The 141,887-nt window shown below is 43.5% G+C and overlaps 1 protein-coding gene across 4 annotated transcripts; it reads left to right on the plus strand.

The window, feature by feature from the left end:
- Positions 1 to 22,716: 22,716 nt before the first annotated feature.
- On the plus strand, positions 22,717 to 118,295 carry CMTM8 (CKLF like MARVEL transmembrane domain containing 8). 4 transcript variants are annotated; one of them, XM_073223673.1, is made up of 6 exons: positions 23,221 to 23,361; positions 77,262 to 77,436; positions 107,972 to 108,145; positions 108,863 to 108,982; positions 116,534 to 116,650; positions 117,872 to 118,295. In XM_073223673.1, the coding sequence occupies exons 3-6, from the start codon at positions 108,044 to 108,046 to the stop codon at positions 117,953 to 117,955; spliced, it is 423 nt and encodes a 140-aa protein (XP_073079774.1). In that variant the 5' UTR covers positions 23,221 to 23,361; positions 77,262 to 77,436; positions 107,972 to 108,043; the 3' UTR covers positions 117,956 to 118,295. The 4 variants fall into 4 exon arrangements, with proteins under 4 accessions (XP_036864528.1, XP_036864526.1, XP_036864527.1 ...); XM_037008631.2 differs by lacking the exon at positions 77,262 to 77,436 and having other exon boundaries at positions 22,719 to 23,361; XM_037008632.2 differs by lacking the exons at positions 77,262 to 77,436; positions 108,863 to 108,982 and having other exon boundaries at positions 22,989 to 23,361.
- The last annotated feature ends 23,592 nt before the right edge of the window (positions 118,296 to 141,887 follow it).

Consider the following 141,887-nt stretch of genomic DNA (forward strand, 5'->3'; position numbering starts at 1 on the left):
GTTATTTAATCTTTTTTGAGCCTTGGAGGTTTTCCCACTGAAAACTAAAGCCGGATAATGATGCTGAGCTGGGTGACCTCCACCTGCAGCGCCCCGCCCCCGGGGTCTCCTCTCTACCTTTCCCCTCCAGCTTAGGCAACCTCAGCAGGCGGTTGGGGGAGATGAGTTCAGGAGTTTATAATTCCAACTCCCTCCCGGCAAGGCTGACACTGACTGGCTGCTTCAGCTTCTGAACCGGGGCATGTCCCAGCAGCACCCCACTTCCCCAACCCCCGCCCCCAGCACCAGCAGCCTCTCCTTCCTCCCTCGTCCAGGCCCCGGAGCGGTAACAGCCCCACCTGCTCCCAACCCTGGGGTGCTGCCCCCTCCCAGGTAGTTCCTGCCTTCTCACAACTTCCTAACTAGTCCTTTTACTAAACTCTTGTCGAAGTACCCAGCCAGAGTGGGCCACACCTTTCCAGCAGGTACCTTACTAACTAGGATTGTCATGTGGATTAGGGAGAAATGGAATTTGGAAGATTCTTCCCCCCGCTGGCAGGTAAAGTGAGCCTCTCTGCCCCGCCCCCTGTTCCCTGCTGCCCCCAGGAGTGGGAGGGAAAGGGTGGGGGAGTGGGTAAACATCTACCACAGGCCCCTGCCTCCCACAGCTCAAATAAATACCACCTGCGGCAGGTAAAGAACTGGGTCTTTGGGAGAGGGATTTGTCTTAGAACTGAAACTGCTTAAAAGGACCCCAGCTGAAAGCCAACAGTATTGGTCATTGATCATCTCTGCAAACAATGACTGCATATGTAAGTGGAGTGGACACTTAATTTTTATTAATGGAATAATTTACCTTCTCTATTAAGTTAGCATATTACCTAAGATTAAAAATGTACACAGGGAAGACAAATAGTGACTCTATAGCATCTTACTATGCTGATGGACAGTGACTGTAATGGGGTATGTGGTGGGGACTTGATAATGGGGGGAATCTAGTAACCACAATGTTGCTCATGTAAGTGTATATTAATGATACTAAAATAAAAATTTTTAAGTGATAATATTTTGAAGTAGGAGTTAGTAATAAGTGATTTTTTAGAAAGGAGCTGTGTAGATCCCTCCCTGATTGACCCCTCCCAAAGTGGTTATCCATACATATTTGCAAACCATCTCTCTGATAAGGGGTTAATATCTAAAATATGTAAGGAACTTATACAGCTCAACAGCAGAAAACATATGATCCAATTAAACAATTGGTAAAGACCAAATAGACATTTTTCTAAAGACATACAAATGGCCAACAGTATGTGAAAAGGCACATCCCTAACCATTGGGGAGATGCACCTCAAAACCACAGTGAGATGTCCCCTCACAGCTGTTAGGATGTTATCAAAAAGACAAGAATAATAAGCATTGGGGAGGATGTGGAGAAAAGAGAACCCTCGTTCACTGTTGGTGGGAAGGTGAATGGGTGTAGCCCCCTGTGGAAAGCAGTGTGGAGCTTCCTCCAGAATAAAACATGACTCTGCAAGGTCACAGCCTTGAGTCCTAGCTAAGCACATCCTAAGCATGATAGTGAACCCACTCTGTGGACACTCACCATGTGCCAGACACTAGTTTCTGAACTTATTCTAGACTCAAAAAAATCCAGTTGGACAGTTGATGATACTATTATTATCCTCATTTTTCAGAGGAGGGGCATGCAGTTTAAGTAGCAAGCACAAGCTAATAGTGGCTGTTCTGGCACCTATTGCTGTTAGCAAACCATCCCAAAACTTAGTGGTTTCATCGTGTCAGAGATTTCAAGGATCAGGAACCCAGATAGGACACCATAGGACTTCTTTTTGCTGTATAATATCTGGGAAGACTTGAGAGCTGGGGGCTGGAATAATCTGAAAGCCTTCTCACTCATGTCTGACATCTGGGCTGAACTGACTCAAAGCCAGGGCTTACCTAAGACAGTAGCCTAGAGCACCTACAGATGGCCTCTTCTAGGGACATGGGCTCCTTCACAGCGTGGCAGCCTCAAGCCAGCTGAACTTCCTACGCCCCAGCCCAGGGCTTCTCAAATGCATATTCCAAGGAATGAGGCGGGAAGCTGCAAAGCCTTTTATGACCTAGCTTTAGATGTTACATAGTATCACTTCCACCCACATTTAAGGGTGGGACATAGATGAAGGAGACACAGACCCCACGTCTTGATGGAAGGAGTATGAAAGAAATTGCACCCATGTTTTAAAACCACCACCACAGTGGAACACAAATTTATCCCCAGCAGTGATGCCGGAAATGAGTGACCCCATCTTGGATGTTCCAGACCAGTCCTCAAATGACACCGCAAGTATCAAAAAATCACCCGGCCAAGTCCTGCTCAAATTTCTGCCTCACGGAATCTGTGAGATAGAATAAACTGGTGGTTGCTTTAAGTCACTATTGGCACAGTTTGGTGTATAGGAATAGTAACTGGGAAGCATGCCTTTATTTCTTGTAATCCTTATGGCAACCACTAGTGCTTCCTGATTAGGAAACCAGGGGAGAAGAAGTTAAGTAGTTTACCTGACACCACCCAGTTGATACCTAGGGCTATAACCCTGATATTTCTATGCAAGCAATTTCTGTTCCTTCTACTACCATGCACTACTTCTGCAGGATGAGAAAGAACCTGGGTAAAAAAATGCAGAATGCTGAAGATGCCCTGGGATGTCTCCCTCACGTTTTTGCCTGGACCAGGCTTGTTTGAAGATTATTAATCAATACCTCCCCCCCCCCGCCAAGATTGTAGGGCTACACTCCAGTAGTCAGCATAATGGCTTCAGCCTTAGAAAGGTCTTGGTGAAAATGGTGTGTTTGTTTATTTGTTATTCATGAGGCTTGGAAAGACAGGGCTTCATGAAGGACAGGAAGCAGCTGGAGAGAGATTTATTGTCCCCAGTCGCAATGTCACTCTGAGGCAGTGATCAATGTCTCTGTTACTGTCCTCCCACAGTCTGACTTCCTGTCTCAGCTAATGGCAATTCCATCCTTCCTGATGTTCGGGCCAAGACCTCCGAGTCGTTGTCTGCTCTTCCTCTCACACCCCCGCCCAGTCCCTCAGCAGGTCCTATTGGCTCGGTTTTGAAAATACATCCGGAATCCAGCCACTTTCCATCTCCTCCACTACGACCACCAGGATGGGGGCCCGCCATTGCTCACTGAGTTACTGCAGCCCCTCCTCACTGGTCTCCCTGCCTTCTGCTCCCCACAGTCTGTTCACATGATGACCCTCCTAAAACCCATGTCTGAATGTGCCCCTCCTTGACTTGAAACCTTCCAATGGCTTATTTACTGTCACCCAGAAGAAATTCCAAGGTCCTTGCCAGGAGACCCTGTAGGGTCTGTCCCCAACACCTCTTTGACCTCACCCCCCACTGCTCCCCCTCTTGTTCATTCCCTCCCATCACAGAGGCATCTTCCTGGCCCTGGGATGCTGCTCCTCGAGGCCTTTGCTCTTGCTGTTCCCGCTGCCTAGACGGCTCTCCCCTGGGCCGTCCCATGGCATGAACTCCATGGCTCCCCTCGGGTTGGCTGGAAGAGGCCTCCATCCCCGGAAGGCCTTCCCTGGCCGCCCTAGGTAAGCAGCACACAGCTCTTCTTTTTCCTCCTTTACATTTCTATGTGGCGCTCATCCCCATTTATGATTTATTTTCTCCCCTCTGGTATGGAAGTTCTGTGGAAGTTCTCGTCTGTGTGTTCACCCCTTCTCTCAGCGCCCGCACAGTGCTCGGTGTGCAGCTGGCATACAGTAGTCATCAGTGCTGTTGAAGGAATCGAGTCACAGACTCTTGAAGCTCTGACAACGGCAAAGGTTTTCTCTGCAGATAAATGCCTGAACATACATGGCTTTGCAAACAGTTTCTGGGGCTTTCAAGGTCCCCAGAATCCATACAAGTTGAAAAGGTGGAGAACCTCTGCTTTAGAGAGGCAGTTTAAATTATCAGGAAGTCTAACCTCCAGCTTCTAGACAGAAGGAGGCCTACCTCTGTTTAGCCTCTAGAGTCTAATAGAGTCACTAGTTAAATCATTCATACATTGACTCAACCAGTCCATTTTGAATGCCAGCCCTGTGCCAAGTTCTGTGTTAATGCTTACGGGAACAGAGGAGCCTGTCCTTAAGGCCCTCAGTACAGAAGACCGACAGGTGAACGCCCAACTCTAATTAGGTCATTTCGACAATAAAGTGTTCTACATGGTCCAATGATGGCATCAGGCAGGCCATGACTAACTCTTCTGAGGTGGGGCAGGCCCTAATTGGGTCTTGAAGCATGAACAGGAGTTTGTGTATCAGAGACCAGGGAGCAAGGGCAACCCAGGCAGGGGGCCAGCAAATACCACAACATCCACAAAAAGAAAGCTACACATCTGGTCTAAAAAACTGACTTTAACAAGACTGTCTTACTTTAGATTTCCCTTAGAAGCAGACCTGAGGCAAGGATTTGAGCATAAGTAGTTTATTTGGGAATCTGAAGAGAATATGAGAAGAGAAGAGAATTGGAAAATGGTGAGGGGAAGGGAAGGCAACCAGTAAAGGAGGCCTTGTTAAATTAGTTATAGATGCTGGGTACTTGAAGCTTAGTCCCTAGGGTCTGAGAAACGGTGCGGAGCACATGCCCCAGAAATCTCCCACCCCAAGGGTAAGGATACTGGGGTTTGTATACCCTTTCTCCTGGGAGCCACCACTGAGGGCTCCTGCTGTTTTTCTGCTCAGTCTTCCCCTCACACAGTGGTCCTCTGTCCAGCTCACCTTCAAATGAATCAGGGTGGCAAAGGGAGGCAGAATTACCTTGATTGCCTTAACAGGCCAGGGAACAGCCATGGAGCTGGGGTCAAATTTATTCTCCCACTGTGCCCACTGCACAACGATGGAAGGTGTGACAGATGTTGGAGAGGCAACTTCAGTGTCCACCAAACTCATCCTGTCACCCATGAAAGCATCCTTCAACTTCAAGACTGGGTGCAGGAAAATCTAAGGAACCATGGCATATTGTCACAGTTCCAGGTGGCTGCTCATTTGGGCCGGCTTTGGGGAGGTAACCAAGCTCCTGGTTCATTTAGCCTTCTCTGTCTGACTCTGCCATGGATCACCAGTCACTGACTGCTGGAGGCTGCCTACCTCCCACGGATTAAAGTTCTCTGGGTTTGAGTTTCATCATCTGCCTCCACCCATTTTAGGAAATGTGATTCTTTCCCAAGGAAAGAAAAAGGAGGGAGTTGGGGAGGTGACAAGGAGAAGCCCAGGACTGCAGTGATGATGGGCATTCCGGGAGAGCAAAGGCCCTGCCTTGCAAGGCTAAGTTTGAAGAAAATAAAGCAAACGGGTCCTGTCCTCCAGTAAAGGTCACCTGTGTAAAAGGAAAATTGCTCTGCAGCAACTTTCAATTATTTCCTTCTGATGCTATCTGGCCGAAAGAAACCAGGAGCCCGCTGGAGGGGTTCTCGAGTGCTTTTCAGTTTTGCTGCTCAGAGCAAGGGCAAATCATAAATTGAGCAGCCCAGAAGGTTGAGATCTTAAGCAAAATGGAAACTTCCCTAATCTGCGACATCAAAACAGTGGAAAAAAAAAAAAAAGAAGTGGCCTTCTACAATGTGGACATTCCCCTGCCTTCAAACAGTGGCTTGGAGAAAGAGAATTCCAGGCTGATACCTCGGGGCACGGCTCTGGAGAGGGCAGGGGTAGAGAATAAGACAAACATATGGCTGGTTTCCTGATTCCAAATCCATTCTGGTAAAGATTCAAGTCAAATCTTCAGGGCTGTTTTTTGCCTGGAGCTATTTACCATCCTTAAGCCTAAATCAAAGAGTACACATAGTGTAACTGCTTTCTTGGAATTCACCATCCTAACCGAGGTGAGATTTTCAACACTGACTTACTTCCCTCATTTGAGGGTGTGTATGGGATGGGAAGACTGTTACAGGCCTGGTTCTCAAATCTGCTGTCTCTTACAGTCACCTGGGGAGCTTGTAAAAGTCCCACTATGTGGACTATGCTTTAGACCGATCACATCAGAATATCTGGGGGTGGGACCTGGCTGCAGTAGTTTAAAAATCTCCCCTGGCGACTCCAATGTGCAACCAGGTTTGAGAACTAGGGTCTTCAGGCAATGCTTCTCAAGTTCTAACATGCACACAGAGCACCCAGGGATCTTTTTAAAAAGCAGACTGTAGGTCAGCAGGGCTGGGCTGGGGCCTGAGATGCTGCCATGCTAACAAGCTCCCAGGTGACGCTGACGCCTCCGGTCTGTGGACCACATTCAAGTAGCAAGATCTTCAGATGTTTAACATGAGAAGGGAATGGAATCCCTGACAAATCACAGAGCAAACAGCTTTTTGGAGCATACAGCTTCCTGCTGAAAATATTCCTGAAAACGTTCTTTGCTGTTACAATGCATTGCAAACACCTTACTATAGACTGTGAAGAATCATGGAAACTTTCTCCAAAACATTGATGGCTGGGACTCCATCGGTACATCACAGCCTCTGGAGGTAGGCCTTGGACTTTGGTAGTTTCTTCTGTTTCCCAGGTGATTCTAATGTGCACCTAGGGTCGAGAACTCCTGTACTGTCATCTGCAGCTATGGTTTCCATGGAAACGGCCCCTCCCCACATCCACATGGTTGCTGCACACCTGCCATTGGAGATTAGAGGTGGGGGCAGGCAGAGGGCTTAAGCTACACTATTGGGCCCCTTCACTGGAACTCGGGTGGGAGATGTGGGTTCAGTTTGGTCTGGCTGCCCTTGTTAACGCAGGAGATATGTTATGGGGAAGTCCTGGCTAACACTTTCCCCAAATAGAGCAGGAAGGGAGAGAGCTTCCTCCTGCAGGAAAAAAAGAGAAGCACAACAGAACTTAGGACATGGGGGTCTCCAGGTCTCCCATTGTGAGGCTGTAACTGCGTGGAGTGAGAGGCTCTGTACCTTTGTCTCTAGGAGAGAGCCAGCTTGCACGTGGGGGGCTGCAGAGAAAGTGAGGGTTCCTATGGCAGGATTCTCACCTGGCCCTGGTCAGCTTGCTTGCCACACACATGTGGGAAATACATTGTTATTGACTGTATATAAAGAGCTCTGCCCAGTGCTCTGGGCTGCATGGCTGCAGGAGAACAGAGGTTGGGGTGGCTTGACCTGACACAGTGGACAGAGCTGGGATGGGGCAGCCCTGAGATGTTGGGTTGGAAGAAAAGGAGTCCAAAGGCAATATGGAATGAGTGTCTGAAGGAATACATGCCCAGGGTGGCTTCTGTCTTTTGTAGTGACCATGGATAACAGTGGAATGAGGAGGGTGCATTTAGCCTAATGATGTCAGCACCGAGGACAGACTGAGAGGCTACGGGTGCAGAGAGGCCCAGAGGCAGAGACCCGCTTGCTGCATGCAGACTCGCTCTGAGTGGATGGGATTCTAGTGATTGACCTGCCACTGTGGGAACAAAGTTGGGTATAACCCTTTCACCCCAAGAACACTCCACTGTTTTTGCCAGGCTCATTGAATCCATAGTGAACTTTTCTGGAGCTAAAATCCATTGTCAAGACAGGGGTTTTGTACAACTGTCCCCTAAAACAACTGTCCCCTGCAATCCAGAAGGTCTCATGTGCCCCACAAACTTTGCATGTTGTCAATTATGAACAGCCTCTCACACTCAGGTTAAACACAACATTCATGTGTCATCAGCAACTGGCCTTTCTCCCTTTCTATTCTCCACTGCTTAAACTCATGAAAACAATAAGACATTTCTCAAGTTTCAAGAATAAGGACTTCTGGGTTCTCAGATTGGTTCTATTTGTAGAGGAATTACCAGCCTTGAATTTCTGCAGCTGTGGCTTCTAAATCTATGCCCTCTGTTAACTTGAGGGATATAATTGCTTGTCATGTCTGTTTTCTCATCTACAAAATGGAACTAGGAGTACCATTCTGATCAGATTGTTTTGAGGAGTTATGAATCATGATACAGAGGTTGTAGAAAGGCCTGTTATGAATGAGTCACCTTTTCCCAGAACATCGCTACAGAATAGTGAGAAAAAGGTCTTTGGAGAAGGTTTGTCGAAATGTCAGCCCATTTGCATTCTAGCTATGTGATCTTAGGCAAGTTACTTAACCGTTCTGAGCCTCGGATTCCTTGTGGCAGATATTGGTTAACGATGCCTATTGGCAGAACTTCTGTGGGGAGTAAATGAGATGATGTGAGAAGACACTGGATATATAGTAGGTGCTCAGATATGTTTTCCTTCCTTCCATGCCCTCGCTCTTTACCTAAGGTAGATTAGTTATGGTATAAACACACGTACGTGTGTGTGTGCACACACCTAACACCCTTCTCTCTCCACATAACAGTGGTTAAAATCAGATAAAGATTTCTTTCTCATGTGGCAACCTGAGCATGAGGAATCCAGGCTGAGAGGATCATCCTACGGTGTTGGGCACCCCAGGCTCCCTGAATCTTGTCCTGACATCCTCAACATGCGGATCCCGTCTGACAGTTGAAGATTTCCGGCTAGCAGGAAGGAAAGAAGGGGCAATGGACAGTATGCATCTCCTAAATTCCACTCACATTCCATTGGGCTGTATGTGAGCTAGATTGCAAGCTCTGGGGCCTCACTTTTGGGGGTGAAATCCCAGCTCTACCATTTATTTTCTGTGTGGTCTTGGCCAAGTCATTTAATGTCTTGGAGCCCCTGTTTCCTAAAACTTCATGAAGCAATTAAATGGTTAATATATGTTAAGCATTTAGAATAGTTACCTGTAACATATACAAGCATAAGCTATCATTATTTTTATGAGCCACGTAGCCACACCTAACTCCAAGAGAAGCTTGGAGACGTCCTTAAGCAGGTGATTCTGCATCCAGCTAAAACTTTGGAGTTCTGTTATTCCCGGGAGGAAAGGAGAGGGGACATTTGAAGACAACCAGAGCCTCTTGTCATGTAAGTTACTAAAATAACTAAAAAGACTGCGGGTGAGAAGTGACTGTAAGCTCCAATTTGGGTATAAAAAACCTGCGTAAACTCCTCCCTGTGTGATGGGGTGGATGTGATCCATTCCTAGAAACGGAGACAATAATCAAAATAATAATGTGTGGTGACCAGTTCAGAGGTCCCACATTACCCTGATTTTATGAAAAGTACCACTTCTTCTTGCCCTATTCTCTCCCCAGATCTTGCTGAGTGCCTACCATCAGCCAGGCACGAGGCAAGGCGTCCATGGTAAATTCCACTCTCACTGGCAGTGTCGGAATTCCCCCGAGTTTCTCATATGTCTTGAGGATCCCCCGCACTGAAGAGTGAAGGCTGTGCATCTGCTCCTTCTCCATCAGCCCCCACCTCTGAGTGTGACCGGAGATCCAACCTGCTTTTCTGGTTACAGATTCGCCAGGCCTCACAAGGGGAGGAACCAGAGTGCAGGTTGTCACCCAGTAATGAGCCTGATGCTCAAAGGACTTCAGCTTGTGCAAGCGAGGCCATGCCACCCAGGCCCAGAGCATCCCTCCCCCACCCAGTGCAAGCGCACACCGCAACCAAAGCGAAGTCACCAGCCTCTGAGCAAAGTGAATTGGAGAATGGGAACTGAAAAACAACTGAAGGGATGGTTCTTGGCATTATAAACACAGAGGCGATAGAGTTCCTGGAGCAACTCCATAATCCATTTCAGTTTTATTTTTGGCCAGCAACTCTTCAAGAATGTGTACTTAACCATACCTTTCTGCACACCTTTGGTGTTGTGTTGGTGCTTAATTTCTCAGCTTTATCACCTCTCCTTAAATAGTTAATCATCTATAAATAAACCCCACAACTAATTCTCTCTAAGGCAAAACTAGTGGGTAAGCAAATATCCACTCTTTAAATTGTTTGCTTAATGTGTTCTTCTCGGGCTTTTGGTGACACACAAGATGGGTAAGATTACTGTGCTTTTCATCTCTACTGTCCAATTTTTTGGTCTGCTTCTAATTTCATTTTGGAAGCTTCGTGACACTCCTTTGGATGTAGTCAGCTTTGGAAGGACAGGTCCTTGCTCATCCAGTATGCTGGGCAGAGAAATTCACACGTGGGTGCTTCATTAACGCTAATGAATGAAAGGTGTTGGCACCTCTCTTTCAAATTGTTATGAGAACCTAGAATTTTTTCAATCCCACAGAAAGCCTGCAGGTCTTTGGCTCATGGAAGCCTGGTGAGGAGCCCCCCCAGTCTGTGGGACTTCTAACAAGCCTCCCACAGACTCGGCTGCTCTCCTCCCAAAACCGATGTCCGTGTCATTGGGCCTCATCCTTAGGCACAGTCCATTCATGGGGTTCCATCTGCTTGTGATTTAGGCTGTTTCCTTGTTGAATTTGATAAATGCTCCCCTGCAAGCTATGTTGCAGGGAAACTTGCCCTTCCTTCAACGAAGCTCAGTTATTTTCCACTGTGCAACTAAGCTGCCTTATGAGAGAAAGTGAGCAGGCACCCCCCAACCCAAAACCAATCCTTGTATTGATCTTTGATTTTGAGGAAATATTATGTTCATCATCAATCTAATTTTTTACTGGTTTATAAAGGTAATTGCCAAAAAAGTGGAAGTCTGCAGATCAAGAGAGTCTCAAGTATCTGACCCTGATTTCATTCATCCCTTTAAGAAGATGACGCGCACACACACACACATTTACTATGCCTATACCTCTCTGTATCTCAAACAGTTACAGGTAGAGTAGGACCTTGAGCCTCATAAATGCTCATCAGTGCTTCCTCCCTGTCTACCCCATTGCCAAGCACAGTTTAATGAATGTTTATTGACCAAATGGAGAAGGTGGAGGAAGGACCGGTTGTTTTCTGCCCTGGATGGCCAGGAGGGCTCAAATTCCCTCCAGCCACTCTGTCAGCAAACACACCAGTCCAGCACTTCCTAATGGTAGGAGTTGTGTCCCTCCTCTTGGAATTTCCTCTTCTATCCCCTTATTCTTTGCTTAATTAACTTTGGCCCTTGAAAACAGTTTTAAAATCTGCTCCTTGAGAAAACTGTCCCTGGGCCCACCCTCAGCCTGATCACTACTGATTTACTACTGCTCTCTCCCCTAATCTTGATGGCATATTTACTGAAGGAAGGGACAGTGTCTTACTGAGCTGTGCAGGGCAGTACTGCTCACCTTACTGTGACCATTAGATAAATGTTTCTTGAGAGCACAGAATGCATCTGTGAACTTCAGGGAGTCCATCTTTCTCATTGAGATCAAGACCTTGAAGATATTCTAAAAAACCAATGACTTAATAGAATTGCTTAAAGAGTTACAGCAGTGGTTGATACAAAATAGGCCATGAATAAATTAGGTACTATTTAGTTGATACAACTTCCAAAAACCCCTACTTCTAAATAAGCTGATTCTTCACATCCCTGTATATTTTCCTAATCCTAACTTTCCTTGGCTTCAGCAAACCATCTTCTGCCCTCAGCACCTTTCCATTTATTTCCCATTTCACTCACCACTCTCCTTAGTGTTTCCTCCAGCAGCTCTGCTCTCAGTCACCCTCTCCACCTAAACTCTGCATCCTCCAAGGATTCTAGAGGGCCTCCCAGAGGAAGGTGGGAATGTGCGAGGGGGCTGGAGACAGAGAAGAGGGCCTTCTTCCCTTGTCTGAATCAGATGGTGCCAACTGATGCTTCTCAGGTGTGTTTTGTTCAGCCCACAAAAGTGGCACAGACGGTTTTAAAGTAATGGACATTAGTTGCCAATATTTAAAGACCGGGATTTCTAACAATACTATGTCCGAATTCTTATAGGGCAGTAATGAGGTGGAGCAGAAACCCTGTTGGCCCCCTTAGAGCATTAGGGCTCTTGTTCTCCCCGGACGCCACCACTCACTCTTCCTCCTCTACAACTGTTTGAATATTGGGGCTGATTTCATTGCATTCTCAGATTCCCAAATGTTGCTTTATGGTAAGAGGAAAATGAAATAATTCTGGTCCCTGTGTCTCAATCTAAAGCAGAAAAATGAACCGTTTTTTCAAAAAAAATGTGGGTGAATGTCCTCTTTGTGTGAGTGAAGAACTTTCTACAAGTAGTTAATATTTAAGCCCATGTGTGTCAATTCAGAAGAATACAATTCAAAAAGCCATTCTGAAACAAATTTGGCCTGATTCGTTTTCTTGTTTTACCTTATCTGCCTGACTCCAGAGGATATAAGACCTCTGGTCATATCGATAGAGCTGCGTGGAACCCAAACAAACCCCAGACCCACAGGTTCATTGTTGAATGGATTTGGGCCCTATTTCTGCCTGTTTTCAAATTGAAGACAGACCAGACTGGTAGCTTTTGGACTGAAGAAAGTACATTCTTTTTGTTTATTTATTTATTTTTTATTAAGGTATTATTGAAATACACTCTTATGAAGGTTTCACAAGAAAAACTACATTCACCCTTATTATCGAGTCCCCACACACACCCCATTGCAGTCACTGTCCTTCAGTGTAGTAAGATGCCATAGAGTCCCTACTTATCTTCTCTGAGCTACACTGTCTTCCCCATGACGCCACACACACCATGTCCACCAATCATGATACCCCACAATCCCCTTCTCCCTCCCTCCCCACCTACCCTCCCCCACCCTACCCCTTTGGTAACCACTAGTCCCTTCTTGGGGTCTATGAGTCTATTTTGTTCCTTCTGTTTGCTTCATTGTCATACTCCACAAATGAGGAAAATCATTAGGTATTTGTCTTTCTCTGCCTGACTTATTTCACTGAGCATAACACCCTCTAGCTACATCCATGTTGTTGTAAATGGTACAATTTGTTTCTTTCTTATAGCTGAATAGTATTGCATTGTGTATATGTACTACATCTTTATCTATTCATCTACTGATGGACACTTAGGTTGCTTCCATATCTTGGCTATTGTAAATAGTGCAGTAATAAACATTGGGGTGCATATGTCTTTTTGAATCTGAGAACTTGTTTTCTTTGGGTAAATTCCTAGGAGTGGAATTCCCAGGTCAAATGATACTTCTATTTTTAGTTTTTTGAGGAACTGCCATACTACTTTCCACAATGGTCAAACTAATTTACATTTCCATCAGCAGTGTAGGAGGGTTCCCCTTTCTTCGCATCCTTGACAACATTTGTTGTTGTTTCTCTTTTAGATGTTGGCTCTCCTAACTGGTGTGAAGTGATATCTCATTGTGGTTTTAATTTGCATTTGCCTGATGATTAGTGATGTGGAGCATCTTTTCATGTGTCTGTTGGACATCTGAATTTATTCTTTGGAGAATTGTCTGTTCATATCCTCCACCCCCTTTTTAATTGGGTTACTTGCTTTTTTTGGGTGTTGACGCATCTGAGTTCTTTATATATTTTGTATGTTAACCCCTTGCTGGATATGTCATTTACAAATATATTCTCCCATACTGTAGGATGCCTTTTTGTTCTGCTTATGGTGTCCTTTGCTTTTTAGCTTGATGTAGTCCCATTTGTTGATTTTTGCTTTTGTTTCCCTTGCGCGAGGAAATGCATTCAGGAAAAAGTTGCTCAGTTTATATTCAAGAGATTTTTGCCTATATTTTCTTCTAAGAGTTTTATGATTTCAAGACTTACATTCAGGTCTTTGATCCATTTTGAGTTTACTTTTGTGTATGAGAGAAAGTACATTTTTATATCTCAGCCAAGCTCCAGGTTTCCCTATAACACATGTTAATAAGAAGAGACAAGATAGGAAGTTCTGGGGTGAGTAAACCACAAAACCAAATGTGCTTGAAGAATGTGAGCTACAGTTGGAATTAGAGAACGCTATTTTTTTTTTTGGTGATTTTTTTTCTTGGTATCATTAATCTACAATTACATGAAGAACATTATGTTTACTAGGCTCCCACCTTCACCAAGTCCCCCCCACAAACCCCATTAGAGTCACTGTCCATCAGTGTAGTAAGATGCTGCAGAATCCCTACTCTTCTTCTCTGTGTTGTACAGCCTTCCCCATGCCCCACCCCAACTACACATGCTAATCATAATGCCCCCTTTCTTTTTCCCTGCCCTTATCCCTCCCTTCCCACCCATCCTCCCCAGTCCCTTTCCCTTTGGTAACTGTTAGTCCATTATTGGGTTCTGAGATTGTGCTGCTGTTTTGTTCCTTCAGTTTTTCTTTGTTCTTCTACTCCACATATGAGTGAAATCATTTGGTACTTGTCTCTCTCTACCTGGCTTATTTCACTGAGCATAATACCCTCAAGCTCCATCCATGTTGTTGCAAATGGTAGGATTTGTCTTCTTCTTATGGCTGAGTAATATTCCATTGTGTATATGTATCACATCTTCTTTATCCATTCATCTACTGATGGACACTTAGGTTGCTTCCATTTCTTGGCTATTGTAAATAGTGCAGCGATAAACATAGGGGTGCATCTGTCTTTTTCAAACTGGGCTGCTGCATTCTTAGGGTAAATTCCTAGAAGTGGAATTCCTGGGTCAAATGGTATTTCTATTTTGAGCATTTTGAGGAACCTCCATACTGCTTTCCACAATGGTTGAACTAATTTACATTCCCACCAGCAGTGTAGGAGGGTTCCCCTTTCTCCACAACCTCGCCAACATTTGTTGTTGTTTGTCTTTTGGATGGTAGTCATCCTTACTGGTGTGAGGTGATATCTCATTGTGGTTTTAATTTGCATTTCTCTGATAACTAGTGATGTGGAGCATCTTTTCATGTGTCTGCTGGCCATCTGAATTTCTTCTTTGGAGAAGTGTCTGTTCAGCTCCTCTGCCCATTTTTTAATTGGATTATTTGCTTTTTGTGTGTTGAGGTGTGTAAGCTCTTTATATATTTTGGATATCAAGCCTTTATCAGACCTGTCATTTATGAAAATATTCTCCCATACTGTAGGGTGCCTTTTTGTTCTATTGATGGTGTCCTTTGCTGTACAGAAGCTTTTCAGCTTGATAAAGTCCCACTTGTTCATTTTTGCTTTTGTTTTCCTTGCCCGGGGAGATATATTCATGAAGAAGTCGTTAATGTTCACATCCAAGAGATTTTTGTCTATGTTTTTTTTCTAAGAGTTTTATGGTTTCATGACTAACATTCAGGTCTTTGATCCATTTCAAATTTACTTTTGCGTATGGAGTTAGACAGTGATCCAGTTTCATTCTCTTACATGTGGCTGTCCAGTTTTGCCAGCACCATCTGTTGAAGAGACTGTCATTTCCCCATTGTATGTCCATGGCTCCTTTATCAAATATTAATTGACCATATATGTTTGGATTAATGTTTGGAGTCTCTATTCTGTTCCACTGGTCTATGGCTCTGTTCTTGTGCCAGTACCAAATTGTCTTGATTGCTATGGCTTTGTAGTAGAGCTTGAAGTTGGGGAGCAAGATCCCCCCACTTTATTCTTCCTTTTCAGGATTCCTTTGGCTATTTGGGGTCTTTGGTGGTTCCATATGAATTTTAGAACTATTTGTTTCAGTTCATTGAAGAATGCTGTTGGTAATTTGATAGGGGTTGCATTGAATCTGTATATTGCTTTGGGCAGGATGGCCATTTTGATGATATTAATTCTTCCTAGCCAGGAGCATGGGATGAGTTTCCATTTGTTAGTGTCCTCTTTAATTTCTCTTAAAAGTGTCTTATAGTTTTCAGGGTATAGGTCTTTCACTTCCTTTGTTAGGTTTATTCCTAGGTATTTTATTCTTTTTGATGCTATTGTGAATGGAATTATTTTCCTGATTTCTCTCTCTATTAGTTCATTGTTTGTGTATAGGAAAGGCACAGATTTCTGTGTGTTAATTTTGTATCCTGCAACTTTGCTGAATTCTGATATTAGTTCTAGTAGTTTTGGTGTGGAGTCCTTAGGGTTTTTTATGTACACTATCATGTCATCTGCAAATAGTGACAGTTTAACTTCTTCTTTACCAATCTGGATTCCTTGTATTTCTTTGTTTTGTCTAATTGCCATGGCTAAGACCTCCAGTACTATGTTGAATAACAGTGGGGAGAGTGGGCATCCCTGTCTTGTTCCCGATCTCAGAGGAAAAGCTTCCAGCTTCTCGCTGTTCAGTATGATGTTGGCTGTGGGTTTATCATATATGGTCTTTATTATGTTGAGGTACTTGCCCGCTTTACCCATTGTGTTGAGAGTTTTTATCATGAATGGATGTTGAATTTTGTTGAATGCTTTTTCAGCATCTGTGGAGATGATCATGTGCTTTTTTTTTTTCTTTTTGTTTATGTGGTGGATGATGTTGATGGATTTTTGAATGTTGTACCATCCTTGCATCCCTGGGATGAATCCCACTTGGTCATGGTGTATGATCCTTTTAATGTATTTTTTAATTCAGTTTGCTAATATTCTTTTGAGTATTTTTGCATCTACATTCATCAGGGCTATTGGTCTGTAGTTTTCTTATTTGGTGGGGTCTTTGCCTGGTTTTGGTATTAGGGTGATGTTGGCTTCATAGAATGAGTTTGGGAGTATTCCCTCCTTTTCTATTTTTTGGAAAACTTTAAGGGGAATGGGTACTATGTCTTCTCTGTATGTCTGATAAAATTCCTAGGTAAATCCATCTGGCCCAGGGGTTTTGTTCTTGGGTAGTTTTTTGATTACCGCTTCAATTTCTTTGCTGGTAATTGGTCTGTTTAGATTTTCTGTTTCTTCCTTGGTCAGTCTTGGAAGGTTGTATTTTTCTAGGAAGTTGTCCATTTCTTCTAGGTTTTCCAGCTTGTTAGCATGTAGGTTTTCATAGTATTCTCATATAATTTTTTGTATTTCTGTGGGATCCGTCATGATGTTTCCTTTCTTGTTTCTGACTCTGTTGATGTGTGTTGATTCTCTTTTTGTGTTAAAAGTCTGGCTAGAGGCTTATCTATTTTGTTTATTTTCTCAAAGAACCAGCTCTTGGTTTCATTGATTTTTTTCTATTGTTTTATTCTTCTCAATTTTATTTATTTCTTCTCTGATCTTTATTATGTCCCTCCTTCTGCTGACTTTAGGCCTCATTTATTCTTCTTTTTCCAATTTTGATAATTGTGATGTTAGACTATTCATTTGGGATTATTCTTTCTTCTTTAAGTATGCCTGGATTGCTATATACTTTCCTCTTAAGACTGCTTTCGCTGGGTCCCACAGAAGTTGGGGCTTTGTGTTGTTGTCATTTGTCTCCATATATTGCTTGATCTGTATTTTGATTTGGTCATTGATCCATTGATTATTCAGGAGCATGTTGTTAAGCCTCCTTGTGTTTGTGAGCCTTTTTGCTTTCTTTGTACAATTAATTTCTTAGTTTTATACCTTTGTGGTTTGAGAAGTTCGTTGGTAGAATTTCAATATTTTTGAATTTACTGAGGTTCTTTTTGTGGCCTAGTATGTGGTCTATTCTGGAGAATGTTCCATGTGCACTTGAGAAGAATGTGTATCCTGTTGCTTTTGGATGTAGAGTTCTATAGATGTCTATTAGGTCCATCTTTTCTAGTGTTCTGTTCAGTACCTCTGTGTCCTTACTTATTTTCTGTCTGGTGGATCTGTCCTTTGGAGTGAGTGGTATGTTGAAGTCTCCCAAAATGAATGCATTGCATTCTATTTCCTCCTTTAATTCTGTTAGTATTTGTTTCACATATGCTGGTGTTGGGTGCATATATATTTATAATGGTCATATTCTCTTGTTGGACTGACCTCTTTATCATTATGTAATGTCCTTCTTTATCTCTTGTTACTTTCTTTGTTTTGAAGTCTATTTTGTCTGATACTAGTACTGCAACACCTGCTTTCTTCTCCCTGTTGTTTGCATGAAATATCTTTTTCCATCCCTTGACTTTTAGTCTGTGCATGTCTTTGGATTTGAGGTGAGTCTCTTGTAAGTAGCATATAGATGGGTCTTGCTTTTTTATCCATTCCATTACTCTGTGTCTTTTGATTGGTGCATTCAGTCCATTTACATTTAGGGTGATTATTGAAAGATATGTACTTATTGCCATTGCAGGCTTTAGGTTCATGGTTACCAAAGGTTTCAAAGGTAGCTTTTTTACTATCTTACTGTCTAACTTAACTCGCTTATTGAGCTATTAAAAATACTGTCTGGTGTTTCTTTATTTCTCTCCCTTCTTATTACTCCTCCTCCATTCTTCATATGTTGGTTGTTTTGTTCTGTGCTCTTTTGTGTTTCCTTTGACTGCTTTTGTGGGTAGTTGATTTTATTTTTTGTCTTTAGTTAGTATTTGGTTGGTCTTCTTTCTTTGCTGTGATTTTATTTTCTCTGGTGACATCTATTTAGTCTTAGGAGTGCTCCCATCTAGAGCAGTCCCTCTAAGATACGCTTAGAGGTGGTTTGTGGGAGGCAAATTCCCTCAACTTTTGCTTGTATGGGAATTGTTTAATCCCTCCTTCATATTTAAATGATAATCGTGTTGGATACAGTATCCTTGGTTCAAGGCCCTTCTGTTTCACTGCATTAAATATATCATGCCATTCTCTTCTGGCCTGTAGGGTTTCTGTTGAGAAGTCTGATGATAGCCTGATGGGTTTTCCTTTGCAGGTGATCTTTTTTCTCTCTCTGGCTGCCTGTAATACTCTGTCCTTGTCCTTGATCTTTGCCATTTTAATTATTATGTGTCTTGGTGTTGTCCTCTTTGGGTCCCTTCTGTTGGGAGGAGAACCCTATTTTTAATTAGCCTTAAATAATAATAATGGAATGAACGTGGTATAATGCCATTATCTAATCTAGAAAACATTCAGATTTTGCATAATCCAATCCAATCTAGGATTTCACATTGCATTTAGCCATTTTCCTTAGTTTCTGTTAATGGGGAAGTTCCTCAATGTTCCTGTCTTTCAGGACTTGACATTTAACTTAAAAATGTCCCTTACTTTGGTTTCTGTTGTTTCCTCATGATTAAATTCAGGTTATCCATTTTGGTAAGAATACCCCAAGAGTGATATATCCTTTCACTGAATCACATTGGGAGGTACGTGCTGTCTGGCGATAAGAACTTTATGTCTGGTGCTATTTCATAGGTTTCTTCTCCACAAAGATACCTTTGAATTATGAAGAGAAAATGCTCTCTCTGGGGAAGATGCTTTGCCATGAGATAAGTACCCTTTTTCTCCTTATAATTTTGTCCACTAATTCTAACATCCATGGATGATTGTTGCCTGAAACAACCAAAATTCATTTTAAACTAGAATAATAAGAGAAACTTGTGGTAGGTGAACTTATGAAAATATACTTTATAAATGAGAACGTCCCTGTCTCTCTCAGCTAGCAGGTGGAAGTCATAAGGTGCCCCTTTTTTAAAATTAAATTATTGATGAGCCCTGGGTCCCCCCAGAATGGCCTGGGCTCTATGGGCCCTTGGGAGTGCTCTGTCTCATAACTTGCTTTTTGGGGAATTTGGCCTATGGAAACCATATCTCAGGCCGTGTATAAAGCCTCAGCCCTACACCCTATGAATCTCCCTCATTTGGTGCAATCAGATGTCCTTAGACTCCTCTGTGTCTAATTGCACATGAGCTTCTCATCCAGGCATTTGTGGTATTCACTTGGGCTGTTCCTGTAAGATGGAGCAATGTTCCACTGTGGGTAAAATTGCAATATTTCCAGAATCTCTTGCCTGGCTTTAGTGTATCTCCATATGAATAGGTGTTTCTAAGAGGTGGAGAGAAGTAGGCCCTCATCTCCACATCAATAGGTAATTACATGGGTGAAGAGGGCTTGCTAGAGGAGAGATGTGGGGTGGAGCTCTGTCTTCTGCAGCCAGGTGGAGAGAGATGCAGGAGGACTAGTGTACGAAATAAACGGGTTTCTTAAACTTTATTTCTCCCTTTGATTTTGGTTTCAAAGGTATTTTGCCCTGGGGATTTCCCCCCAGAGTTACACCCACCAGTCCACCTTTTCCTCCATTTCTACAAATTATATATGTCCCACAGGTCTCAGCTCAAAGCTCTGTTCTGCATGAAGTTTTTCATGGGAGAGCAGGGCCTACCTTTTCTTCCTTTGATATTTTTCTCCACTTAAGAAAAAAGTTTGGGTCTCTGTATTCATTCACTACCTCCTATGGCAGAGGGGAGACAAAGAAGGGTAATTCATAGTTCCTTAATAAGGTGTAAAGAGAAGTGCATACAAATAATGAATTCTAGAGCAAAGACAAAAAGAACAAGCTTTATGGGAATCCAGAAGAATTTACAGAAAATGGGGCATTTGAAACGGGCCTAAACGATGTGGATTTTGATCTATGGATTAAGGTAGGCAGCTTTCTAGGCTGAGAGCAAAACTGGCTATGGGTGTAAAGTGGTCACACTTGCAGAGACATATGAAAATGTATTTGGCCTGGAATGGGACACATTCTATGGTTGCTGGGAAGACAGGTGAACCACCGCATAGACACCCTGACATATGCACAGTGGTATGTTAGCCCAGATTTGAGCCTAGGGTTTCAGGACAATAATTCCTGTAGAAAGATGAACAGTGGATTGGATAAGGGTGTTATGGTAGGTAGGAATACCAGTCAGGAGGGTTCTAGGAAAAATGAGCACAGTTGGAAAGGGGCAGCCAATGTGAGCAACCAGCGTCCAACTGCTTCTTTATAATTCTTAAATCTAAAAAAGCTGAATACCAAATTTCTTCTCAAGTTTGCAAAGAATTTATTTTGTAGAAACCCTGACTTAAACTGATGTGATGCTATTTATTGTCTTCATTAATCCTATTTCATGGATTAAAAGATGGTCACAATTCTTTTCTGCTCCTGCCCTCAGAGGTGGTATCTCTTTCCTCCTGTTTGAATCCAGGCTGTCCTCATCACTGGTGTTATCAAGAGAATGTAGCAGAAATGATGCTGTGTAACTTTTGAAGCTGGGTCTCAGATCTGCAGTGTCTGCATTTGTCCCTCTTAGAACTTTCCCTGCTGGAAGTCTGAGCCTATCATGATGGAGGAAGAGTAAGTTCATGGAGAGGGAGAGGCTAGGTAGAATAGCAATGAAGTCCAGTATGTGAGAAAAGCCTTTTTGAACTTTCTAGGCCTGCCCAGCCACCAGCTGAAAGCAGCTGAGTTTGTTGCTCCAAATGACACCACGTGGAGCAGAAGACTCTGCTGCCAAGTCCTGCCCAAACTCCTGACCTACAGACTCAAGAGCAAATAAGATGGTTATTTTAAACCACTAATGTTTGGGGAACATTTATTACATTGCAATAGATAACCCAAACACACACTATCTCTTTCGTATATTTTCATTGCAGAAAATTAGTGTTTGTTACCACTCCAGACCTCACCCAGGATGTTATGTAGTATATGGTATGTGTATATTTTACCTTTCTAAATTAAAAAACAAATTAGAATTTTTAAATCTATCTGGCTCCACGGGATTTTTGAGAAGGAATTGTTCTTTGTATTACAGAAATAGAGTTGTCTTGACTTTCTTCCTGGCTTCCTGCATTTACTAAATGTCATGCCATCGACTCCTTTTCCAGCCATTTCGTGTGATGATCTCTTCCCCAGCGGCAACATCAGTTTTTTTAAACCAGGAAATCTCAAACTTCAGTGTGTAGCACAGTCTCTTGGAGGGACTGTTCAAATACAGCTGCATGAGCTATGCTCTCAGAATTGCTGATTCTATAGGTTTGGGGTAGGCCTGGGAACTTGCACTTCTGACAAATTTCTGGGTAATGCTGGTGGTCCATGGACCACACTTTGAGAACCACTGCTCTAGGGGAAATTGCCATATTTTAATTTTTGTTGTATCTACCTACTAGCCCAAGGTGTTTAGTAAATGCTCATGGATAAAATATCTCCAAATCATCTTTGTAATGATTTTGAAGCCTTACCTTTTTACTCCTTGAGGTCCTGCAGGCTCGGGCCTAGACTTTAATCCCAGTTCCCTTCTACAACAGGTTTTGCTTTCTTTTCAGTTTAGCTGATTGGGCATCACGGATAAAACAACCCTTCTGGCTTTTTAAAAAAAATCTTGGGAGCAGATGTGAGGGAATGCTTTTACTGTGATCCCAAAACAACGCTCTATTTGTGACCAAGGATTATTTCTTTTTGGTGGTTTCCAAATAAAAGTGTTTCTTACCACTTTCACAGAACAGGAGGGCCACCCAGAAGGTGCTTTTTGGTGAGAGGTCCATCTATCAGAGCCTGCATTTTATCTAGATGGCACCACTGAGGCCCGGAGAGGAAGAGCCACTGGCTCTTGGTCATACAACCGAGGAATTCACGCGCCGCCTTGGAGCTGAGATCTCACCTGATTTACCACAAGCTGCCTCACTAAATGGGACGCCCTCATCTCTTCCCCCATCCCGGGAACGCACAGTCCGTTTGCCATAAACTTCACTTTGCGCAATCCAAACACCGTCCAAGCTTTTTACAAATATTTCCTTCCGACGGTGACGTTACGGTCACACTGACTCGTCCCGACCAGCGACTCCACGCACGTCCCGCCAGGCGCCGTCACCGGGGCTCCGCGGGTGCCCGCGATTGAGCCGCTGCGGGCGCCTGGAAACGGCTCGCCCTCAAAGCCCGGCGATTAAGTTGGTTCCTCATATTGTTCCCAGTAGGAGGGGCAGGAAATGGAGCCAGGCTGTGGCGGCGGCCAGAGCGGGAGGGGAGAAGCTCGCGCCGCCCTGGGCTCTCTGGGCGGCCTCGCATCGATCTCGGGACTAAGGTCCGGCCAGGTCGGGATTCCAGCCGCTCGGCGCTCGAGTCACCGCCCCGCCCCGGCCTCGGCAGTCTCTCCGAGGGCTCATTCCTGGAGCCGCCGCCTCCCTAAGGGGCCCGGGCCGTCACCGTCAGGTGGAAAGGGACAGGTCAGCGGTGGCCGCGCCCGCGGGGCGGAGCCTGGGCCGGGCGGCTGCGGGTGTCCGCTCGGATCCCGCGCCCCCTCCTCCGCGCAGCGCGCCGGGCTGCCAGTCCTGACCTCGCGCGAGCCCGCGCTCCACCCGGCGCTCTCTGGGCCGCACGGTCCCCGGCAACAGGTGAAGAGGCCGGCGGACCCGGCGCTGGGTGGGGCGGTCCCTCTCCGCCCGCCCCGCGCCCGCCCCTCTCCCCGCCCCTCCCCTCCTCCCGGCCGCCTCGCCAGCTCGGCCTCCTCTCCGGCCCCGTGCAGCCCGAGAGCCAGGGCGCCGGGCACCCGCCGGACCCGCCGCGCCTGCCGGGCTCCCGGCCCGCGCTCCCTCCCTGCCTCCGCGCCGGGGTCTCTTGCCCCGCGCCGCGCGGCCCCCCGACGCGGTGGGGCTGCCCGAGGAGGGGCCGGCCCGGCCCAGAGGCGACGATGGAGGTGCCGCAGCGCGCGCGCTCGCAAACCGTCACCACCACCGCCAGCTCCTTCGCCGAGAACTTCTCCACCAGCAGCAGCAGCTTCGCCTACGACCGCGAGTTCCTGCGCACGCTGCCCGGGCTCCTGATCGTGGCGGAGATCGTGAGTCCCGGGGCGGACGGGGGTGCGGGCGGCGGGCGCATGCGGGCCGCACGGGGCTCGCGGCTCGGAGCCCACTCGGGTCTTCGCGCGGGCTTGGAAGGGAGCCCGGCCTTCTCCCCGAAGTGCCCAACTCGGAGGCCGCCTGTCTGAACCAGGCCTGGTCACCTGGGGCTCTCCTGGGGAAGAGGGTCGGGACCCTCAGAGCGCCGGCTGGGGCAGAAGCTCAACGCTCTGGGCCCGCTGAGTGGTCTTGGCGCATCCCAGGGCAGGGTGCTTGGTGGGCGCTGCTGAGTCTGGGTTAGTGGGTGTCATGGACACCTGGTGCTTCCCTTACCTGATCACCACGTGTAAGGCCGCCTCCCTCAAAGCAAGGCTTTCTAAAGATTGGGGAGGGGAGAGGACTTTCCCCCCAACACCCCGCCGCCGTAGTACACTTGAGAGGAATCAGGAAACGTTTACCGGGTAAAGCTTGGGTGCTCCGCGTCTTTGAGCACCAAAGGGGCTCCTTCCTGGCGCTGTGCACTCTCTCTTTTAGACTCAGAACTTCCCTAGGGAGGAGGCTGGGCAAGTGCATTCTCCCCGGCATAGGAGGACTTGGAGGCCTAGCGGTCCCGTGATTTCCCGTAAAGTCCCCACACCACTTTATGGCTGAGAAAAGACAGGAGCCTGTTAACAGGTAGCGGTGGCCGCCGACTTTTGAGTCTTCAGCAGGAACTAGGGGCTCATCAAGCCCCTTAGGTGCCTTTGTGCCCTCATGTAACCCACACAACAACCCTCCCTTTGAAGGTGGCTTCCAGTCATACCATTTTACACATGAAGAAACTGAGGCAAAGGGAGGGGAAGTAAATCACACCTGGGGACAGTAGAGCTGGGATTGAAACCCTGCCCTGCCTGTCTCTGGGGCCCAGCTCTTAACTGCTAAGGGGCATCCCTTCCACCATGTCTCACACACTTTAAACTGTTGTGGAATTGAAATATGGCCTACATGAGGGTTGAGAATACGAACCAGGATGGTGCAGAAGTGAGTGAGGACTCAGACGGTTCCTCTGAGACACCCTTGGCAATACCTGACTACATCCGGTTGCTTACTTGCTCCTCCAGAGCCTGCTTGCCAGACCTACTGAACCAATCCCAGGGGGCCCAGTGCCCAGAAATTTTGTGAAGTGTTGGCTTAGCCCATCCCCAACTGGCTCCCTCAGCTGCATTGAGGACTTTGAGAGACCCAGCAAAAAGCTGAGGTATTGGAAACACCTTGCCAGGGCCTGGCTTACAAGAATTCAACAAATATTTGCTGTGTGAGTTGAAGGAGTTGGCAGGCTCCCCTCCTCCAGCAGAGCAAACGGAAGCTGAAATGACAGAGAATGGTGTGGATTTGTACCAGGCATAATGTAAAGTGCCTGTTGTTTTCTGATTTATGATCAATATGCTCTGTGTTCCACACTTTTTCAGAAAATAGAGAAGTGAAGAAAAGTGTGAATGGCCGAGGGTGCCATCACTAGAAGTAACCACTTGATATATTGTCATGATGTGACTTTTTAGATTTTAATAAATTTTTTGAAAAGATGGGAAAATGTAAGAAAAATTACCTTTATTACTAGCTATAGTTTTTATTTTTGACAGCTGTGTATGCACATGTTTTAGTCAAATAGCCCTACAGACAGAATATGTTGCCCCACTGTGTCTAAATCTTGTGGTACCCACTTTCAAATCTCTTAAAGCTCTAGATAACGTTTGTGGTGCCATCTCTTGAATTTTGTTTTCCAGTTGTAGGTGTTACCCATTGGCTTCCCACCCTGAAATACGAGGCTTTAGCTCTCTTGGACCACCTCTTCCCCACCCCCACTACTAATACATGTATCTTTCTGTCTCACTGTATTTTGGATTATGTCAGTAACTTAGTGCTGACCTCAGGACCCAGGGAACACTCTTCACAGCTGAGCCATTGAGTAGCCTATGAGCATTTTTCCTTTCCTGCCCAGTCTGTTTCCCCAGAGTTCGTAAATCTCATTTTTCATTTCTTAGTTCTTTAGCCATTTGATCACTAACTTTACCTTCATTGTAGAACTCTCAGGAAACTAAGAGACACTGGTATTCCACCAAGGTCAGCCACATGACCAACCCTCTCCGAGGGCCTCTGACCTGCCCCCACCTGTCCTGCTCACCTGGCACAGCTGACAGCCCTGGGGCTCTTGCGCCAGCACCTGGGAGATCCTCTTCCACTGTGCCCTGGATTGGGTCCCCTTGCTTGGGAGCCGCACAGTTTTTAGTAGTTTCCTAAGAAAGGATGCATGTGAAACTGAGATTTGCATCTTTCAAAATGTACTTGATTTGACCATTACACTTAATTGTTTGACAAGGTAAAGAATGTTAGATTGGAAATTGTTTTCCTTCAGAATTTTGAAAGTATTCCTCTATTATCTTCTAGCTATTCTGATTCTTTTTGAAAAAATTCCCATTCTTGATCCTTTTTGCTTTCCCTTCTAGAACCTTGTAGAATCTTCTTTCTCCCTGGAGATCTGTAATAGCACAGTGAGGTGCCTTCATTTGAGTCCATTATTTTCCATTTTACTGAGGACCTACTGTATTCTCTTAATCAGGAAAACACATGTATGCTTAAAGAGATTTTTTAAATTTGATTTTTTCTTTACATTTTTCTCAGTTTTTTCCTGAAGCTTCTTTTATGCATTGTTTTCTATACATATATCGTTCTTATAACTTTTCTCACAGATTTGTGACCTGCTCTGTTCACTTAACATACATGAGCATTTTTCAGGGTCTCAGGTTCTTTTGTTATTAGTTTTCTGTCATAAAGAAATATTGTGTATGATTTCCTCAGTATTCTATTTTAAAGCTAAAATATTTTGTACATTTAATAGTAGGGCCAGTGTAGCAATATTCCTTCTTTGTCCTTTCCACATTTGTCCAGTGATTTTCTTGAGGGAGAGTTCCTTAAAGTAGAACTTTGTGTCAAAGAGTATACAAATAAGGGTTTTGTTATGTATTTTGAAGTCATCTTTCCCCAAAGTTCTATTGGTTTAAACTGTCATCAGTAGTGTGTGAGTTTATTAAACCAAAAATACTTTTTGTTAAATTAGAAGCACTCTTAAAATTAAGAATGCCAAGGATCATCTTAAACAATATACCGTTTTATTGATCTAAGATACTTTTTTGTTCATGTTCCAATGTCTGAATCAGGATGTGGCGTACAATGGGTGGTTTCTTGGAGGTAATGAAATATGGGGGTGGGACAGGTTTTTAACCAGGCGTAGGGATGCAGGTTTCAAACTACTGCTGTCACAGCTCAGATATTAAGAGAGACCTGCCCCCAGAGGAATACTTTCTGCCTTGAAAAAACAAAACACTGAAAGAATTGCTAAGAACCTGACTTCCTGCTTGAACCTGGGGACAATGAAATAGTAGAACACAAAACAGTGTTCCCCAAATCTGTTGTCAAAATCACTTGCCCTGGCTTTCTCACAGGGGTGAGTGATAGTAGCTAGCCTAGTAAAACATTCGAAACCAAATTGTAGTCATTTCCTTCCTTTTAAAATTTTATAACAGGTTAGAAGCAATCCAATACTTAACCTGTGACTTGCAGGATGCTGTGGTCCAGCAATTCCGAGCACCTGAAGAATAAAACTGATTTGTCAGAAGCTGAGTTAGTTGCACCCTCCTATTATTGGTAACTTCAGAATGAATTAGCATCCATGTAATAATGTTAGGTCCCTGTCATTTACTTCCATGTAATAATGTTAGGTCCCCTGTCATTTACTTACTATCAAGAGCAAACGCCGTTGGGGAAGGGCAAATAGGGTTTACTGAAAGCTGGAATCTAAATTATTCTATTATATTGAGTTCTTTTTAAAAAATAGTGAACATAGTTTCCATTTCATCAGAACAATACCTAGTCTTTGTAGAAAAATTAGAAAAATACAGTTAAGGAAAAAAAACCTTGTAATTCTAGCCCCCATGCTGGTTCCTAAAAGGAGTGCCAGCACCCCAAATCTGGGAGGGGGTAAGATTTAAAACATTTTTTGGTTATCGTGATGCCTCGAGTCCAGAATGAGTAAAATCCTGAAGTGCATGGGACAGTCCCCAGCGGTGAAGAATTGCTTCACCAACTGCCAACAACACTATGGTCGTGCTCTGAGTGGGCCACTGTGTACCCCTTAGAGTAAACCATTCCAGAATTTCTCAAGTGGTTATGTATTATTCATCTGTAATTTTTTTCAAATGCCATCTTGTCATGATATAATGTGGTTTTTAGAAATTAAAATGAGAGTATGTTGAGTACTTTTTGGAAAACGCAGTCATTTGTAAACTGGACTTCCCGTTTGCTCCCATGGCCACCTGTGCTGGATGGCTTCCATTTGTCCTCAACCGCTCCGTGCTTCTCCACCCTGTTCTCCACCCTGACAGCTGACCTGCATGGACTATCTCCCCTCTGATGCTTCACTGGGTTCCTCCAAAGGTGGCACCAGCAGGAGGCTGTGGGGTGAGATGAGAGCAGGTTCTGGGTGTTCATTCCCTGGGATTCCTTGCAGGTTGTTCCGTGTCCCAGACTGGAAGGCAGGCTGCCTGGCAGCGCCCTCCCACAGCGGTTTTCCCTGGCTCTGATAGCTGGGGCTGCACTATCGCTGCAGTTCTCCCGCACCCTGCTTTATAAATGACACCTTTATTAAACTCCACTCAGATTACCTAGTCTGTCGGTGCCCAGAGCCTGCTGAGACCAGATAGATGAGCTTTTCTCATCAACCATACATTTCTGAGGACATTCTTAATGGCCACAGTATCCCATGAATAGCCAGGCTCCTACTGTTCAATTTATGTTTATTTTCCTTTAAAAATATTGTAATAAACATATTTTAAGCTAAAATCTTTCTGGATGTTCTTTAATGTTTTCCAAGGAGGAGTATTGAGAATTGAATAAAAGGTATGTGAATCTTCTTTAAAGTCAAGATTATTGAGGTATACAGTAAAATTAACCTTTTCTGGTATACAGTTTTGGCATATGTATATATATATATTTTTTGGTATCATTAATCTACAATTACATGAGGAACATTATGTTTACTAGACTCCCCCCATCACCAAGTTCCCCCCACAAACCCCATTACAGTCACTGTCCATCAGTGTAGTAAGATGCTATAGAATCTCTACCTGTCTTCTCTGTGTTGTACAGCCCTCCCCATGGCCCCCCCCACTACATTATGTCTGCTAATAGTAATTGGCATATGTATTTTTGAAAAGCACCTTTATTGATATACCATTCATATCATAAAATTGACCTTTTTAAAGTGAACAGTTCAGGGATTTTTAGGATAGAGTTGTATAATTATCCCTACCATTTAACTTCAGAACATTTTCATCACTTCAAAAATGTTCTATTTTTGTAGCTGTTAGCAGTCCCTCCTCATTCTTCCCTTCCCTCAGCCCTTGGTAACCTCTAATCTACTTTCTGTCTCTGTAAATGTATCTGTTCTGGACATTTCATAAATGGCATCCTATACCATGTGGCTTTCTATCTGGCTTCTTTTGCTGAGCATGTTTTCAAGGGTCATTCATGCTGTACTATGTATCAATACTTCATTCCTTTTATTGCCAAATAATATTACATTGTATTATATATGTAACATTTTGTTAATGTTAATTAACAGTTAATGGTTGTTTCCATGTTCTAACTATTATGAATAAGGCTGCTATGAACCTTATGTACAAGTTTTTGTATAGACATGTTTTCCATTCTCTTGTGATTTACCAAGGAATGGAATGGCTGGGACATACGGTAACCTGGCTTAATATTTTTTGAGGTACTGCCAGACTGTTCCCCAAAGTGGCTGCACTACTGTACAATCCCACCAGCAGTATGAGGGCTCCAATTTCTCCATCCTCACTAAGACTTGTTATTTTCTTATCTTTTTGATTCTGGTCATCCTATAGGATATAAAATAGTATCTGAATGTGGATTTGTAGTTCTATAACAATTAATAATGTTGAGTAACTTTCATGTACTCAGTCATTTGCATGTCTTCTTTGGAGAAATGTGTATTCAAATCCTTTGCTATATAAAGAATTACATTAATTTCTTTTATTTTTGAGTGGTAAGAGTTCTTTACATACTCTGGATACAAGTCCCTTATCAGATACATGAATTACAGGTATTTTCTTTGCATTCTGTAAGTTGACTTTTCACTTTAAATGATGATGTCCTTTGAAGCACAAGGTTCTTAATTTGATAAAGTCCAATTTACATACTTTTTTCTTCTGTGGCTTGGATTTGTGATATCATAGCTAAGAAGACGTTGCCTGTTCCAAGGTCACGAAGGTTTACTCCTACATTTGCTCCTAAAGGTTGTCTAGTTCTATCTTAGATTTAGATCTATGATTCATTTTTACTTAATTTTGTATGTAGTGTGAGGTGGGGGTCTATATTCATTTAATATCTAATTGTTCCAGCACCATTTGTTGAAAAGACTATTTTTGTCCCGTTGAATCATCTTGGCACCATTGTCAAAAATCAAATCACCATCAGTGTAAGGGTTTACTTCTAGATACTCAGTTCTATTCCACTGATCTCTGTGTCCATCCTTATACCAGTACCATACTGTATTGATTACTATAGCTCTGTAGAAAGTTTTGAAATCAGAAGTATGAGTGTCAAATGTATTCTTTCTTTCAAAATTTTTGGCTATTCTCTTGCCAAACGCAATGGTCCCTTGCATTTCCGTATGCATTTTAGTATCAGTTTGCCAGTTTATGCAAAAGAAAAAAAAAGCAACTGGTATTTCAATATGGATTGTGTTGAATCTGTACATCAATTTGATTTGGAGAGTGTGGCCATCTTAACAAAATTAAACTTTCCAGTTCATAAACATGGGATATCGCCTTATTTAAGTCTTCTCTAACTTCTTTTGACAATATTTTGTAGTTTTCAACATACATGTCTTAGATTTCTTTTGTTAAATTTATTCCTAACTATTTTATTTTTTTGGATGCTACTGCAAATGCAATTATTTTCTTAATTTCATTTTCAGGTTGTTCATTGGTAGATCATAGAAATTCAGTTGGATTGTGTATTCTTGACCTTGTAACCTGCAAGTTTGCCAACTTCACTTATTAATTCTGATAGGTTTTTTTTTTGTGGTTTGGCATGTATATTTTTAAGGCTTTTTATATTACTGCCAAGTTGTACAGAAAGGTTTATACAAATTTGCACTCTCCTAATGGTGTCTTAGTGTGTAACAGGGTTTGTATCTGTGAATATTCAAACTTTCTCTTAATATTTGCCCATTCTATTGGGGTGGAGATATTCCAAATAATAACCAGTTTGGCATAGGTACCCACTAATCAAAAGAACATAAGCTAGCATGCAAGGTAGCCTTGGGACATGTGAAAAAGAGTAAATTATTTTATTTGCATTTCTGTGATTATTGGAGTTGAATATTTTAAATTTGCTTATTAGCATTTATTCTTCTTTTGGTAGCTTACTGTTTTGTCCCTCTACCAATTTAAAGAAATAAGGCTCACTCCTTTAAAAAAATGTTTTAAAGATGTAAAAAGGAGAGAAAACTTTAAGGAAAATTACCTTGCAGGAAGGTTTGGGGAATATATTTGAATAAGGATGTTCACTTTTTAATTCTTATCTTTTTATATGGTTTAAGTTTTCTTATAATGAGAATATATGTATGCACTAATATAACTAAAGAAGCTTACAGCAATATTAAAGTGTTCATTGTAAAAACAAATTTCAAATCATCTATATAGAGTGAAAATTGAAAGTCTCTAAGCTACCTCCCTCACTCCATCCCTCATCTGCTCACCTTGTCCTGATATATTTACCATTCACATTTCTCCAAGACTTTTTTTCTGTACATGTGCAAATATTCAGTTAATATAAGACACAGACATACATGAATAAGTATATTATGTAACTTCTTTTTCATTTAATAATATCTGGATACTTTACAGACATACATGAATGAGTATATTATGTAACTTCTTTTTCATTTAATAATATCTTGATACTTTCCTTGTATATTTGTTGATTTGTAAGTTTTCTATATACTACAGGTATTCATTTTCTCATCTGTTGCTAGTTACTGGCATCATTCACGCTGTTTTTCATCCAAATAAGTTCTTAATTTGCATGAAATCTCAACTGTTCACCTTATTTAGCCTTCTGGCATTTCCTTTGCTTCAACATGACATCCTTAGCTCCAGGGTTAAGTTCCTCATTTGTTCTTAATTTGCATGAAATCAACTGTTATTCTTATTTAGCCTTCCAGGTTTCCTTTGCTTAGCAGCCCCAGGATTGTACAAATATTTGAGGAAAATATAGAATTTATTTTTAATGTTAAAAATATTTTCTGTGGTAAGTCATAAATTCTTTTGTGTATATAAGGTAAGAATATAATTTCACCTTTTTACCTAAATCAATATCTAGTTGTCTTATCATTAATCATATCCTAGTGCCATATATGTGTACCTATTTCTTGACCCTATTCTGTTCTATTCCTGAATCAATTCCAAACCCTTTTAATTACTCTAGCTTTATCATGAATTTTATATCAAGTAGGATAAGTCACACAAAATTTTCTGTTTGCTTTTCTTGTATACTTACACTAACACAAGTGATTTTCAGAATCAATTAAAGCCCATTACCACTTTGATCAAGACTGCATTAAATTTGAGGTGTCCTTATGATATTGAACCTTATCACCTAGGAATATTGTATCTCACTGTTTAGGTCATTTTATGTTCTTGAAGTCCTAAGTTTTTTCCAGATGAATCTTATGTGTTTCTTACTAGATTTAAGTATTCCCAATTTTTGATGATTAAGATTTGTCAAAAATGAATTGGAGTTAACAATTTTTAATTATTTGTGGTTGATAAAAAAGCTGTTAATTTTCTTATTTAGCACTGTGTTAGCCACCTTATTTATTAGTTCTAGTAGTTTTATTATTTGTAAGTAAATTATAGTAATATCTGTGAATAAAGATTGTTATTGTTTCCTTTTTATATTTATACTTTAGTTTTTTATAATTATTGCATAGGTTAGGACTGCCCATGTAATGTTGACTGATTGGGGTTATATGAATATCCTTGGCTGGCTTATAACTTTAATTGGGATGTTTTCAGCATTTAGTGATAGTACAGGTTTAACTATAGGTTCTGGTAGATATTCTTTTATTGAGTTAAGAAAGGGAAATTTAACTTTGTATCCATTTTAATCAGGAATGACTGTTGAATTTAGGGGATAGGATTTGGCAGCAGGGGGTGTGTTTATTGAGGTGATCATATGGGTTTTTGTTTCCCTCAATTTGCTTAAATTCTATTAGGAAATCTAATGTTGAATCATTCTTGTACTCTTGGAATAATTTCTCCTTAGCTATAATATATTCTTTCAATGAACTCCTGGACTGTAAAACCTTTTTTTACTCTTGGATTTGATTTGCTAATGTATGTCGGGGGGTTGTTTCTATGCTAATCTGTAAGACCAGTCTTTTAGATTCTATTGCTGTGGTCTATTTTGTCTGATTTCAATATTGCCATACCAGCTTTTTTGACTGACATTTATCTGGCATGTTCTTGTCTCTGTATTTTTTTATTGAAGTGGGTACTTAATATTAACATTTTAAAGTAAACAGTTGAGTGACATTTAGTACATTCACAACGTTGTACGGTTTCCACTTCTGTCTACTTCCAAAGCATTTTCATCTTCCCAAAAGGAAACCCTCCCTTTTACATTTCCCTATCATTTTGTTACAGGTACATCTTCTATATCCATCATATAACTAGATTTTATTTCTATACCCAGTCTGATAACTTGCCTTTCAATATAGAATTTTAAAACATTTATATTTATTGTGATAACTTAGAATTCTTATTTTCCTTATTTTTTTTCCTATAGTGGTTGAAAGTTGTAAGTCCTATTTTTGTTTTGTTTGGAGATACTTTTAAATTTTTACTCAAATTATTTGAACATATTTGTCTAATTATCCATAAAATTAAGATATTTAACCACAAAATTCCATTCAAAAGACAGTACTGTCCTCCTTTCTGTTCTTCACCATGTACTTTGTGTTTGACAATTTTTTCTGTTTTTTTTTAATAACACGTTCATTGAGATATTATTTACACACTACACAGTTCACCCATTTAAAGTGTAAAACAGTGGCTTTTAGTATATTCACAGAGTTGTGCAACCATCCCCACAGTGAATTCTAGAAAATTTTCATTGTCACAAAAGAAACCCCATGCACATTAGCTGTCTTTCTCCATTTCCTACAACCTATCTATCCATCCTAGCCTTAGACAACCACTAATCTATGTTCTGTGTAAAATGTGCCTATTTTAGGCATTTCATATAAATGGAATCCTATAGTCTGTGGTCTTTTGTGACTTGCTTTTTTTTTCACCTAGCAGAATGTTTTCCAGGTCCATCCATGTTGTAGTACTTTATTTCATTGTATTGTAAAATGATATATCATTATGTGGCTATACCACATTTTATCTATCCATTCATGAATTTGTGGACATTTGAGTTGTTTCCGCCTTTTAGCTATGGTTAATAATGCCACTAAGAACATTCATGGACAAGTTTTCGTGTGGACGTATATTTTCATTTCTGTTGGATATCGTTCCAGGAATAGAATTTCTGGATCATACATTTAGCATCTGCAAAATGGTCAGGCTGTTTTCCAGAGTGGACACACCATTTTACAATCCTTAGACTACTTTTTAAAGAATGTTTTTTCAGGATCATTTCTTGCCTGTTGTCTGGAGCTTCCCACACATTCCTGAACAATTATTTATATTTAACTGCAAGTTAAAATTTTTTCACACAATAATTTTTTGTGTCATTTACTTTCTTGATTTATTTTTTAATTTCAAGGTACTTCCTTAAGTATTCTTTTAGAAAGGGTTTGAAGGGTTAAACTTTAAAAATTTTTGTACATCTAGAAACATCTTTCTTTTACCTTCATACTTGAATTGGTATACTTTGGTTGGTATACAATTGTAGGAAATGAAAATTTTCATTAGTTCCTTGAAGATACTGCTTCATTGTTTTCTGGCATCTAGTATTGTAAATAAGAGACCTAATAAGAGGCCTGTGACAGAGCTATTAGGTTCAGTCCTCCCCAGGGGACTTGTCCGTTCATGACCGTGCATTTCTACAGACTTAGTTGCAGTGCACCCTTGTGTGAATGATGCCTTGCACATTATATCACCCACAAGAATATAGAAAGATGGCATAGGTGGTATACCAAGAAATTGTGGGTGAAACAGTGGTGTTATATTGGGGTGACATGGCTTGGGAAAGGCAGATTCTGCAACCATGTAAATTATACTAGAGCTTCCAGTTGATATGGTTTGGAGTAAAAGAAGATTGTTAAGCCCTCACTTGGCATTTCCTGAGTCCTGGTGGGCTCTCCCCCTGGGCAGGCACGATGCCTGCACCTCAGTCTGAGATCATCGGGAAGACCTGAAGCCCCTCTCTCAGGACAGCTCTAGCCTGATGTTCTCTGGTGTTTCCTGCTGAGAGCGTGTCCTTTGCATCTGTTCCATTAAACTGTGACGTTTGTAATATTTAAGTCTGAGGGCTTATTTTCACTAGGCTTAAATCTGCTCTACTGTGAGAGGCAGATTCTCATTTCCTTTTAAGTAACCAAATTTTTTTTTAAATCTCCCTAGACATTTTTGGACATTTTCTCCCTATTTTTAGAGATGCATAGAGATATCTACACTACCACTGTGTGTCCAGAAAGTCATTATTTATCCATCTTCCTCAGCACTTGTTGGCCCCTATATAATTAAAATTCAAATTTCTTGTATTTCTTACACGTGTTCTTTCTCTTTTCTCCTTCCAAAACATCTTTATTCAATTCTGAAGTTCTAGGAGAGATTAGACCATCGGCAATATCTCCTAACTTTTCTTTCATAGTTTCTTTTTGTTCTACTGCAGAGTTTCAAGGAAATAACACTGCCACCTCAAGTTCGGAATCAATCAGTTGAGTATGTTCTGCTCCTCAGCCCATCGTTGAATTATTTATTTATTTGGTTTTGGCTTTGACGGTTTAAATTCCCAACACTTGGTCATTCCTTTTACTTTGTAATCTGATTGTTTTTTTCTGAATCACCTTAAAAATCTTGAATATATTAAAGCTTTTCTTTGTTTATTGAGAGACCACTTGTGCTTGTTGAGGCTGTTGCTTCTCATATGACTGTTTTCCTCAATAATTTGATGATTCATGAATGTCCATTTGTACTTGTAGATGAGATGGCTAGAGGGCATTGTGCTCAGTGTGAACAAGAATCCCTGTGTCCCAGGCAGTGAATATAGGTTTTCATCACATGACATAAATTGAGTGGCATTTTTTTTAGAGGAAGGAACATACTAATGGGCTGGGAGAGTCGGGGGAGTATTGGGGATCATGTAGCTGCGTGAAATTTTCCTATGAGGTGTGCACATAACTTGTTGAAGCACCTAACAGTCTTGAAACCTTTATCTTGGGGGCTATTCCCAGAAGTTACTTCTGGAAGAGTGGATGGGGAGCAAATGATTAAACTTGGCAACTTCTGAGCCTTTAAACTGCTCCTTAACTACTAACTTCTGATGTTTGGGTTTATCTGAAGATTTGTTTGGAAACTTCTTTTTGATAGGCCCTCTATTTCTTCTCCAGAGCTGAAAACTGGAAACCCCATTGCTTATCATTAGTTTGCTCCTGCATACTGCTCTTTCCAGCTTTTCAGCACTATGTAGTTTAAAATTATTTGCGCGATTTGCGCGATTTGCACGGGTGTTTTTTTCTGTCCTTTTAGTGGGTTTAGAGAGAAGAGGTGAACATACAAGTCTAGTCAGCTACACTGAAAGAGAAGTTCAGCTGTTTCATTATTCAATGATACTTTTTATGTGTATAAGGAACATTGATCTTTTTTTGTTGCAAATATTTTTTCTAGCCTATCATGCCTTAATTTTATGTATGGTGATTTTATTTACAAAATCTAAGATTTATATTCAAACCTATCAGTTTTAATTTTCTTCCACATTCAGTGTCACACTTAGAAAGATCTCCTTCACAAACAAAAGTAAATATAATTTCTTACATGGTAATATTTAATCTATATTTTTCTTTTGGTACTTCTTAATATTTAACCTTCATATTGAAATTTATTGTAGCAGAAGGCATAAAGTTGGGCTCTAATTTTGTTTTCAGATGTCTGTCATTGTTCCCACATAATACATAGGTAAATCTATCTTCATTCACTAATTTGGGTAGCTTCCTTCTGTTCATTTACTTAATTCTTGTACCTACTTGGGCTCAACTGTGTACTTTCTAGTCTATTCTTGTTTTCAGTCTTATGTTTTAACACCTGTAGTTCTAAAGTACATTTTAACATCTAACAGGATAAAACACCCAGTCATAATTTTTTATATATATTTTTTAAGTCATATAGTGCTGTGCCCCCCTTCTTCTGTTGAACTATATTGACATTTGGTTGGATTTTTATATAATACATAGATTAATTTTGGGAAAGGGATTTACAGAACTTCAGATTCTAAGAAGAAAAACTTCTTACTTATTCCCTTGTCTTCAGTTATGTCTCAATAGATTCTTAAGCTCCTCAAGATCTTTTCCAGTGTAGAATGTGTGGGTTTTATGGTGTAAATTAGTAATGCATATCTTCTTTATTCAGTCATCAACTATGTATTAAATATTTGTTATGTCAGCATCTGTGTCTAGCATTTAGAATATCGTGGCAAATAGTACTGTTGCTCCAGGAGAGGTTCCCCACCCTGGGCAAGTTGCTTATGAATTTGATGTGACTGAATAAAGGCAAGGGTGAGAAGTTGGAGATTTAAAAGGGGGTTTATTCTCACAGAAGTAGGTTTCAGTCTCTCCTCGCTACCCACTCTCCCCAGCCTCTCACTCCTTACCCCATTCCTGGGGGAGGGACTCTGTGGGCAGGTCTCTGGTGACTGGCGGATGCCTGACCAATTATGTAATAGGAACTGAGGTGAGGTGACCTCCTCTGGGCAGGTACTCCTGTGACTGACCAGTGGTTCTATTGCCAATAAGCATCCCATAAATGTACAAACACGCTCTTATTATATACACAATGGGTGCTATTAAGGCCAGGTGGGAATCCTGGTGAGAACGTTCCATTTTCCCCACAAGTACCTTTCTATTTTTATTTAAACAAATCAATGAGAGGATGTAAAACATCAAAAGAAAAAGGCAGTAGGAAAATATTGAAGGATACTTTTTTAAAAGTTTTCAAATTTGCGCTGAAATTCAAAAGGCATTTATTCCTACAGGCCTTTGGTCATCTCCCATATTTAAATCTAAAATTTAACAGATACAAAATACACCTTCTTTCTTTTTTTCCTAAGATTTCTAACTAGAGCCATTCCCAGGAAGATGGCAGTACTTTTTTTTGGCTGAACATTTTGTCATTAATTTTCAGTTAAAATTAAATGAATTTTCACATTTATTACCTCACTTGATATTAAGCCAGCCCCAAGTTTTGAGGAATGTCTTCTTTAATTTCCATTTCTAGTTGAACCGTGATTTGAGGAAACAGTTCTTAAATTACACGTAAGTGACAGTGAGAAGCTGAAAGCTTTTCCTCTAAGATCGGGAACAAGACAAGGATGCCCAGTCTCCCCACTTTTATTCAACATAGTTCTGGAGGCCCTCGCCATGGCAATCAGACAACACAAAGAAATAAAAGGCATCCAGATTGGCAAGGAAGAAGTCAAACTGTCCCTGTTTGCATACATTGTACATAAAAACCCTAAAGAATCCACTCTCAAACTACTAGATCTAATATCTGAATTCAACAATGTTGTGGGATACAAAATTAATACACAGAAATCTGTTGCATTCCTATACACTAACAATGAACTAGCAGAAAGAGAAATCAGGAAAACAATTCCATTCACAGTTGCATCAAAAAGAATAAAATGCCTATAAATAAACCTAACTAAGGAAGTGAAAGACCTATACTCTGAAAACTACAAGACACTCTTAAGAGAAATTAAAGAGGACACTTATAAATGGAAATTCATCCCATGCTCTTGGCTAGAAAGAATTAGTATTGTCAGAATGGCCATCCTGCCTAAAGCAATATACAGATTCAATGCAATCCCTATCAAAATACCTATAGCATTCTTCAATGAACTAGAACAAATAGTTCTAAAATTCATACGGAATGACAAAAGACCCCAAATAGCCAAAGCAATCCTGAGAAGGAAGTATAAAGCAGGGGGAATTACGCACCCTGACTTTAAGCTCTACTACAAAGCCATAGTAATCAAGACAATTTGGTACTGGCACAAGAACAGACCCATAGACCAGTGGAACAGAATAAAAAGCTCAGATATAAACCCAAGCATATATGGTCAATTAATATATGATAAAGGAGCCATGTATATACAATGGGGAAATGACAGCCTCTTCAACAGCTGGTGTTGGCAAAACTGGAGAGCTACTTGTAAGAGAATGAAACTGGATTATTGTCTAACTCCATACACAAAAGTAAACTGAAAATGGATCAAAGACCTGAATGTAAGTCATGAAACCATAAAACTCTTACAGAAAAATATAGGCAAAAATCTCTTAGAGATAAACACGAGCAACTTCTTCATGAACATATCTCCCAGGCAAGGGAAACAAAAACAGAAATGAACAAGTGGGACTATATCAAACTAAAAAGCTTCTGTACAGCAAAGGACACCATCAGTAGAACAAAAACACATCCTACAGTATGGGAGAATATACTCATAAATGACATATTCGATAAGGGGTTGACATCCAAATTATATAAAGAGCTCATGCACCTCAACAAACAAAAAGCAAATAGGCCAATTTAAAAATGGGCAGAGGAGCTGAACAGACACTTCTCCAAAGAAGAAATTCAGATGGCCAACAGGCACATGAAAAGATGCTCCACATCGCTAATCATCAGAAAAATGCAAATTAAAACCACAAGGAGATATCACCTCACACCAGTTAGGTTGGCCACCATCCAAAAGGCAAACAACAACAAATGTTGGTGAGGATGTGGAGAAAGGGGAATCTTCCTATACTGCTGGTGGGAATGTAAACTAGTTCAACCATTGTGGAAGGCAGTATGGATGTTCCTCAAAAAACTCAATAGAAATACCATTTGACCTAGGGATTCCATTCCTAGGAATTTACCCTAAGAACGCAGGAGCCCAGTTTGAAAAAGACACATGCACTCCTATGTTTATCACACCACTATTTACAATAGCCAAGAAATGAAAGCAACCTAAGTGTCCAACAGTAGATGAATGGATAAAGAAGAGGTGGTACATATACACAATGGAATATTATTCAGCCATAAGAAGAAAACAAATCCTACCATTTGCAACAAGATGGATGGAGCTGGAGGGTGTTACGCTCAGTGAGGTGGGCCGGGCAGAGAGGGACAGGTGTCAGGTGATTTCACTCATCTGTGGAGTATAAGAACACAGAAAAAACTGAAGGAACAAAATAGCAGCAGACTCACAGAACCTGAGAATGGACTAACAGTTGCCAAAGGGAAAGGGACTGGGGAGGATGGGTGGGAAGGGAGGGACAAGGGGGAAAAGGGGGCATTATGATTAGCACACATAATGTAGCCGGAGGTGGGGGACATGGGAAAGGCAGTATACACAGAGAAGACAAGTAATGATTCTATAGCATCTTACTATGCTGATGGACAGTGACTGTAATGGGGTATGTTGGGGGGACTTGATAATAGGGGGAATCTAGTAACCATAATGTTGTTAAAGTAATTGTACATTAATGATATCAAAATAAAAATAAGAAAAATTTAAAAAGTAAAATTACACATAAATGAGTCAGCCACACCCTTATAGAGTACAAGTTGACACAAATCCCATCGAATTGCTTCTTTGTATTTCATAGTCACCCATGTGCTTCATGGTAGAATCCCCCTTCTCTGGGAAAGCAGGATATCCATTGTCTTGGTCAAGGTTCAGTTGCAGATGACAGCGTCCACTCTAGCTCGATGAAGTAGCAAGAGATTTATATGGCTCCCAACATTTTTGGTAGGGCTGGAGGAGCAGGCTCTAGGTTGAGCTTCTAGCCAAATCCCAGAATCACACCACAGAACTGGCCTGCCATAGGCAAGAAGGACAGTGGAGCAGAATGTACTCTGTAAGTCCAGGGAAAAGAAATCCTGGGGGAAAATACCTCCAAAAACCGAAATCAGTAAAGGGGGGAAATAAAGTTTAAAACCCGTTTATTGCTTACAAACTGCAGTCCAGGGCCATCTCTCTCCCCTGCTCTGGAAGGAAGCAAGCCAGCAAGCAAGCCAGCCCTTCCCTTTAAGCTCTCAGGTTCAGACACGCCCTTGGTTGCCCGTTGACATGGAGATAAACTCCTCTCCACCCCTGAGGATAAGTAAATGCACTAAAGCCAGGCCAGATATCCTAGAAGTGTTACAGTTTTACCCACAACTCACAACTGACAGGTCCTGGACCGCTATGGACTCCTTTGTGGCACACTGACCCAAGTGGTTGTCTCCTGACTCCTTGGCTGAGTCCACAGTGGGAACACAGAAGTGGCCAAGAATGTCTTCTAGGCTTATGATGTTGTCTTTTGCCTTCTAAGTCTTGGATGAGTATGTCTGCCAGAGATTCACTGTGTGGAACCTGAGCTATAGTCTGGTTTTCCAGCCTCTGGTGAGCACTAAGGCATACTATACTGCAAGGGAAACAGAGTTGAGTGGCTCTGCATATAGTACTTTATCCACTTTCATTGGATTCCACTAGGATCACTGTGTTGGAGGTGGAAAGCCTCCTGGGATTTGCATACTTTTAGAACATTCTAAGGACATGCCCTTTTATAGTCTAGACATGCATTTGATTTCTAGCTCTGTGACCTTGCACAACTGACCCAATTCCCTGAACTTCCATCTATAATAGTAACGGTGACTTCACAGATTGGCAGAAGATAAAATGAGCTAAAATACATGTAAGCCTTGCCCCAGAGGTAAATATTAGTTTCTTCTTTGGGCAAATGTAGATCTGTATCTTCCCTTCTCCTCATAGTATATCCAGACTTTTTAGAGTAATCCCATTTGGACAGAGCTGCATTTAGAATGAGTGGCCATGGTTTAACTTCTAGTGAGTTTTCATACCTCGCAAAGAGCATGAACATAGAATTTAATTTAGCCTCTGTGATACTTTGACTCCAGGGGAAAATCCTGAGGCAAAATACCTTTGAAACCAGTCAAATGGAGAAGTAAAGTGGGTGAAACCCATTTATTTCTTACAATTTTCTTGTGTCTCTTGACCCAGCTGCAGAAGAGAGAGCTCCACCCAACCTCTCCTGTCCAGATAAGCCCTCAGTTGCCTTTGTAATTACCTATTGATATGAAGATGATTACTTCTCTCCACCCCTTGGAAACACCTAGTGATATGGAATTGCACTAAAGCCAGGTGTGAGAGATGCTGGAATTATTGCAATTTTACCCACAGATAGGTACTGAGGTTAGGATTAGGAGTATTCCTTTAAGAAAGCTTACAGGCTACAAAGAACCACAAAGGCCTGTTTATATTAACTTTTAATCATCATAATAACAGAATAATGTAGTCACAGGTATGAATGAGACCAGTTTTGTTGGTGCAGTGGAAAGATTCCATCAATTTATGTTCCTGTGTAGACTTTACTCAAGTTCTAAAAAGCCATGGGGTGGGTCAGTTTTCTGGAGGTCTGAGGTTAATGACCTGTTTTGGAAAAACATGCAAAGCTCTGACCTTGCTTCTTATCTTGCTTACCCTTGCCTTCATCTACCCAAAATCTAATTATAAGAGGTACCACCTGGGGTGGGGGCAATTCAGAGGAGAAAGACATCTTTATTGTTGATTTATGAACTGCCTTGTTTCTGGAAAGGTTTTAAAGGATGCTACAAGAAATCTTTATCAATCAAGGATTGATAAGCATCAAAGATTACTTAGAAAAAGAAAAACTTTATCTGAAGTACTAAGCCTTGAGCAGACTTGAAGGGGCATTCTTGAATAAGGTTCTTTAGAAACAGCAGCCGTATTGCCTGACATGGAACACAGCAGTCAGAACGAGAAAATTTCAAGAACTTGGCAGCTTTAGATTTACTTTAAGGGAAAGAAAAGTCTGTGCTTTGAGGCCCTGGTCCTCTTGTTTCATGGGCCCAGAAATTTCCTTAATGATGGAGATGTTTGAGGAAATCTACAATAGCTGCATTTAATATTCTACTAGCTTATGTTTTGGAAATCATGTCTAAGGTTCCTTTAACTGTGACATGAATCTTGAGCGATTTTCCTCCTATTCATTCACATCTCAAATCATGAGCTTATGTTCACACTGCCCTGGGAAGCTAATGTTGGATTTTTTAACTTGCCTTTATGTGATTAGGTTCATTTAGTGAAAGGTGGAAAACGGAAGCTTGGTTAACTAGGTCACTGGTTAATACCAAGTTGGCTTAGCTGCCTACCTGTGGAAAGGGAGCTCACTTTGAGGGTGGTATTTTGAGTCCTCTCTCAAAGCACTTGAAAAGGCTTTGAGAAAACCCCATCTGGGGAGGTCTCTCTGTGCACTGGGTGAGGCCTCAACCCTGGGAAAGTGTTCTTGACTCTGGTTGAGAAAGAATTCATGAGCAGGTTGAGCACATACAAGCAAAGAGTAGTTTAGTAACGCAAAGTACACATTCGAGGGAATGTGGGTGGTCTGCAGAGATGAGTAGGATGTGGGGCTCCGGTTGGGTGGTCTTATAGCTGGAGCTTAAGCAGAGGTGGAATATTCATTGGGAATAGGTGGGGCTCTCTGGGAATAGGGAGGGAATTCCTCCCGAACTAGAGTCTAACACCCTCTTTTTGTCCTTAGATGTCTCCCTCAACTCTCACGGCACCAAGGAGTGTGATTTTTAGTATGCTAATGAACGTATACTGTATACGCTCATTAGTATACTGATTTTGAGGTGCAGTCAGGATCAACCTCTCTTTGATGTTGAAACCAGCTAGTTTAGGCAGGTCTGGTATCTATACCCTCCCTTCCTACATCCGGAAAGAACAGTTTACAGGGAATATTTAGAATATAAACAAGCATCTAGCCAAATGTAAACACTGGCCAAAGTCCCCAATTCCCTCCCTGCTCATGTCTGGCTATCTACCTACTATAACAGAGGCACAATTGTTCAGTTGCTGACTTGCATAACTGAGAAGTTGGGAGGTGTCCTCTGCATACTTGTAACCATACCCCTGGAACTAAGATTCCTTACAGCTTTTTTGCATGTGAAATATCATATGCTACTATAGTCTACATATGATTTAAAGAATAATAAAAAAACAACTGTATGCCAACCACTTAGTTAAAGAAATAGAACTGTACTATATCTTAGAGGGCCCTTATGTTTCCTGCACACTTTCCCAGAGGTAACCACTCTGCTGGTTTTGTATTCTACAAAGTTCAAGGTGTTCTGGCCACTGTTTAGCTTTGACTCATTTTGAGCTTTACAAATATAGAACTGCATGATACTTTCTTCTTTGACTTGCTACTTTTCATTCATCATTGAGTGTTTTCCATGTGGGTACATGTTGCTGCTCATTAACTGCTAAAGTTGTGTCATATCCCATTATATGAATGTACCATAATTCACCTCTTCTATGTTGGCCACCTGGATTGCTTTCAGAATGATAAGTTTTCCTTTTTCTTATTTCTCATCCTTCTTTCTCCTGTTTGGAAGCTGTTCTCTGTCTATTCTTTTAGTGGCTTCTCTAGCTATCTTGACATACATAGTCTTTTATAGAAAATTAATCAATATTTTTACCCTGCTCCTAGATAAAAACAAAGACCTCAGAACTATAATTCAGATAATATCCCTCACAATTTATAATATTTTCTAGTTGTTTACTTCTGTCCTCTTTTCCATCTACAAGTTAGGCATTATAATTGTTGTATACTGTCAATTTAGTTTTATCCACAATCCACATAGTTAGTTGTCAGATAGCTTTGCTCATTGGTCCTTCTTATATCTCCGAACTACCTTCTGTTTTTGTTTTCCTGAAAAATCTTTTTCTTCCTCATTCTTGCAAGGTAATTTTACATAGGCTATAGAATTCTGAAGTGGCAGTTATTTCTGTTCCCATCCATTGAAGGTGTCACTCTTTTGTCTTACTGGTTTCCATGGTTGTCATGAAGCTGGCAGTCAAATAGCAATTGGCTGTTCCTTTTTAATTTAGCTGCTTTTGCTTTTAAAATTGTCTGTCTTTGTAAACAGCAGTCATGTTGGAGGATATCTTTTATTCATCCTTGGGTTTAGGAGGGATTCTTGGATCCAGTTATCTTTCAACAATATTATAAGATTCTCAGCCATTATATCTTGAACTCTTGGAAATGCTGTCTTTCTCATTTTATTTCATCTCTCTCTGAAACTGTAATTAGATGTCTATATGATCTTCATACTGTTTCTTCCATGTTTTTTAAGTTGATAATTTTCAACTCTGTGTTCTTGGGCTGTGTTTTATTTATTTATTTATTATTATACCTTCCATTTTTATAGTTCTTTCTTTAGCTGTACAATTGTTAATTTCAATCCTCTTACATTTCTAGAAATTCTTTAACTTCGTCAGATTTACTTTGCTGTTCGTAGCCTACATACACTCAGAACTAACATACACGAGAGACAGAGTGTAGCTCTAAGTTGAAAGGGATATTTTTTCCCCTCTCTCCCCAATGCCAAGACTGAGATGACTGTTATTTTGCTATTTGACCTGGATAGTGAGTTAATTTCTTGTCTTCCCTCACATTGAAGGGATGGTCCTTTAAGATCCCAGCTCTACTTAGGGGGCGATTTCTTGTTAGACTTTTCATCCCGGGTGGGCCCTTGGCTTTAATTGGCTGCCACAGTCAAGCACCAAGCTGGAAATTTGACAGAGAATTCGAATAGCAATTTCCCAAACAAACAAACAAACAAAAACCAACCCCAAAACCAAAAATCAGAGGGTCAATAAGCATATGAAAAGGTGCTCTGTATCACTAATCTCCAGGGAAATACAAATCAAAAGCACAATGAGATACCACTTCTACCCAGTCTAGGAAAGCTGTAATTAAAAAGACAGACATCACAAGAGAAACTGGAACCCTTGTGTATTGCTGTTAGGATAGTGGAATGGTGCAGCTACTTTAGAAAATAATCTGCAGGAAAACAAGTCCTACCATTTGCAACAACATGGATGGAGCTGGAGGATATTATGTTCAGTGAAATAAGCCAGGCAGAGAAAGACAAATACCTAATGATTTCCCTCATTCATGGAGTATAACAATGAAGCAAAACTGAAGGAACAAAATGGCAACAGACTCACAAACTCCAAGAAATGATTAGTGGTTGCCAAAGGGGAGGGGTGTGGGAGGGCAGGTGGGGAGGGAGGGAGAAGGGGATTCAGGGGTATTATGATTGGTGCACATGGTATGTGTCGGGGGTCGGGGGGAAGACAGAGTAGCACAGAGAAGACAAGCAGTGACTGTGGCATCTTAACTACACTGATGGACAGTGACTGCAGTGGGGTATGGGGGGGACTTGATAATATGGGTAAATGTAGTAATCATAATGTTTTTCATGTGCAACCTTCATAAGAGTGCATATCAATGATACCTTAATAAAAAAAAAATTCTGGGAATTCCTCAAAAGGGAAACAAGATAAGCATTTGACCCAGCAATTCTATTTCTAGGTAGATTCCCAAAATAATTTAGTGAAACATGTTTCCACTTAAAAACTGTACACAAATATTCATACCATCATTATTCCTAATGGCCAAAAGGTGAAAATGACCCAAAGGCCATCCACTGCTGAAGGGATACACCAAATGTGGTCTGTCCATCCAGGGAAATATTATTTGGCAGTAAAAAGGAATGAAGTACCAATAGCTGCTGCAGTGTGGACGACAGTTGGAAACATAATGCCAAGTGAAAGAAGCCAGACATAGAAGCCCACATGTAAGATTCCAAATATATGTAGTATCAAGAATAGGTAACTCCGTTAGCAACAGAAGGTCAATTAATGCTTGCCAGAGCTGGGAGAGAGAGAAGAGGAGACTGCTAACGGGTTTAGGGTTTCCTTTTGAGATGATGGCAATGTTCTGAAATTAAATAGTGATGATGGATACACAGCTCTGTGAATCTACCAAAAATCACTGAATCGTACACTTTAAAAAGGTGAATGTTATGGTATATGAGTTAGATCTCAAAAACGCTTTAAAAAATAAACCTTTAAATCTGTTCTTTCCTTGACGCTGGGGTTACTGTCCTAAATCTGTACCCTCGTCTGGTGGATGTGCTCCTCATCGCCTTCCCCGGTGCCTCCTTGTTGCCCCAGCTCTGAACAGTGGAGTGCCAGGAACACCCGAGGCCTTGGGACAATCCTCGGGTCTATATGCCCCCATTCCCCCAGTGGCCTCCAGAATCATGGCTTTAAACTGTCTGTGTCTGTGGCTCCCCAGACCTCCCCTGGAATCCCACGTTTGTATATGCTGACACACTCTCTCCTTGTCTCATGCAGCTCAGCGCTAAAGACCAATTTTGGGAAAATACAGGGGACAGAGAAACATGTTAAACAAACCTATGAGAATGTAGTCAGCATAAGCCAGACTTTCTATAGGACAAATGACCTAATTTCTCAAAAAAAAACAATTTTAAAGAGCAGACAAGGAGTAATGCAGAAGAAGCCTATAGATTAAGAGAGACGCATGAGGTACGTGTCATTCATTTGCAATGTATGGATCTTATTTGGGTACTGTTTCAAACAAAAGAGTTTAAAAATTTGATGCAATCAAGGTTACAATTTGAGTATTGATAAGTATTGATATTAATTACTGTTAACTTTTTTTTTAGCTGTGGTAGTCATGATTTGGTATATTAGGAGAAAAGGTAAAAAAAAAATCTACCCCAAAGTTATGAGTTCTCACCTCCTCCAGTATTCCCACCTTCAGCCAAGCTAATCCTGTCTTGTCTTATTTTTGCAGTTGTCTCTTAACTGATCTCCTGCTTCTATTCCCAGTCCCACTTCCCAGTCTAAATTCTTAACAGAGAGACACTGCTCAGATGTGTCGTATTATGCCACCTCCTGTCTCACTGGAGGAAGAGGCAAAGCCCGTCCAGTGCGAGGACACCACGTCCTGCTCCCCTCCTCGGTCTGCCATCCTGGCCTCCCTGTGCCTTCCTTATTTTTCTCCATTAACTTATCTCCATCTGACACGTGGGTTTTTTTTCTTTTTTGGTCTGATATTCCCACTAGCATGTGAGCCATGTGATGGCAGAGACTGTGTGTTGTTCATTCCTGTATCCCCGGGGCTTTCAACAGGCACATAACATGCACTAAATAAATGTCTGTTCAAAGAAAAAAAAATTCTTACATGGGGAGGAGCTGGCGGCACCAGGAAAAACAGTGTTTCAAAGGTTCCTTGGCGGCAAGGGGCAGTAATGAAAAGAGGTTGAGAATCGAAGCCTTTGCCCAGTCTGTGGGCAGCACCATCACCCAGGCCCTGTTCTTACTCTTGTTACTGTGTTTCCCTTTCTTCTTCCATCGCAGGACAGTCTGGACTGTTTTAGCTTTGACACCTTCATGTCATACAGTAAAACTTGGCTAATAAGCTCTCCCCGGGGAAAGGCTACTTGAACTTCTTTTTGGACTGACCCAGGCTCAGTGCTCTCCCTGTGCACCTCACATAACACCAGGCTGGTGAGGACTCAGGGGCCATTGGCTGCTGTGCCCTGAGGTTGGAGATAAGCCCCCACCCACAGAGGGTATCAGAAGTGGCTGCCCGTGGCAGGGGAGTTAGCTTCCCTCTAGAGCCTGCCGGGCGGCTGACCGTTGTGCAGACTGTCCCCCAGGGCTGGATTCCCACCCTCCCTGACTCCCAGGATTCATCTGAATGCCAGAAATGCCTTCACTATGTTTTGCACACATGCACAAACCCCACTTTGACAACAGAGAGGCTCTGAGGAGGAATTATGACAGAGTCAAGGCAATCCATGCAGAGACTCAAATCTCCACGAGTTTGTGGCCAGAAAACGATGCTCTAGGTGTGTGGAGGCACCTTTGGTACTTTCCTGAAACTCTGTTGGTTATTGTTCACTGGGCATTTTATTTATGGCCCACTTCTTTCCAAGAAGGGTCTGAAATACTTTTACAAGTATGTGTAACCCCCCCCCCCAACATGCAAGTGTCCACTTAAGTGTAGTGAAACAGAAGTGGCAAAAAACTCTACCTGAGCAGGTGAGCCCACTAGCTAAGAACCAGGCCTGTGGTGGCCGGTCAGGCAGGCCCACTTTCTGCCCCGGCTCAGGGAGCCTGCCTGCCTTAGCACTCTTACTGTTCCCTTTATTCATCACATTGTATTCTTCATTGAAAAATCTAAGTGATTCTACAGCATAATTTTAAAAGTGGATGTAGGACTTCTGATAGACACTCAAGTGACTCATGTCTGTCCTCATCAGAGGCCTGTGATCCCAACTCATAGAGGCCCCCAACTATGTCTGTTCATCCCCATACTCCAGTATGTGGAAGCCTAAGGAGGACCTTAGTAAATATTTTATTGGTTAAATGAATGGTGTAACAGTTCTTGCTGGAAGGGAGGAGCCAGCCTATTGTTGGGAGAGTCTGGCTCTTTTTGAGAATTCTCACGGCGGCAGATACATCCGGAATGCTGACCGGTGTCCTGGATCTTGTTCTCAAGAAAACTTGGGAGAAACTTCAGGCACAGGCTCCGTGTGGCCTTTGCTTGCAGAGGGAGAGTGGAAGGCCTGACTGTGAAGGCTGCGCTGGTTCCGAGGAGGAGAGTCAGAGGTCCCTGTAACGCAGTCTCCACAGGCAATCTCAGGTGCTCTGACCTGATCCAGCCGAGGTTTATAGCCCTCAGGGAGGGTAGGGTCAGTCCCTAAGCATTGCTGCTTTCTGGCAGCAGTGGGTGCACATAGAAGGTGGTTGGGTTTGAAGTTTTGTAATACAGAAGGAAGGAACAGGGCCTTGCATGGCATTATACGCAAGTATATACCCCCTTGCCCAAAAAAGAGTATATGCAAAGGTGAGTAAACTCCATGTAAGCTCATAGACTAGTCAAGTGTGTTGTAACCGTGTCAGTGTCCTGGTTTTGTTAATGTAAGATGCCACAACTGGGAGAAGCTGGTTGCTGGGTACAGAGGACCTCTCTACAGTAGTTTTGCACCTTCTTAGGAGTTTGTGATTGTTTGCAATTAAAACATTTTTTTAAAAAGCAGGGTCCTTGGCAACAGAGGTAGACTCAGGCCCACAGTGCCCTATGCTGACTCGTACCTCACTTCTATTAGCACTTGTCACCGTTGGTAACTACATATTTTCTTTGCCTGTCTTCCCTCGGGAATATAAACTCCTCGAAAGCAGAAGCTGTACCCATGGTGTTCACCGCTAAGTTCTCTGCACCTAACAGTGCCTGCCACCCACTGTTTGTTCTCAACTGTTGGAGTGAAGTTAGCACAGGTGAATTAAATTCTCTGAGACTGTGGTGGCCTTGCAGCACTAAGAACAGTGTCACCTCCTCTGGTCATTGGGAGAATTAAACGTATGTATGTAATGGAAGTAAATCAGGGCCTGCTGGAGAATAAATGCTCAGCTCTGGGTGTTGTAGACTTTCCCATAAAGAGCCAGACAGCAGATGTGTTAGGCTTTGCAGGCAATACAGTGATGGTTACAACTAGCCCTCTCTGCCACAGTAGCCAGAAAAGCAGTTACAAAGAGTATGTAAATGAGTGAATGTGGCTATGAACATTGGACCTTGAATTTCATAGTTCTCCTGTCACAAAGCATTCTTCTTTTATTCAACCATTTGAAAGTTAAAAAAACACCCTTAGCTCGTGAACCATACAGAAACAGGCACTTGGTGAGATTTGTCCTGCAGGCCAGTTTGCTCACTCCGGGAGGCCCTGCTGTGCTGGGAAAGCCCATGCTCCGTATTGCTGGCCACAGGCACAAGCCATGGTAACCAGATAGTTTGGTGGCAAAGTTAATGTTTCCCTGCAAAAGGAGATATGCATGGCTCCTCTCTGCACAGGGAGGAGGGCCGCTCCTGTGGCCTAAGTAAACCCAGCATGAATTTGTCTTTAGGAAGCTCCATTTCTATGTGAGGATTTAACAGAAATCCTCTCAGCTCTAGGCACCTTCTCTAGGCGAACTTGTCTGGTGGAAAGGTCAGTTAGATTTGCGCTCAAACCCTCCGGAACAGCCTCTCTGGCTCTGTGAGCCTGAGCAAGTCACTCAGATCCTCTGACACTCCGTTGCCTCCACTTTGAGATCGGAATGGTGATGCATAGTGTAGGCAGGGTGTGGCTGCCTTGCATCGCTTCTTTTGGGCCAACCAATGCTCATCAAATTCCCTTTGCTGCCTAAAGTAGTTGTTTGCTGATAACATTGACAGGTTGCTTTGAGAACAGACAAAAAACAATACATTAAGGTACCAGGCATTTACCACCATTTTTATTGGGCATCTTCTGTAATTTTGGTACCTAGATGAGGGAAGGGTGTTCCTCTCTAGAATGGAATTAGGTTAAGATTGGCTCCATTCTTTTAGACACATACACACACAACCGTTCTTTTCCCACAATTTGAAGTTTTTCCTTAGTTTCTAGTCTTTATCAGAATTATCATGACACATAGTCATACATTTATTTTTTTCAAGTTTAAGTTTTACTTAAATTTCCCAGATATTTTGTTCCTAACCAGGTTGAGGGCAATGTGGTGCTCCTTTTAGTCTTAAAATCATGAAACACTTCAGCTGTTAATACAATTAAACTATTACTAGGTGAATTCATAGCATTTAAATTTTAGTGGATATTGATGGGGTGAAACCCACTAGTAAAGTCTTTTTTTTTTTATCCTTTGGTTATTAGTTACATATTTTTTTAAGTATCATTGATAGTACAATTTTATATCGCTTTCCAATATATAACTCAGTAGTTCAACAGTTTCCATATTGCCACTAGTAAAGTCTTATATTTTGTCTTTTTGTATGATAGGAATTATAATTATTCTGCCACTTTTAAATAAAGTTAAGTTAGAACATTAGATTAGGGAAATGAAAGTTTTGTAGAATATATCAATGCCTCTGGGGAGGCTGTTAAATGTTGATTAGATTGATAGAGTCAGAATGAATGTTTTAGAAAATTATTCTTTGTATAAAAATCCACATTATTTCACATATTCCCCCAACCTTATGGAAAAAAACAAATCAAAAAGGATGGCAGAGGGAATATTGCTTCAAACTTTGGTTATGAGTGAAGGAGACAGGAAAATGATCTAGAGGCTATTGTTAGGATTATAGGAAAACCACCAGAGAACTTGAAATCTGGACATACACTCACATGCCAGCTGACCCTCACAAAGCAGCAGCATTCTACACTCAAAGTTGGTGATAAAGGGGGCAACCTATCCATGGCTTTTTCAAAAAAGTATTTATGAAATCTTACCTCAGGTGATACATACTATTTATTTGACATGTTTTAGTGAGGATCATAAAACTAAGATTCCAGAAGATTAAGTCAGTTGCCAGATTTTACATAGCTAGTCCTGTGGTCTGAATCCATGTGGCCCACCTCTACAACCCATGGTCTTTACAGCATCACTGTGTTTCTCTGTGTCTAGGACTCTGCCAACACTGGATTATAGACAATGGATCCTTGCCTGCAGGAGCTAGAATTTAGTTGAGGAACTGACTTTCATGCATGACGGTAACTAGAAGAAAGTACAGCCATCATTTCTAAAGCCCTTTTTTCCCAAATGGCTATCATCTGAATTTCCTGCAACTATAAATGAGCTAAGGTGCATGCCATTAGATCATTTTTCAGGTGAGGAAACTGAAGTGCAAAGAATTGGTGACTTACCTAAGGTCATACCAGCAAGTGACAAAGCCAGAGTCCTGATCCTTTGTGTCTTGCAGTTTGTTTCATACAAGAAGTCAGAAAATCAGCTGCATACAGGGGCCAGGCAGGCAGCATAAATGAGCAAAGTAGGCTGGTTATAAGGTAACATGAAACAGTGGGTTAATGGGAAACCAGAAATTGCACCTTATATGTAAAGGGGCCACTACTACTTCTCTGCAGCTGATTGTTGTTAGGGAGGAATGAAGGGCTCAATGATAGCAGATCTTCTGATTTTTCAGAAAAGCCATAAATCTAAATTTAAATATAAAATATCCTTATTAGCCTTCTCTTAAAACATTCTTAAACCACTCTATTATTGGTGGGAATGTAAAATGGTACAGCTACTATGGAAAACAACGTGACAGTTCCTCAAAAAATTTAAAATGGAATTGCCGTATCATCCAGCAATCCCACTTCTGGGTATATATATCTAAAATAATTGAAAGCAGGGTCTGGAAGAGATGTTTTTATACCTGGGTCCATAGATTTGGTCATAATAGCTGAAACATGGAAGCAACTTAGTGTCCATTGATGGATGAATAGATAAGCAAAATTCTGACATGTACAACATGAATGGGCCTTAAAGATTATGCCAAATGAAATAAGTTAGTCACAAAAAGATGAAAACTGTATGATTTCATTTATGTGAGGTAGCTAAAGTAGTCAAAATAATAAAACAGTAGAATGGTTGTCAGGAGCCAGTCCGAACTGCCCATCTGATGGCACTGCCCAGACGCCTGGAAAGAAGGAACTGTAAAGCGGACTTCTGAGAGGAACAACCCCGCTATCTCTTATTATTATGGTGTTTGGAAATGTTGTTATTGGTCACTTATACACCTAAATTAGAAAACCAAATTTAAAATACTTTGGGAGAAATGTTAGAGGCAAGACCCCCCTAATTCTTCCAGGTGGTAAAGATACCTCAAGATGACTGCTGGCCATAGAAGCCACGGGGCATAAATCTGCAAAGAAGTAAAAAGCTAACCTTTTCAAAGAGCATTGCTTCTCTCTCACCAACTTTACATCTCCCTGTATGGCCCCGGAAGATGACTGGTTAGCCAGAGACTAATTCCTCTAGGGAGGAACAACCTAAGACAGGCACAGTCATAGGGGGGCCATCAGGTGAACAACAGGGGGTCAACAGACGTGAGGCTCAGAACCTCACTGCCCCAGTTTTGAGAAAAATCTTCTGCACCCATGGCTGTTGTTGCCCTTGTCTCACTCGGATCAATACTCAGTTTGTAGGCATGGATCTGACAGTCTACACTTGCTTTCCTACTGCACTAAACTCTACTTTCCATCTTTATTTTACATCAAGATTTAAAAATCTTTTATGAAAAAGTAAACTGTGTTAAACAGCTTTCTATTAGAAACTGTAATCTTTATTACTTTTACCTACTATTTCAACATTTTATTAAAAAATAATAGGAGGGTGATGTGGAGAAGATATTGGAAACAAGTATCAAGTTATAATAAATATGAATTGTTTTGAGTAGGTTCCAGTTCCCTCTCCCCGCCCAACTCGGCCCATGAGAAATTTCTAAATGATTCCTAGACCTGTTGGGTTTCAGGAAATAATAGAACAATAAAGGAAAGTCAGCATGAATGATGGCATGTCAAAGGGCCTGGCATGAGGCATGATTACAGAGACTCTCCCACTACCACAGATATGGTTGTAAATGGCTTAAGGAAACTCTAAGACAGACATGCCCCTGCTTCCCCCGCTCTAGGAAGAGAAGTGGCCCGACTGGGTCCCTCTGCCTTCTGACTCAGCGGTCATTATCCCCTCACATCATCCCCCCCAGATGCAACGCTTTCATCTCTATGTAATTGGGCACCACCCTAGAGTACAGAGTTTTCAGTTCCCGCTATTACAATCAACTTAGTCTTGCTACACTGCTTTAATGATACACTGTTTTGATGTTTTTCTTTAAATCTGCATGTAATGCTCTAGATCTAGAGAAATAGACTTTGCTATATTTGTTAATCAGATGAATAGTAACCATGGCTGTTTTAGAATCAATAATAAGGAAACTGCAAGTAGGGCCCAGGCCAACCAGGCTGAGGGAACAAGTCATCTTTGTTCCAAGACCGCCAGGGAAGCCAAGCAAGCGTAAGTGCAAAAACTTAATGATTGCTAAGGCACCAATAATCTGATTTCTAAAGATTGACCTTTATGTGAACATTTTTCCTGAAAGAATCAAATGATCTAATCTTTGTGAAACTGCATACTCAAAACATATATAACCTTGCTAAACTTCAATAAAACAGGCCAGGCTCAGCTTTTGCTAGTGTCTGTGTCCTCATTCATTCCGTCAGTTGCCAACACTGTCCATCCTTCAGGGACTCCTAGACTCACCGGAGCTGGACAAAAAATGGTGGTTTCCAGGGGCTGTGGGGTGGGTGAAATGGGAGTTGTTGTTCAGTGGTTAGTTTGCAGAACGAAGAGTTCTGGAGAGGAATGATGGTGGTAGGTTAACAACAATGTGAATGTATTTAATACCACTGAACTGTGCGCTTTAACATTTAAAGTGGTTAAGGATAAATTTCATATTGTGTGTATTGTACCATATTTTTTGTAATTGGGGGGAAATCCCTATATTGATCAACACTATGCATACAAAAAAGAATTGGTCATTGGTCCTCAGGTTTGAGAATGAGGCTGCTGTATAATTTGTGGCCTCTAAGACAAATTCTGATGGCATTTCCCCAAATGAGTAGGAAGTCAGAGAGCTTCAGAGAGCTGTGGTATCAGAGAAGACTTCCTGGAGGAGGTGAATTTGAAAGGGTCCTTTCGAAGATGAATAATAGAATAGAGGGGAGAAACTCTTCCAGTGTAGGAAGCTTATGTGAGAGGAAAGACAAAGAATATTAAGGGCCGAGCACAGTGACAGTCAAAATATTAGCCGAAGTAATTAACACCAACAGTGATGCCAAGGTGCTGTTAATGGTATATTAACAAGAAAGCCAGTCTGACTGAAATGGATGTATAAAGAATGTTGGACCAGCCACCAAAAACCTCCACCAAACATCAAACTTACTGATGAAACTTTAGAAGCATTATCTTCTAAAATCAGAAACACAAGGATGTTCACTGTCACTATTTATGTTCATCAGAGTACTGGAGGCCCTAACCAGTGTAGTATAATAAGAAATATAAGGGTGGAAAGAAAAAAATCAAACTGCCATTACTCACAGTCAATATTATTGTCTATAAAGAAAATCTAAGGAAATCTATAAATGATCAGAATTACAGTGTTCAGCAAGGTAGCTCAATCTAAAAATCATAATAGAAAAGTCAATTCCATTTCTGTACCCAAGCAATAAACATTTTGCAAATGTAATTCTAAGACTTACAACATATATGATCTTTATGGAACAAAATTGAAACTTCATTGAAAGCTTAAGATGTAAATAAGTGGAAAGTTATACCATGTTCATGAATGGGAAGCCTTAATATTATAAAGATGTCAATTCTTTCCCAAATAAATACATTCAAAATAACTACAGTCCAGACCACAAAAGTTTTGTGTAGGTAAGTGTAAGACACGTATAATTTAAGCTCCTTCTAAAATGTGTTGTCTGTTAAACATAGTCTCAGGTCAGATTCAGAGGATTTGAGTGCTATAATATAGAATTTAGATCTGATCTAATATGGTAGTGTTTCTTATGCTGGAGTCAGTGTCTGTATTTTCAGGGATTTAAAACCTTTTTAATTTTAATTTGTTTATAATTTGTTTTAATGTTATAAGCAAATTCTGGACGGTCCAGACTTGCCTAGGGTTAGCCAGATGACTTCAGTGCAGATGCTTGTGTTTGTGTTTGCAGTCACCTTGGTGCTGAGTTGTGGTGATGTCATAGGGTAATGGCAAAAGTACAAGCAGGCTGATTATATGAGTATCTTGATTAAACCAAGTGTAAGCCAAGTAATGTCGCAGTCCAGTAAGGGGCTTGCAACCACTAGAGTAAAATGATTAGACAACTGTATTGTCACATAGGATATGTTAGGTGACATGGGCATAGTAAATCCAAAAGAACTGACATGACTGCTGTCAGGTGCCGTATTTGAGTTGGAAACAGAGCTTTGATGTCATAAAATCTTGCTACCTACACAGAGAAAACAAATAATGACTCTAGCATCTTACTATGCTGATAGACAGTGACTGCAATGGATAGGGGGGGAGATTTGATAATATGGGTGAATGTTGAAACCACAATGTTGTTCATGTGAAACCGTCATAACATTGTATATCAGTGATACTTTAAAAAATCTATATTGCTACCTAATAATAACTAATGTTGTCAGTTTGAATTTCATTGGACTTAACGGTTTTGTGTTCTATTTAATTTGCAACTTTGGTTTGGTTTTATCAGTGTGGAAGAACTACAGGTAAAAGATGTACATTTAGTTTTTGTTCATACTAAAAACGCATGATTTAGCTATGACTGAGTGTGGTTTTAAGAGTTATGTTCACGTTGAGGAGGCCCATACACTGTTCAAGATTGGCAACTATCAAAATAGGCTCAGTAGGGCTGGGATCTGATGTAGCCAAATCATTACTTCTCCACTGGCAATTTGCAGGACAGATGGGCGGTGAGAGGGAAGATGTGTTTAGGTAGAGAAGTATATTTGTTGGTGGTCAACTGTTGGCAAGTCTTTAGGCATTTCATATAATCCCCTCAAAATAGTCCTGTAAGTTAATTTCCTCATTTTTAAAATGAGGAAACTAAGGCTCAGAAAAAGTAAGTGACTTATCCAGAGCCACATAGAAGTGAAACAGGCTGAATGTCAGTTCAGACTGCATCCCTTTCTACCAAGCTGTAATACAGGGATGGTCTGTGGCCTCACTGAGAATGGTCACTTATGGATCTAGAAAAAGGAATGAATACAGAAGCCTTATTTCTTGACTTTTCCTTTTCCCACCTAAAGGTCTGAGGTACCCAGCACCTGCCTGGTGTGTGGTGAGTTAAGCCAGTGACCCAGACACTCTAAGGCTTGGGCCCCAGACCCTGCCCCCTGACACCTAGTTCCTCTTTTGTGAGTTTATTTTTTATAAAAGGCAGGCTTTGCTGCCACTCTGTGTATGGCTGATTGGAGTTAGTTTCATGGACTGTATTACTGTTGTTTTTCATTACTTGGTGATTGAACATAGGATATAAACTTTTTCTTGGAAGTGGAAAAAATTAGTTAGGTGAGACCATCTTCTTAAACCCCTTCAATGATCTGTAGCTCTCATACCTTCCATCCAGATTACGGTTTGATTTTTGACAGCCTGGGCTGGGAACAGAATGTTTCAGGTCTTTCAAGACAATTCTTAGAGAAAATATTCAGAAAAACCCAAGCTTGGCTGAGCTTGAGTTTGTGTGTGGTAGAAATACCTCCCTCCCTCATTCAACCCATATGACCTTGGCTTGTGACCCCCTTATGGTGCAGGGCAGCTTGAAATTGGAGCACATTTCAAAAAGACCTTAGTTCCTTGTATAGAGATGCTTCATTTCACATATGAGAAGGCTGGGGCCTGGAGGCCAGGATGCTTTGCAAGTTTCTGACAGTTATATCCAAAACCTTTCTGTGTGTCAGGCTGGAGCCCTCCTGCTTCCCATATGTCACAACTTTACGTTTCTCTTAATTAAACTGAATTTCCAAACAAGCATATACCAGGTAATATGTCTACAGAGTTCGAAAGGCAAAGTTTGGCAGGCTGTGCACAGAAATCTTGCCTCCCAGTCCCCCTGCCCCTGCCTATAGCCCTGTCTTTTACACAGGACAACTTTAGCTTTCTTGTTTATCCTCGGTTGTTTATCTACATCAGAGTTTCTCACCCTCCCCACTGCTGATGTTGGGGTTGGGTCATTCTACCTTGTGGGTTGCTGGTCAGAACTTGGGCCTCCACACACCAGATACCAGGCCACACGACCCCTGGGGTCAAACTTGTCCTTGGTTGAAAATCACTGCTTTAGGCAAAGAGAAGCAAATGTGAATATATACCCTTATTTCTCACTTTTTTTTCTGACTGTCCATCTGTCCATTCATCCATCCCTCCATCCATCCCTCTCTCTATCCTTCCCTCCCCATCTATCCATCCATCCATCTATATTTTTTAACTTTTACATGTATAAACACCCTAGACATCCCTGGAGAGGACACGGAAGTGGTCCTCACTCTGGCAGCTGCGTGGTGTCTGTGGCATGGAGGCACCTTAACTGACCGAACCAGTCCCCTCCTGCTGGGCGCTGGTTTCCAGCCTGCTGCTGTTAGGGTCTGCTCGGTGAGTACATTTATTCACATGTCATTATTCCTTGTGCAGGTGTATCTGTGGGTAGATCCCAGAAATGGGGTTGCTGGGTCAAGAGTAAATACATCTCATTTCGGCAGTGGTAGTCAGATTGCGTCTCCACAAAGGCCGTGCCCTTTGGCACCCCATCAGCAGTGATTGAGAGGCCTGATTCCCGGCCTCATCAACCTTCGGGTCCTTGCCAGTTCCATAGGTGAGAAATGCCTCATGTTTCCTAATAGCCCAGCACACACTCATTTAAATAGTCTTATTCATCTTGAACAAGGAGCTAAGTGAAACCCGGCCTTGTCTGCTTTCTGCTGACTGGCAAGTGTCCCCCACTCGCTGTCCCAGGCCCTTTGCACTTGTCGTGTTCTCCACCACAAATGCTCTCCCTCCTCTCCTTCAAAATGTTTGCCATCCTGTGAGGCTTTCAAATGCCATCTCCTCTGAGAAATAGTTCCTGGTTTGGCTTACTAGTCCTCCCCCCACCATCCTCTGCCTTCCCTCTGGCTGACCACCGCTGCTTCATGCTGTCACCAGTCCACAGTTGTCTTGCTGCCTGGCATCAGATGGCAGCCGGGAGCCCAGGCCTGGTATTGAACTCCAGCTTAGCCACTTAAGCATCCACAGGCCTTTGGTCAAATTTCTTACCCTCTCTGAGCCTCAGTTTCCTCACCCCTCAAATGGGAACAGTGACTCCCTCATAAGACAGAGTAGCAAGAGCCCTGTGTGCAGCATGCCGCAGTAGATGGGCTTTTCATAAGCATCACCTGAGAACAGAGCCATTTGTTTTCTACAGCATGTTACATGCGCTCTGGCACAGTGAAGAGAGGCATTGCATCTGTTCTTTAAAAAGCAAAACTGTATCTAAAAAGTGAGTGGTAACTTACTCAACAAGTATTTGAGCACCTGTTCTGTCCCAGGCATCAGTCTCAGAGCTGAGGGCTTAGCAGTGAAGAGACAAAATCCTTGCCTTTTCCATTATGCAGTGACATACAACTAAGGGTAGGGAATGAGACAGTAGTACACATAGACATATCTATTTCATGTCATCTCTAAAATCCCATGGCACCATTTATTTTGTTCATTGCTTCAAGTTTATTGTTACCTTGTTCCACTGTAGGTTCCTTGGGGGCAGGAATGATGACGGGTCTTTGAGGAGCCTCCTTGGAGCCTAGCATGGTGGAAGAAACCCATACCTGTTAATGTGCCCGCTCTGCTCAGTCCTCCACAGCTCCACATGCAAGTCCCCATGTGGCCTGGGGCCAGCCTTTCTTTCCAGCCTTATCTGTTGTTTGTTGGTTCACCTATACTTGAACCCTACTTACACCTCAGCTCCCCTGAACCTCCAAGTTCTAGAATGCCCCATGCCCTCTCATCTCTGCTTTTCTGCACATGCTATTCCATTTGCCTGGAATAATTTCCTTACCTGCCTCTTCTGACCAGTATTTTTTTTTTATCTCCATTAGATGTCACCTCCTTTAGGAAGCTACCCTTAATCTCCCCAGTGCCCAGTCCCGGTCACATGCCCCTCCTCTGTGCTTTAGTGACAATCAGGACCCCCTTCTTTTCAGACTTTCACAGTCTTGTATTGTAATTGCCAGTTTACTTGTCTGACTCTCCCTAATTGCTAAGCCCCCCTGGAAATAGGGACGGCTCTCACATCTAGTGTATCTACAGTGAGTGAGGGGTGGACAGGTAGATACTTGAAGCATCAAATGGGCCATGGATACATGTTCTGACCTGTCTTTATTCAGGCCAGCCCTGCTGGAACCTGTTTTCCTGTGTAGGAATCTGATTTCCCTTTGCCACTCCCTTGTGTTCTGCTTCTGGCCCTATTACTGGCCCAGTGACCCTGGAGAGATCACTTACTCTTCTGGAGCATTTGTTAAATGACCCACTGGGGCTGCAATGTTGCTCAACTACGAGTGCTCTGTTGACATCGCATTCCATGGGAATAACGCCTTTAGGGTTGCCTAATCCGGAGTGTTGCTTCACATGTTCCTGCTGGATTTGAGATTCCATAGGTCAGGCCCCCTGCCTTTCTCACCCAGGTTTTTCTCAGAAAGAACAGTGCCTGACTCAACACTGGAGGACAGGAGGGTTGTGTGTGGGCGTGTATGCACACGTGTGCTGTTGATCCTCAGCCTGGCCAGTAGAGGGCAGCAGAGCAGCCCACCTTAATGTCCACATTTTAATTATTTTGATAAAACCACCCTGAGGATCAGTTCATACCCCTTGTGTTTGCTCCAAAAAGATGGTGGTTCTCCTGGTGGATTTGTGGTCAAGCCACTGAACAGAGAGACTAAAATCCCCTAGTATTTGTTAGTGTAAAAAGATAATTTGGGAAAAATTGCCCTCTACTTTTTGAAGAGGGATCACACCATTGCCTCACCTGGAAGGGACACAATCCACCTAAATTTCTCTTCTGTGACTAAAACTCACCTTGTAGAATGAGTGGGGGCCACACACAGAGAATATGTAGCAGGTATCAAGCCCTCTTTGCTGCTGGGGTGGAACTCCACACTGGTTTGTCCACAGCCCAGCAGTGGCATCATAGCATCTTGTGTGAAATGGTGGTGGGAAAGAGAACAATTTCTTCTATTATTCACCAGCCTTATCTGGAGGAACATTTAATTACCAGCTTGTGGTAGTTAAAGAAAAAATAAAGTTCTTAAATTCAGAGGGATTTGGCAGTTTAAAATACAGGCTTGTGTACAGGAAAATAAGATCTGTCTGTGGGAAGGATTTGGAGAAATAGCTGGGGCTCTAATTTAAGGACTTGAAGTGTTTGCATATGAGAGGGCCCTGGATTAGAATAACACGTTAACATCAAAGATGATGAGAAACTCAAACACAGAGGTAAAGAGGTCTGGTTTGCATTCTCCAGAAGGTTTCCGGTAGTCAGTGTTCATTGCTCATGAAATTCCAACAAAAACCTCTTTTATCCCCTTAAAAACATTCTGCACATATGGGAATGTCTAAGATATGAGAAATGCCATAGATATGTGACTTTTAGGTTTTTTGAAACCTTTCATCCTCTTAAAAATTTTTGCAGAATAAGAACTCCTAGTCTATTTCCAGGAAGATACTAGTTAGGAATTTACTAAGCAGTCTATCCAGCAGCTGCTTATTTAAATTAAAACAACCCTGATTTCATCTTTTGTTTGCTCTGTGGTTATCCAGCCCCTTACCAGATTGCTGGTTTAAATCCATCTTGGCTTCATCCTCAGAGAGCTGATGTATTTCTGTACAGAAGTCTGTGGACCTCAACATATAGTGTAAGAGGGAATATCAAGGCACCATTTCCAGATGTGTTTCTTCCTTCTTCACCCCCTTTTTGGAGAATAATTCAAAAGGGAACATTGGTTTGAATTCATAAAAAATACTGGCTTAGGTTGTCCCGTATGTTGTAAACATGTTGGAGTACATTGATTGAACCACAGGAATGCCAGGATTCTACCTCGCTTAGCTGGAGGTAGGATTCCCTGCTGGAGGAGTCACTGATGCCAGGGGAGATATCATAAACTGGTAGAAGGGGTTTTTAAGAAAAATTTATTCAAAACTTGGAAAGGAGGCAAAAAAGATTACTTACTACCCTTTCTGTATCCTGCTGAACATTGTTTAATACGTCCACCAAAGATCATCTAATGTTCTAGGGCAAAAGTCAGCAATTTTTTTCTGTGAAGTGCCAGGTAGTAAATATTTCAGGCTTTGCAGGCTGCCTGGTCTCTGTGATAACCACTCAACACCTCCTTTGTATCACAAAAGACTCATAGTAAGACATGAACAAGTGCATGGCAGCGTATTCAATAAAATGGATTTTATGGGCATTGACATCTGAATTTCATTATTTTCATGTGTCATGAAATATTATTCTTTTGTTTTTTCTCAACCATTTAAAAATATAAAAATCATGCACTTGCAGGCCTTATGAGGGCAGATGGCCTGAGAGCAGGAAGTTGCAAATTATTTTGTCCAGTGAAGGTGTGAGTGATTTCTCCTAGGTAGAAAAGGCTTGTCAAAGCTATTGCTTTGTGCCCTGAAGCATGTGAACTTGGTTTTATGTCTAAGTTTCCAGTTTATTCCAACACTCATTTTTCCTCAGCTTTCTTCCCCCACTTAGGGTTTTGTGCCTTCTTTTGAGCCAGTTTTGTCATCCTGCTGATTCCCAAGTGTTTAATAACTTTCCAAAAAAATTATGCTATGACAGCCACATAAATAAAAAGCAACATGGGGCATTTTAAACAATGTTTAAATTTCTATTCTTTTAAAAATAAAATATATATATATAAATTTCTATTCATTTGTTGTTAAAACTAAGAACAGGGTAAGTCAATAAATCGTTCAATGTAAGGGTAAAAGGTTTACACCACTCTTGCCCATTAAATGCAGGAATGGTCAAGGGAGAGTGAAGGTGGATGAAGAGGGGCAGAGGGAGAGACACACCTGGGATGGGTCCCATCTTGTGCTCATTTTGACCTGGGGGAATTGTAGGTTTGCTGCTCCAGGCATAGTGGAGGCATTGCCTGGCGAGTCTTGCCATCTCATACAATTTTCCAAAAATAACTTTGGTTTCCAGTCAGAGGTTCTTATCATTGATAATATTTTTAAAAAGAAGAAGAAAAAGACATTTTTTTCAGAAGGCATTAATGTAGAGAAGCCAGGTAATGTCCCAGAGAACACTGGACGAGGTGTTGAGGTTTGCAGTTTTGAGTTCATGACCACCCAGCTATGTAGCATTGGAGATCACAGTACTGTTGTAAAATTTAAAAAGCCTGGACTCTGTAGTCATTACTGTTCCTTCTCATGCTGAAAATTTTATAGCAAAAGAAAACCTCATTCCTTTTTGTGGAATTGACTTGAGTGGCCACTGTTCCTAATTTTATTTTTCTAAATGAGAATAATATAGTCTGTGTTCAGAATCTAGATTCCCAGGTTTGACTTCTTCCATAAAAGATAATCATATAATAAAAAATATAAAAGATAAATAACCACTTTCAAGTTACTTCTCTACTTGGAACACATAGTGGTGGAAAAATACAAAATGGTATCAGTCTACCTTTGCTATTCACTTTATGGTGCCAAGTGCCTCTGTCAGTGACTTCCTGTTACCTCCCCTCTACCTTACGAGCTTCGCAGTTCAAAGTTAGTTTTAAATCCGAAAGCAAGGATTTCCTTGGCTAAGGGGGAAAAGATGAAACAAAGCTCCAAAAAGGAGGGCTGACTTCCTGACAAGCCAGAACAGTGGTGCAAGAGGTGGACATTGAAGATAAGACACCAGGGGCCTCTTTTGAATTTAAAAGTACACTTGCAGGTACTTGAAATTCCATGGGGTTTTCAAGCCCAGAGAAGAGATTATAGCAAATCTCAAAGGACATTGGCCCTTAACCCTTTCAGGGAGGCCCCGGAGAATTGAGGAAAGCTAAGGTCCTCTCCTCATAAACATCTATCTACACACACACACACACACACACACACACACGCTTTCAGGGAGGCCCCGGAGAATTGAGGAAAGCTAAGGTCCTCTCCTCATAAACATCTTATCTACACACACACACACACACACACACACTTTCAGGGAGGCCCCGGAGAATTGAGGAAAGCTAAGGTCCTCTCCTCATAAACATCTTATCTACACACACACACACACACACACACACACACACACATTTTGGCAGCTTCAGGATCTTTTGAGATCTTTGCCTGAATTTGAAGAAGGACTTGGTCTCAAGTTTTAGCACCCAAATGACCCCTTTAAACTATTAAACAAAATTTTCTCTCCCTGACTCCCAACACTTACGAACAACCATGTGCCCAATTGTGCAGCCCTTCTCTTTTCAGCAAATAGCTCTTGATCGCAATTATGTGAATTTGCAACTCATTGTCTAAATTGCAGAAGTCCAGGATTCCCTCCCCCACAAAAAATGAGGTTGTAAATAAGTTATTCTAAAGAATATCTGAGTTGTCTTGTTCTAAATTGCTGATAGTTACTGCTTGCCGGGAAATGGAGGCCTTTCCTGACAAGATTTCTCTGTATTCTCTTGAGAGCAGTTGTGTTAGCAAGGTGTAGAGACTACTTTAATCTCTGCTTGGGATTTAGTGTGTACATAAATCTTCAAGCCCATTATTATATTGATGAGAAAGTTCTAGGATTTTTTAGAGCTCTGGTTCATCAAAACTTCTGATTTCAGCTCATCTTTAATGTGATGTCACTGTTAAAATATGTTGGATTGGATTCAGGGTTTTTAAAAAAAATACCTTATTCTTTCCAACACCAGAAGTGTCTCAAGTTACTTATCTTCGGATCTGAGGCAGAGAACACTTGGTTTTTAATACTTTTTCCCCTGGGATGTGTTTCTGAAGCATTCTGGTTTGATCGCAAGTTGATAGCCACCAACCTCTCTATCTTGTTTTCTTTTTTCCCCCAACTTTAGTTTTGAAAAATGTTTTAAATCTATAGGAAAACTGAAAGAACAATTCAGACGCCCTCACTTATATTTTGTAGACTCCTTCATTTAAATGTGCCAATTAACATTTTGCCACATTTGCTTCATTACCTTGTGTGTATATGTGTGCATTAATTTAATTTTTAGTTTTTTTGTTCAATCCCTATAAAGTTGCAGACTGGACACTTCCTAAATAAATGGTGAAGTATGTATCACCCAAGAACAAAGATACTCTCGTACATAATCACAGTGCTTTCAGCACACTGAAGTAACTTAGCATTGACTTACTACTGTGTAATATAGCCCATATTCAGATCTCCCCAAATGCCCCTCCCAATAATGTTCTCTGCCTCCACCTTTTGCTCAAGGATCCAATAAAGATTAGTAAATTGCATTTTGTTGCCATGTCTCTTCAGCCTTTTCTTATCTTATGATTTTGGTGGTTTAGAAGGATTCAGGTCATTTTCTTGTAGATTGCCCCATACCTGGTTTGTCTGTTGGCTCATGAAGAGGTTCAAGTTAAGCCGTTTGGGCAGGAATAGCACCCAAAGGGGTGCAGTATGTTTCTGGTTATATCACATCAAAAGCCCCTGGTAAGGGTTGCGCCCATACTGGTGTTGGTAAGTTTGGTTACTTGGTTACAGGGGTATCTGCCAGATCTTGTGAAAGGGACCTTTTTCTCTTGTGCTGAGTCTGTGGAGACCAGTTTTGAAACCACAAGAATGTACTTTTCCCCACAGCCTTTCATCATCCATTGATGGTCTTCTTGGCATTATTCTGATTTATTCTCGGAGGTGATGCCAGGGGTAAGGCAGAGTATGAAGGAAGGGAATCCCATCAGGTCTTTGTAGAACTGTCCCTTTTACTCCTTTGTGTAATTGTAAGAAATGAATGATGTGAGTGCTGTGTAGTTTCCAGATTGTTACATGCAATCTATATGAACAAAAGAAGCTTGATGTAGCTCTGTCTCTCCAGAGAGAGACCTCCAAGGCAAATGTTTGCTAGGAGTCAGTAGCCTGCCATGATTACTGAAGGTCTGGGTGAGGTCATTAAAATGTTTGATGTCTTCCCTGGTGGGAAACCCAGACAAATGAGGCAGAAGCCTTTAGCTTGGTTACATGTTGGATTTTCATGTTCCTATTAATCTGTGGAGCAGGAATGTTTGCTTCAGCAGCTTGGCCCAGATGAACAGCTCTGCAGCGGGATGAGGAATCAGCAGACAACTTGAAACTTTGTAAATAAAAGGTTTAACTAAAACTTTTAAGGAGGAATATTCCTGCATGCCTGTGAAAACGCAAGTGAACTTTGAATTTCATCTTCCCCTATAGGGTAGTGAACTAAAGTGTGTTTGGAGCTAGCAGGTAAGAAGCATCTGAGAAGGAAAAATGTTGGCAATCTAAATCCTCCTTGAGAAGTACTGTGCGTGTGTGTGTGTCTGTATGTGTGTCATTTAGTAACCTGAAACATTTGTTTCAAACACGTTGACTGTTGTCTACAGTGCCATCTTAGAATTGTAGCACTGTGTAACGTAGTCCTGTTAATGGCAGTGGTACTCAACCTGGCGTGATTTTGACCGTTAGGGAACATATGGCAGTATCTGGGGACATTTGTGGTCGTCACACCTGGGAGGGTGAGTAGAGGCCATGGATGCTGCTTAAATATCTTGAGGCAGACAGGATAGTGTCCCTTCACCCATGCACCACCACCACCACCAAAGAAATATCAGGTCCAAAATGTCAGTAGTGCCAAGGCTTAAAAGCTCTTTTTAACAGGATAAGAGGCCTTTTACCTGTAAATATTTGCAGTATACTAGGCACTGGGTGTTCCAAGAAAATTAAGACTGCACTCAAAGCTTGCTTTGTTAGGAAAAGAGACCTATAGACAGACCATCACGAAACTGGTGGAAAAATGTGCTTTTTTCTTTCACTTGCCTTTTTAACTATTTGAGAGGAGATGAAAGACAGAAACCTCCTTTGGGCTGGAGCTCACTGGATGTGAAGGCGTTACTCATTGTGGAAGTCTGAGAAGTCACACAGCGTTGTCACCGGCCATGCAAGACCTCTTATAGTTTCCCCATTTATCCCTCCTTCCCCTTCACACCATTGGCAACTCTATTTATGAGTTAAATGTAAATCTTTGATTTTGCATTTAAAAAAAATCAAATGTGTGTTGTTGACCTATGGCTATCTTACCACAATTGCATTTGCATAAATGATCTCCGTTTCTTTCCCAATTAGCTCTGAGCTACTAAAACCAGTTTATAAATGGTCTTGCTCTTTGCAGAAAACACAGAGGCAGCTTGGTGTCACTGGTTTTTAGGGACATTAGGGATACATTGTAAAGGAAAAAAATACAAAGCAGTGGAGTACTATACTGAGTTTTCTGTATAGAGAACAACAAATGTACAAACTCCCCATCTGTGCGTGTATACTTAAAAGGAAACAAAAGGAGATCTTTTTAGCACATCCCACAGGTTCTTCACCAGAGCCTTGGACTACCGGGTGGAACGGTGGAACGGTCCGTGGGGCACTGGAGTGCGGCAGGAGGAGATCTGGACTCCCTCTCTGTTTGTGACCTTAGCATTACTTAACCTCTCTGGGCCTCAGTCTCTCCATCTGCAAAATGAGGCTAATCATGGTACCTGCCTCAGAGTCATGGTGACGTTTAAATGAGAATACACATAAACACTCAGAACACTGCCAGGCACATAGTAAAGGCTAAAAATAAACATCATCTGCTATCATAGTTTGATATGGGTTGATAGTCACAGTGGAGCTTAGTGAATTTTAATCTTGTATCCATTAGATCCTGCAGTGAATCTTTTTATAAAATAATGGGGTAGCACCTTTAAGAATCTAAGGTTCAAAACTGTTTCACTGTTTGGGGTCACAGTAGTCCCCAACACTTAGAGATGCTTCTTCCTCCAGATACCGTGTCTGCTGCAAAGTTGTCATCATAGCTCTTCAATCCACAGTGACACGATGTGACTGGCTCCCATCTGGGGACAGCCACTGCCTGTGGGATGGTGGCATCAGGGGTTGGGAGGATTAGGAGGTTTGACCATTTCATAGACAGAAACAGAACAGGCTGGTGTCCAGGGAGCACTTGTGGCTTGGTCATAGGGACAGAGCTGCTTATTTCAAGACCCTCTTTAAGGTGTCCCCCGCCTCCCCCACTCACAGAAATGCCCAAGCCATGGAAAGCATCGCCAGGTGCTGCAGCAAGTCCACCTGACTTGAGTTTCAGCTCAGAAGGGCTCATGTATGCCTGAGCTGAAAGCCCATTTCTTCTTTTTCCCCATGCTTGATGCATGTGCCCACTGAGTGTTCCAAACTCAGGGCATCTTGGCATCTCATCTTTCCTCCAAGTCCAGCCCAGTGACAACTCAGTCATGCTTTCAGTACTTCAGCTCTTCCAGCTGGGCCTTTGGTCCATCTAGCTGTGCAGTGTGGACTCCAGCCCTGTGCTAGCCTTTTCTGTGTTCTCTGTGCTTGGGATGTCCCATGTCACTCCAGGTACTGCGGGCCTGTGCATCTGTGACGGGTCTGTTTGCTCCCCGGGGCACCAGATGACTGTATCCAGTCACTCTTGACCATGGTTGGTTGACCCAGCTTTGTTGACCCTGCTTTCTGTAGGATCACTTGCAATTACCACAGTTGGTTTCTATCTCCCTAGAAGAGAGGATGCGAGCAAAGGACATTTCAAAATCGGAGGAAGCAAAAACAGTAGAAAATTCATCCTCTCTGATATTTACCATATAAGTTACACATGTGGAGAGGGGAGGTGGGGTTATAGATGACTTTTTAAATTTTGTGGGTTTTTTCCTCCAGAACTCAAGTATCAAGGCTCTTAGGTGTCTTCAGAGAGGCCAGTGCTCTTCGGCGGGGGGCTGGGGAGAAGGTTTCGCTGGCAGGAAGGCCCCATCAGAATTGTGTCATGGCACTGGTACAGCAAAGGGGTTTTGTGGGTGATGTTAGGCTGCAGCTTGAATTTACAGTCCACCCATGGTTTTGCTACAAGAAAAAATGAACCTGAGCTGTGGATATGCTGTCTGGAGGTGCTTTAGAAATCTCCCATCCAGTAAATAACATCTTAATAGGAGGCCCTGTCCTTGCCTGCAAGGGGTGCCAAAGGAAGAAATGAGTTCAGTGAAAACAGGTCAGATTTAAAAGTAGCCCTTCACCACTTTCTTCCAGGGTTACTTTTCCTGTGACACGAGGAAGAAATCATACTGCCAGGTCCTGCAGCGCAGTGCAGTGCAGTGCGTGCGTGCGTGTCTGTGTGTGTGTGTGTGCGCGCTGCCAGGTCCTGCAGTGCAGTGCGTGTGTGTGTGTGTGTGTGTGTGTGTGTGTGTGTGTGTGTGTGTGTGTGTGTGTGTGTCCGCGCGCGCGTGTGCGCGCGCATTTCCTGCCACAAACCTGAGAATTTCATCGCCAGGATAATCCTTTATCCTCAGCTATGGGCACAGGCTTTGAATAGCACCAGGGACCAGGTGTACCTCTGAACCTTTAAACAAACTACTTAGGAAGTACTCTCAGTTGTTTTATAGAATTGGTTTGCATTCTTATGTAATACAAGTGTAAAAAATTATAGAAATTTGGAATATGAAAAATTGGGAAAAAATGTTTGAATACCCAATGCTAGAATAACGTCTGCTTTTCATTCTGGGAATTCTGTAGGTCATATTCTTAATGTTTTAATAATTTTAAAAGGTTATGATCAAATATAAACCAATGGGCCTGTTTATCCATAGGCAAATGAGTAAATACCTGTGGCATAGCCATTTGATGGGATACTGCCCAGTTCTATGAATTACTAATACACACAGCATTAAGACGAATATCATACGGTATGCTGAATAGGAGAAACCAGGCTCAATAGAGTACATACTGTATTCCCTATATCAGGAATTGGCAAACCATACAGTCTACAGGCCAAATCAGGCCCGCCATTTGTTTTTTTACAAAAAAAACCTAATTGAAGTTTACATTTTTTTCATGGTTGGGGAAAAAAATTAAAATAAGAATACTGTTTTCTTTTTTTTATTTTTATTTTGTTATCATTAATCTACAATTACATGAAGAACATTATCTTTACTAGGCTCTCCCCTACCCCAAGTCCCCCCTACAAACCCCATTACAGTCACTGTCCATCAGCATAGTAAGATGTTGTAGAATCACTACTTGTCTTCTCTGTGTTGTACAGCCCTCCCCTTTCCCCCACTCCCCACATTATACATGCTAATCATAATACCCCCTTTCTTCTTCCCTGCCCTTATCCCTCCCTACCCACCCATTCTCCCCAGTCCCTTTCCATTTAGTACCTGTTAGTCCATTCTTGGGTTCTGTGATTCTGCTGCTGTTTTGTTCCTTCAGTTTTTCTTTTGTTCTTATACTCCACAGATGAGTGAAATCATTTGATATTTGTCTTTCTCCGCTTGGCTTATTTCACTGAGCATAACACCCTCTAGCTCCATCCATGTTGTTGCAAATGGTAGGATTTGTCTTCTTATGGCTGAATAATATTCCATTGTGTATATGTACCACATCTTCTTTATCCATTCATCTACTGATGGACACTTAGGTTGCTTCCATTTCTTGGCTATTGTAAACAGTGCTGCGATAAACATAGGGGTACATCTGTCTTCTTCAAACTGGAGTGCTGCATCCTTAGGGTAAATTCCTAGGAGTGGAATTCCTGGGTCAAATGGTAAGTCTATTTTGAGCATTTTGAGGAACCTCCATACTGCTTTCCACAATGGTTGAACTAATTTACATTCCCACGAGCAGTGTAGGAGGGTTCCCCTTTCTCTACAACCTCGCCAACATTTGTTGTTGTTTGTCTTTTGGATGGTAGCCATCGTTACTGGTGTGAGGTGATATCTCATTGTGGTTTTAATTTGCATTTCTCTGATAACTAGCGATGTGGAGCATCTTTTCATGTGTCTGTTGGCCATCTGAATTTCTTCTTTGGAGAAGTGTCTGTTCAGCTCCTCTGCCCACTTTTTAATTGGATTATTTGCTTTTTGTGTGTTGAGGTGTGTGAGCTCTTTATATATTTTGGATGTCAAGCCTTTATCGGATCTGTGATTTACGAATATATTCTCCCATAGTGTAGGGTACCTTTTTGTTCTATTGATGGTGTCCTTTGCTGTACAGAAGCTTTTCAGCTTGATATAGTCCCACTTGTTCATTTTTGCTTTTGTTTTCCTTGCCCGGGGAGATATATTCATGAAGAAGTCACTCATGTTTATGTCCAAGGGATTTTTGTCTATGTTTTTTCTGAGAGTTTTATGGTTTCATGACTTACATTCAGGTCTTTGATCCATTTTGAATTTACTTTTGTGTATGGGGTTAGACAGTGATCCAGTTTCATTCTCTTACATGTAGCTGTCCAGTTTTGCCAGCACCATCTGTTGAAGAGACTGTTGTTTCCCCATTGTATGTCCATGGCTCCTTTATCAAATATTAATTGATCATATATGTTTGGGTTAATGTCTGGAGTCTCTAATCTGTTCCACTGGTCTGTGGCTCTGTTGTTGTGCCAGTACCAAATTGTCTTGATTACTATGGCTTTGTAGTAGAGCTTGAAGTTGGGGAGTGAGATCCCCGCCACTTTATTCTTCTTTCTCAGGATTGCTTTGGCTATTCAGGGTCTTTGGTGTTTCCATATGGATTTTTGAACTATTTGTTCCAGTTCATTGAAGAATATTATTGGTAATTTGATAGGGATTACATCAAATCTGTATATTGCTTTAGGCAGGATAGCCATTTTGATATTAATTATTCCTAGCCAAGAGCATGGGATGAGTTTCCATTTGTTAGTGTCCTCTTTAATTTCTCTTAAGAGTGTCTTTATAGTTTTCAGGGTATAGGTCTTTCACTTCTTTGGTCAGGTTTATTCCTAGGTATTTTATTCTTTTTGATGCAATTGTGAATGGAATTGTTTTCCTGATTTCTCTTTCTATTGGCTCATTGTTAGTGTATAGGAAAGCCACAGATTTCTGTGTGTTAATTTTGTATCCTGCAACTTTGCTGTATTCCGATATCAGTTCTAGTAGTTTTGGGGTGGAGTCTTTAGGGTTTTTTATGTACAGTATCATATCATCTGCAAATAGTGACAGTTTAACTTCTTCTTTACCAATCTGGATTCCTTGTATTTCTTTGTTTTGTCTAATTGCCATGGCTAGGACCTCTAGTACTATGTTAAATAACAGTGGGGAGAGTGGGCATCCCTGTCTTGTTCCTGATCTCAGAGGAAAAGCTTTCAGCTTCTCGCTGTTCAGTGTGATGTTGGCTGTGGGTTTATCGTATATGGCCTTTATTATGTTGAGGTACTTGCCCTCTATACCCATTTTGCTGAGAGTTTTTATCATGAATGGATGTTGAATTTTGTCAAATGCTTTTTCAGCATCTAATGGAGATGATCATAGTGGTTTTTGTCTTTCTTTTTGTTTATGTGGTGGATGATGTTGATGGATTTTCGAATGTTGTACCATCCTTGCATCCCTGGGGTGAATCCCACTTGGTCATGGTGTATGATCCTTTTGATATATTTTTGAATTCTGTTTGCTAATATTTTGTTGAGTATTTTTGCATCTACGTTCATCAGGGATATTGGTCTGTAATTTTCTTTTTTGTTGGGGTCTTTGCCTGGTTTTGGTATTAGGGTGATTTTGGCTTCATAGAATGAGTTTGGGAGTATTCCCTCCTCTTCTATTTTTTGGAAAACTTTAAGGAGAATGGGTATTATATCTTTTCTGTATGTCTGATAAAATTCTGAGGTAAATCCATCTGGCCCGGGGATTTTTTTCTTGGGTAGTTTTTTGATTACCGCTTCAATTTCTTTGCTGGTAATTGGTTTGTGTAGATTTTCTGTTTCTTCCTTGGTCAGTTTTGGAAGGTTGTATTTTTCTAGGAAGTTGTCCATTTCTTCTAGGTTTTCCAGCTTCTTAGCATATAGGTTTTCATAGTAGTCTCTAATAATTCTTTGTATTACTGTTGGGTCCGTCATGATGTTTCCGTTCTCATTTCTGATTCTGTTGATGTCTGTTGATTCTCTTTTTCTCTTAATAAGTCTGGCTAGAGGCATATCTATTTTGTTTATTTTCTCAAAGAACCACCTCTTGGTTTCATTGATTTTTTCTATTGTTTTATTCTTCTCGATTTTGTTTATTTCTTCTCTGATCTTTATTATGTCTCTCCTTCTGCTGACTTTAGGCCTCATTTGTTCTTTTTCCAGTTTTGATAATTGTGACGTTAGACTATTCATTTGGGTTTGTTCTTCCTTCTTTAAAAATGCCTGGATTGCTATATACTTTCCTCTTAAGACTACTTTTGCTGCGTCCCACAGAAGTTGCGGTTTTGTGTTGTTGTTGTCATTTATTTCCATATATTGCTGGATCTCCATTTTAATTTGGTTGTTGATCCATTGACTATTTAGAAGCATCTTGTTATGCCTCCATGTGTTTGTGAGCCTTTTTCTTTCTTTGTACAGTTTATTTCTAGTTTTATACCTTTGTGGTCTGAAAAGTTGGTTGGTAGGATTTCAATCTTTTTTAATTTACTGAGGCTATTTTTGTGGCCTAGTATGTGGTCTATTGTGGAGAATGTTCCATGTGCACTTGGGAAGAATGTGTATCCTGTTGCTTTTGAGTGTAGAGTTCTATAGATGTCTATTAGGTCCATCTGTTCTAGTGTGTTGTTCAGTGCCTGTGTGTCCTTACTTATTTTCTGTCTGGTGGATCTGTCCTTTGGAGTGAATGGTGTGTTGAAGTCTCCTGAAATGAATGCATTGCATTCTATTTCCTCCTTTAGTTCTGTTAGTATTTGTTTCACATATGCTGGTGCTCCTGTGTTGGGTGCATATATTTTTATAATGGTTATATCCTCTTGTTGGACTGAGCCATTTATCATTATGTAATGTCCTTCTTTATCTCTTGTTACTTTCTTTGTTTTGAAGTCTATTTTGTCTGATACTAGTACTGCAACACCTGCTTTTTTCTCCCTATTGTTTGCATGAAATATCTTTTTCCATCCCTTGACTTTTAGTCTGTGCATGTCTTTGGGTTTGAGGTGAGTCTCTTGTAAGCAGCATATAGATGGGTCTTGTTTTTTTATCCATTCAGTGCCTCTATGTCTTTTGATTGGTGCATTCAGTCCATTTACACTTAGGGTGATTATTGATAGGTATGTACTTATTGCCATTTCAGGCTTTAGCTTCATGGTTACCAAAGGTTCCAGGTTACTTTCCTTACTCTCTAAGAGTCTAACTTAACTCACTTAGTATGCTGTTACAAACACAATCTAAAGGTTCTTTTCTATTTCTCCTCCTTTTTCTTCCTCCTTCATTCTTTATATATTAGATATCAAATTCTGTACTTTTTGTCTATCCCTTGATTGACTTTGGGGATAGTCAATTTAATTTTGCATTTGCCTCACAATCAGCTGCTCCACCCTCCTTACCATGATTTTACTACCTCTGGTGACAGCTATCCAACACTAGAAACACTTCCATCTGTAGCAGTCCCTCCAAAATAGACTGCAGAGATGGTTTGTGGGATGTAAACTCTCTCAGCTTTTGCTTATCTGGAAATTGTTTAATCCCTCCTTCAAATTTAAATGATAATCTCGCTGGATAAAGTAATCTTGGTTCCAGGCCCTTCTGCTTCATGGCATTTAATACATCATGCCACTCCCTTCTGGCCTGTAAGGTTTCTGATGAGAAGTCTGATGTTAGTCTGATGGGCTTTCCTTTGTATGTGATCTTATTTCTGCCTCTGGCTGCTTTTAACAGTCTGTCCTTATCCTTGATCTTTCCCATTTTAATTACTATGTGTCTTGCTGTTGTCTTCCTTGGGTCCCTTGTGTTGGGGGATCTGTGGATCTCCATGGCCTGACAATGTCCTTCCCCAGATTGGGGAAGTTTTCAGCAACTACCTCCTCAAAGACACTTTCTATCCCTTTCTCTCTCTCTCTCTTCTTCTTCTGGTATCCCTATAATGCGAATATTGTTCCTCTTGGATTGGTCACACAGTTCTCTTGATATTCTTTCATTTTTAGAGATCCTTGTTTCTCTCTGTGCCTCAACTTCTTTGTATTCCTCTTCTCTAGCTTCTATTTCATTTATTGTCTCCTCAACCATATCCAACCTGCTTTTAATACCCTCCATCGTGTTCTTTAATGATTGGATCTCTGACCTGAATTCATTCCTGAGTTCTTGGATGTCTTTCTGTACCTTCATTAGGGTGTTGATGATTATTATTTTGAACTCCCTTTCAGCAAGAGTCATGAGGTCCATATCATTTAAATCTTTCTCGGGAGTTGTATTAACAATTTTACTCTGGACAAGGTTCCTTTGGCGTTTCATGTTTGTATATGGCGCCCTCTAGTGCCCATAATCTCTATTTTGGAGCTGCTGAGCCCCTGAAGCAATGTCGTGGGTTGCAGGGGAGCAGTACTGGTGCCTCAGGGTAGGAAAGAGCTGTTCCCTGCCTCCCGGCTGCTGTGCCTGTCTCCACTGCCTGAGCCAGTGGGCCGGGCACACAGGTATAAGTTTTTGTCCCAGAGCAGCCAGATATGGATCCCTGCTTTCCACAAGCAGCCGGAATCCCAGTCTCCCCAGGAACTCTGCCTGTATTAACTTTCCAACCCAGTAGTCAGGCGAGTCTCATGAAAGCACCATGAAATGTAGGTTTCTGCTCCCAGAGTAGATCTCCAGAGCTAGGTATTCAGCAGTCCCAAGCCTTCCACTCCCTCCGTGCTCCGTTTCTCTTCCTCTCGCCGGTGAGCTGGGGTTGGGGAGGGGCTCGGGTCCTGCGGAGCCACAGCTCTGGTATGTTACCCCGTTCACTGAGGTCTGCTCTTTTCTCCAGGTGTGTGCAGTCTGATGCCGGCCTCTTTCCTGTTGCTCTCTCAGGATTAGTTGCGCCAATTAAATTTTGTAATTGTATCCAGTTTTAGGAGGAAGCCTCTGTCTCTCCTCTCATGCCGCCATTTTTAATCCTAATTCAAGAATACTGTTTTGTGATATGTAAAAATTATATGAAATTCAAATTGGTGTCCCTAGACAGCTTTTATTGGAACACAGCTTGTTAGCCATTTGTGCTCTGCCTACAGCTGCCTGTATGCTCCAGCAGAGGTCAGGGGTTGTGACAGCAATTGTATGGCCCTCAAGGCCTGAAATAGTTGCTATCTGGCCTCTTACAGAAAAAGCGTGCTGGCCCCTATGTTGGATGACTTTATTCACACGAAATTCTAGAAAATATAAACTAATCAAGAGGACAGAAAACAGATCAGGGATTGTCAGGTGGCAGGAGGGGTAGATTGCAAAACAGCAGCCCGGAATTTGGGGCGGTACTGGAAATGTTCTGTGTTTTGTGAATTTGGGAAAATTCACAAAACTGTACACTTTAAATGGATGCCAGTTATACGTAAATGATATTTCAGTGAAGTCATGGGGGAGAAACAGAGTGGGCCCACGTGCCCTCTGTAAACATTCTGCACAGTTGGGATGACAAAGCTTGTCCTCTTTGAGGGCTTTTGTAATATATTCATTCTGTGTCCGTGCTTGGGTCAGTCCTGGTGCAAGGCAGTTCCTCACCTTGCTTGGGATCATGCTTCCTGAATCTGCTGTTGTCCCCATGGCACCTGGGTGCTGCGCTGCCGTTTGGCTTTCTGATTGAAGAAGAATCAGGGTGAACACAGGTGTTCGGCCCGTTAGCTCTCCTGTGCGGTTGCAGAACTTTCTGCCCAGTGTCCCATCCCCCTGGCTCTCACCTACCTATCCCCTCCTTCCCCTCGCCCCTGCCCCCCTGCATCTGGTTTGGATGGCTCCCCTCCACCCTTCCAGCAGCCACTGCATCCCAGCTCACAGGCCCGCCCTCCCCGGCTGCAGGCTTGCTCACGGTGGCTCACACTGGGAGCTCAGCGATGCTCACCTTATCACCGGTGCTGTGAGGATCTGCAAGCCATTTCTTCCTTGATCTTCCATCTTTACAGCCAAATATTTATATTCTTCTGCTGGCCGGCATAAATTTTCACTTAAAATTACCACCTCTCAGGAAGGAGATATACATCGAACATCTGGGCTGCAAGCTAACTACAGTGCTGGTTTTTTCGGGTTTCTCTTTGCCTTTGCATGTTAGTTTATTATTGATGCTGTCACAAATTATGACAAACTGAGTGGCTTAGAGCAACACAAATTTATTCTCTTACAGCCCCGGAGGTTCAGAAGTCCAAAATCCATCTCACTGGGCTAAAGTCACGGCTGCCCAGGCTGCGTCCCTTCTGGTGGCTCTCAGAGTCTGTCTCCTCGCCTTTTCCAGATGCATTTCTTGCCTTAACTTAATCTCATCTGCAAAGCCCTTTTTGCCATACAGGGAACATTCCCAGGTGGGTATTAGAACAGGGACACCATTAGGGAGCCATTCATACCACTCCAAGTCATTCCTTCCCCCACTTGCCCCTCTTCTCCTGGTCTTTCAAAGCAGTGTTTTTCAGAGTTCTATGCATGTGTCACACCTAAATTGTTTTTGTTTTTAAACAGGATGCATGTTATTTATTCTGCAGTCTCGAAGCCAGATGTCTCCCTGCCATCAAAGTGTCCCTGGAGAGCAGCTGTGGGGGCTGGGCCCCCTCTGAGGGGGAGGGCGCTGTCTGTGATCGCACACCAAGGGCTGTCCTGGGCCAGCCAGGATCTTGGCTTCGGTGGAGCCGGGAAGCCACCCTGGGTTTACGCCCAGGTCCCCCACCGTCTGCTCTGTGAGCCAGGGCCATTCGTCTCCCACTCAGGTTCTCCATCTCTCATGCCCTGTCCTTGAGGCAGGGCCAAAGGCAGGTTCCTTTTCCAGTCACTTTCCAACACTCTGAGACCGACTAGCTCCACATGTAAATTTTTAAGTGTAGATTACTGAGTGCCAGAGATTTTGCCCTGGTAGGTCTGAGATGGGGCTCAGGCATCTGCATTTTTAACAAACTCACCATGAGATTTGGGGGCTGGCAGTCCAAGCATCACCTTTTAAAAGTATCAGAGGTGCAGCCCAGGCCAATTCCTGTAGAAGGTTCTACAGCATTTGTCTCTCATCTTGGAGGCTAGTGTATCTGTAGGGGCAGCCAACCCCACAGAAGGAGTCTCTATGCTTTGCTCTGCATCAGCCTGGACCCTCTGGAGAACAGGGAGCAGTGTGAGTAGGTTAGGAAAGGGCAACCTTGTAACTCTGGCTGTGCCAGGTGGGAGGACACACTGGGTGTGAGGGTGCCTGGGGAGGGGGGAAAGCCGCATGCGCACCAAGGTCACCGTGCAGGAGTTGAGGAGGCTGGAAGGAGTCCGGAAGGCACCAGCCCTCCAGGGAGCAAAGGTGTGAAGGCAGGTCCTGTTCAGGGAGAGCGGGCACAAGGAGCAAGCAGGGTGTGTTTCTGAATGCTTCTGTTTTCTTTCTTCCCTGAGCAGTAAGGAGGGGGAGTTCCTAGGGCTTTACCAGTCGCTGGAGGCATCTCCAATGGGGATGTAACAAGCCCTTTCCACGGATCTTGAATTGTGCTCTGGTGGACGCTGCCTGGTTTCTGTTCTACACTTGCTGACTTTGGAGTGGCACAGGGAGCCTCTGGCCAGTGGTCCAGTAGGTAGCCTAAGTTCTGGGGGTAAGACAAAGGTGGCTCAGCCGCAGTCCCTATTTTCAACACTTCACAGTTCAGGGAAAAAAAGATGCGGACACAGCCCAAAGCACCAGGCAGGTATGGGGTTCGCAGAGCGGGCCCCCTGGGCGTTCTGCTTAAGGCCAAAAGGGTTCCATGATGAAGTTTGGAAAAGGTCAGGTTAGATTATTCGAGTTCCTTCAGAGGCTTTAATATGCTGCATTTCCAAGAGGGGGCCAGCGTCAGCCTTCCCCAGACTGACCTGACATTAACCCTGTTTTTATGGAGTACCGCTGAAAACGTATTTTGAAAAATGTGACTTATGGAGCACGTGATATAGTGTTTGGTGGCTTGTGGTGTTAGATATTAATTCCTAAATTATCTGGAGCTGACAGCCTGTATCATATTCTCCCTAAGAAAGCCAGTGACTCTTAACTTTTTTTCTTTTTTTTTAAGTAGTAGGTCTACTTTGAGAAATTCTTTGAATTCTTTGAAATAACTAGACATCCTCTGGGAAGTCACAAAAAGAAATTGCTGAAATGTGAAATTTCATGCTATACTTCTGTGATTCCGTATTTTTACTTGCTTGGGTCCTTCCACCGGATAAGCTGCTTTGATGGTTTTGGCTATTGTCTTTTTTAAAAAAAAAAAATTCCTCTGAGATTAACTCAGACTTTTCCAGTGCCCAGTGTTTACATATCCGGTCCAGAGCCTTGACAGATGGGCAGCTCTTTCAGAGCAGCTTAGAAGACATTGACAGAAGGCATGGCAACAATGTGACCTTTATTGTTAGTGTGTGACTAGGTGTGTGTGGCCTCACAGAGATGTTGAATCACTTGTCAAGCTCTACACTACTTGAAGATGAAATGAAAGCGGGTTATAAAGGTGTCTGCTTGCTAGTTTTGGAGTTGTTTTTCCAAGAGAGCAATAATTCAGTTGAGACTCAAAATGTATTCGAGGGAATGAATATTTCAGGGTTCCACACTCCGATCAAACCCCTGACCCATTGTGAGCCCAGATTTGAAAGCTTCTCTGCCAATGTGGTGGATATTTTTCTCTGATAAGAAAATGCTTTTGTGTATAGTTTATTCCTAAAAATACAGGACAAGTCAGTGTTTGAAAATTGAATGTGAGACTTAACATGTTACTATAAGAGACCTGAATCTTGGGAAGTAGCTCAGGATCCAGATTTGTAAGTTTTCTAACTGTCTGGAGGGCTGTGCATGAACAGGGAGGGCAGGGAGAGAGTGGAGTGCATCTCGCAGCAACTTGTCACTCACAAGCTGTGTGACTTGGGACAGCTACTCGGGTCTGCCCTCATCTGAACTGAAGTTGGTAATAAAATCAACCTCAAGGCCATGTGAGGATTAAGGGTGCCCATACACGGAAAGGGCTCGACTGCTGCCTAGCCCTCAGGGGCTGCTCAGTAAATGTTAATTTATTATTTATGAAAGAACGTAGATTAAACAGTAAGTATGGACAATTGTGATTACTTTTCTAAAGTAAATTCTTCACGTCTGACTTGGTCCATCTTTCTTGAAATGACATTTAGTGGGAAAATAAACATTCCTGTTGGAAGGAAGACTTAACTGCTAAAGGGAAGGAGGCAAGAGATGGTCATAAGTCTGGCCAGGTTTTATTTCCAAAGTCACATATTGTTGGTGGGAAAGTAAATAAAAGTAAATGCAAGTCTAACCTTTATAAAGGTGTCCTAAGGACAAACTCGGGTACTTTTTGGCTGAGTAGTTAGACTTAAGTATAAACGTGCCCTGCAGTGAACCTGAACGCATGGTGTGGTATTTATACAAGGCAGTTCTTTGCCGCACTGTTTGCAATAGCAGGAAACCAGAAACCACCAGAAGTGCCACCCATCAGGAACTAGCAGAGACAGTACTCAGGAATATTCTGTAGTGTTTAATGTGAACTAAGGGTGCTGTCTAAATTCTTAGAGAAAATCTCCAAGATGCATGAAGTCAGAACAGCAAGGGGTCTGGGAGTCGGGGGAGTCAAGTACAATTTTGGAAAAATACAGAAAAACTAATAACAGTGTTTGGCTCCAAGGGGTAGGGAGGGAAAGCTGCAGCAAGAGGGACCCAAGCAAGAGAGGAGCCGGTGACGAGGAGACATCTCACTAGACAGAAACGTCTTGTGCATTTCGATTTCTGAACCAGGTGGACGTACTCCCCATCTGAAGAGTTAAGATAATCAAGGTATTTCAACTCCAGCCTTCCTCCTTTAGGGTGTCGCCCTCCCTAAAGTGCTGAAGCCCCAGGAATTTCTCTGCATTTAGGAGTGTGTGGTTTTCTTTTTATTTTATTGTGGGAGATTTCCCATATAACAAACTCCCATGTGCCTGCCGCCTAGCTTCAGTAATTATTAATTTATGGTCAGCATTGTTTCACCTGTATTCCTATCCGTTCTTCCTCCAGGAAGAAATCCTTGATGACATACCATTTCATCTGTAAATATTTCATTAGGTGGCTCTAAAAGATAGGAGTTCGGTTTTCAGATTTTGGAAAACATTATATATATATATTTGAAAAAAATTAAACTTCTCTCTACCCTCCCCCACACATACACAAAAGTATGATACTGTCACATTTGAAGGTTGGCTTTGTTGGATTAATTTTTGAAATATTAATCCTCAATCCATACTTTTAAAGTTGCCCCCAGTTCCTCCATCACTTTTCCTTGCTTTTTAGCTGCTCTTCAGGGAGGTCATCCAGCATTTCCTGGGGCATTTCCCACCAGGTTTGGCCTCCTCTGTAGAATGGTCTGGGGACTTCCGTCCTATGAACCTGTGGTCAGCAGTACTATCACCAGCACAGGCAGTTACATGTTTCCATTTTCCACTCACTGTAAAGGTAAAAAGCAACAAAATATCTGGGCATTTGCAGCAGGAACTAGTGCTGTGAAGGAAGGGTGTCAAAGCCATCAAAACTACCCTTGAGAAAACAACCCTTAGTGGCAATGCTGGTTTGTCAGCCGATGTCAGGATGCTGAACCTAGAAGGCATTTGGGGGCTGCAGTTAATAATGTGCAAAAATTGGAAGTTGTGTTTCTGTGTTTCTGCATATAGTAGGCCTGCTGCGAGCAGCTGTGGAGGAGAGGGAATCCCAGGAAACACTTCCGATCTGGAGTCTGCTGTCTAAAATTCTAAACCAACCCCAAACAGAGCCACTCCCTCAGATCCTTGGCAAGCTGCCCTGGCACATATGAACTATGGTTGGATTTAAGAGAAATGAAGGTCTACACCCACAGGAATGTTCGTAGCAGCATGTTCTTAAGAGCCAAAAAGTGGAAATGACTCAAATGTCCACAAACAGATGGACAAACGTGGTGGGTCATACGATGGAATGTTATTCCACCATTAAAAAGGGTGCATGCTGCCAACACACGACAGCACGGATGAACCCCGGCAAGGAAGCCAGATGTAAAGGGCTGCGTGCGGGAGGATACCGTTTGTATGAAATGGCCAGAGGAGGCAAATGTGCAGAGACGGGAGATTATGGTTGCTTGGGGATTGGGGGTTGTGGTTGGTGGGAGGAAATGGGGAGTGACAGCTAATGGGTGAGGGGTTCTTTAGTATAATGCAAATGTTCTAAAATTGTGCCCATGATTAAACAGTTCTGTGAATACACCAAAATCCATTAAACTGTGCACTTTGGTGTGTAAGTTATATGTCAACAGAGCTGTTATTAAAAAAATAGGATTTGGTTAATTTACACCATCTCAGGATGTCCCTGCATCCCTTCCTTGGCTTTTGTTTTGTTTCCTGGAGTTGGGATGGGGTGCAGCCCCCAGGGTAAGGGTGTGGTAGGTAAGATGAGAGAGGAGGAGAGGGGGCTGCCTGTTACCTTGAAACTCTGTAAACTTAGTTTCTCTCCTAAAAAATAATTATCTAGGAAACAGTGGTGGCTTTATTTGGCACCGTGATCCTATTTTACTTCCAGCACTTCATTTGGGGTTATAAACAGCTGTTCCCTTAGCAGATAATAGCTTCCTCCCTCCCCCAAACTTATTTTAAAGTATATTTGTGCATTTGGGGCAACAGTCAGTGACTTTCCTTTTCTAGAGTTTGCCTGTGTTGGAAATTGCTTCGGTCTTCGAAAAACAAACAGCACTAATTAGCTAAGGAATTAGCTAAGGACAGGCTCTGTTATTTGTATGACCCAACAGGAAGACAAAGTTTAAAAACAACACCCAAGTCAGAGGTCTCTTCTCCTGCTGGTGAAAGAGCCATACCAGTCTTGTTTCCTAGGGAAGTGTGAGGCTAGTCGAACCACATCGGGGCCTACATGAGGCTTGGGTCATACACCAGCTTGCTCACTGAAAAATCCGCTGAAAATAGAAAGCGGTACTGGGGAGAGAGGGGAGAACCCACAACTAGCCAAAGTGTGCAGGTGCGACGTGAGAGTTTAGGTGTGTGGACTGACTCCACTGGTCCCTCTCTGGATCTTCCAGGAGGAAAGGGGCAAGTTCTGACATCTTTGGTAAAATGTGGTGGTGAGGAAGAAGGGGCCTTGCCTGGGAAGAGTGCCCCCCCATATCATCCCAGACTCCCTTTGATATGGAGGGAACGTGTAGCTGTAATCTACGTAGGGAGTTGGTGAGAGTCATCTGGACTGCTGCCTGTTTTCAGAACTTCTTGTTCAAACACAGCCAGCCCCATTTGTTTACATATTAGCTTCTTTCAGGCCTCAACCACAGAGATGAGTTACTGCAACCACCGTCCTACAAAGGCTAAAATACTCACTATCTGGCCCTTTACAGAAATTTTGCTGACTTCAGTGCTAAGTGCTGGAATTCCCTTCCCTTGGGAGTCCCTGAAAGAGGCCTTTATTTGTGGTATTTGGAACTTGAGCCTAATATGTGTTGGGAGGAAAAACCACAGGTCTCAGAGCTGTACAGCGAGAGGCTCAGAAGCCGAGGCAGCAGGCAGCGCTATTCAGACTGTCCCGACAGGCGAATCTGCGCTGTGGTCCTCAGATGGCTTGTTCTTGCGCTGTCTGTCCTCCTTGGGGTGGTCAGGAAGGCAGTGACCGGGTCTGCCCTCACACATTCTTTAGTGGTGTGCTTATCACTCACCAGGAACATTTGGAGTCAGGAGCTGGCATGAAACTAATGTACATTTTGCATGACACAAAGTTTAATGTTTTTTTCCCCCATAAGGGCTTTTTAAAACTTCCGCATAGATTGGTAACCCAGGCAGCTTCTGGGCCGGGCCACTCTTAATGCCATCCTGGTCACAGACAGCTGTTGAGTGCTGTGCTCCCAGGGTTTCTAGGAATTGTCAGTCCTGGTGGCAGGGGAACAGCCAGTTCGTGCTAAGGCAGTGCCCCCCACACCCGTGCACCGCCCCAGCCCTCCTCACAGCTGGGCCCGAGTGTGCGCCCCTGGCCCAGGCTGGGCAGCTCACAGTGTTCCCCAGGAACTTAGGCTTTGAGGCAGAGTTGCTGTAATCGCTCCCCAAGGGGCCAGAGCTCTACCTTTGACGGAGTGAGCGGCCTTTTTCTGTGTGGCTGGGACATGGAGAAATCCAGAGGGAGACAGCAGAGGGAGGTCCTTGTGTTCCCCGCAGCATCTTGGTAGATCTCGGTTCCTGCTTCTGCAAAATAGGTGCTGTAGGGCTGGATGGGGTCAGACCTCAGAGAGCTCCATGGGCTCTCACCACGGACACCGGCCCAGGTGTGCATCCTGCCACCTTACAGGTGGGGAGGTAGTGGCCTTCAGCATAGCAGTTGCGGAATGGCCCAGGGGTGCTGAAGCCAAGGGAGAGGATATTCAGATGGTTTGGTCAGAAGACTGGAGGTGAGGCCTCCCAGCCATGCATCTGACAGCTGCTGAGTTCCTAAGGCCAGCAGGGCTTAGGGGGCAGAGACGGCAGCAGGTGGCCATTGAGGGCCTGCTCTGGCAGCTCTCCTCTTGGCACTTGTCATCAGGCCTCCTGTCCCCAGTTCGCTTCCTTGAGACACATCCATGGCTTTCTAGGAGCAAGCAACATCAATGAAACACCCATTTCCATGTTTTCCCCTGACTCTCCATCTCCATCTTAGGTAGTTTACAAAAACAAGCTTGTTGTACTTTCTCAACGAATAAAATATACATTTTTTAAAATAGTTGATGCCAGCATAGCTAGACTCTGACTCTCAAACATGACACCTTTTACCCATAATGTTTCTCTGTAGGTTTTACTTTTAATAGTCCTTCCACATAAATAGTTCCCAGTTGTTTCTGAATCAGAGACCTAGTCACCACAAGCTTTTCCTTGTAGCCAAGAGACCCCAAGAGCTTTGTATCAAAGACCCCTTCCTGCTTGAGCTTGCCCAGGACAGTGTCTGTCATCCAAGGATTCTGAACTGCTAACATCCCTTTCTGGTTTTCTGAGCATAATTCAAAAGGTGTCCAAAGTCCTGGTGAATAAAGCCTCTAGAGGTCAGAAAATCAGGTGCAAATCCTCTACCTATTGCCAGCTTTGGGCAAAGTGCCAGTGTCTCTTCGGTTTCTTCACTTCGAAAATGTGGACACATTTACCAGCACATTGTCAAATTGTTGTAGAGATTGGTGGTGATACTTAGGAAGCCCCTAGCCCATTGTGGACTCAAGGAATGCTAGCTGTTTCTTTTTTCTTCCCCTGTAAAATGATGCAGATCAAGGCCAAGGCTGATCACTTCTGCTAGCTGCTAACAGCCTTGCAAATATTTGGGTGGATGTGACAATGAATGCCTTTGAAACTGGTGAAGTGAATTTTGGAGATTTTTGGTAAACTTTGGTATGCCAGCCCCATGTTTCCACAATGAATCGAATTGGCTGAGCTTGCTTTTTCTATCAGGACCCTTCCTCTCATTTCTGTGTAGTTCAGTTATCAGCTTTTAATTTCACCGTGGTTTGCAAAATGACCTATTGTACCACTAAGTGAGGCATTGGGAGTCTGATTTTGAAGCTGTTTGCCTATCATGTGAAACCATTTTTCCAGTCTGGGAGCCATACCTCTTGAGTTCTGAAAACCTATTTCCATCCACAAAGGCTTTCAAGTTATGCCCTGCAAAAAAATGTTCTCTGAGCCTCTCCTTTCAAGAGAGAATATGGACTTGTTATAAATAATACAAATACCTATTTGTTAAAATGTTCTGCCTCCATTGGGCAAGCTGCCAATTTACTGTAATCATCTCAGGTTCACTGGCTTCTTGTGAATTGTCCTCTTAAATGAAACTGTGCTCTGCCTCTTTGAGACAGGTGAAGAAGGCAGCAGACAGTCTCATTTTCCTCATTTAGGGAATTATTGTGAAACTCATCTAAAGAAAAGGGGTTCCCTGTGTCATCTTACCCTGGAAGGAGCTTGGTGAGCTGTTTAAAATTTCAGCAGCATCTTACTGCAAGTTTACTGGGCGCAGTGATTTATGACCACCCCCAATGCATCATTACATGCCCATTGAAATCGTGAAACAGACCAAGGGGTGCTTAGGTGCAACTCAGTTACAGGGAAAAAAAAGTTCCAATAATAGAGATGCATTGTTATTGGTCAGCTTTAGAAAACCTGTGTGATTGTTCCACAGAGAAGAGCCCATGCTGGGCTATGAATACTGTGCTTGCTTCTATGTAGGGGAGGGGACTTTTCCTTTTTTTAAACACTCAATGGAAGGGAAATGTCACAGTAGGTGTCTAAATTAATGAGCCCTGCTTCTATAAGCCTGAGCTTACCAGGTTTTTCAACCAAGATATCCTGAGCCTCTGAGAGTGAACTCCTCTCTCAGGGACTTGAGGGTGGGGCCCGAGGCTATCCAGGTGAAATTTTTTTTGGAGTTCTACATTTTATTTTTAAAATTCCTGTGAGCTGCCTTCTCCTTTGCAATATTTCTGGTTTTGATTTTCAGTGAAAAAGTACTGTCTCAGTCCATTCTGGCTGCTATAGCAGAGTACCATAGAGTAGGCGGCCTATAAAAACACATTTCTCTCACAGCTCTGGAGCCTGGGGAGCCCAAGACCAAGGCGCCGGCTGGTTCAGTGTCTGGTGAGGGCCTCCTTCCTGGCTCCTAGAGGGCTGTCCTCTCACTGTGTCCAGCACGGCTTAAAGTTAGAGTGAGCCTCCTGGGGTCTCTTTTATAAGGACACTAACCCCATTCATCGTGGCTCCATCCTCATGACTAATTACCTCCCAAAGGCCCCACCTCCCAATGCCATCACATTGAGGATTACGGTTTCTGTATGAATTCGGGGGATACAGACAGTCTATAATATATTTAGTTATGTGTGGTAGTTCTTCTCCTGTGTCACCTGCAACTGTGGGCAAAATTGATGCTCAAGATAATGTGGCTTCCCATATTCCAGCAGCTGCCAGGTCCCCCAGGTTCGTTGTGTACTGTACATCATTCTTACCACTCAATAATCACAAGGCAGTCCCAAGGGACCACAGTGGCTGAATGTAAAATGCCGGGTTGAGCACTGGACCCCCTGAGCGGAGGGGTGTTATACTCCTGGGAGCAATGGTAGTCCTTGGCATCAACCAGGATGGAGGCACTTACCAAGACCCATGGAGTAAGCCAGCTTGGGACATCTGGCTGAATACCTTCTCTCAGAAATGCAGGTCGGCTCCGAAGCTGCAAAGGCGGCCAGGAGAGGTGTAGAGGCCAACCTGGCAGGGCCCCCAGTTCCCCCTCCACCCACCCACCAGCCTCCTAGGCAACGTGACTGAAACAGATGTTCCTGATGATGAGCCCTTGTTCAGGCACCTTACTGGCTCTCCCCATCTGGCCATTGCCAAAGGAGAGTTTGAAGATGTGCTAAATTGGAAACACTAATGCCAGAAATACCTGTTTCCAAAAATGCCTTTGGTTGTATTGTGCCTGCCTGATGAGACAATCTGAGCTCTGCAAGCTGCCACCCAGAGCTCTCCACCATGTGGTGCAGACTGCCCTCTCCTCCACATCTCTCACCGCCATCCCAAATGTTGCCCTTCCTCTGACCCTTTGCCCACATCTTTAAAGCAGGTAAGTGCCAAGTCCCAGCCTCACCCCTGCCTGGAGTGCAGCTACTCCCATCAAAATCCTGGCCTTCCAGACGCCCTGAGTACCCTCTGAGCACCCAGAATCATGTACTGCTACCCCAAATGACTTTCTCAGCATTTCTTGACATGACTTGCACCTCCTGGCCCTTGCATTGAGTACACTGCCATGTTGTTTGTTTTATCCCCATGGTTACACCCAGCGTTCTTCCAGGGAAAGAGCTGTGTCGTCTTTCTTGAATGCCTTGGCCTCATGCAAGGCCTGTCTCTGGTTGTCCTGGTATCCAGTAACCTTAGTGACCCCCATTCAGCTGCTTGAAGAATGAAAATAATGGAGTTTTACACAGATGTGTTATAAATAGATGCAATCCAGGAAAACTTGAGTTTACATGGAAACTCAATTAGAAAGTGATTATTCTCTCAAATAGGATTTTGTGCATCCTCTTGTGAATAACACTTCTGTAAGGCTTTTAAAATGAATTTTGATTTACAGCAACTTGATGACATGTTTTGGAAAATGAGCTTGCAGAATGTTGGGGCTCACCTATATTTAAAACAATAGTTGATGCATTTTTAAAAGATGGTAGAAGGAAAATATTGCCAACTGTTACATTTAAAAATACAACAAACTTTTACAACTCAATAATAAAAAGGAAACCCAATTAAAAAATAGGAAAAGGATCTGAAAAGACATTTCTCCAAAGACATACAAATGGCCAATAAGCACATGACAAGATGCGCAGCATGTTTGGCCATCAGAGAAATGCAAATCAAAACCATGTGAGGTACCACGTCACACCCACTGAGATGGCTAGAATCAAGGAGACAAGAAATAAGTGTTGGCCTGGGATGTGGAGATATTGAAACCCCCACCTATTGCCAGTAAGAATGTAAAATGGTACAGTCACTCATTAAAACAGTCTTACATTGCCTCAAAAGGTTAAACATAAAGTTGCCATATGACCTGGTGATTCCACTCCTAAGCATATGCCCAAGGGAATTGAAATCCTATGTCTACATAAAATGTGTCCACAAATTTCACAAGGGTATTCTTCAAAAGAGTAAAAAAGGGGAAACAACCCAAATGTCCAGCAGCTGATAAATGGATACATAAAATGTGGCATATTCATACAATGGAAAATTATTCACAAATAAGGAATGAAGAACTGATACATGGTACAACATAGATGAACTTTGAAAACATGCTCAGTGAAAGAAGCCAGTCACAAAAGATCATGTTGTATGATTCACTTACATGAAAGTGCAGAATAGGCAAACACGGAGACAGGAAGCACATCAATTGCCTAGGACTGGCAGGTGGGGTGGGATGGAGTGTGGTTAAGGGAAAATGGGGAGTGGCTGCTAATGGATACAGGATTTCTTTTTAGGATGATGACAGTGTTCTAAAATTAATTGTGGTGATAGTTATACAACTGTAAATATGCTAAGAGTCACTGATCGTACACTCTAAGTGAATTCTGTGGTATGTGAATTATACCTAAAAGCTGTTATTTTAAAAACTGGAGGAAAAAAATTTTATACCCAGCCAGATTGTCATTAAGTATAAAGGTAAAATAAGCACTTGTAGATAAAGGATTTTGTTAGGAAGCTACCAAGAGTACCTTCCAGCAGCAGCGTGAATGCTGAATGCTTCAATTCACCTGATTGTAAGGATCATGTCAGGAAGCTTCTTAATATACAGGTGCCCAGGCCTTCCTCAAATGCGTCTTTGCTGTTCTAGGATGTACCCAGGGACCTGTGTTTCTAACAAGGGGCCCAGATTATCTCCTGTTAAGTTTGTGTAGCACTTACTGTGCCAGGCGTGGTTCCAAGAACCTTACAAATACCAACTCTTAAATCTCATAACAACACTAATTATTACTAAGCTTATTAATGCTTTATATTGGAAAAATTCTTAAACATTGAAGCACCCTTACCAAAGCATTAGCAGTAGTGTTCTCTGAGTTATAAAAGAGTATGAATTATTTGTTTTTGCTTTCTCAGTGCTTTCCTGGATTTTCCAAGTTTTCTATCATAAATATGCAACTTTAATAATCAGAAACAAAGTTAACAAACTTCTCTAGGCTGTTGGAATGCACATGCTGAATGGGACAAATTACTACCATGAGAAACCCTGATGAAATAATTAGGGCTTGCTTGAGTCAAAGCCCCAGCAGAGAAAAGCCAGACCAATATGTCACCAGCACAGTGTTTTAGCCAAAAGACAGCTGTCACAGATGCTGTATGAGCCATCACTCCCTCCATAGTGGCAACACTTCTGGATTCTTGCAGCAGAGCCAATGCTTGTCTGAGCTGGCTGGAATCCAAAGCATACAAAGACAGCTGTGTGAGCTCAAGCCTCCGCCCATCTCAGCCTGCCTCTGGTGTTCGCATGCTTGGAGAGAATGCCTCAGTCAAGCCTCACAGTATCCTTCCCTTTGAGAACTCAGGTGATTTTGACCACCCTGGTGTATTCTCTGTTCAGCCCTTGACTAAACTTGTTGTCTCTAGTTGCTTCTGGGAGAATATTTAGATGAACCATTTGTCTGAGTGTGAGGAACTGCTGGCTTGTTTTAGAATTCATTATCTGCCAATGGGAGTTTTATTTTTACAGAAGTTTCTCACTTTGATCGGTTGATTGCCTGAAGGTTTTGGGTTTTCACTCTGGTAGTGAGTATTAAATCTGAGACTCCAAAGGAAAATTGCCAAAATTATCCCATTGCATTCTTCTTAGTTGCAGGATACCAGATTGGGCACATGAAGGTTTTTTTGAAGGGCTCCATCTCAAACTACCAAATTGTATGACCTGTGCTACAGCCTCTCCTAGTCCTTAGTGTAAGTAGGAATTTCATTTTTTGTAGGATGAACATGTATAATATATTGATAGGAGAAGCTGCCTGGACAATCTTCAGTATTATGGCAAATTGGCCACCTCCTCCATTCTTATCATTTCTATAATGGTAATAAGTTTTATCAGAGAATATTAGAACCCATGACTATATAAAGATACTGTGTGCTGTACAGTTATGTGATCCTTGCCATCAAAAAAAAAATATTTAATTGGTTTTTTGGAAAGATCAACAAAATTGACAAACCCTTAGCTAGACTAATAAAAAAAAGATTTAAAAAAATCAGAAATGAAAGAACTATTATAACTGATACCACAGAAATAAAAAGGATCATGAGAGACTACTATGAACAATTATATATCAACAAACTGGGCAGCCTAGAAGAAAGAAATTTCTAAAAACATATAACCTACCAAGACTAATCATGGAGAAATAAACATCTGAAGAGACCTGTAATTAGTAAGGAGATTAAATCAATAATCAAAAACCTCCCAACAAAGGTAAATACCAGGGCCAAATAGCTTCACTGGAGAATTCTGCCAAACTTCTAAAGAATTAACACCAATCCTGCCAGCCCCTTGGGGCAGGAGTGTGCTGGCAGGGGGCTCGGGGGTGGGACTGCGTCTCCCCTTGAAGGCTTGCCTGCTCCCTGAGTAAGAATACACCTCTGCCATATTCCACCCACATGGGGAGGGTGAAGGCCAAGCCAGGGGCACGAACTCCATCTTTCTAGGGCTTTTCTGTCTGAGGTGGCAAGGCGGGAAGGGCCCACCATGGTCTCCAGGGACACCCATGGGCTTGTCCAGCACTGGGTTTGTCCAGCTGGTGCCGGGCTGTGCCCCTCACACTTCTGGGAGAGCTGGGCCAGTGTGATGCCTTCCCATCGATGCCATCCTTCCTGCCTTGTGTGTGTTTGTGCTTATCTCCTCTCGGGTGTAGACAAAGAACTATTCTGGTGTTTTGGGGTGAGGTGCACAAGCTGGTCACTGGTGGGACTCTGGTGAGGTATATACATCTCCCATGAGAGGCAGACCAACACCTGGTGGGGGGTGGGCGACAAAGGCTGCATGAAAATGTGGAGGTCAGACTCACATTAATTCAGAACCTGACATTCCTAAACTTGTTTCCAGGGACCACATGGTTCCCTTTCTCCATATCTGCAGCCATGGCCTCACTGACCATGGCCATTGGACCCCACTGACTCTAGTCTGGCTGGTGCCATTGGGACAATGGCTAATTGGATAGAAAAGATGTGTTGAAGGTTTCCTGTTCCCAGATATTTCATGGACTTACCATTATGATTTATGCCCCAGTACATGTTTTTTCATATATAATATACAACAGCAATAATAGTACTATACACAGCAGTAATAGTAGTAAAACTCCACTTGGGTTCTAGGACCCGATTCCAGTGTGTGGGGTGGGAAAGGGGGTCTTCCCACACACCACACCAAGCAATTCTCCAACACCAGCAGGGTGTCCGAGAACTATCTGCCCAGAAACAGCACCAGATTCCCCAGATGAAGGCTCCATCCTACAACATTGCCCTCCATCCCCGACTCCAGATGCAGGTCACAAGCTCCAGGCTGTTTATTACTTGTGCTTCTGATCTCCCAGCTACAGATTGGAGGTTCCAACAACCTCCCCCTTAGGTTTGATTAATTTGCTAGAGCGGCTCACAGAACTCAGGAAAATACTTACTTTACCAGTTTAATAAAGGAAACTGTAAAGGATACAAGCCAACAGCCAGATGAAGAGATGCACAGGGCAAGGCCCCAAATAAAGGGGCTTCTATCCCCATGAAGCTTGGGGCCTGGCTCAGTGGCACATGCTGGAGGCGTTCAGGTTCCCCAAGCATAGGAGCTCTCCCCGACTAAGAAGCAGGATCCAGGAAAACAGTAGCTCTTCTCAGGGGTTTTTGTGAGGGCTTCGTTTCATAGTCATGGTTGACTAAATTATTGGCCATTGGCTGATTCAACCTCCAGCCCCTGCCCTTGGGTGGGGCCCAAAAGTCTCTCATTAGCATGACAAAAGGCACCCATTCCACCTTTCAGACTCTGCAGTGTTTTCAGGAGCTGTGTGTGAAGACCAAATGCACCTGGGAAATATATATTTGGTCATACTCATGATATCGCACCCCCTACTTCCAAATTTACTTGTTTGAAGCAGAAAGTCCTGATAACCCAGGAACCACAAAATTAAGAATGGACACAATGAAAGGGTATGGATTCCTAAGAGGTGAGCATGTCCGCCAGGGCCCTTCAGCTCCATGGAAGTGAGGGGACCTACAGGCTGGGAAGACAGCAGTCTAGCTAGAAGGTGAAGCATATTCTTGTTCCTGCACTTGGAGGCTGTTGAACATCCACAAGGCGAGTGGATCAAGGGAAGGACAGACTCTAGAAGACAGCAGCCCGAACCGGGAGCTGGAGGTCCCACCCGGAGCATAGTGGTACCCCATGCACGTGAGGGCTGGGCTTTTCACACCTGTCAACTGCAGGGCAAGCACTCAGCTTGGCGGAGAGAAGCATTTCATAATCTTCCTTTGTTGCTTTTTATTTCAGTTCTTTTCAGGTTGACATTAGAGAGTGGCCGTGTGACTTTTGATAAGAACAGTTGGCCACACTGTCAGAATCTTTTGGTCTGATCTCCTTCCCCGGTGCCTAGAGGGAGGAGGATGGAGGTGGAGCTGTCCCAGCAGGTAGCAGGCTTGCCGGTGAGCAGTCCCCGCAGGGAACCTGTGATAAAGTAGAGTCAGCACAAATCAAGGCTTGTACTGTTAAGATTTTCCCTTAACACCAAACGGAGCGGTGGGCTGGAGGCCAGTGCTGGGACGTTCTGTAGCAGAAAGGAGCCCTCGGACCTGGCTTTGCAGAATAATGCAGTGTTGGACATGGCCTTTCCCAGCTCTGAACCTCAGTTTGGCTGTCTCAGTGGGATGCATGATTATCTACCTCATAGGCTGTTGTACGGCTAAATGAGATGAGAGTGATGTAACTGCTAACACCTTATTCAAGTACAAACAGTGGAGGTTAGAGACAAAACCATTACTGTCATTATGGCAACTCTAGCCGCCCCTCACGCCTCTCTCATCCTCCTGCCTGTTCCTTCCTTCCTATCCACCATTTATCTCTCTTCTAGTCCTTAAAGATACCCTTTTTCCTTCCCCTCTTTGCCTTTTATACTTCACACTTCACCAAAACAAAAGGAAACCAGCATTCCAATAAATTTGCTGGAAAATAAGTGGGTTGGGAGCCATTTGGCCTCTGACCACACAAGGCCTGGTGGAGGCCGCAGAGACAGGGGCAGCCTGGGGCTACCAGCACATCCAATCCATTCACCCCAAGAGTGTTACCACATAGCTTGTTATGTTTTCTTGAAAACTCTATGTGATTTGCCTAGGACTGGCTACCACTTTGCTTAAATTGGTCCAGGGTCATGCATCAAATATTCCCTGATTCATGGAGAATACCAAGATGATGGGTGCTCTTTGTGAGACCTTAGGAGATTTTTTGGTCCAGTTGTGTCATCTGAGATCCCTCTTAAGTCCCTGGTACATGGGACTCCAGGTGGAAAGGAGGGGAGGGAGGTGGGGCTTCCCAAACCTGAGCAAGGGGGCTTGTGAAAACACTGGGCCCTTCCCCCGGGAGGCTGATTCAGCTGAGTTGGGTGGGCCTGGGAGTCTGCATTTCGAACAGGCTTCTGGAGATGCTGATCCCGCTGCTCTGGGGACCACACACGTGGAGAAGCAAGGCTGGAGGATTGAGGTTGGCAAGTCCAGCTTGCCCCATCACTGTAAATACAGCTTTAGTGGCACACAGTCACTCCCCTCATTTGCATATTGTCCGTGGCTGCTTTCATGTTATAGTGGCAGAATTGAGTAGTTGTGACAGAGACCATATGGCCCCCAAAAATATTTACTGTTTGGCCCTTTACAGAAAAAGCCTGCCAGTTCCTGCTGGAGCAGATCCTCGGCACCCTGAGCCCAGTGCTTCTAATTACAGGCACAGACCCCCTTTCTTTCACTGGCTGAGTACTCTAGGACCCTTGCTTCCAACATTCCAGCTATGCCAAACATGAAATCATGTTTCCTGGAAGGAAAAAACGTGAGACTAGTAGTCACCACTGTTCACCTAGATCTTTGCAGATCACAAAACACCTTCAGACCCTGCAGCAGCCTACATGGTGCTGTACCCTTCTACAGAGGTACAAACTGAGGTCCAGAGGAGAAATGACTTAACTGTGTGTACACAGCAAGTTAGTGGCAAACCCAGGCCTTCTCTCCTTTTTACCTACTTCACTGCCTCTTGTATATGGGCCCAAATTGGATGGAACTTGGTATATTAGTCATCTATTACTGTGTAACAAGTCACCCCCCAAACTTAGCTCAAAAAATCAGTAAACATTTCTTATTGCTCATGGTTTCTGTGGGTCAGGAATTCAAGGTCAATAAAGCTGGGTGGTCTGGCTCAGGTGTTTCTTGAGGCTCAGTCAGATGTCATCTGTGGCTGCAGACATTTAAGGCTTGATAGTTAGTGCCTGGCACTATGGTGGCTTGCTCAGCTGGCTGGCAAATTGGTTCTGGCTATTGGTAGGAGGCCTCAGTTCCTGTCCTTGTGAGCCTCGCTGCAAGACTGCTTGAGTGCCCTTACGACCTGACCTCTTGACTCCCCAGAGCATGAGATCCGAGATGGAGACAGCATTGGGGGGGGGGGCTGGATCCTTTGTATAACCTAGCCCCCCAAGTCACATAGCATCATTTCTGCCACCTGTTCATCAGAAGCAAGTCACTACATTCAAGAGGTGGGTCAGAGAATCTGTAGACATGATTTTAAACCAGCCCGGTGTACAGATTTCCATTCCATGCCTGCTGGGAATCCTGGGGTCCTGTGGTATTGTTTCATTGAAGGTCATTGAAGGCCCGGTTGATCATAGAATGTCAGACTGAAGTCCTAAACAAGAGCAAAGTTAAGTCACAGATCACTAGCATCACCAAGGCTTAGTGGAGCTTAGTTTGACTCCGGAGCACCCAGAGGCTACTTAAGCAGGGCCAGAGGAAGATGCTACCCTCATGACAGGTGTGAAAGTAGGAAGAAGACCCAGGGGTCCGAACCTCCCAGGTGACTCAGGTGCACTCCTCCCAGGTGCTGATCCCCATTCCCATTTGAGAACTTTTTCTAATCCTATTTCCCAGGCTGGGAAGAAGAGGCCCAAAGAGGCCAAGCTCTTCGTTGGAGAGGGTGGCAGAGCCCGAGGCCCCTTGGCTGCACAGGTCGCTTCGCCCCACGGTACTGTAAAGTATTAAACAGTCTTCAGTAAAAATGTTGCAGGGACACACAGAGAAGGAGAAGGCAATGGACTCGTGGATTAAATTTGCCCTTCCAAGTTTTGGATAAATTAATCCTTATCTCAGTTGGCTGACTCCATTTCCTGTCAGATCTGTTTCCAGGCAACATCTGGTTCTAATGGGTGAGTAGTAGACCGAGTTTGTTCTTCCACATCCTGCCACCTCTGTGGAATGTGCTGTGTAAGTGTAGGAACTCATCCAGACAGATGGTAAACTCCATCTCTCGCCGCTGAACAGGGACTGTAGCGCCTTAATCTTTCATAAGCAGTGTTCGGCCGCCCTCTAGTGGGGAAGTGGAGAAGGTCTCATGCTTGGGGAACAGAAGAGCTACTCAGCTAGGAAGGGTGTGGAGATGCTGGCTTGAGGATCCCCCTTGACTCTAGTAGAAGATAGAAGGTGTAGGGAGCGCTCAGCTTGAGTATGGTGTATTTCCTGCCAATACAGGGAAGTGGTACACGCTTTTGTCCTCCATCTCTGACTCAGTATATTAATAAGCTGGTTATTTGAAACAATGTTGGAAACAAAAATATAAGTACGTGTAGATACGTGCATGTGTATGTATTTCTGGTGCAGGGAGTATGTGTAATGTCGCAAAGAGTGGGCCAAATTTTTCCTGTAAAGGGCTGGAGAGCAAATATTTTAGGCTTTGCAGCCAAAGGCCATGTACTCTGCCACTGTAGCATGAAACAGCCATGGATGACCCGGAAATTCACAAGCATGGGAGTGTTCATGGGCTATATTTATGCGCATGGCCACGGGCCATAGTTGTCAACCTCCTGGTGAAGAACATCAAACTGAATTGTGTTTATCTTTCACACTAGAAGGTACATTTGTCAGGGGATTCTGTGCCTTGCTCACGTCTGGGCCCTGAACACCCAGCACTGTCTGGCCTGTGGTAGGTGTTCAGAGCATGTATGCTGACCCGAGATGGCTCATATGTCAACTTCTGTCATGTATCAACTTTCTTCCAGGATTTCTTGGAATTCATTGTGCTAAAAGCAGCATATTCTTGGAATTCGATATTTCAACTTAGTAGGGCAAATAGGATTAGCTGTCATCCCTGTTCTCTTTCTCTTTGTCTCTACTTAAAATGAATTGAGGTGTCATGTGAAAGGCCAGCAGACACGAAGGCCTTATAATAATGGTCGGCCCCATGCCACCCTGAAGATAGCACTCCCTGGTGTCCCAACATCTGTGGGTGGCTGCTGGGAATCTTGTTTTGCAGAACCAGGAACAGGTTTGCATCAGGGCATCTACCAGGATGCATTTCTGCCCAGAGGCGTGCCCTTGGGAAGGGGCTGGCTGGTGGCATTCTAGGTAATGCCGCATCCCTCACACAGCAAGACAACAGCAGGAGCCAGATCTCTGTCTCCTGCACCCATCTCTTGAGTGTGGCACATGGCAGTTCCCCCGGGGCAGGTGTGTGGTCTGCCAAACCACTCTCTTTCTGCCGTAATTAGTCATAATAGTAGCTGCTCTGTAATCACTTACAGAACATATTGTCTAATGTGCATTTTAGAAAATGTGTTATCCCCATACTACAGATAAAGAAACTGAGGCATAGAAAAGGCATGATTTGGGCATGATATTGATACTGTGTAGCAAAATAGTAAAAATCTTGGGCTAAGTTATTTAACATACTGTGCCTCGGTTTACCCATCTGTAAAATGGCTTTGATAAAAGTTATTCCCATTATCCTGTGGGTTAAATGACATAAGGCATGAGAAATACTTACTTACTCTGTAGTAGATATTATACTATTACTATTACCTGGGGCTTGCGCACATACTAGGTGCTCAATACATATTGGTTAAGTAAAGTAGTTTGCCCAATCACATAGCTGGTAAGAGTTCAAAGCCTGAATCTTTCTGCCAGGTCAGTGGCCCTGGCATTATACCATTTAACCAAATTGAAGAGAGGACATGGTGACAGTGACACTGAGGATGTCCACTTTTAGCCCATTTAATTGGTGGTATTGCTCATAGGAGTATCTTCAAGTTCAGTCTAATACATCCAGAGGCTGGAACTCCTTGACTCCATATAAGGGTAAAAATATTGAATTACAGAGAATAGGAAGCTTTTTACCTAAGAAAGGAAGGGGGGAGCACTCCTAAGAGTCACTGTAAACCTGGTAGTGATACAATATAATAATATTAACTGACACAGCACCTCACTTGCACCAGGCAGTGTTGTGCATATATTACTGAATTAAGTTCGTCTTCCTACAACCCTCTGAGGAAAACTTCTGTATCCCCATTGTACCGAGAAGGAAACTAAGTCTCAGGTTAGTAACTTGCCTAAAGGCAGGGCGTGGGTCTCAGACAGGCTTACTCCAGAGTCCAGGGTTTCCTCACCAAGCCAACCCTGCCTGTCTGTCTCACTTCATGATGAGTGAGAGTGTCACTCCAGCCAGAGAGTGGGGCAGTGGGGAAGAAGGAGGAAATCGGGACCTCAGAGTATAAGATGTAGCCCCCAACTTGAAGTCACTGCTGAACGCTGGTTCGGCCTTGTCCACTACCCATCTCTGTGATTCCAAGCTCCTTGCTTCTGAACATCTCCTGAACTTCTCTTCCAGCATGAACATTCTTCAACCCTCAAGCCACTATGGAACAAGTGTTGCCTGGAGAAAAGGTGCTCCCTGGAGATGGATAGGCAGTGCTGGGCCATGGGTCAGCCTCCCCAGAACTGGGCTTCCATCTGACCCGCATGTGTGAGGTTGGAGCCTCTGGGAGACCTGGGTCACTAGCTGGAGTGTCTGTCTCAGAGTCTAGCATTCCTCTTACGTGCAGATTTTTGCCTGGCTAACTCCCGCTTACCTGTTTAAATCTTGAACTTCCTTTGGTCATCCAGACTTGGTTGAGGCCATTCTTGTATCAACCTAGTTTCCTCATTGGACTTAACACAATTATAGTTAAATACCCATTGATGTACCTTCTCTGGGGGTAGAGACCATGTCTGTCTCCCACACCCACCCGCAAGCCCCATCATTGTACCACCAGTGAGAACTTAGTGAGGTTTTTGAATGAATCCATGTTGCCACACATGTGCTGTATTAAACATATGTCAGAAGAGCAGCAGGCATGGTAACAGTGTGTGTTCTCCTGCAGCACTGCACATAAGAGTAAATGTACAATAGCTGATTTCCAGTGCCACTACATTGCAAGGAATTAATGTGATAAATGACTTGAAACCCAGTGTAAGTCCAGGGAGAAGAAAACCTGGGGCAATGTACATCCAAAATTGTAATCAGTCAAAGGGAGAAATAAAGTTTAAAACCCCTTTATTGCTTACAAACTGCAGTCCGGGGCTGTTTCTCTTCCTGCTCCAGCAGAAGCAAATCAGCCTCCCCTTAACCTCTCAGGTTCAGATAAGCCCTCCATTGCCCAGGTAATTAGAACTGCTCTCCACCCCTGAGCCACACCTATTAATATGCATATGCACTTAAACCATACTTCTCTCCACCCCTGAGCATGCAGTAAAAGCCAGGTGAGATATTTTGTGAATACTACAATTTTACCCATATCCAGTGAGATATTTCAGAGGTGTGCTGAGCTCACACCTGAACAGTGCAGCTACCCTGGGCAAGCCAGCTGGGAGCAGCTGGCACATTGCTCCCTCGGGTAGCCTAGTTAATCATCAAAAGTCACCTGTCTGTTTTCAGGGCTGAAGTACAGATGGTGCTCATGCCAGCTGAGCTTAAGTCTGAAATAAATTAACCAGCCTGTGTGCTATAGCAGTGTAGCATTTCCTGTCTTACCACTAGTGCCTAGAAAAAACCCTGGCTAATTATAAATGCTTAGTAGATATTTGAATAAATGAGTCCCTTTAACACCACCATCAGGCTATTTATTACTCTGAGCAGCAGGAAACTGTCATTAAGCTCATAGGCTTCATAGACTTGACTTCATCAAGAGTCTTCACAGAAAAACTTACTGCGTCTTTCAGTATGGTTTTGTTAAAGTCTAAGGCATCTGCTTTCTGAGTCTGTAGGATCCTAGAATAAAGATATGGGGGGTGTACATGCAAAGAGCAGAGGAAGGCTATTGGAATCAACTGGCTGAGAACCTCAAGAGGTGAACATTGAAGATTTTTACTTAAAGAAATTTTCATAGGAAAACACAGATTTCTGTGATGGCTCAGAGCAGGGGCAAGCAATCTCCTTCAAAAAGCACAAGGCAGCTGTTGGACTATTCAATTTTCATGATGACTCTGGGTCATCAGAAGGCCTAGCTAAATTAAGAATACTGTACTTAATTGTAAAAGGGAGATGTAGAAAATGCATTTAACTGAGCTCGTTACCCTGTTGTTTGGGGAGGGAGTGGGAGGTTGGAGAAGGAATCTTAGTTCACTAAGAAAGCTTGATTAAGGTTATCCATCCAACAACAGGCATCATACAGATGTAAACATCAAAATGAACAGTAAAATAGAATGAAATTAGGATGTTCACTGTCATGTGTGAAAGATGATTCTGGAAATTACATTGAATGCAAAATTACAAGAGAAAGAAACAAGTAGTATTTGGAAAGCATCAAAACTATGATTGCAAATGTCTTAACCAGAAAATTCTAGGGTATCAGTTGAGATCTGTAGTGTGGCCAACTACCTGGAGAAAGGGGAGGCTGATGAACAGTGGATCTCACCCCATACCTCCTTACTCTGGAGGCCTCCCTGCCCAGAGGCAGCCCCTTGAGACACCTCTGGCTTTACTCATAGCTGTATTTATAACTAAGATGGGCACTGCCATTGTCTGATTCAGTTGTACGTGTTAACTAGCAACTTCCTGTTACCATCTGTCTTAGCTTGAGCTGCTGTAACAAAACACCATAAACTGGGGGTCTTAAACTGGAAGTCCAAGACCAAGGCACCAGCAGGGGTTAGTGTCTGGCGAGGCCTCTCTTTTTGGGTTGCAGACAGCAGCCTTCTTGCTGTGTCCTCACATCTTCTCCTTGGCACGTGTGTAGGGGCCCAGCAGGGGGTGCCTTCTGCTGTCTCTTCTTAGAAGGGACTAATCCCATCAGGAGGGCCCCAACCTCAGGCCCCCACCTAAACCTAATTACATCTCAAAGGCCCCGCCTCCAAATGCCACCACACTGTGAGGTTAGGGCTTCAGCATAGGGATGGGTCAGCATGTACAGTGCAGGCAGCACTGTCACCATTGCTTCCCTCTGTTACAATTCATTTAAGTTTATTGTCAGTCTGTTTACTGTCTTCAGGCAAATATTACTTAGTGTTACAGCGAACACCTAACTACCAGCCACTGAAGTTTCTTTCTTTTGTTTTTTTACTGACGTTAGTAACACAGTATAACCTTTTTTATTTGCTTAGTTTTCTTTGTAGCTAATTTGTCTCACATTTTTCCAATGCCTGTCAGTAGAGTTTCCTATGAGGCCAGTCAGATTACCAGAGTTCCAAGTTTTAGGTTGGGTGGATTTCCCCTGGGACTTCCTTTTGCTTTGGAATCCCCTTTACCTTTCTGTTGGGCCGGATTTCTTATTTTCTGGATCCCTGATGTTCCTCTTCCTTGGTTGCCTCTCTCATTTTGATGGAGCAGACCCCTAATAGGCTCAACAGGTTAAAAAAAAAAAGTAAAATGGCCCAAGGGCTGGTGATGATAGCCTTTACCATGCCTGCCTGTGAGTCAGCCTGCTCCCGTCTGGCCCGGTTACCTTCTGTGCCCGGGCACGTTTCTCAGCGCCTGGGCTTCCTCTCCGGGGGTTACCCTCACCTCCCTCCTGTGTGGTTCTCCTGATGGTTTCTTCCTGGTTCCTTTTTCAGAGTTGATGCCTTCCTTTTGGTAAGTCATATCCTTCAGTAGAGTCCTGAGAAAGAATGTGTGGGAGATAAAATGTTTTAGACTTTGCATGTCTGAAAAAATGTATTCTCCTTTTGTTCTTCCCTGATCATTTTTCTGGGTGATTTCTGGGTTACAAATCATATTTCCATTGTCCTCTAATACCCCATTTGCTTTTAGAAAAGGCTGAAAGCCATTTTTGTTTCTCATCCTTTGCAGGTGATCTTTCATTGTTTAAAAAAATCTCTTCGTACCTAGTGTCCTGAAATGTCATGATGTACCCTGGTTTGGGTCTATTTTCATCCATCGTGCTGGGTACTCAGAAGAGCCCTTTTACATGGAAATTCACATCCTTAAATTCTGGGATTTCTTGAGTTATTTTGTGGTTCTTCCCCTCTATTCTTTCCGGTCTGTTCCTGCCAACTTATGACTCAGATGTTTGACATTCTGAGCCTGTCTTCTGACTTTCTTACTTTATCTTTCCTGTTTTTTCACCTTTTTGTCTTTCTGCTGTCTTCTCTAGAAAGTTTTCTCAATTTTATCATGTCACACTTTTATGGAGTTTTAATTTCAGAAGCTAATTTTTTCGTGTGTCCTTATAACCTCCTATCACTGTTTCCCCATCGTGCTGTCTTTTCCCCCTGGTGACACTTACCTTTTTTTTTCATGTTCTCTCTCTTCAAAGTGACTCTCCCCATTTGTTTCTGGTCTCAGCTCTCTGCTCTGCTACCCAGCCTTGGTTTCCTCATAGATCTGGTAGCCTTGGTTGTCTGCCATGTTTTAGGAGGACAAAGCTGTTTGGATGCTCTGAGCACATAGTGGGGCTTATCAACTTTGAACTTCGCTGTAGGTGGGCCTGGCCTGGCACTGTGTTGGGGAATCCCCAAGTCAGTATCTTCAGGTCTTTTCTCTTGTGCTAGTGAAGGCCTGGTGGCCAGTATTCTAAGAACCCAGCAGGGGTGGGAAGGGTGGGGAAGTCACTATATTGAATAGTCATTTGAACCTCTAGTGTTCAATGTGCTATTCAAGCCTTCAACTGTGTCCCTCAGCCCAGAGACCCTTTATTTTATTTTACCTTCTTTAGTGTGGCTCTCAATCATGGCTGAGTTTGCTTTCCAGGAGACACTTGGCAATTTCTGTAGAAATCTTGGATTGTCAATAAGGTGTGGTGGGGAGCTTGCTGCTGGCATCTAGTAGGTAGAAGGCAGGAACTCTGCTCAGCACCCTGCCTGGGACAGCCCCGCGCAACACTGGCCCAGGTGTAAGCAGGGCTGAGGTGGAGGAATGCGGACCTAGAGGATAAGCCTTCAGGTACTGACAGGTGGGGCAGTCACCCAGCAGCTTGGAGTAGGGCAGCAGGTAAGGACATGGCTGGTGCCAAACAGCTTTCCACAGACCCTCCTATGTCGCCACCCGCCGTGCTCCCAGCCCCACAGCACCTGTGCCCTTTCCCACTTAGCAGTGAGCTTGGGTCTGGTTCGTCACTTCCCACACCTGCCAGCTTTGTTAGAATACCGCCTTCTCACGTGGCCAAGTCAGTTATCCTCATTGACACGTGTTCCAGGCTTCCAAAAATGCATCGCTTTTGACTCTGCTCCTACTCATCCCATCCTCATGGTAGTTTTAGAAGGGTTTGGGGAAGGACCAAAATTAGATTGATGTGTTCAGTTTGACATCTTGACCCAGAAACCTAATACATGCTGAAGCTACAGTAGTCAGCCCTGGTAGCAGTCAGCGCAGAGGAGCTGACAGAGTAAAGATTCCAGAAATGGAACCAATATGTGAGATCACCTGTAAGTGACAATGGGTCAACTGACCACTGCTAGGAAAAAAAAAAAAATTAGCCTTTCCTCCCCCCGTATGTGGAACTTAATTTGAGATGGTCTAAGATCTAAGCATACATATAACCTACAAGAAAAAAGACAAGAATGTTTTTAGAATCTTGTGTTGAAGAAGACCTTTTCCTAAGCAGATAGGAAGGTTTTAAAGAGCAACCAGTTAACCAGAAAAAAACTTAAATTTCCATTTGATAACAGACCCTGTGAAGTTAAAAAAACAAAGCCGGATGTGTAAAATATTGCCACATATGTAGTTGGTCACCATCCCTCTAAAGTGAAGAATTCTACAGATCAGTAAAAAAGTGTTTTTTTTCAAACTTATCAATAAATTAAGAAAGAACTGAAAGTTGAAAGTGGCTAATAAGCATTTGAAAAGATGGTCTACCATCCTTACTACTGATCAGGAAAATGCAAATAAAAGCAAACAGGAGTACCGTCCAACAGTGGCTCGTAGTGTGTGGTGCCTGGACCAGCCACATCCCACCCACCACTTGGGAACTGGTTAGAAATGCAGATTCTCAGGTCCCATCCTGACCTCCTGAATCACGAGCTCTGGAGTGGGGCCCTTCCATCTGTGGTTTAACTAGGCCTGAGGATGATTCGGATGCTCACTCCCATTTGAGAACCATTGCTGCACAGCCAGGGGAACCAGTGAGTGACAGTCAGTGTCATGGGGGAATCTCACAGTGCCGAGTGAAAGAAACCAAACCAACGTAAGAGTACAGGCTATAGGATGCCATTTATCGGAAGTTCAAAACAAGCAACCCTAATCCAGGGTGGTAAAAATCAGGAGGGTTGTCACCTTTGGGGAGGGAAGGAGTATCTAGAAGTGAAGAGGGAGCCTTCAGGTCCTGGACATGTTCTGTTTCTTGATGTCGATGCTGGTTACACAGGTTTGTGTGGTTTGTGAAAAATTCACTGAGCTGTTTGCTGAGGATTTGTCACTTCTCTCTATGCTGTCTTTCAATAAAGCATACTGAGAGGTGAAACATGACATTTTAAGAAATCAGACTTTTAATCATTTTAAATGTGGGAATTTCATGAGAGTTGAAGGGAAGAGCATGCCCACACTGATGAGAGAATGAGTTAGCATATGGTTTTGATGAGCAATTTGGCAGTTGCTATAAAGCTTAAAATAACCTAGAAGTTCCACTTCTAGGAATCTACCCTGGAATTCAGGTGTATATTATAGGAATGTCCACTGGGCATTTTTGTACAACCATAAAGGAGAAGATTTAAATTTCTCTCCTTAGGGACCTGGTTACGTGAACTGTGGAAAACTGGGCAACTGTTAAAATTGGCAAAGATCTGCCTGTAGTAGCATGGAAGGAAGTCCTCCAGGGTATTGCTGACTGATAGAAGCAAGTTATAGGCATCGTGCACGGAGTGATCCATATTTTTAAGGGAGAAAGAAAAAGATGTGCAGATAGTAGTTAACAGATGCAAGGGAAGAAGTTAGGAAGGGCACATATAAAATTGTTGTATTGGCCTGGAGGCTGGAGACTGTTGTCACTCCTTTGTGTACTTGATAAATACTTTATTTACTTGCAGTTTTTATTTTTTTTGGTCTGCATTTATCACTTCACAAAAATTTTTAAGTGTTAGCTTTACCACTCAAAATGAGTTTTAGCCTAAAAGGAAGTGCTTATCGGTAAAAAGCAAACAGTGTTTTTGTAGTCTAAGCCAGTCAAGAGCCAAAGTTTGTCTTTGACACACACTGCAGGAAATGAATAACATTCTTGTGGAGTGATTTTCATCAGTATCGGTTACAGTGAGAGACAAAAGGTTTGCTTCTGGATATATTTCAGTTACGTGGGAAATCCACTTGGGTAGAAGAATTCTTTTCTTGACAGGAGCCTTTTTTTTTTTACTGTGTTTGCTAGTGAGATCATGGGCCAAGTTTTCCTGCCCTTTGAGAGATGGTTCAGCTAATGATAGTCCCTGTGTGTGAAAGTGCTAGCACTTTAGATAAAGCATTTCTAGACAGTGGACTCTGCTTGCTTAAATAATGAAAAAGGTTTTTGCATTCAGAGCCAAGAGCTGTTAGCTGAGCCTGTTTAGCTGGACATGGGCTTGTGCTGGAAACTTAAACCCTTGCACTCCCCTGGAGAAACCCCTGAACCCCATTTGCAACGCACGATTATGTTTCATGGTTATGTTTTATGGTTATGACTCATCCAGCCCTTTCAGTTTAAATGCAGAGCCTGCAGGAGATGTTATTTCAGAACCTGCCATGCTGGATTACATCCAGTCTCATTGATGCAATGGAATGTCACATGTACGTGTGTAGATTACCTGTCAGTTATGATTAATTCGGGCCCCAAATCCCATTAACGTGAGGCTCAACATCTTCTAGAATTCTCTGCCATTTTGAGGCTCTTCACTTTCAATAACTTCTGTTGCCACGGGTGTAAGCGCAAAAGCACACCTCCACTTAGCATTTCTTGGGAACTGATACACAGTCTCAAGCAGATAAAAGAACAACCTTGTTCTCCAAAGAGGGGAAACCTGTTTCCTGCCCTCTAGGACAGGCACCCAAACCAGAGAGGTGGCTTCTGTCAGCAAGCAGTTAAAATGTCCCTCAGGAACCTGTCTGAGGGCTCAGTGATCTTCACAGTAAGTCTTCCTTCTTAAAGTGGGGGTCCAAACTCCTCTCCCTGCAGTGTCCACTTCTTGTCCCTCTCTGGAAGACCCTGGCGACCTCCAAAGGGCTAGGTTGGAAACTGAGCTGAGGAAATGACCACCTAATCCACTTTGTCCATCTTTCCAGAGACCCCAGAGGTCCTTCCACTTCATCCTAATCTAATTTATGAAATCTAGTGAAGTCCTGTCTACTTTTGAAATTTGTCTTCAATTCACTCACTTCTCAATATTCACTGCCACCATGTTGGTGCTGAATATATCATCCTCTGCCGCCGGGGCCATGGTGACATTCAGCAGTCTCTGCTGGCCTCCTCCCACCCACTGTCCCCTCCACTCCCCTTTCTCCCCACGCAGCCAGTCCTATTATCAACCTGCCTGATCTTATCATTGTCTTGCTCCACACCCTCAACTCATTAGGAGAAAGTACAAAATCCTTAGGCTTCCTGACTCTCCCCAACTGCGCTGACATTTTGCACCAGCTTCCTAACTTTCTTACAGGCTCTAGGAGGCAGCACAGCCCTTTCCGCCTGCAGATCTCTGCCCGCACATGGTCTCTGCCTAGAACCTGGTCTTCCAGCCTCTTGTTTCACCATCTTACTCAGTCTTCAGGTTCTTTTTCGCTGACACTTCTCTGCCTGCAACAAGGTTAATATCCCTGTTAAAGACCCTCTCACAGCTTTCCTTTTCCTTCAGAACATTTTTCACAATTGTAATTATCTGGCTATTTCCCCCACTAGATTGTAAATTGTGTCTGGCATGGATAGGTTCAGTTTGTGTCCCACTCTATCTTTGGAGCCTGATGGCTGGAGGCGTGGCATATTTTAGGTGCTCTCCAGTGAAGCACCTAAAGTGAGTGAATGAGTGAAGGCTGTCTTCCTGGCTTTGTGATTGAAATGCCTTTAATATTCTGTTCTGTAGATCATGAAAAAAGCTAAAGCAAAAACAAAATAATCTGTCTGGAGCCAGAGCCTGCCCCAGACTCCTGGTGCTGTCTCCTGGGGATGTGGTTTAGATGCCGATAAAGTCCTCCCAAGTCCCTGGAAGGTGCTAGAATGCATGATATGCTTTGCCCTGGCCCTCCTTCCTTTGTTTAGAACTAAAGACAGCTCCAGTTGAGATCAGCTCCTTTCCCCCTGGTGAAGTCCTCCTTAGTCAGCGGGTGACGATGATTTGGCTGTTGATTTGGTCTTACTAGTCTGCATCAGTGACGTGGTAGACGGCTGTTCTGAAATAAATATATGTGCAGCTTATGTTAAAATGCCGAGTGACCAGAACGGGCCATGCTTAGAGCACCCGGGCCCCACGTTCTTTGCCACCCGTGTGGCCAGTGGGAATCCTCAGAGGCTCCTTCCAGATGAGTCCCAGGACCACTTCTAGTGGACCTGCAGTCTCTGAGCAAATCCTAGCCACAGATGTGTGTTGTTTTGCCCCTCATGATGTTTTAAAACTCTTTATTACTGCAAACATTGAAAAATCAAGATTACCCTTTACAAACTGGAGTTTCCATGTTCTGGAAAAAAAGTAAAGGAAGATCTAGCAAAACCAGCCCACAACAGTGGGCTGAAGCTGAGCAGAGGCTACTGAACAAGACAGGCTCTCTCATTTGCCATGTTATCTGCCTTGCCTATTATGTTCATTTACTTTACCTTTCTGACATTTGTAGGCGTGTGAGGTTGGGACCCTAACTGTATTCCTAAATCACGTGTCTGTGTATATATATATGGATGAAAGTTGTAAATTCACACTGTTTTTCTCTCTGTCCTCACTTTCCCCTTTTTCTTTATTTTCTCCTTTCGCCTCCCTTTCTGCTGCCTCTACCATTTACAGGTTCTGGGACTGCTGGTCTGGACGCTTATCGCTGGAACCGAGTACTTCCGGGTCCCTGCGTTTGGCTGGGTCATGTTCGTAGCTGTATTTTACTGGGTCCTCACCGTCTTCTTCCTCATCATCTATATAACAATGACCTACACCAGGATCCCCCAGGTGCCCTGGACAACGGTGGTAAGAAAGCCAGGGGGTGGTTCTTGTCTGCTGCCCACTAGGTAGGATGGGATTTAGTTCTCCTCTGTTAATTAAGAATTGTTTCTGTGCCAACAAAACAGGGGCCAAAGCCAGGGAGGGCCCAGCACGGCAGATACTCTCTACAGTGTCCCGTTGACCTCAGGTGTTTTCCACCTCAGCGTGAGACTGGGAATGTCGGAAGGTTCAGGAATTCCTTTCAGGCAAAACAGCAGACCAGGTCTCTGTTCAGGAGACTGAAATAGGAAAAAAATCAGTTATCTTATATAGACTCTTGCATTATTAGTTCCCTGTCAACAGTGTTACCTGGGAATAGGTAAGTCAGCACACCATCCTCTGTAGCTCTTACTTTCTTTAAACCCCTTCTGGCCATGGCCATATATAACCCCTCATATGCCAGAGTTTTTTGATGTTGGGATGCACAGTGTGTGCAAAAAAGAATGAGAAATGGAAACTGCTGTTAGAATGAATAGGTATTCTCACATTTAAAAGCAAGAGTAGTCAGGGGAGATCAGATTCTTGTCTTGGCTCCAGGCACCATGCTGGATGCAGAATAAAGTAAGGGGAACCCACATTTCCAGAGGAAAGAGATAAGAAAATGTGGGGATTACAGTGTCTGGGTTAGTCTGCTCGGCATCATAACAAAATACCATAGACTGGGTAGCTTAAATGACAGAAATTTGCTTCTCACCGTTGTAGGGGCTGGAAGATCAAGGGTCACATAGTCGGTTTCGGGTGAGACTCTCTTGCTGGCTCACAGAGATGCCTGCTATCTTGCTGTGTCCTCACATGGAGGACCGAGGAAAAACCAGCAAGAGGGTGAGCTTTCTTGTCTGTTCTCGTAAGGGCACTAGTGCCATTCTGAGGGCCTGGCCTCATTACCTTCCCAAAGCCCATCTCCATACTGTCACACTGAGGGCTTTCACATGGGAACTTTGTGGGGGGACACAAACAGTCCATAGCATTCTGTCCCTGGTCCCCCCAAATCATGCCCCACTCACAGGCGAAATACATTCCATCTCAGCATCCCCCGAACTCGAAATCCATCCAGCACCAACTGAAGTCTAAGGTCCAGAGTCTCATCGCATCAGATGTGAGACTGCAGGCAGGATTCATGCCGAGGCAAAATTCCTCTCTAGTGTTGGGGAGGAAGAAATTTCCTCTACCTCTTGAGGTTCTTCTGGCTGGTCCAAGAATCAAATTGTCATGAGACAGATTAATGGGGTGGGAAAGAAAAGAAAGTTTGACTGCTAAAGACATGGGTTCCAGACAGTCAACAAGGTCTGTTTGTTGTCCTGAACCAAGGAGAAGGTGGTAGGGGTCTGAGATCTTTAAGCAAAGGGGAAGCAATTCACAGGAATGTGAAGAGAGTCCATGTTTGATAAACAAGATACCTGGTGGGCCACAGGGAAACAACAGGGCACAGAGAGGAATTTTAGCAGCAAGCTTTGTCACAGTCCTTCCAAGTCTCGCACCCCTAGTTTACATTGTAATGTAGTTATCTATGGTAATAGCTCTCCTCTCAGAGCAGTTCTCCATCTGAATTCTTTTTATTCGTTGTGGGGGGCTGGGGAAGTCAAAGTACCTTCTTCTGGCTTCTGAGTTACTGGCTTTCACTTCAGAATAAAATGAATGTCAAAGTGGCATATCTTGGGGCAGCCTGCCCTTGGTGCCTAGCTGTGAACCTGTGCAACCAGACAAGCTATGTGCTTCCAGAATATAGTGACGGGACAGGCATAGGATAGACATTCCCATTCCCAAAGTGAGAAATAGGAGAGAAGGAAAGGGTGACAGATCCCAAGCAAGCCCAAAACTTATGAGAGAAATTCCACTAGACCTTAGGGTCCAGAATAATCCTTTGCTTCAATGCTGTGCCCTCCAGGCCCACAGGGGAGGGCCTTGTCATCCCCGCGTCTCTTCAGGGCAACCCTGCCCCTGAGGCACTGCACGGGGACATCCTGGCTCACAGAAACCGAGAAGCAGCCCAGCCCTTTGAGAAGGAACCAGCCTGTCCCCTGGGCCTGTGACAGGAGTGGTGGTCCCTAAGGGTCTCTGACCCCTGGGCAGTCCAGTCTTCTCATTTCATGAGGTTCAGAGCATATTCACAGCCAGATGGCTCCATGGTCCTGTAGAATACAGGAAGTTCAAAGCCCTCCTTCGTTTTGTCCCTTCTCGGCCTTCTTGGTTCAAACCAGCAGTATTTCTGCTGATGCAATCCCCTTTCTATTCCTGGTTTCCGCTGAGATAGCTGATTAGAGCTATAGTTTGCACCCATGGTCTCTTTATCAAAAGGTTATTTGGCCACACCTTTAGTGATCTCTTCAGGACCAGCTTTCTTATTTTTTGCAATAGGGATGGGGAGAGAATTTTACAGACCTTCAAGTCGTGGGATTAACAATGCTTTCTTTAATTCAGCTGTTTTGTTGTTGTTGTTTTTGCATTTCACTATAGCAGTCAGGAGGAACCGAGCCACTCTTAGAACACTTTGCTTAAAGAGCTCCTCGGCTAAATACCCAATTTCATTGTTCACAAGTTCTACCTTCTACAGAACACAGTTCAGCCAAATTCTTTTCCTCTTTATAACAAGAATCCAGCTGGGTCTTGAGTTTCCAAAAACATACTTCTTATTTCAGATCTCACCAGAATGGCTTTTAACATTCACATATTTACTAACATGCTGCTTATGATTATTTATGTCTTCTCCACGAAGATGGGAGTGTTCTCTCCAGCTCTCCTGTTTTCTTTCTGAGCCTTCACTGGAATCACCTGTAATGTCTGTATTTCTAGCATGCACCTCAGAACTCTCCAGCCTCTACTGGTTATCCACTGCCACATCTTTAGGTATTTGTTAAAGCAGCACCTCACTCCTGGTTATAAAATCTGTTTACCCCACTCTTCATACAAATTCTATATAAGGGTTCTCTAGAGAAGCAAAAATAGGATGTGTGTGTATGAATGAATATATAAGTATATATACATGTAAATCTGTATACATATATAAATTTATTATAAGGACTTGGTTCATATGATTACGGAGGCTGAGAAGCCCTCAGATCAGCTGTCAGCAAACTGGAGACCCAGGCAGGCAGGTGGTGCAGTTCCTGTCTGAGTCTAGAGGTCTGAGAACCAGAACTGATGGTGTAAATTTCAGCCTGGAAGCCAGCAGGCTCAAGACCCAAGAAAACCCAATGTTTCAGTGCAAGTCCAAAGATAGGAAAAAAAAGACTAATGCCACAGCTCAAGTAGGTCAGGCAGGAGGAGGTGCCTCTTACTCAGCCTGCTTTGTTCTAGTCAGGGCTTCGGCTGATTGGATGAGGCCCACCCACACTAGGGAGAGCAATCTGCTTTATTTACTCTTCAGATTCAAGTGTTAATTTCATCCAGAAACACCCTCTTAGACACACCCAGAAGAATATTTGGCCATATAACTGGGTACCACGCTGATCAGGAGCATGGCAAGGGTCAGGCCAACCAGAACTCTGTGCTGAGGCAGCTCACAGGCCCCTGGTGCCAGAGTGAGCATCCTAGAATCTTGCTGCTTAAAGTGAGGTCCCTGCTTACAGTAGCTTCACACAGGTGCTTGGTATGAATCTTAGGCTCCACCCCAGACCTACTAAATCAGAAACTCTATAGAGGGCCTGGGAATCTCTATTATTACAAACTTCTTAGGTACCTTAAATGTGGGAAATGCTGGTTTATAGAAAGTTATAAATCTTCATCCCTTGCCTGAAACCTGTGGGCCAGATATGTTTGGAATCAAGATCTTTTTTTTTTCAGATTTTCAAAAAATAATTGTTATCTGGTACATTTACTACATGATGTGACACCTCCCCCAAGTCTGGGTCAGCACTGTAATCGGACACACTGATGTTTCTGCAAGAATGCATGCATTATCCTGCTAAGAGGGATAATAAGGACTACATTGCCCCCATGCCACTGCAAGTCAGCTTTTCCTGCCAAATGACTTCCAGGTTTCCTTTTGATTTTCAGAGCATTTGGGAAATCTATGATGACAGAAAAGGGATTGGTAGACTAGATTTTAGCCCCTGGGAGCTTGTCTGGAGAACCACCCATGGGATACTACAAAAACTGAGCTTCATGATCTTGCAAATAGCTCCTCAAGAGATCAGGCTTGAGATTTGCACTGGAATTCTATCATAGCAGTAGGCCATTCTCTTAATGCATCTGGGAGAATACAGGGGCAAAGTTACTGTATCCATCTGTAATATGCAGCAGGAACTACAGCTGGTTCTGGCCAGCATCTCTGAGCTCCTGGGTAATACCATTAACCAGAGAGGCTAGGGCATGCTTTCTGACAAATCTGATCTGAGCTAGAATTTCAAAACAATACAGTTTGTCCTCATAGCACTGAGCGCCAGCACCTATGCAGGTGTGTCCTCTAAGGATTCACCCTCTGGAGCTCATCCTGCTGGCCTCATTGCAAGCTCTCTGAACAGTGCAGGGCACAGTACTCATGACAGAGGGTATTAGCTTCCTTTTATAGGCAATAGCAGCCAACATTAAGTACCTGCTGTGTGCCAGATGTCATGCTGAGTCCATTTCAGTTAATGCTCACGATAACTCTGATAAGGTAGAATGGGTTTCCATTTTGCAGATGAAGAAACAGACACTGAAAGAATTTTGATAGCCAGGAATGGAATGCAGGTTCTCTGATGCTAGCTGTGTCTGGTGTGCCCTGGTGCCAGCCTTCAGGAAGTCTGAAACTAAGGCAACCTCCCTCCTCCCTACTGCAAAGGAATCAGGCATGATTAGCAGTTAGGTCTTGTAAATTGTAGACTCCAGGAATACTGTGTGGAGGGTCAACAAGGGGCAGCCAGCTATTTGAGGGTTTTTAATCTAAGTGAGCTTTTATTTTGGCGGGGAGGAGGGGAGGGACATTTTATACCAGAGTGATTGGATGGACTTAGAGGGTATTAGACTCAGTGAAATAAGTCAGACAGAAAGATAAATGCTGTATGATTTCACTTACATGTGGAATCTAACAGACAAAAACACAGAAACAGACTCATAAATACAGAGAATGAACTGGTGGTTGCTGGTGGGGAGGGGAAGGGAGGAGAGGGGAAGAGAAGTATATGAAGAGATTCAAGAGTACACACTGCCAGTTTAAAATAAGTTACAGGGATGATAAGTACACATAGGGAATAGAGTAATACTGTAGTAACTGTGTGGTGACAGGTGGTAACTAACACCATGGTGAGCGTTTAGTAATGTATGTAACTGTCAAATTACTGTGTTGTACGCCTGAAACCAATATAACATGTCACCTATATGTCAATAAAAGTGAATATATCACAGAGCGATGGAGTTCCAGAGAAGAATTGCCTCCCTTCCCTTTCCCCGAAAAAGAATAGTTTGAAATCTTTGGTGAGACACTATGCTGACCCTGTGCTCTGTCCCCTGTGGCCCAGGGATGCTGCAAGAACTGGCATTTGAGTTGGAGGAGCTTCAAGTTTTTTGAACTTGAACTGTCTGCAATTCAGGCCTATTTCTCCATACCAGCAGTAACCCATGTTTCAGGGAAGCTCAGTGGTATTCCGGAACCTGCTGAAGCACTTAGCTGTCCTCCATTTCCGTAGCCACACAGATCTTTTTTTTTCTTTTTTACCTTTACAGCCATCTCAGATCTTGGTTTCTTTGTCCTTCTTTTATTTTTCATTTCTCCAACTATTTTCACTACAGTTCCCCAACTCAGGCACCACCCATCCCTGGGCATATTTGGGGAGTCCTTAAATAAGACAGGGAAGCCAGTGGGTTGGGCACTGAGGTGGTATTGACGGAGGCTTGTGATGAAGCAGCAGGGCCCCCACTGGGGGTGTTGGGGGGAAGAATGCCCCTGCCTCCTACTCTCTTAACCACCTGCTTCTCCCTCTCTCCTGGGGAAATAGGAGTTCACACTGCCTTAGAAAAGGGGGCTGGGCCACACTTACTCAGGGACAGGGTCACTGTCCCCTGGAGGCTTTTCCCCATTTCCTGTCTGGCCCCTTCATCCACAGGTGGCCGCTCTGTCAGGGCAGTCCTGGCCAGGTTGGGCCCTCTGAATGCTCTCATCTATCCTGATCCCTGTCTGGGGAGCTGGACGGGCATGTTCAGAGCTGGGTGGTGGCAGCAGTGCTTGTAATCTGGGGAAACTCAGAACATCACAATGCCTCGCCATAGGGGAAACATTAGATTCTAAGGTATTAGTGCCATGACAAGAAATGAGGTCAGTCTGTTTGGACATGTAAGATGGCCCTCAGTATCTTTTTAAATGGAAAAAGAAAAGCAAGTTGCATTACTGTATGGCTCCATTCATATAAAATGGTTTGCCTAGTCCCCCCAGAGGAAGGGGTTGATATGGAAGGAGATTCTGACTTTTACTCCATTGTTCCATCCAGGTTGGATTTTGTTTAGTTACCATAAACATACATTACCTATATATATTTTTCAAAAGCATTTTAATATTTCAAAAGTAATACATGACTAATTTATAAATAATAATATTAATTTTCCTATAATAAAAAATTATTTTTTAAAAATAAAGTTTGACAGAGGTGAGGCTCAGAACCTCACCCCCCCTGCTTTGAGAGAAATCTTCTGCATCCGTGGATGTCTTGCTGCCCTTGTCTAGCCTGGATTAATACTTAGTCCATAGGCACACACCTGATCATCTGATCATCTACATTTGCCTTCTTACAGCACTAAACTATGTTTTCTACCTTTATCTTGCATCTACCTACCACTTCAGCATTTTATTAAAAATAAAAATAATAATAATAATAGGAGAAATGTGGGATCAACATATAAATCAAGTACAAAAATCAAACGAATATTCATATTTGACCTGATTGTTTATAGGTCATATTGCATGATCAAAACCGAAAGTTTCTGTGATGAATGCCCTTGTACTGTTCACCATGTAAGAATTTATTCACTATGTAAGAATTCGTTCACCATGTAAGAACTTGTTCGTTATGCTTCAGAAGATTGGGGACTGATGAGAATTAGGCTTGGATTAATGATTAATGATTGTACATTGAGCGTTGACCCCCCTATACTGAATTTTATTGTTGTTAACAACCATTTGATCAATAAATATGAGAGATGCCCTCTCAAAAAATAAAATAAAATAAAAAAATAAAGTTTGACCCCCCACTTGTAAAAGGGTATAAAATGAAAACTAATGTCTCCCACTCCTCAGAGGTAATTACACTTATCTGTGTCTGCATTTACAAAAAAAGGTAGGTGGGGAATGCTTTACTTGGCAAATAACAAATATAAGAAACTCTAGAAATTAGGTACAATTTAAACAACCAAAAACACAAAAAGCAGTATTTTTTTTAATGTACAGATGTGTTCCTAGACCAAAAAAAGAACACCCAAACCAACCAGCATAGTCAGTCATCCCAGGAAACCAGGGCTTCTTGGAGATAATTTTTTTATGGCAGATATGCATCATGAACTACCTAAACCCTGGGAGTAACCCTTATCTTAAAGGTTAGTCATCCTATCCCAGGAACAGTGTGAGCAAAGTAGAGAGGTGGTATCAGGGTTACACATCCCACCTCAGAATGCTGGGGCTTGCTTCTGGGAAATTCCATGTGCCTTTTTGTATCTGAGAAGAGATATTGCTCTCTCCGCTCTCCCGTCCACTCCTGTGTCTCTGAATTACTGAAGCAGAAATGTTGGACCACAGGGGTCTCCTCCCCGAGAGTCACCCCTCTTCCTCCCTTTCTAAAGCTTTGGTTTCTCCACTGGTCTTGCCCCACCCCTCACTCTTGTTCAGTTAGGACCAAGCTTTGCACATTTTAGAATATGGTTTCCTAGAGTTTAAATGTCACTGAAAACCAAATACCTACCTGGGTTATCTCTCTTTAAGAATGGGAAAAAATAGCATGAAGCTGGGGTGAGATCGGTTCTCAAAAGACAATGATAATGTAGAATCTTTTTATTTTAAAGAACTTCCTGCTGGAATTGAGGAGATCACTTAAATGCCCCTTTCTGCTTAGAGCGAGGGGTTGGAACATCAATTGGGCCCCCTTTTTTTTTTTGAAAAGCTTTCTCCTAGCTCTGTCAGGACAGGTGCTCAGGTGGCCCCTCGACGCTGCCTTCCCCAGCCAACCAGTCCCCATGGCTGAAATCAGAGAAGCCGCAATCAACGGCAAACTGAGGGAGAGAAGTGGCTGGAGGACAGCAGGCGGCCCGGGTGTCTTGTGGGAAGAGCACAGGGTGCCTGGGTGCTCCAGGTGTCAGCCTGTCCCCCCTGCCCAGTGGCCACATGAGCCCTGGCCACGCCCAGGCACAGTGCTGGCCACTTTGGAGGCCCTCAGGGACCCAGGCCTTCCCTAAACACCCCCTCTGTCTCCCCAGGGTCTGTGCTTCAATGGTAGTGCCTTCCTCCTGTACCTCTCAGCCGCTGTCGTGGACGCGTCCTCTGTCTCCCCAGAGAGGGACAGCCACAACTTCAACAGCTGGGCGGCCTCGTCGGTGAGTGAGCCTCGTATTCCCCCTGGGATCCCTGCCTCCCTGAGGTTCCCCAGCCCACTGGGGATTAGGGAGGGGACACCTGTGGGAGTGACACACTGGCAATTAGCTTACTGGTTTGAAAACATCACAGATTGATGGGGCCTCCTGATGGCTTTGGAGTGCAAAGAGGTTGAAAGACTCTGCTTGAGTGAAAGCCCAGTGGCTGGAACAAAATAAGTGTTTGAGGAAGAAAAAATATGTGTCATTCTAAGAAAAAATTCTGCCTACAGTTGAAGTGGGGAGAGAGTTGCAGACAGTGAGCACGCTAATTAAATTTGTTTTTTTTTTTAAGAAGCAGAAATGTTTGTTTTGTGAGAATAACTGGGAAGATAAACACCGAACAGAGGCTCCTTCCGGAGACTGTGACTGGATCCTGAGGGGCTTTGACTTTTTAATTTATGTGCTTCTGTAGTTTGCATTTTAAACCCTAAATACATATCCTTTTTTAATTTAAAAAAAACTAATTTTAAAAGTTTCTCTGAGACTGGCCTTAAAATATTCCATCTCCAAAAGGGGGATATTTGGGAGGGGATCAGTGGGACAGGAATGCCAAAATGATAATGTTAAAGCTGACTGATGATACATGGGCATTCCTTATATTCTTATATTTGTATTTGAAAACCTCTATTTAAAGGTAGAGAGCATCATGCACATAAAATTAAAAATCACAGACTCTGGTGGCACAGGACTCAAATTAACAGATAGCCAAAAGCAGCTAGAACTGGGTGGGGGCATTTTCCCACTCACCATTCACACCACACACACGTGGGTACGTCACTTCCTCTCGCCCACTCCTTTGTGTTATTAGACACCAAAGAAATCTCAGCTCTCCTAGGCAAGGTAAGGAAAACGGGGCTCAGCCCTGGTCCCAAAGTGCCCTAACCATCTGAGAAATACATGTGCTTTTCTCAGATGCACACCACCATATTCACCCCTAAGCGAACACCCTGGGGTTCATTTGAATAAAACTACAGGCTTCCCAAATACATTCCTAAAAAAAGAAACCAGCATAGGCAGAAATTGTTTCAGAAGGAAGGTAATTGAACCAATAAAGCAGTTTTAGATGAGAAAGCCTGGAGTCAAGGGATGCTGTGGGCACCTGGTTCAGCAGAGGCGAAATTATTTCTTTTGCTAGTTAGAATTTGCCCTCAACCCCTGTTCTATTATGCTTTGTTTCTCCAGTTCTTCGCCTTCCTGGTCACCATCTGCTACGCTGGAAACACATATTTCAGTTTTATAGCTTGGAGATCCAGGACCATACAGTGATTTGCCATTTTGAAACTGAACCGGGGAAAAAAGCAGGAAGCATCTCACTGTAACCACAGCTGTAGGTATAATATATATTTCCAGAGACTTGTATTTAACTAATGTTTTTATATACTTAGTTAAATTTGCTCCCAGTGGTTTGTTACCATTAAACTGGATACTTATTTGCAAAGGGCTGTAGCTTATAATGAACTCTTAAATAAACCTTGTTGATGTCCTCATAGACCTTATTTTCCTAGAAGTGTGTCGATAAATTGCTAATATTAAGAATGTGTCAGGTTTGTAAATCTAATGTTTAAAATACCAGATGTTTTTTGATTAAATGTTTCAAAATCCCAGGTGACACTGTGTCTGATTTAAGAAGGGAGACCTACGGCTGGAGCCCCAGGCTGGGTAGTATGGGAAAATCAGCCTGCCAGGACTGCTCAGGTGCACTATTGCCTGAAGACAGGACAGCCATGAGGTCAGGGGCGTAGGAGGGATGCATCTCCCCAGGTGGGATCTTCCGTCCGTGATTCTTGCATGCTAACCAGATAGCCCAGAAAGCGTCTAATGAGACATTGGTCTTAGACTTGGTAATAAGCTTGTTCCAAGAGGCATGCTGAGTGCAGCAAATGGCATACTAAGGGTATTTTTTCTAATATGCTTTAAAGTAAATACATAACCATTCAAAGGATGAATACTTGCATGTACCTCAAAAGCATCTTGCCAGCCACAGAGACAAGTATATCATATTTTGTGGGAAATACCACACCAGAAGGTCTCAAAGCTCCCATCTCCAGCACTAATGTTTTGTAGCATTGTTACTAGAGATCATCGTGAGGTGCGAAGCTCCAGTTATCAATGCAGATGTGTGCTTAGAGGAAGTGTTTTTAGGCAAGACAGTTCTTGCTGTGCATCTTGGGTGATTCTTCAACGTGAGCTGCTTTTGAAAAACAAAAAACCACAGAAACGTTCGTACAGTTGACAACAGTGAGGAGAGTTTCATTCGTGCCCTCTGGACGTGACACGCGCGGCCTCTGCTCTTCTGCTGTTGTTTGGCCGAGCTGTTTCTTCTTGTGTGATGCTCGTGTTGGTCTTCTTGTTTATTCAACTCTAATTCCTTGTCCAAGCTTTCTTTACCCTGCCTAGGAAAGCTGAGATTTCGTTGGTGTCTAATAACACTCATCCAGACCTTTGGAGAAGTCATGAGGAGTGTTCTTGGGCAGTGTGTCCACAGAGGTTGTATGTGGGAGGGGGAGGTGTTGGGGACACAGGAAGCCACTCTTGAGTCCGACACGCAGCAGGCCAGGAGGGCTGAACCTCAGCGGCGCAGACCTGCTCGTGATGGGGGCTGCCATCTCTTTGGAGCTGTGTCCGTGTTTGTCACTGGGACAGCCTCTGACTCGCTGGAGTTTGCAAGGAAAGCTGAACTAACCAGCCAGAGTTGGTATGTTCTGCCTCTCAGTCCATCGCTCTGTCTCACACTCACAGAGGCACAGGGCCACATAAGTACTCAGTGGGTTTTTTAAGTACTTATGTTGTAACCAAGACTCTTTAAAAGGCAGAAAAACTGTAACCACAGAGGTCTGTTTCTAGAAACAATCTTTAAAAAGAAGGTGCTTTTATGTTTTATGTGTGTGTGTGTGTGTAATTTCTGTAATCATAGCCACACTTATAGAAAGTAACTTCTGGAGAGAAAAGTTCATAAACCACTTTGAAATATTATCCAAAAAGACTACAAGTTTAGGCTTTTCTTGAACCAGTGGCACCAAATAGACCTCTTTCCAGAGAACAATGACTCATTTGTGCCCCTGCAGGAGCACTTGTTGTCTTGGCTTTATTTGTGGTTTTTCAGGAGTACGACCCTATATGTTGTCCTGTGAGTTCGCCAAAAAACAAAAAATACATTTATTTTTAACTGAAAGGAAATTATTATTTCCTCTTTTAGATACTGAGAGATTTTATTCATGAATAATTTTTAAGTGTGGGCTTTTAAACAACAAAATTATTCTCTATTTTCAGATGAAGCGGTAAGTTTTTAACTGTTTTAATGTTTCTCTTAAGAAAAAACAAAACCAAAGCCACATGCAGTGCAACCAACATAACAGAAAGAATTGGTTTCTGGGGTTTGAAAAATACTATTTCAGGGGTAATATACAGTCTGTTTAAACTCCTTCCTGCCATCAGTTCTTGCCATCCACATTCACCTCTTCTCAGCCCTTAGGAAACTATCAGGTCCTCTTTGATGGACTGGGTAGCTTTTTTTTTGGAAACAATATATTTTTATTGGGATTTTTTGTGTTAGGTATGATTTTCCTTTTTTTTTTGCTATCACTGATATACAATTACATGAACAACGTTATGGTCACTAGACTCCCCCTATTATCAAGTCCCCCCCACCCCATTACAGTCACTGTCCATCAGCATAGTAAGATGCTATAGAATCACTACTTATCTTCTCTGTGCTATACTGTCATCCCGTGCCACCCCCCCACATTATACATACTAATCATAATGCCCCTTTTTCCCCCTTATCTCTCTCTTCCCACCCATCCTCCCCAGTCCCCTTTCCCTTTGGCAACTGTTAGTCCATTCTTGGGTTCTGTGAATCTGTTCCTTCAGTTTTTTCTTTGTTCTTATACTCCACAGATGAGTGAAATCATGTGATACTTGTCTTTTTCCACCTGGCTTATTTCACTGAGCATAATACCCTCCAGCTCCATCCATGTTGTTGCAAATGGTAGGATTTGTTTTCTTCTTATGGCTGAATAATATTCCATTGTGTATATGTACCACATCTTCTTTATCCATTCATCTACTGATGGACACTTAGGTTGCTTCCATTTCTTGGCTATTGGAAATAGTGCTGCAATAAACATAGGGGTGCATGTGTCCTTTTGAAACTGGGCTGCTGCATTCTTAGGGTAAATTCCTAGAAGTGAAATTCCTGGGTCAAATGGTATTTCTATTTTGAGTTTTTTGAGGAACCTCCATACTGCTCTCCACAATGGTTGAACTAATTTACATTCCCACTATCAGTATAGGAGGGTTCCTCTTTCTCCACATCCTTACCAACATTTGTTCTTGTTTGTCTTTTGAATAGTGGCTATCCTAACTGGTGTGAGGTGATATCTCATTGTGGTTTTAATTTGCATTTCTCTGATGATTACCGATGTGGAGCATCTTTTCATGTGCCTGTTGGTCATCTGAAGTTCTTCTTTGGAGAAGTGTCTGTTCAGCTCCTCTGCCCATTTTTTAATTGATTTATTTGCTTTTTGTTTGTTGAGGTACATGAGCTCTTTATATAATTTGAATGTCAACCCCAGAATGGGTAGCTTTTTGATTTGATGTATTTATCCACTTATGGCAAATCAATGAAATGCTTTAGGCAATTCATCTCTCTTCATTGCTTAGTCCCCTTTTTCATTCTCAAAACCCCCATTCTCAAAACATACCCTCTTCATTGCAACTAATAGCCCCCAAAAATAAATATTTAGCCAATATTTGAAAACCACAAGAAAAATCTAGAGACAAGGACATTCAGTATCTTTTATTTTTGTACATTTTTAAATTGCTCCTTTCAGAGAAAAATCCCTTCAGGGTATCAGCACACCAAAGATTTTAAATACATAAAATATCTCTGCACAGCCATTTAAAAGTATTGACTGAAGATGCAGCCCTGGGTAGAAACTCCCTTCTACCCAGAAAACCCCCTTCTCAAAACCCCCTTGGAAGGTATGTTTTGAGAAAACTTTCATGGCAATGACAGGTTTTGTTTTAAGAATATTCAGAATAACTAACTCTGGGATGTAGCCGACCTTGTTGCTGCCCCTCCCCTCCCCTCCACCCCTCCTCATCTCCTCCCTCTTCTTGCTCTCTCCCTCAGCTTTTATTTCGTGTCCACCCACCCACTTAGAGCCCAGCTACCTGAAGCCGGCTCCACTCGCTCCAGGCCTGTGGCTCTGCCTGGACAGCTCCACCCAGTCACACCAAAGGTTGGTGGTGGGGAGCACATGAGCCACGGCTGCCTTGTTCAGGAGTTTTTGGAAATAGGTAGGCAGGAAATTATTGGTAAATGTTTTGTGACCACAAGTTGGAGCCAGTCAGAGGATAAAGGTGATTGGAAAGAAGAGCCAAGAGGTGAGAACTTCACCATGACATCGTGGAGCCACTGACTTCGGCACCTTTGCAGTGGCATGAGCTATTGTTCTCACTTTGCGTAAACTAATTTCTGTCATTCACAACAGTGAGCATCCTGACCAGTACACAGGACATCCTAGCAAATAGCTTTCGAGCAAAGGCATAATAACATTTTGGTTCTGATTTATTTTCTAATAGTAAATCACCCACAGGCCCCTAGGCTGATGGCAGTGACGGTGGGAAAAGTCAACTTTAGCACCAGTGCTATTTAGCAGTAGAAGGGTAGAAAAAGGGAAACTTGAGAGTCTACTTGAGAGAGGGACTCAGGCCTTCTTGGAGCTATTGTTTAAGGCTGTGATAGCTTGGGAAGCTCTGGAGAAACGACAGGGAAGATGGGTACTCAAAGGAGTTTTCATGACTGATTTCAGTCATTGCAATAGGAAAGCCAAATGTGAAGGAGGAAACACAAATATCTAGCCTACAGCCATTTCACTTATAATAAGAACTCACCTTTGTTGTATCTCAAAGACACCTAGTCACTCTTGAGAAGTGGCTTCCCTCTCTGGAAGTAAGTTGGTCACTAAGGGCCAATGAACACTAGCCCAAGAAGGTGAGAATAAGGCCTGAACTCCTAATGTTTAGGAAAAGAGCTTAGAAGTCAAAGGTGGTATACTTTTTTCAAATTAAAACCCCAATGAGATGCTACATCACACTCTCCAGAATGGCTAAAATTAAAAAGACTGGCAATACCAAGTGTTGCAAAGGTGTGGAGCATCTGAATATGCATTCTTATACATTGTTGGTGGGACTAAAATGGTACAATTATTTATAAAGTTAAACATACACTTATAATATGACCCAGCAATTCCATTCCTAGATATTTACCCAAGAGAAATATGTCTACAGGAAGACTTATGCAAGAACATGCATAGCAGCTGTATTCATAATTGACTGAAAGTGGGAACAATCAAACGATCATCAAATGATGAATAAATAAACAAAATGTGGTATATCCTTACAGTGGAATACTACTCAGCAATAAGAAAGGAGCAAACTATGGATACATGCCACAATACAGATGGATCTCCAAAATGTAATGAAAGACAGGGACAGTTGCACGGGGGCCATCAGGTGAGAAACTGGGGATCAACAGAGGTGAGGCTTAGAACCTCACCCCCCCCTGTTTTGAGAGAAATCTTCTGCATCCGTGGATGTTTTGTTGCGCTTGTCTAGCTTGGATTAATACTTATCTATACGCACAGACCTGATCATCTACATTTGCCCTCTTACAGCACTAAATTATGTTTTCTACCTTTATCTTGCATCTACCTACCACTTCAGCATTTTATTTAAAAAAAATAATAAGGGAGAAATGTGGGATTCACATAGAAATCAAGTATAAAAATCAAATGAATAATCATATCTGACTTGATTTTTATAGTTCATGATGCATGATCAAAACCGAAAGTCTCTGTGATGACTGCCCTTGCACTGTTCACCATGTAAGAACTTGTTTGTTATGCTTCAGAAGATTGGAGACTGTTGAGAGTTAGGCTTGGGGTTGATTAATGATTGTGCATTGAGTCCCCTATACAGAATTTTATTGTTGTTAACAACCATTTGATCAATAAATATGAGAGATGCCCTCTCAAAAAAAAAATATAATGAAAGAATAATGCCACACAAAAAATGAAACATATGAGTCTATTTATATGAAATACAGGACAAGACAAATCTATGGTGGTAAGAAGCTGATCAGTTGTCCACAGTTACAGTGAAGGGATTGGCTGGAAAGGGGCCCAGGAAAATGTTCTGAGGTGATAGCAATATTCTGCATCTTGATGGTGGTGGAGGTTGCATGTGTGTGTGTACATTGGTCAAAATTCACACTCTTTTCTTTAAACAGGTGCATTTTATTTTATGTAAACTACACCTTGGTAAAGTTGATTTTTTTTTAAGTGGGGTGTTTTAAAATGTTTATTATAGCCCTTATCCCATCTGTCCTGCCAAATCATTTGTTACCATCTTTGTCCCATCTGGTCTGTGATGTGTTGGAGAGCTGGGATAGTGGGTATTTATCTTCATCTTCCCTCTGGAGCTCAGCACAGTGTGTGGAACAGAGTGGGTGCTCAATATATGTCTGGTACCACAAAGAAAGTCCCAGAAGACCTTGAAGGATTAGCAAGTTGGAAGACAAAGTAAGGAGGGGCAAACCTGAGCACAGCTGAGAAACTACTACTGCAGAATGTGAGGGATCCAGGGCCTGCTGACGGGGAGCCCTGGGTGGGTGAGGGCTCTGTGCATTTTGGGGGACCGAGCGCTGAGCAGCTGGGAGGGGCCTGAATCTGTGGGTCTACTTATGGTGCTCAGAAATAAGTTGTCAGAAAAGTACATAGTAAATGAAAGCTACCAGGTAGTTAGTGATCTGGGTCCCTGCGGAAACACTCAACTAGCTGATTGGTTTCTGGAATGCATAAATAACTTAATTGCCTAACAACTTCCACCATTTAATGATACCGTATTAGGTTGAGCCATATAGGAAACTGCCAATATTAGACTCTGACCCACAAAAATGATAATTTCATACAGTTCAATCTACAGTTTTTTACTTGACAAGTTGCTTTCCGAGGTGATGTCATTTGATCCTCAAACCATCTTTGCCTTAGAAAAAGCAGGTGTCCACAGCCTCTTTAATCTCATGAGGACAGCTTTCTGTGGTCAGCTATTGCCCAAGGTTATGCAGCAAGTAATTAGAATAGCTTGGGGCTGCCTTGGGGGCCTTCTCACTCCTGGTGTGGAAATAAAGTAGTGCAACATTTCCAGGAACCTATTTGGCAATATATATATGAAGGACCTTAAAAATATCCATTTCCTTGTTTTTCGGGATGCCTCTTTTTGGAGTCTTAAGATTCATGTGTGAAGATGTTAATCCTGGTCTTATGTATAATTGGGGGAGGGGGGAAACTGGGTCAACCTAAAACCATATCAGTAAGAGAACAATTAAAAAAATAAGTAAATCCATAGAACAAGCCTTTAGAAATTAATGCATCACAACTCATGTCCTCCCAAGTTTATTCAGAATCAGAATTGGTTAGCACCATCATTAATGATTTAACTTTGTACTTTTGACACATTCCTCAAGCTGTGCTGAACTGTGGTTGCTGGATTGGTTATTAAGCTAAGGATCAGTGGTTAAAGTGCTGTCCTTCTAAAAATATATAACGGAGGAAAATAAGTTGTACACACACAATATGATACAGTCACTGTTAGTGAGTTTATAACAGGAAATGCTTTGGTATAACTTGGAGTTTACAAGGCAGAGCAAACCAATTGGTAAAGAATGTTAGGGTCATGGGGTGATTTTTATTTTCTACGTGTTCCTGAATTTCCCCCAATTTTCTACAATTAGCAGGAAATACATTTATAATCAGGAAATAACAATATTCTTAAAGACAAGAGAAGGTGGTGGTGTCAGCAGGTTGAAAAAAGCAGGATCCTCAATATTAGTGGAAGAATTAACATCTTCATGTTGCCTTACAAAGTGGCCAGACTGATTGCATGAAAACCATTCAGGGGAATAGAATATTTCCTTTGTCTTCTGAAGGGAAGTGTAGTCATCTTTGGCCATTGTTTATCTTACTTACAAAAGATTATGTGGATGAAGTAAAGAGAGTCTCGTCCCCTCCTCTTCCTCTCTCCTGACTTAGAAGGATACTGATTCTGGTAGAAAACATTAACACAAAAATCTAATTATTCCTTACATCTGTATGATGCTTTATTACTTTTCTTAACATTTTCAACTACATTTCTGTTTGAACTTAAAAAGACATAGTGTCAGCCCATTTCATAAATGGGAACACTGAGGTCCAGACCACTTCACTTCTGAGCAGACTGGCAGCCAACATCCCATTTCCTTATTTCAAAGGTCAAGCAGACAAAACCAGAACTGTTAGATAGACGTCCCCCCGCTTAAGGAATTGGGGTGCCCCTTTTTGCCCCATGCCTCATAAACACAACAGCCCTAGTGCATGGGTAAGCTGCATGTTGGCAAGTGACAGCCCTGGAGAGCATTCCTACAGCAGATTGTCTGCAGAGAGCCTGCAGTATACTTGAGGAGACAGAGCAGACACACAGGAATCAGAAAACGAGAGAAAACTGTCTAGGGCCAGGATTCCCTGCCTGATCGTCAAATGTCACCATGCTGTCCTTGGTTGACACCAAACCTTCTCTCCTTGACAGTCATTTTGAACCAGACAAGTATCCGTGGGCATTGGCCCACTAAACAGCAGACTCCCATGTGGGGATTAGGGACCATCTGGACAATTCTACACCAAATTCTCCAACTCAGGCTGGAACCAAGTGCAGATGGCCTGAGTGGGTGGCAAGTGCTGGCAACGTCCTTGTCCCTCGGGCGCACATAGACCTCTTTGGAGTATCTGAGGTACTGTTTACCATTTATTTATACTTAATTGCCAGGTAACCCAATAATGACTGTGACTTTCATTAAACATATTGATTTCACTGTTCTTTTGAGTTAAAAATAAGTCTGAACATGAATGCTCAGTCTGCATTATTTGTGCATACACACTAGCCCTCTACTTGAAAATGAGGGGAAACATCTGGAGATTCAAGAGAAGAGTATGGTGGAAAGAGCACTGGATTCAGAGTCAGAAGACCTGGCTTGGAACCCAGGTACCTCAGAGCCACTCTGAACACCATCTCTGTATCTGTATTAATTGTATTCTCTGTGCTGTATCCCATCCTGTGACCTACGTATGCTGTACTTGTGAATTTTAGTGCCCCTAATCCTTTCTCCCTCCCCACCCACCCTCCTCAACTCTTCCCCTTTGGGAATCACTAAAGGTGAAGGGCCCCCACCAGTAAGATGGCAAACTTCTGGCTTCTCTTCGGGGTCCTCAGTTCCCGCCGGCGCCACCTGAAGCCCAATCACTTCTCGCCGCCCTCCCAATCCCAGCACCTAGCCAACAGCCACCAGCCCCGTAGAAGTGACACCTCAATCAATTCATGCCCCTTCCTATATAACCCAGCACCTTTCCCTAATAAAGCGGAACTCTCCGGTGAATTGCTGCTGTGTGTCGCTCCTTTCCTTTCATTGGTGCCGAAACCCGGGAGACGGGACACCCCAACTGGGCCCCGTCTTCCCCCCGACACCAGCAGCAGCTTGCCCTCGTCCTCTTTTTCCGGCGCTGGCTCATCACACTCCCCACTCCTCTCTGGCCTTTAGGTAAATTTTCCCCCCGGAGTGGGCCACTCTTCCCCGAGCTATCGCAGTGCCATTGACCGTGATCGTCCGGCAAGGCCCTGACGCTTGGGGATGAGGAGGGAACTCTCCCTGCCTCAGGCCTTCATGGCTGTGGCGGACCCTCAGGCCCCTCCTCCAACAGCCATAAATCCCCGCCTCAAGCCTTTACGGCTGCGGCGGACCCTCAGGCCCCTCCTCCGACAGTCATAAACGCATTCACTGTCCCTTCCATCAGTGCTGAAACTTTTTAAGCAAAATTTCCCCAGGGTGGGCCACTCTTCTCCGAGCTATCGCAGTGCCATTGACCGTGATCGTCCGGCAAGGCCCTGACACTCGGGGACGAGGAGGGAACTCTCCCCGCCTCAGGCCTTCACGGCTGTGGCGGACCCTCAGGCCCCTCCTCCGACAGCCATAAATCCCCGCCTCAGGCCTTCATGGCTGTGGCAGACTCTCAGGCCTCCCTCTCCAACAGCCATAAATGAGGTGACTCCTTTGCAGATGAGAACGCTCCCTTCCCTCCCCCTCCTTCTGCTCCGTCCGCCGAAATCTCTTCTGTCTGCTGAAAACTCCTAGTGCTAGGTACCTCGTGACTCCGGCAAACTGCCTTCTTAGGGAAGTCTGCGTGACGACCCACACTTGCTAAGAAATTCCGACTCGTATACGAGTTTCCGCAGACCACCAAGGATCATCGGGGACGCCCTTTGTCTCCTTGCAGTCTGCTTCCAGTCCGAGGATCTCCGTTCGTCTTCCCGTTTGTCTCCTTCTCTGTCCTTTAGCCATGGGAGCCTCCTCATCCCTCCCTGAAAGTTCACCTCTTGAATGCCTGCTTAAACATCTGGCTACCCTCTCCCTGACGCCTGATATAAAACCAAAACTTCTCCGTAAATATTGCTCCCAAGATTGGCTGACGTACCCCCTAGACAATAACAACCAATGGCCTGCAGGGGGAACTCTTGATCCTAACATCACTCGCGATCTTTGTAACTACTGCCAGCGCCTGAAAAAATGGAAGGAGATTCCCTATATCGAAGCTTTCCACCTCCTCCTCCCCACCCCTCCCAAGTTCTCCTAGCCTGCAAGCTGCCGCCCCCACAGAAGCCTCCCGTTCACTCCCTTCCCCTTCTTCTCCTACAACAGCCCTTCTCCCTTCCTCCCCCACCATCTCCTCCCCCATCTCACCTCCTCCGCCTTCGTCCCCCGCAGATTAAGCCTGAGCCTTTCAGCCCCGCCTTTAACTAGGTCCCAGGGGCCTCCTCCGTCTTTGCCCTCATCACCTGTTTCTCCCCTGTTAGGGACCGCCTTTGTCTTCTCACATGTTTGTAGGGAGAATGGGAAAGCACCTTCCCCCATGTCTGAACGCAGCATGGGAAAGCACGAGCTAGAGAACAACTGGTGCAGTCCTTAGAAGTTATCTGTCCACAAAAACATCTTGCCAAGACTCCTCACTCTGAAAATAGGGAGACCTTGAAGATGTGTAGAAACACTGCCCCTGCTTCTAGCTATGCCCTTCCCCCACTTGCCGATGTGGCAAGAATGGAGAACAAAGAACATTCTGTTTACGCATTCCATAAGCAATTAACTGGAGCCCTGCTGTAGCTCAGTTAGTAGAGCATGGGACCCTTAACCTCAGAGTCATGAGTTCAAGCCCAACTAGAGCTGCAGAGGCAAGCAGCTGGGCTGCTAGCTGGCGACACGTGGGTCCGATTCTATCTTTCTTTATTTTCTTTGACCCCCTTCCGCACTTCAGGACCTGCTCAACTAGGCACGGCTAGACCGCGTCACTCCCCCACAGACTGAGCCAGAACCCTTCAGTCCCCCTCAGACTCGGTCCCGAGGGCCTCCCAAAATTATCGCCCCCCTCCAGGAGGTAGCAGGATCCGAAGGCATCGTGCGCGTTCACATCCCTTTCTCCTTAGGAGATTTAGCCCAACTAGAGAAACGCCTAGGTTCCTTTTCCACTGATCCCACGACATACATCAGGGAGTTTCAATGGACCTTCCTGTCTTACAGCCTCACACATCATGACATTTTCATGCTCCTGGCCAATACTCTCCTCCCTGAAGAGCGTAGACGAGTTTGGGACTTCGCCCAAATGCACACTACCGAAACCCACAAGACTGACCCCACCTGTCCCCCTGGCCCCACTGCTGTCCCCGAACAAGACCCACACTGAGATTATAACACCGCCATGGGTCTCCGCTCTCGAGATATTTTTGCCTCCTGCTTAATAGCAGGTCTGAAAAAGGCAGCTCGTAAAGTAATCAATTTTCAAAAGCTCCAAGACATAATTCAAAAGAGAGACGAAACCCCCTCCGAGTTCTTAGACAGACTCACTCAAGCCCTATTACAGTATACCAGCCTGGACCCAGAAACACCTGAAGGAAGACATGTCCTTATGACATACTTCCTAGCTCAAAGCTACCCTGACATTAAAGCTAAACTCAAAAAGTTAGAACAGGGCCCCGCTACCCCACAGACTGAGATCCTAACAGTGGCCTTTAAAGTCTTCCATAACCGGGAGGAGGAGAAAGAACGCCGTAAACAAAAGGCTGATCAGGCCAATTTCCAGATGTTGGCCCAGCTGATAAAACCACAACCTGGGCTCCCCTCTACAAACAAGCCCCCCCCCCAGGAGCTTGTTTCAAGTGTGGAAAAGAGGGACATTGGTGAAGGGCGTGCCCCTCCCCCAGATCTCCTACCACCCCATGCCCCAGATGCCACAAAAAGGGCCACTGGGGGTCTGATTGCCCAACCACCCGAAGGGGAGGCTGGATGAACAACCCCCATCCTAAGCCCACCGTAGTGGGGCTGGCAGAAGAAGATTGACGGGGCCCGGGGGCTTCTCACCCAACCATTTCCATCACCAAACAGGAGCCCAGGGTTACTTTAACAGTAGACGGTCGCCCCATCTCGTTCCTCCTAGATACAGGAGCCACCTTCTCAGTCTTGCGAGAATACCGGGGCCCTACCACGCCAGCCATTACTCCTGTAGTCGGGGTAGGAGGTAAGCAGATTTTCCCATTAACTCCCCCCCCCTTTTATGCACAATCCTAGACAATCCCATACCTTTCTCCCACTCCTTCCTGGTTATGCCCCAGTGTCCCATCCCTTTACTAGGACGGGATATCCTTTCCCTCCTCCACGTTTCCATAACCATATCCACTCCCACAGCCCCCAGTACTCCCTTTCTGATGGCCCTCATAGCCGACGACCACCCTCTACCCAATGAAAGCTCCAGTTCCGCCCTCATACACCCTGTAAATCCCAAAGTTTGGGACATTACAAGCCCCTCTGTGGCCCTATGTCCCCCTGCCTCTATCAAATTACGTGACCCCTCTCAGTATATCTGTCAGGCCCAATACCCCCTAACCACTTCAGCCCTCATAGGCCTCCAACCCATCATTCAAGATCTCTTAAACAAAAATTACCTCAGACCCACTCACTCCCCATTTAATACCCCCATATTAGCTGTTAAAATACCAATGGATCTTTCCGCCTCGTCCAAGACCTTCGCCTCATCAACATAGCCGTTGTCCCTATCCATCCCTTAGTTCCAAATCCATACACCCTTTTATCGCAGATCCCTGCCTCAGCATCCTACTTCTCAGTCCTAGATCTCAAGGACCCATTTTTCTATCCCTCTAGACCCCTGCTCCCAAGATTTTTTCATCTTCACCTGGACGGACCCATACACAAGACATTCTGAACAACTCACTTGGACAGTTTTGCCACAAAGCTTCCAAGATAGTCCCCATATTTTTAGACAGGTCCTAGCTCAGGACCTCAAACAGTTTCATCATGATCACTCCAAGTCCACCTTATTACAATACATGGACAATCTTCTACTCTGCAGTCCCTCGTGAGAACAGTCTCAACTTGACACTGCCTCCCTACTTAACCTTCTAGCTTCCAGAGGTTACCGAGTATCCCCCGTCAAAGCTCAAATCTCTTCCCCTCCTGTCACTTACGTCGGATTCCTTCTATCTCAACAAAGAAAGTCCATTACCTTAGACAGAAAATGGCTCCTCTCTGACCTGCCCGTTCCCAAAACCAAGACAGAAATCCTTTCCTTTCTAGGCCTGGCTAGATATTTTAGAGCGTAGATCCCTAACTTCTCCCTGTTGGCAAGACCCCTATACGACCTCAGCAAAAGTCCCCCTAAAAAACCATTATCCTCCTCACCCCGACACTCCTTCAGTAAGCCCCGTCAAGCCCTTGTGGAAGCCCCAGCTCTCCATCTTCCTGATTTGTCGAAGCCCTTCTCATTATACATTCATGAGAGGTCCAGTCAAGCTCTAGGAGTCCTAAGCCAATATTATGGCCCATCCTTTGCCCCAGTAGCTTATCTCTCCAAGCAATTAGACCCCACAGTTCGGGGATGAGCCCCCTGCCTACGAGCATTAGCCGCTAGACAGCTCTTGCAGAAAGAAGCTCAAAAACTGACATTCAGGGCGCCCCTTACCATTCTGTCCCCACATCACCTAAAAGATCTCTTAACCTACAAAAGTTTACAGACCCTCCCTCCCTCCAGACTCCTGACCTTACTGTCCTCTTTCCTCCAAAATCCCATTCACCCCCTTTGCCATCCATACCTGAATCATGACTTTTTTCTCCTTTACTGCTCTCTCGCTTTTTTTCCTCATTCCTATTGTCTTCCCCACCACCCCAGCCTCCTTTGTATGGTGATTCAAAGTCAGACAGACTTACACACAGCATCAAACAAAAATCACTGCCCTCATTGCCACACCAGACTGCCCTCTGAAAAGCTGCTCCGAGCCTTTATACCTCCACTTTCCTCCCTCCACCGAAGTGTTCACTAGCAGCTACCCTTATTCTCCCTACCTCTGCTTCCTCTATGACCAAAAACAAGCCTATTGCAGGCGATGGCCAGACACCTACAGGAGATGTCCCTACTGGTCTTGCGCCATTCGCTACATGAGTAACTTCCAGTACCCACAGTATTACTCCTCCAACCATTTCATGAAATATCCCAACGGCTCATTCTCCTTATCAATCCCAGATCCCTGGGACTCTCGATGGGCCGCCGGAGTCACAGCCTCAGTTTACTACGGGGGGGTCCTTGACCCCCCACGGTACCCTTCATATCTCTCGAAAGTATGTTCCCTCTCATTCCCAGATCTCTCAAGTTGCATCAGATATCAGACATTCTGAAAAAGTCATTATCCAAACTCTTGATGGCGCCTCTTTATCTTCTTATCCCCGCCCCTCTTCCCATTTCTCCTACGCTTCATTACAGCTCATTCAGGACACCACCATCTTTCTCAACCACACCCTTAACACAGCCAATTGTTTCTTGTGCGCATCACTACAACGCCCACTGCTGGCCGCCGTGCCCCTTAATATTTCCAACTACTCCTTCCATGCAGAAGGACAACCCCTCTGCCCCCTGGCAGACATACCCCTATGGGAACCAGAATACGCAGATAATCTCACCATCCACCACTGTGTAGGCCCAACTCCACCCCCCTCCAGCGCACTTCACTGCCTCTCTATCTACACCCCTACCTCCGGCTCTAAGACTTTTACGCAACCGGGACACTTCTTTTGGTGTAATGGCAGTCTTTTCAACTCACTGCCTCTCAACTCTGATACACCCTGCATTCTCGTCACCCTAATCCCACAGCTTACACTTGACAGCATGGCAGAATTTCTTGAGCTCCAACCTCCCTTGCCCTCGCGCACAAAAAGAGCTGCTTTCCTTCCCATCATGGTCAGTATCTCTTTGATCACCTCAGCCATTGGAGCAGGGTTTTCGGGAGAAGCCTTGGGTCACTCTCTATGGGCAGTTAGAGATCTCAACGCCAAACTTGAGGGAGCCCTGACATCCACTGCCGATTCCCTGGCCTCTCTCCAAAGACAGGTCACTTCGCTAGCTAAAGTCACCCTTCAAAACTTGCTGCTATTACATCAACGAATCCGGCATTGTAGAAACTGACATTACCAAACTCACCGACCTTGCCTCCAGTCTCCACTCTGCTTCCAATTCCAACCCATTCTCGTCAATACTAACAAACCCCCTCCTTACCTAGCTCTGGCCCATCGCAGGCCCCATAATAATCATTCTTCTTGCCTGTCTCTTCTTACCCTGTATAATAAAGTTCATCAAATCCCAAGTCAGAAAAATCTCTAATCAAGCTTTCAACCAGCTTTTACTCAGGAACTACCAGCTTCTGGCCACAGAAGATCCCTCACCCTCACGTGACCTCCTCACCACACGCTGAGATGGACCCCTCTCTCCACTGGAAACTGTTCCTGGAAACAATGGCCACAGACACCTGGCCCCTGACACCCATATCCTCTTGGCACCATTGGAATCAACAGGTCCTTGACCTATGGTTACAGGGAACCTTCATTGATTTCCAACCTGAAGAAGTCCACACCTACTCGTCCTTACTGTGGGGAGTCCTATCAACCCTTTCCTCCTGGTCCTCAAGCCCTCACTCCCTTCTCCGCCCCCGTTCAGCAGGAAGCAGCCAGACCGAAAGCAACGTCCACAACCCATAGAGGAGAAAGGGGGGAATGAAGGGCCCCCACCAGTAAGATGGCAAACTTCCGGCTTCTCTTCAGGGTCCTCAGTTCCCGCCGGCACCACCTGAAGCCCAATCACCTCTCGCCCCCCTCCCAATCCCAGCACCTAGCCCACAGCCACCAGCCCCGTAGAAGTGACACCTCAATCAATTCATGCCCCTTCCTATATAACCCAGCACCTTTCCCTAATAAAGCGGAATTCTCCGTTGAATTGCTGCTGTGTGTCGCTCCTTTCAAAAGGGTTACCTTCTCAGTATCTCTGAGTCTATTGCTTTTTTGTTCTTTCTGTTTCCCTTTGTTTTTATACTCCACAAATGAGTGAAATCATTTGGTATTTGTCTTTCTCCACCTAAGCCTGCATATTTTTAAGGACTTGCTGTGTGCCAGGTGCTGTGGCTGAGGGCTCTCTATGCCTTGATTTTTCTAACCCACGTGGGAGACAAGGCAGAATGTATTTTCCAGAGATGGCCTGCCAATACCACTATGCAACTCCCTAGTCAAATGGTGGAGATTTCACCACCCACCTGAATCTGGACAAGTCCTGTGAACTCGCTGACTAGTAGAATACAAAGGTGTTGATCCAGTTCCAAACATAGCCCCTAATTGGCTGGCAGCATCCTCTTCCTGCCTCCTGAAATACTCACTCTGCAGTGCCCCATCTCAGGACCCAGCTGCCATGCTCTGAGCCCAAGCCACAGAGAGATGCCACATACGGGCACTCCAGTTGACAGTGCTTGCTGAGTCCCCAGCCAACAGCCAACAGCCAGCACCAGCTAACAGTCATGTGAGAGAGATTCTTGGACATCCAGCCCAATTGAGCCTTTGGATGATGCTAGCCCCAGCTCCCATCTAACTGCACCTGCATGAGAGACCCCACTGAGAACTGTGCAGCTGAGCCTAGTCAAATATGAGAACAGTGAGAGGTAGTAATAAACCACTTGAAGCTGCTACCCTTTGGGGTGCTTAGATATGCAGCAGATGATAATTTGATTAGGAAATACAGGCACAAGCATTCTTCATTTTACAGATAGGGAAAGTGAGTCCCAGAGGGAGTTAAAATCTTCCCAAGTTCTCATTGCTGGTAGGTGACAGAATTAGAATTCAAACCTAAGGCAACATGACCGTGGCTGTAGGGTAATTTCCTCCCAGATGGAATACCTTCCCTCGAGGAATTCCTAGTCTGGAAAGACAGCTAAAGCTGAAGTTCAGTGCCTCAGATACTTGCAATGTGGGTGCAAGGCTGGGTGCACACCCAGGATGCACCCACCTTTGCCATGTTTTACCACCTCTGCAGCCTCACCTAGCACTTTCCCCTCCTTTGGACCCCATGCTCAAACCTCAGTGAACTTCATGTCCTCTGATACATCATGACGCTGAGTGTCTGAGCTCTTCACTCACCCACAGCTGGTTAACAGGCATTTATCCTCCAGGGTGTGGTGATGATGGCCCCTCCTCCAGGTAGCCCTCCCCCACTTCACTACTCCCTTGTAAGGAAAGGTAACTCCCATGGGCTCCCATTAGCCTTCCCCATACTGTGTTAAAATTGCCAGTTCTATCAGTCTGCTTCCTTCTTATCAAACTCTTAAAGGGAAAAGAACATGTACTTCCATGCCTAGCACTTTGTAGATGCTCAATGAATGCTGTGGGAGAGTGCTCATTGCTCAAGGAAGGCTTCCCACAGGCTGTGACATTTCAGCTGGACTTCATTTGATCATTGGGAACTTACCAGTCAACAGTTTCCAATCAGGGCCATAAATGTATCAAACTCACCTGTGGAACTTTTCCAGATGTGGATGTCCGGGCTCCACCTGAGCATCCTGAATCAGACTCTCCAGGACTGAGCCTGGGCAGGTATATAGGGTCATGGGTTTCACAGGTGATTCTAATTTGCAAATCACAGCATTAGTTAGGAAAAGATAAGCAAGACATTCCCTGCAGAGAATAATAGGAGCCAAGACAGGAATGTGTCAGGGAAGGTGCTATGATCAGGATGACATCACTATGATAACAGACACCTCATCGCCACCTTTCTCCTCCTCCTTCTCATCAGTGTTAACAATTCTCAGCGTTTGACATATTTTACACCTTTGATCCAACCTCACAGTAACCATTACCTACAAAAAGCGCAAACCATAAAGCCGGTGTCCATGGTCCTAGCAGACCTGCCTCAGGCCTAACCCTCCAGCCGCGCCCCAGCCGTTACCCATGTGTCCCCAGACCCCAGCAGCACCAAACCACTGGCAATCCCTGGAATCCCAGGTGCTGTCACCTGCCTCCTGCCTTGGGGTGCCATGCCTTCTTTTGTGCACCCAATACTCTTTTTTTTTTAAATTTTACACTATTGTGGGTTTATGTTTTTATTTTTTTTACAGAGAGAACATTATGTTTACTAGGTTCCCCCCTTCACCAAGTCCCCCCCCACATACCCCTTCACAGTCACTGTCCATCTGCGTAGTAAGATGCTGTAAAATCACTACCTGTCTTCTCTGTGTTGTGCAGCCCTCCCCATGCCCCCCACGCACTATACATGCTAATCGTAATGCCTTCTTTCTTTTTCCCCACCCTTATCCATCCCTTCCCACCCATCGTCCCCAGTTCCTTTCCCTTTGGTAACTATTAGTCCATTCTTGGGTTCTGTGATTCTGCTGCTGTTTTGTTCCTTCAGTTTTCCTTTGTTCTTATACGCCACATATGAGTGAAATCATTTGGTACTTGTCCTTCTCCACCTGGCTTATTTCACTGAGCATAATACCCTCTAGCTCCATCCACCCAATACTCTTTTAATCACCCTTCAAGACCCAGTTCTAAGCACCAGCTCCTCTGTGAAACCTCCTCCCCATTCAGGACAAGCTGGTCACTCCCTCCTTTGGGCCACTGTGCAGCTCTGTATTAATCTCATAAATATATAATGAGTTCTCCTTTGGGGCAGGCCATCTGTTAAGCAGGGGACATGAACAGGAACCCTCCAGTCCAGACCTGGACTCTGCCCCAGTGCCACTGAGAACCCCAGCCCCCTCCGCTACCTGAAGCCCTGCCCCTGGGTTGCTGGAGGCTGCAGACTCTCTGGGTGAGGTGGTTCCTCTTCTTTTCTCTCAACTGTTCTGCCTGGCATGCGGGAGGGCCCAGTATGGTTTGCTGAATGATGCATAAGTCACAAATGACTAGGGAAGTCCTCCTCCTCTTCTTCCTCCCAGCGAAACTTTCCCACAGAAAGCTCCTCAGATACTCTGAAATTCTATTATCCCAAAAGTCTTATTTCACACTTAGAGGTGGTCTCCAATGCTTATGGTTATGGAAACAGCAATTCACTGGGGGAGTCCCTCAGCCTCCAGTGCAGGCTTCTTGTTCAAATAGGTAAGGATGTGAGAAACAATGATATTTTTTAAGAAGGTGACATTTATTACTATGAGCCAAACACTTCCAGCATTGACCATGTATATGATCCCATTCCTGTTTCATAGTTGCTCTGAGGGTCAGTTTTATTGTTGCTCCTGTTCACGGAGAAGGAAGTGCAGGCTCAGAAAAGGGTGATCACTTGCCCAAGGACACGAGACTAGTAAAATGGTGGAACCAGGAGCCAAACCCATGCCGTTTGGTTCTGGAGTCCTGCCCCTCAGCACAAGCCAGGCCGCAGAGAAAAAGATGTCAGGGTCCTGCCCAGAGCCAGGGACCAGGTCCCTGTTGGCCATGAGTGGTGGGCACACCTCGGCCCCTCTGTTGCACTCGGGCCCTCCTCAGCTCCTCTCATGGCCCTTCCGCCTTCTCCCCAGGTGTCCCTCTGGCTTCTGCTGCCTCTACCTGCCAGCAGTTAAGCCCTCCCTGTATCCACCCCAGACGGACCGCTCAAGGAAAAGGGTCTGATGGGCTCCTGTTGACAAAGCTGTCACAGCAGGCCACTCCAAATGCCACTGGCCCTGGATAGGCCATCCTGGTCCAAGTAGATGTGGCCGTGAAGTAGGGACACCTGATCAGTGTTCCTCCAGAGGGTCTGGGAGTATGGCTGATTCCCAGAGCCTCATAAACTTAAAACATCGCTGGAAAAGGATTTAGAAAACAATACTGGAAGAGTGTCATGGACACCTGATGCTTTTGCCTTCCTGTCTTGCTCAGCTTGGGCACTGTAACAGGGTACAGTGGACTGGGTACCTTAAACAACAGAAATATATTTTCTCTCGGTAAATAAATTGTGTTTGGGAAGTCCATGATCAAGGTTCCAGCCAACTCAGTCTCTCTCTTCCTGGCATGAAGATGGCCAGTATCTCACGGTGTCCTAACATGGCAGAGCTCTGGGAGTGCTCTTTGGTGTCTCTTATAAGGATGCTAATGCCATTAGGAGGGCCCACCCTCAAGAACCTCTAACCCTAACCACCTCCCAAAGGCCAGTCTCCAATGACTATCACATTAGAGGTGAGGGCTCAACATATGAACCAGCGGGCATGAGGCATCATGGCGGGGGGACTAGACATTCAGTCCATAACCCTGCCTGATACTCATTCCCCTTTCTGGGACCTGCCCCTGGTTTCCTTTTGGGACTCACCTTTCCACTCTCAGTTCCTGTGGTTCTGGAAAACTACCCACCCCCAGTGCATTGGGTAGGTAGAACTTGGCCAGTCTAATAAAAATATCCCCTTCCTGGATATAGCGACTGGTTAAAAGGTGGAGCCATGATCCATATTTGGACCAACGGGAGGGCCTGTCATGGACTGAATGATGTCCCTCCCCAGATTCGTATGTTGAAGCGTTAACCCCCAGTGTGCCTGTATTTGGAGATATTTAGGGAGATAATTAAGGTTAAATGAGATCGTAAGGACAGGGCCCTGATACAACAGGACCATTACCCTTACGAGAAGAGGGAGAGACACCTCTCTCCCCACCGCCAACTCACAAAGGAAAGGCCATGTGAGGACAGTGAGAAGGCGGCTGTCTATAAGCCAGGAAGAGAGGCCTCACCCGAAACAAACCCTGGTGGCACCTTAATCTTAAACTTCCAGCTTCCAGAACTGTGAGAAAATTGTGTTGATTAAACCACCCCGTCTGTGGTATCTTCTTACAGCATGCCAAGCAGACTAATAGCATGTCAGAACCATTGGGTAAGAGGTGCCCTTATTAAAGGTGGGATTGTTAGCCGGGAGGAAATAAAGCCTATGCTGCCAGGGGTCATGAGAGGGCCTGCCGGACAGTAAGGCTGACACAGAGGACCCAGTGAAGCCAAGAGCCACGAGACAGGGTGCCTGACTGCCTGATTGGAGCACCTGGACCCAGTCATGCCTGGAATAGGGTTTCACTCTGCATGTTGCAGCTACACAAGCCAAGGGATTCTTTTTGCTGTTTAGTTTCTGTCACTTGCAACCAAAAGCACTGTGACTGATGCAGAGGCAACTCTTATTTTATTATTATTTTCATTGTATCTGATCAGATGTATCACGATCATCACATTGGTGTAAATGAGTTGTGGTCAGACAGTGACACCTGAACTGAAGCTTTGGAACTGTCAAGGTTAAGTGAAGATTTGGAACCTGCCCCACCTCAGGGTAGATGAATAGAGAACTTAGAAATCCTTGAATTCTCACCAGCTACTCAGAGACCAACCCTCTGGCTGGCTCACTCTCAGAGTGTGAATTCACTAAAGAGGCTATAAAGTCCTCTGCCTAAGCCCTTGCTCCCTCAAGGGCAGCCCTTCACACCGAGGAGGCATTGCACAGTGTAGACCTCTCAGTGTACCTGGCAGCAGGTCTGATCTGTGCAGCCTTTCCTTGCACACCAGTCCAGCACGTGGCCATTGTACTGCCAAGCACTTTGCTCAGGCTCTGAAGTGATCATGACAAAGTGATTGATAGAAAGTGGCCACCACCAGGGATTATTTCTTAATCTGGGCTGGATGGCACATTGGCCAATGGCAGTGAAAGAATCCTAGCCAAGTCTCAACTCAAGTGGCCTCTGGAAATGACAGTGGTTCTCAAACTCCAGTATGCATTCAAATCATGTGGGAAGTGGGAGGATGACTTGTCCAAACAGCTTGCTGAGCCTCACCCCCCGAGTTTCTGATTCAGCAGGCTTAGGTGGGGCCCAAGAATTTGCATTTCTCACAACTCCCTGGTGATGCTGGTACTGTTGGTCTGGGGACCATACACTGAAAATTACTGATTTAGAAGACCTGGAGAATTGGCTGAAGGCCCTTCAGAGGAGGAGAAATTATCCAGTGCTTAGCTTTTCTGCTTCCCTGAAGCCTTCACTTCAAGAAAGACCACCTGTCATCTCCATTGTGGGCTCTGAAGCCTTAGAAAAGTACAAGAGTGAAAATGTAAATCTACATGAAAAAAGATATGCAATATTTAACTTCACTCCTGTGGGCATAGAGTTGGAAATGTTACAGAATGCCTGCATGTCTCCTGCATTGTCACAGCCATCCCGAGGTGCAGTTATCTTTGTTTTACAGAGAACGAAATGAGGTACCCAGCATTGTGACTGTTGTCTAAATGGAAGACAGATATTGGAGGTATTTTTTTAGGTCATGAAAATTATTAAATGTACACAAAAGTAAGTATCCAAAATATGTAAAGAACTCATACAATTCAACACTAACAGTAATAATAATAATAATAATAATAATAATAATAATAACAATGATAATAATAATAATCCAGGTAAAAAATTGGCAGAGGACTGAAATGGAAGTTTTTCCAAAGATGACATGCAGATGGCCAACAGCACATGAAAAGATGCTCAACATCACCCATCATCAGGGAAATGTAAATCAAAACCAAAATGGGATAACACTTCACACCAGTCAGAATGGCTAATAATACACAATAAGATAAGAATGGCTAATAATACACAACAAGATAAGAAATAACAAGTGTTGGTGAGGATATGGAGAAAAGGGAACCCTTGTGCAAGGTTGGTAGGAATGTAAGTTGGTGCAGCCACTATGGATAACAGTATGGAGCTTCCTTGAAAAATTAAAAATTATGAGCCAGTAATTCCACTTCTGGGAATTTACCCACAAAACAAAATCACTAATTCAAAAAGATATATGCACTCCTATGTTTTTTGCAGTATTATTTGCAACAGTCAAAATATGGAAGCAAGTCCATCAATAGGTAAATGAATAAAGATGTGGTATATCTGCACAAAGAAATATTACTCAGCCAAAAAAAAGAATGAAATCTTGCCATCTGTGACAACATGGATGAACCTAAAGGGTATTAGGCTAAGTGAAATAAATCAAAGAAAAATACCATATGGTATCATTTATATGAGGAATCTAAAAAATAAAACAAAAACAAACTCATGTACACAGAGAACAAATGGGAGGGAGGTGAATGGGGAGCATGAAATAGATGGAGATAAAGAGGGACAAATTACAATCATAAAATAAGTAAGTCACGGGAATGAGAGTTTAGGATAGGGAATATACTCAATATTGTCATATCTTTGTACAGTGACTACGCATATGTTGGTAACTACACATATGGTGAGCATTTTGTAATGTACATAATTGTTGCATCACCATGCTGTACATCTGAAACCAATGTAATATATCAACTATACTTAAATTTTTAAAAGTGCACAAAAGTAGAGGAAAAATTGTAAGCAATCCCCAAATGCCTCAACTTTGACAGTGACTCATTCTCAAACTTGAGTGTTCATCAGGATCACCTTGGAGAGTATTTCCATATTCTAGAATTAACAAGACTGCCGCATTGATGACAGTTTTCTGATGACAAGAAAGCCCTGGTATCCAATAATCTCGTACAGGTAGGCTTTTTATGTCATCTCCAAATGAAGTAACAAGTTTGGCCACAGGGACACAGAGGGATAACATTTTCACATTGTGGTAGCTCTGTTTGGGCCTCTCTGCCTTTTAAAAAAATAATCCAGAGTGCAACACAGTAGGTCACTTGTATAACTGTTTGACAGCTGCTAATACAAGCAAACGTGTGCTCACCTTCTGACTGAGCAAATCCACTCAAAGCATTTACCCCAGAGAAATGGGAG

Source organism: Manis javanica, chromosome 15 (genome assembly GCF_040802235.1).
Source record: "Manis javanica isolate MJ-LG chromosome 15, MJ_LKY, whole genome shotgun sequence".
NCBI lineage: Eukaryota > Metazoa > Chordata > Mammalia > Pholidota > Manidae > Manis > Manis javanica.

What these genes read in the sequence shown, in the direction of transcription:
- CMTM8 (XM_037008631.2), top strand. Translation starts at nt 23,215, where the DNA reads ATGGAGGTGCCGCAGCGCGCGCGCTCGCAAACCGTCACCACCACCGCC. An exon ending in GAGGAAAAACCAGCAAGAGG is followed by an intron (nt 108,983 to 116,533) that starts GTGAGCTTTCTT and finishes CTGTCTCCCCAG; the next exon opens with GGTCTGTGCTTCAATGGTAG. An exon ending in ACAGCTGGGCGGCCTCGTCG is followed by an intron (nt 116,651 to 117,871) that starts GTGAGTGAGCCT and finishes TTGTTTCTCCAG; the next exon opens with TTCTTCGCCTTCCTGGTCAC.